The sequence below is a fragment of the Sphaerodactylus townsendi genome, linkage group LG01 (assembly GCF_021028975.2).
Source record: "Sphaerodactylus townsendi isolate TG3544 linkage group LG01, MPM_Stown_v2.3, whole genome shotgun sequence".
NCBI lineage: Eukaryota > Metazoa > Chordata > Lepidosauria > Squamata > Sphaerodactylidae > Sphaerodactylus > Sphaerodactylus townsendi.
In genome coordinates this window covers 8,790,355-8,932,439 of record NC_059425.1, presented here as the reverse complement: position 1 = coordinate 8,932,439, position 142,085 = coordinate 8,790,355, and the positions used below count along the sequence as shown (strand labels likewise).

General features: G+C 50.4%; 2 protein-coding genes across 2 annotated transcripts in view; both read left to right on the top strand.

Moving 5' to 3' along the window:
* PMVK (phosphomevalonate kinase) overlaps positions 1-8,430 on the top strand; it is a 10,095-nt gene extending 1,665 nt beyond the window's left edge. Inside the window, exons 2-5 of the mRNA XM_048503611.1 lie at positions 3,627-3,692; positions 4,627-4,790; positions 5,854-5,891; positions 6,872-8,430. Of these exons, the coding sequence (XP_048359568.1) occupies positions 3,627-3,692; positions 4,627-4,790; positions 5,854-5,891; positions 6,872-7,026 (423 nt within the window). The 3' untranslated portion in view covers positions 7,027-8,430. The remainder of the gene's footprint in view (positions 1-3,626; positions 3,693-4,626; positions 4,791-5,853; positions 5,892-6,871) is intronic.
* A 29,415-nt stretch (positions 8,431-37,845) lies between these two features.
* LOC125436521 (small conductance calcium-activated potassium channel protein 3-like) lies at positions 37,846-121,237 on the top strand. The gene is made up of 4 exons (XM_048503597.1): positions 37,846-38,682; positions 77,747-77,842; positions 119,089-119,519; positions 121,039-121,237. The coding sequence occupies exons 1-4, from the start codon at positions 37,846-37,848 to the stop codon at positions 121,235-121,237; spliced, it is 1,563 nt and encodes a 520-aa protein (XP_048359554.1).
* The last annotated feature ends 20,848 nt before the right edge of the window (positions 121,238-142,085 follow it).

Below are 142,085 nucleotides of genomic sequence, written 5' to 3'. Positions count from 1 at the left end.
AGGACAAGAGCTTCCCCATTTAGTAGAATTTGTTAGGCAGTGGAATTCTTTCCCTTGGAAATTGAGGTGAGAGTCTCCTTCTTTGGAGGTTTTTAAAGAGAGGCTGGATGGCCATCTGTCAGGAGTGCTTTGATTGTGTGTTTCTGCATGGCAGGGGGTTGGACTTGATGGCCTTTGGGGTCTCTTCCAATGCTGTGATTCTTACTGTTAATTTTTCCTCGTATTGAGTCCAAATCACTCCACCCATAATTTAAACCCATTATTGCGAGTCCCGTCCTCTGCTGCCAATAGGAACAGCTCCCTGCTCTCAGTGACGGCCCTTCAAATATTTAAAGAGAACAATCACGTTTCCCCCTCAGTCTTTTCTCCAGACTGAACATTCCCAAGTCCCTCTGCCTTTCCTCGCAGGGCTTGGTCTCCAGGCCCCAATCCATCCTCGTCGCTCTCTGCACCTGCTCCATTTCGTCCACAGGAGCAGCAGTGGCATAGGAGGTTAAGAGCTCGTGTATCTAATCTGGAGGAACCGGGTTTGATTCCCAGCTCTGCCGCCTGAGCTAGCAGGAAACTTATCTGAGGAATTCAGGATTAGTATGTACACATACACCACACATGCCAGCTAAGGTGACTATGGAGTTTAGTCACAGCTTCTCAGAGCTCTCTCAAAACACCCACCCTCCTGGGGTGTTTGTTGTGAGGAATTCTGGGAAGGGAAAGGGAGTTTATAAACTCCTTTGAGTCTCCTGCCACGGAGAGAGAGGAGCTATAAATCAAAACTCACTAGCCTAGCTATTCCCATGCCAGAGTGGGAGGCCCACTCCAAGAACAAGTAGCTTCAAGGGAGGTCCAATTTAATGTAGTGTACAGCAGGACTCTGACACCTTGCAATTTGGACGCTATGCCTTGTTTATACCATCTAAGATCACATTAGCTTTTTTTGTCGCCGCATCACACTCATTGCTGGGCGGGAGTGGCTCTCTGCTCCCATTTCGTCCTTAACAAGTTTGGCTGAAAGACCGTAACTGGTGCAAGGTCACCTGATGAGCTCCTGGCAAAGGGGGCATTCGATCACAGTTGCCCCCAATCCTAGTCTGACTTTGATTGAAAGGACCCCCTAAAATCTTGGCAAGGAAAGATTAGCAGGGCCATTTGTTGTAAATCATTCAATTCTAGTATATAGAAGAAGAAAAGAAGAGTTTGGATTTATATCCCCCTTTTCTCTCCCGTAAGGAGACTCAAAGGGGCTTACAATCTCATTTCACCCCCAGCAAACACCCTGTGAGGTGGGTGGGGCTGAGAGAGCTCCGAAGAACTGTGACAAGCCCTAGGTCACCCAGCGGGCGTGTGTTGGAGTGCACAAGCTAATCTGGTTCTGGATAAGCCCTCCACGGTTCCAGTGTGGAAAATGAGGAATATGACCTGGATTCCCCAGGTTAGAATTACCCTTACTCTAAACCGCTATACTGCTTGCTGGTTCTTTCTCAGAGAGGTCTCAATCTTGTGTGTGTCTGCACTGGTTGACCTTTCGGAAGTTCCTACCTGGATCCCAGCGGTGTGCCAGCCAGAGGTGAGCCTATGAGTCGGGGGAGAAAAACAACTTCCCTGAGGTCCTGGGAAGCTAATATGCTTAGCCTCCACTCAAAGCTCTGCCCTTATTGTGGAGTTGTTGCTTGGCCCATTTTCAACCCACGCTGCTCTTGGGGCGGCTTCCAAGCAACAGTGGGAACGGCAGATCCTAATCGCGTCACGTCGCACTGAGGTTACAGAGTGGCACTCCAAACGGAGGCTAGAATAAAAACAACAATTAATGAATTGTCGAAGGCTTTCGCGGACGGATTCAACTGGTTGTTGTGGGTTTTCTGGGCTGTGTGGCCGTGGTCTACCAGACCACGGCCACAAAGCCCGGAAAACCCACAACAACCAGAAGAATGAATGATTTCAAAAAAATGCGTGGCAGGAAAACTTGGTGGGAATGTGGGTTGCAGAAGCCGTGGGAGAGACTTGGCTGAAAACGTAGAAATGTATTGAAAAGGCGGTTTCTGGAACAAAAAGTCTGCAAGAGTACCACTGAGCGTGTTCAGAGCACCTGAGCTTGAGTAGACGCAGCCCTTATCAGAGCAAAGGATGGCTTAGTCCCGTTGTTTCCAGCTGCAGCTGGCCAGATGTTTGCAGCACGTTCACAAGTGGGGGATGGAGTGCGTGACAGTCAGTCCTAAAGGTTTGTCCCACGGCTGCGGGAATTCCAAGATAGCTTCCAGTAGAGTTCCGAATCATCTTCAGAGAGTGTTGGTGCTTTGACCAACTAAGGTATACATGACGACCTGGGACCATATTGTCATCGAGACAGCATCACCCCATATGTCCCTACACATTCTTCAGGTCGGTAGAGGAGCCAATTTACTGAGTGAGATTCTAGCCCCTCAGTGGTCGAGGCTGTAGCCTCCACACAGACTGGGAGCCTTCTGGCTCTGGCCCCGGCCTGGTGAGCAACGCTCTCCCTTCAGCTGTCCAGGCCCTCATGGGACATTGGTGAGGTCTGCAGGGCCTGTAAAGGCGAGGGCTATTCTGAGGCCTTTGGAGGGACCAGCCCGTAGTAGTACCCCCCTCTCACTTTGCAGGCCCTTACATCCCGGGCCGTTTGTCATCTAAGCTGGGACTTCGCCGCTCCCACTCCCACCTCTAGGGGAGGGGACTTTGAAAATTAGGCTACTGGGCGCCACTTGTCACTAAATTTGCTTTATTATATTGGTATACTTAGTCACTTATTGCTCTTACCGCCAGCTTACTTTAAAGGTTTTTGGTTATCTTCTGATTGTACCACACTTCCACATATTATACACTTATACAGAACCCCTTAGGAACAGGAATGGGTATAAAAAATCAAAGTATAAAATAAATAAATAAATAAATAGAAAGTAAATAGACTGTCTCCTGTGAACAAAGGGGTTTCCAATTTTTTGTACATTAATAGGTTAAATAGCTGTTCACTAGATGTGCCTTCTATAGCATATCCTTTCGTTAGATAGGCCCCCCTGGGTCCACTCAACGTCCCTGTAATACTTTTACACCATTGGTTTTAATTTATAAATGTGGGCACTGTCACTCATATTTAGTGGCCTTGGCCATTACTAGCCCATTTATTTTGACTTCATAGACCGCCTGCTCTGTCCCGAGACTCCTAGGCAGTGTTACATGTCTTTCTTCACAACAATAAATAATAAATACAAATTATAAACTTTGGAATGCAATAAAATCCCAGCATACTAGATCACAAGAAACTTGGCAGCATCATAATTTGCTTTGGTTTTGTTTTTATAGGGGCTCATATAAAAGTTTTATAGATTGTTAAATTTTATGTTGTAACCCGCCCTCCGCCCTACAGGGAAAGGGCAGGATATAAAATAAATAAAAATAAATAAATGTCTAGCAAACGCCTCTGGGCAGCTCACAGAAGTAGGCTACAAGAGCCACAGCCTTGTGAGTTGTCCCAGGCATATGGTATTTTCGGAGGTAGAGTGTTTCGAACCATGGAGGCTCCTTTTAGTTGCCAAAAACCCTGATGGGTTCTCCAGGATATCATTGGCGGATCTCTCTCTCTGCTTTACGTCTTGTTTTCGACGCGGAAATACCTCGGTCCAGATGACATGCGCCATTCTGCAGTTATCGGGTCCTATATAGAAGAGCAGTACGCAAAGGTGAGTTCTTTTGAATCCCCTTCCCCCAAATACATGCCCCTTCATCGCATCCCTGGCTGACAGCCCATCTCAAATTGAGTATCTGTTCTGTGACCAGGAAGGTGGGCTATCTGGAAACCGGAGGTTCCACTCTGCTACGTCAACAGCCGCAGCCATAATTTTGACTCTGGTATTTAGAAGGTGGCGAATTACAGAGACTGCGTGGTTGGTTAGCCTATTTCCCAGATATACAAGACATCCCCGGAAAATAGGACGTAGCAGAGGAGTTTTGCTGAAGTGTCACGAAATGCCAGGCATTCCCCAAAAATAAGATGTAATAAAAGTTTTTTTCATTTTTTAAGCATGCGTGACAGCAGACAGAACGCCACCTAAATCTCTCGGACGTATCCCCAGAAAGGAAATGGAACTGCCAGCGCTATCTTTGGGAGCAAAAATTAATATAAGACACTGTCCTATTTTCGGGGAAACACGGTACTTGTCACCCTCCATAAACCTACCCTACCTTTCCCCTGGATTTGCCTAACCCTGTCTTAGAACTAATCCTTCCATTGCCAATCTTGTGGCACTGAGTTCCATCATGCCTCTTGTGCAATATTTCTTCTCCATGTTGCTTCAGTCATGAGCCAGCATGGTGTTGTGGTTAAGAGCAGGTGGATTCTAATCTGGAGAACCGGGTTTAATTCTCCACTCCTCCACCTGAGTGGGAGAGGCTTACCTGGTGAACCAGATGTGTTTCCGCACTCCTACATTCCTGCTGGGTGACCTTAGACTAGTCACAGTTCTCTCAGACCTCTCTCAGCCCCACCTGCTTCACAAGGTGCATGTTGTGCTGAGAAGAAGGGAAAGGAGTTTGTAAGCCACCTTGAGTCTTCTTACAGGAGAGAAAGGTGGGCTATAAATCCAAACACTTCTTCTTCCTCTCTTCCCCCTGCAGGAACACGGCCTGGATTTCGAGCGTCTCTTGGATGCCAGTAATTACAAAGAGATGTACCGGGAAGATATGATCCGCTGGGGCGAAGAAAAGCGCCAGATTGATCCTGGTTTCTTCTGCCGCATCGTGGTGGAGGGCGTCCAGCAGCCCATCTGGGTAAATCCGGGGTGAAAACTCTCCCATAGGAAGGGAGGTGCCGGATCTGAGACCCTCTCCTCCCCCCACAGAAAAACACCTTTATGCTTTCCTCTCTCTCCACGTAGATCGAAATGACACGCCTTGGCCTTCCTGTCAGATCTAGAGTGGTTTCCAAGATATTAATAAAGGAAGTCTGGTCAAAGGTGTGTTTTGCTGGCGTCGTAAGTAACTCTGGAGGAGATGGAAGGGGCATGATTGGGATTTTAGCTTGGGTGATTGGAGCTATCGAGCATCGAGTAAACATGGCTATCGTTCTAGCGCACAGCGTGGGGTCCCCAAAGTAGCTGCCCGTGAGGAATTTGGCACCTTTAGATGTATTAAAAGGGGCAGGGGTTGTTCTAGCCCTGAGAAGAAACTAGGGATTATCTGAGTCATGTTTACAAAGCAGTTTCTAGTCCTCATGACAGCGAGGAAAAGAAGAAGAAGAGAGGGTTTTTTGGATTTATATCCTCACTTTCTCTCCTGCAGGAGACTCAAAGGGGCTGACAATCTCCTTGCCCTTCCCCCCTCACAACAAACACCCTGTGAGGTAGGTGGGGCTGAGAGAGCTCCGAGAAGCTGTGACTAGCCCAAGGTCACCCAGCTGGCGTGTGTGGGAGTGTACAGGCTAATCTGAATTCCCCAGAGAAGCCTCCACAGCTCAGGCGGCAGAGCTGGGAATCAAACCCGGTTCCTCCAGATTAGATACACGAGCTCTTAACCTCCTACGCCACTGCTGCTCCTTTGGACTTATATCTCCCCTTTCTCTCCTGTAAGGACACTCAAAGGGGCTTACAATCTCCTCTCCCTTCACCACCCCACAACAAACACCCTGTGAGGTGGGTGGGGCTGAGAGAGCTCCGAAGAACTGTGACTAGTTTCTCCACCTGAGTGGCAGAGGCTTTATCTGGTGAACCAGATGTGTTTCCTGGTCGTGAAACTACCAGGAATGGAGGGGGAGTCAAGCCTTGCACAGCAGGCATGAAGCTGCAGGTCATTAATAGAGCAGAAAATTCCTCCCATGGCGCTTCCCCCACACACTTACTTGGCCAGCGTAGATTTGGAGAATGGGCCTCCCCCCTGTTCTGCAGGTGAGACTGTTTCCAAAGTGGCCCAGAGAAATATAGTTCCCACCCAGGAACAAAACAGGCCTATTCCAAGCCTGCTTTCCGGTTAAAAGCTAAAGAAAGCAAGTGTGGAGAACACCTACGTGAAGTGGCGCCAGAGGGGGGAGCCAGAGTGCACACTGGACACACTCTGGCCCAGCTACGCCTCTGGTTTCCACACTCCTACATTCCTGCTGGGTGACCTTGGGCTAGTAAAATATATATATATATAGTGAGCCAGAGACAGTATCTTGTTTAAAGAAAGGAAAAGAACCTGTCTGGCTCCAGTGCGAACAATACAAATCTATTTTCGTGAAAATAATTTAAAATTTTATATCCCGGAATCAATGATTAAGAGTTGTGGTTCTGGTATAGAAGAATAAGAAGAAGAGTTTGGATTTATATCCCCCCCTTTCTCTCCTGCAGGAGACTCAAAGGGGCTGAAAACCTCCTTGCCCTTCCCCCCTCACACAGCTTTAGGCTTACCCTGTGAGGTAGGTGGAGTTGCATTTTGGAGAGCTCTGAGAAGCCTGACTAGCCCAAAGGTCACCCAGCAGATTAATATTAGGGTGCACAAGCTAATCTGAATTCCCCAGATAAGCCTCCGCAGAGCTGGGAATCAAACCTGGTTCCTCCAGATTAGATACACGAGCTCTTAACCTCCAAGTCCACTGCTGCTCCTATACAAATGTTTACATTATTTTCATTCAAATAGATTTGTCTAGTTCGCAATGGAGCCAGACATGACCTTGGGCTAGTCCCGGTTCTCTCAGAACTCTCAGCCCCACCTGCCTCACAAGGTGTCTGTTGGAGGGGGGGAGAGGAAGGGAAAGGAGCTTGTAAGCCACCTTGAATCTCCTTACAGGAGAGAAAGATGGGGTATGAATCCACTCTTCTTCTTCCTGTCTACCCACCCCTTTTCCTGCAGCTAGCCAAATTCCCCTGTTTCTGTTTCCTCTCTGTAGGGATCGATGATGCCGAGTCTGAATGCGGCCTGGACCAAGGCGTGGCCTTTGATTGGGTCGTAACCAACGACGGGGACCAGCTTTCCTTGGAGGCCCAGCTGGAGAAGCTGCTCCAGTTTATCCACGGGGCCCTCCACCCACCTCCAGACATTTAGCGCGTCCCCTTCCCACCCACCCCCATCCTTTGGGTACCAGACTGCAACTTGGCTATATCACCAAAGAGAGAAATGGAACCTGGAGTGTGGCGGGAACACAGACAGTGGGATCCGCTCCAGGCCTGGGGGGAATCCACTTTCCCTGTTTTGCAAGTCCATTCCGAGGCGTGCCGTCATCCAGTGCTGGTTCTTCCTGCAACCCATTCTGGACAAGAGCGTTTGCTCGGCCCTTGGAGTGGCTGAACCTTTTGCAAGGCATGCATTTCGAAGGAGGCGGTTTTCAGAGGCATGGGATGAGGATTTGGGGGAATCATTATTTAGCTTCTGTGGCCCCTTCCGCACATGCTGAATAATCCACTTTCAATCCACTTTTGCAATCGTTTGCAAGTGGATTTTGCTATTTCGCACAGTACAATCCAGCTTCAATGTGCATTGAAAGTGGATTGAACGTGTCTTATTCCGCATATGCCGAAGGGGTCCATGTTATTCCTGCTTCTCTGGTCATGGTTTGAAAAAAATGCCGTTTTTGGGCACCAGGGGGCAGGATCCACCCAGTTGAAGGTTTTTGCCGTTCCCTCTCCAAATTGTAATTCTGTCTCCGCTAGCTGCAAAACTTCACGTTCCGGCAGCACCGATTTCGTGGGATAGTCCTGCCAGAGAGGTGGGAAATGCGTGCTGTTTGGGGGCGGGGGGCGGGCGGGGGGGGGAGATCGTCTTGGTTCTTCTCTTCCCTCTCTGTCCCTTCCAGATTTAAGCTCTTTTCTTTTCCTAAATCAGAGCAGGAACGTTCAACTGCAACTTGCGTTCTTTTTTTAATCCCCGCCCACTCTTTTCTCCGGGTGGGGAAAAAAAGATTGCCGTGCCTTATTGTGGAGACCTGCTCGTTCGCCAGCCTGCCCTCCTCTGCTCTTTGCTTAGCTTCCCGTAAGCCCTCGCCAAATCCTTCTTCCCAGCTGGAGTTTGCCAGCGCGCCCCCCCCCCCCAAACAGCTGTGCGACAAAGAGGTGTTCAACAGCCGCCAAGAACATGGCTTGTAAGTTTCAATGCTGCTGCACCTGTCGGGCGTCTTCCTGACCAAGGAGCTCTGAAAAGGCACTCGGGCGATGCCGTTGGTGATTTGCGAAGGGCGCAGCAGTACCAACTGAGGAGGAAAGGTTAGATTTGTGACCTCCAGAAGCGATGCCAAGCGTTTTGGGATCAGGCTTGTGTGGAGCGAAGCGAAAAAGGCTGAAGATGGAACAGAGGTGAGTAGGAGAGACCTGTCGCATTAGATGATACATTTAGGAGCAAGCCAATGATTACGCCGCCCACGACCGCATAACTTCTTGCCAGCACCTCCTGACACTGACTTGAATGCTCGTTTCGAGAGGTTGTTCAGCTGACAATAAATCTTTGGTTTGGTTACCTGCCCTGTTTCTCTTCCCTCATCCTCTGGCTAATTCCTGCTCACCACTTTGGAACACGTAGGCAGAAAAAAATTAATTGCACCTGGCTTGACAATTCTACATGTGAAAGGGATCTTGGAAGTCTTAGTAGACCACAAACTGAACATTAGTCAGCAGTGTGACACGGCAGCAAAGAAAGCCAATGCGATTCTGGGCTGTAGCAATAGGAGTAAAGTTTCAAGATCGAGGGATATAATTGTACCTCTCTACTCTGCATTGGTCAGACCTCGCCTGGAATATTGTGTGCAGTTCAGGGCACCGCAATTCAAGAAGGATATTAGTAAGCAAGTTGGAGGCAGGTCCAGAGAAGGGTGAATACAAAGTAGTCAAAGGTCTGGAGATCCAAACCCCTCACGAGGAGGGACTTACAGGAGGCTAAGGATGTTTAGTCTGCAGAAGAGAAGGTTAAGGGTGGACATGATAGCTATGTTTAAATATTTGAAGGGATGGTGAGGGAGATAAGCTTGTTTTCTGCTGCTCCAGAGACTCGGACCAGGAGTAATAGGTTCGAGGCGCAGGAAAAGAGATTCCACCTAAACATCAGGAAGAACTTCCTGACCATCAGGGCTGTTCGACAGTGGAATGCACTACCTCGGAGGGTGGCGGCGTCTCCTTTGGAGGCTTTTAAAGAGGCTGGATGCGCTTCTGTCAGGAGTGCTTTGATTGTGTGCTCCTGCATGGCAGGTGGATTGGACTTGATGGCCCTTGGGAGTCTCTTCCAACTCTATGATTCTAACCCAGAGAATGGCTGAGCTGGCTGGCTGGAGGGGTTGTATTCAACTTGGCCCCTGGCAAAGGTGTGCCAAAGAAGGTGAAGCCTCGAGGAGACAGACACCAGAGACAGGGAAATGCACATTTAAAAAGCCCTTCCAGTCAATAGAAGACTTGTGCAGCGGAAGCAAGATAGATTCTGCCCCCTTCCCTTACTGGCTGATTTTCTAGCTGTGGGGAGTTCCACGCATGGGAGAGCATTCCAAAATGTGAATCTTCATCAGAACCCTGGAGGTGGTCAATATGTTTAGCCGCATCATCCTCTTACAAGTAAGTTCTGCAACCTGTACCCATACTGATGGGATGATTTATTTTTATTTTGGGCTGCCCCCAATTGTTCACAGAGGCAGCAGTAACATAGGAGCGGGTAGGGATTGTGTTGCCAGTTTAGGTGAATTTCCAAGCTTCCCCTTGGGCGCAGGGAATAGGTTTTACTGGGAGTTGTGACCACTAGGTGAGAAATCCAGCCAAATTCTGCGGGTCCTTGGTTTTCGGGCACAAGGCCTCTTGGGTGTTGGTGAAACTTGTTCGACAAACTTTTTGGATTTGTATCTTGACGTTTCTCCAAGGAGCACACCGTAACACTTCAGTCTCACAACAACCTGACAAGGTAGGTCAGGGAGAGAGGCTGGCTTGTACTGGGTTAGGACTTTGGGAAATTTCCGAGAATCTCCACCTGTGTTAGACGCTCGGACTGAATTTGCTCAGATGAGACCCTATTGGCTGCGTGGGTCTTATGACCCCCTTTTAAGATGGAAAGCTGCAGTACCTCTTCCAGCCAGCTGCTGCCGGGTGGAGCTGTTGTGCCACAGTTCAGTTCAATTCCTTCTACCTGCGCCTCCAGTCCCAGGTTCGATGAGTGACAGCATGGTGTTTAAAGCAAGTCCAGCTTAGGATCTTATTTTAGGACACATAAATTCTTGACAACTCTGATAGCTATTTTGTCAATCAATGCAAGGGAGCCATTTGAATCCACAAATACCTGGACAGTTTCAACAAAAAGGAAGAGAATGTGAAAATCAACAAAACCTGGGTACCAATACTAAAAAAAACCCTCCAAAACCGAAAGCCAGAGATATTCAAATGCGACTGTGAAAGCACTCAATCTGACCTGATTGCAGATGTAACTGCAAATACAAATGCAACTCCAATTGGACTCCACCTGAACACATGCAAATGGACCTCACACACCCCTCTCACCTGTGAAGCAGACAACACATATACATGTCAGGGGGATTGTATCTGGTGATTGAGATACATTCCTAACGCAATGTAACTGCTACAAGATATATATATATAACTTCCTTACTGCAAGATATATGTAACCAGCCTGCTATATGTTATCACTGCTCTTCTGGGGCATTTTTTTTCTTGATCGTCGCTTTATGGCTTCACATGCTGTGCAGGTAACTAGGCTTTCCCCTAACACTTTAGTCTCATAGGAGACAGGGTTGTTTCTGTGGGGGTACGATGCCAGGTGGCTTTATCTCCGTCTAGTGCCAACCTTGGGGTGCCTCGGCTCCAAACTAACTCTTTCTCACATTCCTTGGAAAAAAGGGAGGGGTGATTAACATCGGAACAAAACGGGTAGCAAAATCCAAGTTCCCCAGAACTGGCTTTGTCCAGCTGGATACTCTGATGCCTATCAATAAATGCTGCCGATCAACACTACAGGGTCCATTTGTTGCTTCAAGGTTTGAGACCCACCACACAATCACTCCACGCTGTGCCATGGTGAGAAATGCATCTTGGAGTGACATGGCTTTGATGATGCCAATCATAGCCGTGGTGCGACCGCACTTGGAGTCCTGTGTTCAGTTCTGGTCGCCACATCTCAAAAAGGATATCGAAGAGAGAGAAAAAGTGCAGAGAAGGGCAACGAGGATGATTGAAGGACTGGAGCACCTTCCTTATGAGGAGAGGCTGCAGCGTTTGGAACTCTAGTTTGGAGAGGAGACGTCTGAGGGGGGATATGATGGAAGTCTATAAAATTATGCATGGGGTAGAAAATGTTGACAGAGAGAAATTTTTCTCTCTCACACAATACTAGAACCAGGGGGCATTTATTGAAAATGCTGGAGGGAAGAATTAGGACTAATAAAAGGAAACGCTTCTTCACGCAACGTGTGATTGGTGTTTGGAATATGTTGCCACAGGAGGTGGTGATGGCCCCTCACCTGGATAGCTTTAAAAGGGGCTTGGACAGATTGATGGAGGAGAAGTCGATCTCTGGCTACCAATCTTGATCCTCCTTGATCTCAGATTGCAAATGCCTTAGCAGACCAGGTGCTCAGGAGCAGCAGCAGCAGCAGGCCATTGCTTTCACCTCCTGCAGGTGAGCTCCCAAAGGCACCTGGTGGGCCACTGCGAGTAGCAGAGAGCTGGGCTAGATGGACTCTGGTCTGATCCAGCAGGCTCGTTCTTATGTTCTTATAGATGCGAGCAAAACATTAGAAGCAAAAACGACCAGATTATGGTCACACAGTCTGGAAAAACCACAGCAGTCAATTCCGGGGTTGTTATGCAGAGGCTGGTGATGGCAAAACACCTTTGCTGGTTTGTGGCCTTGAAAATCCCATAAAGCGGCTGCAGTTTGAAGACATTTTACACACACGTTCCCAACCATTACGCCACACAGAGGTGCGCATGGGTGTGAAGGGACCCCTGGAAAGGAGGGGGAATGGCTTCCCATTTCAGTTCTTTCCCCCTTTGTTCTCAAAATGCTTTGGTCTCCTTTTCCCTTACACAACGCTTGTCCTATTTTCGTAGCTCCACAAGAACCCTGAGCAATAGGTTACCCTGGGAATGCTTAATGACTGAGGTTATCCAGCGAGTTTCATAGCCACGAAGCTGTTTGAATTGATAGGATAATCCCCCCCCCCCCACAAGTTAATTTTGTAACTGGAGGATGTAAGATGTGCCTCTTTTTAGCTTCCCCTCTTCCACATTGAAGTGCATTGTGTGTTGATAAAAGGCTCTTTGGTAGGCTGGAAAAGACAGAGATGCCAGGGACGGTTGAAGGCAGAAGGAACAGAGGAGGCTCCAGCAAGAAGCCGACGGAGAGCCAGCGTGGCGTAGCGGTTAAGAGCAGGTGCACTCTAATCTGCAGAACCTCATTTGATTCCCCACTCCTCCACCCGAGTGGCGGAGGCTTATCTGGTGAACCAGATGTGTTTCCGCACTCCTACATTCTGGCTGGGGGATCTTGGGCCAGTCACAGTTCTCTCTGAACTTTCTCAGCCCCACCTGCCTCACAAGGTGTTTGCTGTGGGGAGAGGAAGGGAAAGGAGCTTGTAAGCCACCTTGAGTCTCCTTTTTTTTACATAATACTTTTTATTAATTTCCTTCTTTAAAAAACACATTGAACATAAAACATACATGAAACCATTGAAACACATAAGACATCAACAAATATTAACATGTAACAGATGACCCACATTTATAGTTACCCAAACACAATCTATTCTACCCCAACTACCTATAACAATAACACATAACTCAATACATTTAAATCAAATCAGTTACTTCACTATTCTTTGGTAATTTATTCTTTAGCTTTAATAAACTTAAATATCTATACTATACCTCACCTTATTTTTTTTTCATTCCTATTATTTTTTATTATTTAAGCTACAAATATACTTTGTATTTAATAATGCTATATGTCCTTTATATTTTAATTTAAATAAATTTCTTTTCTCTTATCTAGGCCCTTTCAATATCCCATAATCATGATTTTATCCCTTTTATTGTGATGTAACTGCCCAATATTGATTGCTTTGGACTCCCCCTGTTAAGTAACTGAATCCATGTTTATTTTTCCCTCAATAAAGGCATACAATTTATTTTGTGATACAACTTTTTTGCAGATTAACTTATTGCAATATAATTTTGTAAACCATTTCATATTATATGTTCTTCAATCATTTTATCCTTTGAACTCTTTTCCAGAGAAAGGTGGGGTGTAAATCCAAACTTCTTCTTCAATCGAGAAAGCCCCGGACTTCAGTTTGCAAGACGTGAGAAAGGGTGTAATGGTGCTGTTCAGTATTTTTATCAGTGACTTGGATGATGGATTACAGGGCCTGCTAATCAAATTTGCAGATTATACCAAATAAGAAAGGGGTTGCTGATACCCTAGAGGACAGAGCCAGAATTCAAAATGACGTGGGAAGATTAGAGAGCTGGGCCAAAACTAACGCGAATTTCAACAGAGGTAAATGTAAGATACTACATGTAGGCAGAAAAAAATGAAATACACAGATGGGGCAGTGGGTGGATTCAAATAATTTAACAACTGGTTGTTTACAAGCACCATTTTAACAACTGGTTCTGCCGAAGTGGGGCAAATCTGCTGAATCCCACCACTGGATGGGGAACACCTGACTTTACAACACTACATGTGAAAGGGATCTGGGAGTCTTAGTAGACCACAAACTGAACATGAGTCAGCAGCATGATGCGGCAGCCAAGAAGCCAATGCGATTCTGGGCTGCATAAATAGGTGTATAGCGTCTAGCTCGGGGGTTTTAATAGTACCTCTGTATTCTGTACTGGTCAGACCTCACCTGGAATATTGTGTACAGTTCTATGCACCACAATTCAAGAAGGGTATCAACAAGCTGAAAGGGATCCAGAGGAGGGCAGCCAAAATAGTAAAGGCTCTGGAATCCATGTCTTACTTACCCTGCTTACCCTGTTTCCCTGAATATAAGCTGCTTACCCTGTTTCCTTGAATATAAGACATCCCCTGAAAATAAGACGTAGTAGAGGTTTTGCTGGAGTGCGAAATATAAGGCATCCCCCGAAAGTAAGACGTAGCAAAGTTTTTGTTTGGAAGTGTAACCTCCTTCTGTGGGTTCTGTGGGGCAGAACCTGGAATGAGTTGCAAAGAACCAAATTTAAACAACAAAATGGTTTACTTTTCTTTACAATTAACACTTTTAAAACATCAACATTTAACGTTACAATTCAAGGTCCTGTTCAGGTTGCATTTCAAGTCCTTCTATTTACAGTCTACTGATATTGCCAAGTCCAAATTCTTCTTTGCAAGTTGGCTGGCTCCTGAAGACTCCAAGGGCTTGATGAACAGGTTGCAACATGATGAAGGTCTCCAGGAGAACTCTCACCCATTACAACCACAAAAAGAAAACCCTTAACAAGGTGTTAAAGGAGCTTATAGGAATCAAGGTCCGAAAGGTCTGGTACCCTTTGTCTTCTGCAAAGAGCTCTTGCAGCCTTTCTGCTGTCTCAAGTCTCCACCCCTGCTACTGGGTCCCAACCCATTCTGAGCCAACCCATTCACCTGGGCATGGGGCTTACATTCTCCTCCACTAAATTTCTGTCGCCCCTGACAGTAATTGTAATGCAACTTTTGAAATCATTAAACAATGATTTCCCCAGAGATTCCTGTACTTGGAGGAACCACATTTGGTGCATCTGAATGCAGAACATTGTCTTTCCCTTAAGCTTAGCTGCACTGGCCGTTTGCAAAACTCTTTACAGCAATTGTTGCAATTCAGCCAAGCAGTTTGCAGAAGGGATGGGGGGATTGCAACTCAATCCCTTCCTTCATGCAACTTCCAAACAGTGTTTCAAATTAACACAGCAACATCTCTTTGAACTTACATCACATAACAAAACAATTGTATGGGGATCAAACCCCCAACTTGCTGCAAGGTAATTTCCATTGCAAGCAATTTATATTTGCAATCTCACTTCCAAGCCCCACACCTGGTTACGCCATTTGTAACTCCTCCTTCTGTGGGTTCTGTGGGGCAGAACCTGGAATGAGTTGCAAAGAACCAAATTTAAACAACAAAATGGTTTACTTTTCTTTACAATTAACACTTTTAAAACATCAACATTTAACGTTACAATTCAAGGTCCTGTTCAGGTTGCATTTCAAGTCCTTCTATTTACAGTCTACTGATATTGCCAAGTCCAAATTCTTCTTTGCAAGTTGGCTGGCTCCTGAAGACTCCAAGGGCTTGATGAACAGGTTGCAAACATGATGAAGGTCTCCAGGAGAACTCTCACCCATGACAACCACAAAAGAAAACCCTTAACAAGGTGTTAAGGGCTTATAGAAATCAAGGTCCGAGTCTGGTACCCTTGTCTTCTGCAAAGAGCTCTTGCAGCCTTTCTGCTGCTCCGAGTCTCCACCCCTTACTGGGTCAACCCATTCTGGGCCAACCCATTCTGGGCATGGGGGTTACAGAAGCATGCCCGACGAACAGAACACAGAAAAATAAGACATCCCCTGAAAATAAGACATAGCGCATCTTTGGGAGCAAAAATTAATATAAGACACTGTCTTATTTTCGGGGAAACACGGTAGGAAGCTAGGAATGTTTATTCTGGAGAAGAGAAGGTTAAGAGGTGATATGACAGCCACATTTAAATATCTGAAGGGATGTCATGTTGGTGAGGGAGCAAGCTTATTTTCTGCTGCTCCAGATACCAAGGAGTAATAGATTCAAAGTACAGGAAAAAGGATTTCACCTAAACATTAAGGAGAACTTCCTGACAGTTAGGACTGTTCGACAGCAAAATACGGTGCCTCGGAGAGCGGTGGAGTCTTCTTCTTTGGAGTTTTTTTTAAACAGAGGCTGCTTAGCCATCTGTCAGGAGCTCTTTGGTTGTGTGTTCCTGCGTGGCAGGGGGTTGGACTGAATGGCCCTTGGGGTCTCTCCCAACTCTATGATTCTATGATAGAATGCTTGAGAACTCATTAATGCGTAGGACTGCCATAAGTTGGAAGCAACTTGGTGGCACACAAAACACGCGTACGCTTGCATGAGTCAAAACTCCCTTCATCTGCTACGAAAGTCCACTCTGACTTCGAGCGCTCGTATCCTGGAAACGTGGTTGGCCTTTAAGGTGCTACTGTACACGAATCTTCAGTCTCCTAGCGCGGGTCAACGTGGCTACCCTGAGCGAAAAACTATCTCCGGAGCGGTTCAAGGTGCAGTTGAAGCATTCATTTTGGGGCTGTGTCGCAGACGCACGTGCGCACTTCCACACGTTGGCACCGTGCTACACACAGATTCTGGATCCAACTGCGCAACACTGTCACATAGCAAACACGTAACATGCCGAGGCTTATCGGGAAGGTACCGGTGGGAAGGCCGACCAGAACTGCAGTATAGAATTCAAAGTTAAAAGAAGAAGAGTTTCGATTTGTATCCCCCCTTTCTCTCCTGCAGGAGACTCCAAGGGGCTTACAAACTCCTTTCCCTTCCCCCCCTCAAAACAAACACCCTGTGAGGTGGGTGGGGCTGAGAGAGCTCCGAAGAGCTGTGACTAGAACTTCTATCTGTGGTGGGTTCTGTGGGGCAGAACTTGGAATGAGTTTGTGTAACCTCTTTCTGTGGGTTCTGTGGGGCAGTACTTGGAAGGAGTTGCAAAGAACCAAATTTAAACAAATATGTTTACTTCACTCAACAAATAACACTTTTAAAACATTTAACATTTACACTTTGCAGTCCTGTTAAGTTTGCATTTTCAAGTCCTTATTTACAGTCTACTGATACTGCCAAGTCCAATTCTTCTTTGCTGGTGGTTGGGTTTTGAAGACTTCTGAGGCTTGGTGAACGGGATTCAAGATGATGAAGGTTTCCCAGAAAACTCTCACCATTTACATTCACAAAAACCCTTAAACAAGGTGTTCAGGGCTTAATAAAATCAATCAAGGTCCCAGCCTGGTAGCCTCGCTTCCTCCAACCTCATGAGTTCTGCAGCCTTCTGCTTCTTTTCAGACTCCACCCCTTTCTGGGTCATCCCACTCTTACACAGGGGTTACATTTGCAACAACAAATTTTAAAAAACAAAATGATTTACTTTCTTAACATATAACATATAACATCAACATTTAACATCACACTTCAAGGTCCTGTTCAGGTTGCATTTTCAAGTCCTTCTAGTTACAGTCTACTGATACTGCCCAGTCCAATTCTTCTTTGCAAGTGGGTTGGCTCCTGAAGACTCCAAGGGCTTGATGAACAGGATGCAACATGATGAAGGTTTCCAGGAGAACTCTCACCCATTACAACCACAAAAAGAAACCCTGAAACAATAAACTCCAACATTTACAACATTGAAAAAAATAAACAACTACCTTCCCAGTAGTTCCCAATAACATTGCAGTTTCCTTAACAAGGTGTTAAGGGCTTATACAAACCAAGGTCCGAATCTGGTAGCCTCGGCTCCTCCAAACTACATGAGCTCTGCAGCCTTCTGCTGCTTTGAGTCTCCACCCCTTTTTGGGTCAACCCATTCTGAGCATGGGGGTTACACTAGCCCAAAGTCACCCAGCTGGCATGTATTGAAGTGCACAAGCTAATCTGATTCATCAGATAAGCCTCCACAGCTCAAGTGGGCAGAGCGGGGAGTCAAACCCGGTTCTCCAGATTAGAGTGCACCTGCTCTTAACCACCACACCACACCGGCCATTGAGACTTTTAAATGAATTGAAGGGTGCCGGAATTCTTACATCCAGGGCCAAATTCAGACAAGGCGAACTGGGCCCACGCCTCTTGATTCGAACTTGGGTCCCCCCTACACCGCAGTTGCTGTATCATGGTGACTCAAATGCCAGGGATCTGATCACACTAGTTCAGTGATGGCGAACCTTTCGAGACCGAGTGCCGAAATTGCAACCCAAAGCCCTCTTATTTATTGCAAAGTGCCAACACGGCAATTTAACCTGAATACTGAGGTTTTAGTTTAGAAAAAACGGTTGGCTCCAAGGCGCACGTCACGCGGGAGTAAGCTTGCTGGTAGTCGGTGGCTTTGCTTTGAAGCAACTGTGCAACGCTTCGAACGGATGAATCACGACCCTAGGAGGGTTTACTCAGAAGCAAGCCCCATTGCGAGCAACCGAGCTTACTCCCAGGTAAAGGATCACGCTTTCGTTCTTCCCATGAAAATCAGTGGGGTTTAACAGCGCTTAACAGGGTTACCTACACTGCTTCCCCAAAACTAGGTCTTAGGTTTAATGCTAATAATCTCCCTGAAATAATTACACTATTATCACATGACGAACTCTGCACGCGTGCCCACAGAGAGGGCTCTGAGTGCCACCTAGGGCACCCGTGCCATAGGTTCGCCACCACTGTACTAGTTGATGCCCCAGCAATAAGCTGTACTGGGTTGGGCTTTTATTCCTTAGTGTGTTTCCCCAGAGCGGGGCCAATCGTATGTTTCTGGGCTGCCAAAGACCTATAAAGGGGACACGGCCCCGAGAAGCCGAACATGAAAATGTGTTCATTCTGTCCTCTATCCCGGCGTCTCCTCAGCTGCGCATCCAGATGTTTGCTCCTAATCCTCTTCTCTGCTATCTTCCCTTTTTGTCCAGCAAGGGCGGCTAAGGAGATTATTTGGGGTGGGGATCTTATGTAACCATAGCCGTTGGGGAGGGGAGGGTATTCTTCAAGCAGGCGCCCTGTTGAGGGGGGAGGGGCTCTCTCCTTCGGACCAGGGCATGCGAGACATGTGCGTGTGCGCATGACTTGGCTCCGACATGCCGTTGGCACCTTTCTTTTTGCATTGATTGACTCGGGTTCTGTATCGGCCCCTTGGCCCTGTGGAAAATACCAACCGAAACAGCAATTTTCTTTTTGTGCCTGTTAAGTCAGGCGAAAACGAAGAAAACGAGACGGCCTTTGCAGCCGACGTGTGATGTCATGTTTCAAGTAGGAGACTAAGATCTGGCAATGCTGGGTCCAGATCTCTGCTCTGGGACCTTGCTTGAGAGACAGCGTGGTGTAGTGGTTAAGAGCAGGTGCACTCTAATCTGGAGAACCGGGTTTGATTCCCTGCTCTGCCACTTGAGCTGTGGAGGCTTAGCTGGGGAACTAGATTAGCTTGTGCGTTCCAACACACGCCAGCAGGGTGACTTTGGGCCAGTCACAGTTCTTCAGAGATCTCTAAGCTCCACCCACCTCACAGGGTGTTTGCTATGGGGGGCGGGAAAGGAGATGTAAGCCTCTTTGAGTCTCCCTGCAGGAGAGAAAGGGGGATATAATACATTCAACTCTTCTTCTTCTTCTTCTTCTTCTTCTTCTTCTTCTTCTTCTTCTTCTTCTTCTTCTTCTTCTTCTTCTTCTTCTTCTTCTTCTTCTTCTTTCTTCTTCTTCTTCTTCTTCTTCTTCTTCTTCTTCTTCTTCTTCTTCTTCTTCTTCTTCTCCTTCTCCTTCTCCTTCTCCTTCTCCTTCTCCTTCTCCTTCTTCTTCTCCTTCTTCTCCTTCTCCTTCTTCTTCTGGTTAAGAGCAGGTGGTTTTTAATCTGGAGAACTGGGTTTGATTCCCCACTCCTCCATCTGAGTGGCAGAGGCTTATCTGGTGAACCATATGTGTTTCCCCACTCCTGCATTCCTGCTGGGTGACCTTGGGCCAGTCCCAGTTCTCTCAGGACTCTCTCACCCCCACCTGCGTCACAAGGTGTCTGTTGTGGGGAGAGGAAGGGACAGGAGCTTGTAAGCCACCTTGAGTCTCCTTACAGGAGCGAAAGGTGGGGTATAAATCCAAACTACTCCTCCTCCTCCTCCTCCTTCCTCTTCCTCTTCCTCTTCTTTCTTGCTCTCAGTGGTGCTGTTTGGAAAACTACGCCTTCCCTACCCCCCAGTGTAGCTCAGACACAGAGTGAGGCTGGGAGGCATAGATTATGCAGACATTGGAGGTGTGTATGTCTTGTATCTTTCAGTTCCCATGAAGTTGGGGGACTTGAGAGCGTGTAAGAAACATCCGTGACTCTGGATCTAGAGCCACTCAGCCTCAGCAATGTGGGGGGAGAACATTTTGCAGGACTGATTTGCGGGGAGAGGAGGAAGAATGACTCTGCTCTGCCCTTTCATGGGAAGACGATTTCACTGGGTGATGTAGACCAGGGATCTGTGCATGCCGCATGTGTGTTCGTGTACCAAGTGCTGATGAGTCGTAGCCAACTTGTTGCAACACTGTAGGTTTATCACGTCAAGAGACGGACAGAGGTGGTTTGCCATTGCTTGCCTTGGCATAGCGATCCTGGGCTTCCTTGGTGGACTCCCCTTCAAATACCTACCTAGGCTGACCTGTTCAGATTCCAAGAGCTGTTGAGATCCTGGGTCATCCAGGTCAGGGCAAAAGACATGCAGAGGTGGTTTGCCATTTTCTGCCTCTGGGCTTCCTGGTGGTCTCCCCTCCAAATACCAACCTGGGCTGACTTGTTCAGATTCCAAGAGCTGTTGAGATCGGGCTAGCCTGGGTCATCCAGGTCAGGGCAAAAGACATGCGGAGGTGGTTTGTCATTTTTTGCCTCTGGGCTTCTTGGTGGTCTCCCTTCAAATACCAACCTGGGATGACCTGTTCAGGAATTCTAAGGGCTGTTGAGATCAGGCTAGCCTGGGTCATCCAGGTCAGCGGCAGCGACATGCAGGTGGTTTTGTCATTTTTTTGCCTCTGGGCTTCTTGGTGGTCTCCCTTCAAATACCAACCTGGGCTGACCTGTTCAGGAATTCTAAGGGCTGTTGAGATCAGGTTAGCCTGGGTCATCCAGGTCAGGGCAGAAGACATGCAGGGGTGGTTTGTCATTTTTTGCCTCTGGGCTTCTTGGTGGTCTCCCTTCAAATACCAACCTAGGCTGACCTGTTCAGGAATTCTAAGGGCTGTTGAGATCAGGTTAGCCTGGGTCATCCAGGTCAGGGCAGAAGACATGCAGGGGTGGTTTGCCATTTTCTGCCTCTGGGCTTCTTGGTGGACTCCCCTCCAAATACCAACCTGGGATGACCTGTTCAGGAATTCTAAGGGCTGTTGAGATCGGGCTAGCCTGGGTCATCCAGGTCAGGGCAAAAGACATGCAGAGGTGGTTTGCCATTTGCTGCCTCTGAGTTTCCTTGGTGGTCTCCCATCCACAGACCAACCTGGGCTAATGTGTTCAGATTCGAAGAGCTGTTCAGATTCCAAGAGATTGGGCTAGGCTGGGCTATTCTGCTTAGCCATTTCTGCCAACAACATTTCACAGCTTGAAAGAGAGATGTGTTTGCAACCTTCCCACTCTCTGCCGAGCATGAATGCATCAGCTTCCCCGACACATTGCTCTTAACACACCACTGGCTGCATCCTTTCCTCTGTAACCACCTTTCCTCCATTGATGGAAAAAGCCAAGGTGGTGTGAACAGTTCTTTGAATTTCAAAACCCAGATCATTCACTGTGATGTGTAAATTGGCTGGTTGGCACACAGCACTGCATTTCAATGGTCATGCGCGCACACTGATCTGGATACAGCAGTTCCACACAGATGTTTCCCTTCTGGAGCCTCTAGAAGAGTCACCAAACTCTGTATAGTGACAATGTCAGGGAGGGGTGGCATGCTAGGGAATGGGAGGGGTCCCAGCATCTGGACATGGGCCAACCACCCTAGCGGAGGGAGGGGGAGGGGAGGGGTGGCATGCAAGGGGGGAGGGGAGGGAGGGTGGCATGCAAGCGGGAGGAAGGGGAGGGGAGGTAGGGGTGGCATGCAAGGGGGAGGGAGGGGAGGAAGAGGGGTGGCATGCAAGGGGGAGGAAGGGGGAGGGGACGGGTGGCATGCAAGGGGTGCAAGGGGGAGGGGGAGAGGAGGAGTGGCATGCAAGGGAGGGGAGGGGTGGCATGCAAGGGGGAGGGGGAGGTGAGGAGGTGAGGGGTGGCATGCAAGGGGGGAGGGAGGGGAGGAGGAGGGGTGGCATGCAAGAGACCCCATCAACCCCTTACAATGCAGGAACACATAATCAAAGCACTCCTGACAGATGGCCATCCAGCCTCTCTTGAAAAACCTCCCGAGAAGGAGACTCCACCACACTCCGAGGTAGTGCATTCCATGGTTGAACAGCCCTGACTGTCACGAATCTCTTTCCCGTCACCTTGAACCCATGACTCCTGGTCCTGGTCTCTGGAGCAGCAGAAAACAAGCTTGCTCCCTCACCAACATGACATCCCTTCAGATATCTGAACATGGCTATCATGTCCCCCCTTAACCTTCTCTTCACCAAACTAAACACCCCCAGTTCCCTAAGTCTTTCCTTGTAGGGCATGGATTCAAGACCTTTGACCGTTTTGATTGCCCTCCTCTGGACCCATTCCGGCTTGTCAGTATCCTTCTTGAATTGAAGATCTCAGAACTAGATGGTAAACACCATCCTAAATAAAAAATGCCTTCACCTGGCTTGGGGCTTCTGTGGGAAGAGCATTCAGAAGTCTGGGTACCGTGCTCCCAAATTTCTCCCAAATGAACCAACGGAGAGCCCTCCCCGGGTGATCTTTGCGAACGAGCAGGTTTACACGGTTTTCCATCGCCGCCTTCGCGTAGCAACCTGGGCTTCATCGGCGGCTGTCAGGGCCGACACCGAACGATTGAGAGAACCAGACCCCGGCGTATAAAACCGACAGTGGCTGAATCTACATGGCTGAGATGTTTCCATGTCAACGTTAACTGCTTTCAGAGATGTGGGCCTTGCCTGCTAAATGGAATGCTCGGGTTCATGGAACATTCTTTCCTTGATCTTCTCTTCCCCCCTTTTCGCACTCTGCTAAGTGGATAACTCGGCTTATCCCTGACCCCCTTTCACTCCTGTGGGAAGCAGGATGTTTCTGACGCTCCAACGGGGAGAGAAGGCCAGATGGGTCTATCTCTTTCTGTCGCTGACCTTGGGGTGCGTCTACGCTCCCGGTAACTCTTTTTTTACATCCTTTCTTACATTCTTTTGGAAAATGGGAGACGGGGATAGTTTCTGGATAAAGGGGGTTGCAAAAGCCGGCTTCTTGCAAGCTGGGTGCAAGCAGTGGCGTAGGAGGTTAAGAGCTCGTGTATCTAATCTGGAGGAACCGGATTTGATTCCCAGCTCTAGCCACTTGAGCTGTGGAGGCTTATCTGGGGAATTCAGATTAACCTGTACACTCCCACACATGCCAGTTGGGTGACCTTGGGCTAGTCACAGCTTCTTGGAGCTCTCCCAGCCCCACCCACCTCACAGGGTGTTTGTTGTGAGGCGGGGAGGGCAAGGAGATTGTAAGCCCCTTTGAGTCTCCTGCAGGAGAGAAAGGGGGGATATAAATCCAAACTCTTCTTCTTCTTCTCTTCGTTGCCTTTCCAGTAAACCAGGGCTCTACAACCTGTGGTTCTCCAGAGGTGCATGGACTACAATTCCCATCAGCCCTTGCCAGCATGGCCACAGGTTGCAGACCCCTGCAATAAATGACTCTGATCGATAATCCAGAGCCTGTTTATTTTTTTGATTGCCGAACTGCAGGAGTAAATAAAAATTGCATTACTTCGGAGTCACAGGTCACACTGTCCAATAAAGAGTACACACAGTTGCCCGCTCTAGCATTAAAATCACCAGCCAAAATTATTTCAATAGAGGGAAAGTTGTTTTCCAGCTCTTCAATGTAAGTCATGAATTTTTCCCAAGTTCTCAACAGCATACCATGAATTAAGCCTGTGGGGATATAAGAAGAAGAAGAAGAAGAGTTTGGATTTATATCCCCCCTTTCTCTCCTGTAGGAGACTCAAAGGGGCTTACAATCTCCTTGCCCTTCACAACAAACACCCTGTGAGGTAGGTGGGGCTGAGAGAGCTCCGAGAAGCTGTGACTCGCCCAAGGTCACCCAGCTGGCGTGTGTGGGAGTGCACAGGCTAATCTGAATTCCCCCAGAGAAGCCTCCACAGCTCAGGCGGCAGAGCTGGAAATCAAACCCAGTTCCTCCAGATTAGAATGCACCTGCTCTTAGCCACTGTTCTTAGCCACTACACCACTGCTAAACATTTACTACAAGACTTTCCTAGGTGAATTTTAATGGCTTGTGCTATAGGGGGACAGCTTGGTAAAACTGTGAAGTTGATATATTTGGAAACTAGAATAGTTAAACCACCAGGAGGGCGTCCATATTTTTTGACTCTAGAAGCGCTAAGGCAGTGTGAGCGATAACCATGAAGGGTTATAGCAGTAGATGCCCATGTTTCCTGAAGTAGGATCAAATCAAAATTTTCTCAAATAGGAAATAAAGCCAGGATTGATACTCCTCTTGCACCAACCAGCAACATTCCAGGAGAGGAATTCAAGCCCGTTTATGGTTTCAAGGATCAAGACCTCCTATAGAACGCAGGGCAACGCCGCTTAGCTTCCAAGATCTGAAGGGATCGGGGTGGCCTGGGCCATCCGGGTCAAAGCCAGAATATGCCACATTCGCAACAACAACAAAACCCAACAAAATATCTGTGTCTGTGCGACCGGCTGGCCGAATACTGAGATCCATATGAAAACTGGTCCGTTCTGAATCTGGCGATGGGGCAGGCATCGCACTAGCAAAACAAACGGCTCACAATCCAGCCACCTGTATCCGCTCTCTCCCCAGCCCACCCCACCCTGCTAAGTTGCAAGGGACATCCGACTCCCATGGCTCCGGCAACGATGGCAGCACTTCTCGTCTGCTGAGCATATCGGAATGGGATCTGAATGTGGTGTCCATGGCAACCGTCCAACACGAACCTTTTTCGAGGGAGAAGGTGGTATGTGAGCGTGTCTATCTGAACCCCTGAGACTGTGTGAGTTTGGAGAGGTTGGGAAATACATTCCTCTCCCCTCCCCCCAAAAACACAGAAGCTGAAGGCAGGATTCAATTCTGCCTGAATGTAACACAGCGCAGGGTTACCAACATCTAGGTGAGACCCGAAGGCCTCCCCAAATTACAGCTTATTTCCAGATGGGGGAAATCAGATCTCCGAGAGACGATGGCTGCTTTTGGGGGACAGTTTTATAGCTTTATGGCTTCCCTGGGCTCCGCCCCCAAATTGTCAAGAATGGAGTTGGCCACACCATGCAGTCGTCCCATTTCACCGGTGTGGCGAGAGTCGGCGTGGTGTGGTGGTTAAGAGCAAGTGGACTACAGTCTGGAGAACCGAGTTCGATTCCCGGCTCCTCCACATGAAGCCTGCTGGGTGACCTTGGCCCAGACCAGAGGTGGGATCCAGCAGGTTCTCACAGGTTCCCGAGAGTAGGTTACTCATTATTTGTGTGTGCCGAGAGGGGGTAACTAATGGGTGATTTTGCCACGTGATTTTTGCCTTAGTTACGCCCCTCCTCTCAGCAGTAGCGCGCAGAACTTGAAGCAGTCTAGCAGGAGGGGCACCGGCGTGCGTGGCAGCCTGCGCCTGCGTGCATTCGTTTCCCACCCAAGGACCGGGCGCAGCAGGCTGCGCCCCCGGCCACAGCCCCGCCCCAGGAAATGCCCCTGCCTCCCCAGAATGCCCTCATTCCCCGAGTTCCCCGCCCAGCCCCATTGGCGCTACGCCACAGTTTGAATCCCACCACCATGGGAACCTGTTACTAAAATTTTTGGATCCCACCACTGGGCCCAGACCCAGTTCTCTCCGAACTCTCTGAGCCTCCCCTACCTCGCAAGGTATCTGTTGTAGGAAAAGGAAGGGAAGGGATTTTGTAAGCCACTTGGAGACTCCTTAGGGTGGAGAAAAAGCAGGGTGTAAATCCAAACTCCTCCTAGTCTTCTACCATGGCTAATTGGGCTTTTTCAAAGGAAGGGCCCATGACCAGAAAGCGGCTGCTCTATTCTGCAACACCAATCACAGTTTCCAAACAGTCTTCAAGGGCAGCCCTGCAGAAAGCACATTACAGCAGTCAAGCTTGAAGGTTTGCTGCACCAGTGAGGCCGGAACAGCTCTCAAAGTAGGGAAAGCGCTTAAAGGGCCAGATGTAGTTGATTAAAAAGCACAGTTGCTAGAAATCTTCCATTTTCTCAGCTGGAACTTCCTAATTCCTTAACCAACTTCTAACTTGGCTCTGGGGTGAGATTTACACCCCTAAATCCCAGAATTCCTGTGTAGCTTTACCAACCCTGAGAAGAGACCGCTCACTGTGTTTTGCAAGGATTAGAACAGTGACTCCTGCAGAGTCTCATCAGACAGCCTCCTTTCAGGGGTGATGGCCCTGTTGTATTTCTGCCTCAGGAATGACTGAACAATCCAATTGCTTGTGATGCAGAGTTATTACATGCTCCGGCTGAGAATTTCTAGAAAAAAAACAGTGACTCATGCAGAGATAAACGAGGCTGCCTCCTCTTCAGGCTTGTAAGCCCACTGCATTTCTACACTGGAAACAAGTGGACCCAATGCAGGCCTACGCCCTAGTGGACACTTGACACGGAAGACGCGAGGCCAGAGCAGAGACTCACGAAGAGCTGCAACAGGCAGACTCTTAAGGGAATCAACAATTCCATGCGCATCATGTTATCGGGGCAATTGGACACTTCGGTCTAGAAATATGGCAGAGCTATCCGTTGCGTCTTTCCACCCGTTCCCATTCTGGCATTGCAACAGATGCAGCTAACCGGGATTCACCTCAGCTAGGTACTAAGCATCAGCTATGACGGGCTGCGCCGCCCCTCTCAGGACTGCCAGCAGCCTAGCAGGATTGGTACGCTCCAGGTGACATTTTGGCACGGTCGACATCTCAGCAATCATCTCTCTTGGAGACCTGCCAGTCCACCCCATGTGCCAATTCTCCCGGCAACTTCTTTATCCGGCCGTGTGCTTTTGCCTAATTCTCAGGTCTTAACGAAGGCTGGACGCTTGGATTTTCCAAGGCTGGGCTCTGGGGCTGATGAAACCGAGCTGTTTTCCAACAGAACATGAGTTTTTGTTTGGAAGTGAAAGGCAGAGAGATTCCCTGGGATTACAGGCGCTGTGTCCTTTTCTCTCTCAGTTCTGGGCAGGAGCGTAGAGCCAAGATTTAGGGATGTAATTGTCCCTCTCTATTCTGCATCGGTCAGACCTCGCCTGGAATATCGTGTCCAGTTCTGGGCACCACAATTCAAGAAGGATATCGACAGGCTGGAACGGGTGCAGAGGAGGGCAGCCAAAATGGTCAAAGGTCTGGAGTCCGTGCCCTGTGAGGAGAGACTTAGGGAGCTGGGGGTGTTTAGTTTGGTGAAGAGAAGGTTACGAGGTGACATGATAGCCATGTTTAGATATTTGAAGGGATGTAACAGAGAGCTGGACTAGATGGACTCTGGTCTGATCCAGCTGGCTTGTTCTTATGTTCTTATGTCATCAGTGGTGGGATCCAAAAATTGTAATAACAGGTTCCGATGGTGGTGGGATTCAAACAGTGGCGCCGCCGCACACACGTACCTCCAGTCCCTATCGGGCAGGGAGGTTGCTTTAGTAACCCCTTCTCGGCACTCAGAAAAAATTAGTAACCACTTCTAGAGAAGTGGAGAGAACTGGTTGGATCCCACCTCTGGATGTCATGTTGGTTGAGGGAGCAAGCTTGTTTTCTTCTGCTCCAGAGACTAGGACCAGGAGGAATGGGTTCAAGGTGCAGGAAAAGAGATTCCACCTAAACATCAGGAAAAACTTCCTGACCGTCAGGGCTGTTCAACAGTGGAATGCACTCCCTCGGAGTGTGGTGGAGTCTCCTTCTGTGGATGTTTTTCAACAGAAACTGGTTGGCCATCTGTCGGGAGTTCTTTGATTCTGTGTTCCTGCTTTGCAGGGGGTTGGACTTGATGGATCTTGAGGTCTTTTCCAACTCTCTCATTCTATGATTCATCTGGCTGAGACAGCCTGTTTCTGAATCCCTGATGCACCAAGGCAAGCTGAAATTTGCCAGTGCCAAGAGACGTGCACTCCAAACATGCTCAGAGGCCCCGCATTGTGGCCGGCCACCAATTCCCAGTCTGAGCCACAGTTAGGATTGTCAGCTGCCTGAAGAAGAAAAAAATCTCTTGCCCTTTTTGTAGAGATTTCATGGGGGGTTCTTGGTTACCAGGTGATGCTGTTTATTGCCCCCTTGCCGTGAAAACCGTCAGCTGTCCATTGCTGTGCCGTAGGAGACAGGGAATTTTCCTCCAGCCCTTTCAGCAACCTCCATTTTGTGACTGTCACGAAGACGGGGAATGATTGAGTCGTCTCAGCATCCGAACCCAAATGACGTTTCCAACAAGACGGTAAAAACATAAACATTACTGACCGTTTACTGTTCTGGAATGATGTCGGTGTAACCTCAGCTTGTGGGTTCTGTGGGGCAGAACTTGGAATGGGTTTGCAACAACAATTTTTAAAAACAAAATGGTTTACTTTCTTAACATATAACATCAACATTTAACATCACACTACAAGGTCCTGTTCAGGTTTCATTTCAAATCCTTCTAGTTACAGTCTTCTGATATTGCCAAGTCCAATTCTTCCTGCAAGTGGGTTGGCTCCTGAAGACTCCAAGGGCTTGGTGAACAGGATTCAACATGATGAAGGTTTCCAGGAGAACTCTCACCCATTACAACCACAAAAAGAAACCCTTAACAAGGTGTTAAGGGCTTATACAAATCAAGGTCTGAGTCTGGTAGCCTTGTCTCCTCCAAATGAGCTCTGCAGCCTTTTGCTGCTTTGAGTCTCCACCCCTTACTGGGTCAACCCATTCTGAGCATGGGGGTTACATCGGGTTTATGTTATCTATTATCTCTGGGCTGTATTTCTATACCTCTCTTGCTCCCTTCGAGAAGGGCTGCGTCAGGTGTCTCTTCCTTGCACATGTTATCTTCACAACCACCCTGTGAAGTAGGTTGGGCTGAAGGGTGTGACAGGCAGTGGAGTTTATTGGCAGTGGAGGATCTGAACCCAGGTTTCCCAGATCGCTGGATAACCTGCTAACGGCTACTGTTTTGATTCACACTGGTACATAACCTGTGAATTTGTATCTGGTGAAGGACAGATAGTTGGCCTTTCATTACCCCAGAATCTCAGCTATCCTGCTGTACTTACATGATCTACGGAGAGCCAGCGTGGTGTGGATGTTAAGAGCAGGTGGATTCTAATCTGGAGAACTGGGTTTGATTCCCGACTCCTCTGCGTGAGTAGCAGAGGCTTATATGGTGAACCAGATTAGCTTGTGCCCTCCAACACATGCCAGCTGGGTGACCTTGGGCTAGTCACAGTTCTTCAGAGCTCTCTCAGCCCCACCCATCTCACAGGGTATTTGTTGTGGGGCAGGTGAAAGGAAAGGAGATTAAGTCCCTTTGAGAAGACTTCTTCTTCTTCTTCTTCTTCTTCTTCTTCTTCTTCTTCTTCTTCTTCTTCTTCTTCTTCTTCTTCTTCTTCTTCTTCTTCTTCTTCTTCTTCTTCTTCTTCTTCTTCTTCTTCTTCTTCTTCTTCTTCTTCTTCTTGACTCATAATCAACCTTTCTACCAGATTCTTTGTGGCTGGGGCGTTGTGTGGTTTCCAGGCTGTATGGCCGTGTTCCCGTAGCATTGTCTCCTGACGTTTCATCTGCATCCGTGGCTGGCATCTTCAGAGGATCTCTGTGACTATCGTACTATTTTTGTTCTGTATCAGGAGTACTGTTTATGTGTCTATCAACTTTGACCTCTGAAAAGACCCGTCAGGAGGAAACGTGTCTGGTCACTTCACGTAATAAGTTGCCTGCCATCGATCTGGCGTTTAGGTGTTGCTGGAGAGGCAATGTTGTCGTCTGAGTTTCTATTGAGTTATTATAATTGAAAGTGTTTAACATTGTAACATTATTTCTTTAGGCGCTGTGTAATAAAGACATATTGTGTATATGATTCATTATAATTACTACCTTCTGCTTTTCTCAAGCATTGCGGGTTCTTGACATCTAACTGCTACACCACATTGCTTTGGGGTTATATTACTTTGGGGTTATATGTGAATGTTGATGGCCCTGTTAAAAGGTTCTGAAAATCTCTGGAAAAAAACAGTGCGGTGCAGAGATCAGAGAGCTATCTGGGACACACCAGCTTCAAATCCCTGTTCTGCCCACCTCACAGGGTTGTTGGGAAGACCCAGGACTGTAGGATCAAAGACCCTGGGCCAGTCAGCTTCTCTCAGCCTACCTCACTGGACTGTTGTGAGGAGGTCCAAGATCTTGGGCTAGTCGTGTTTTCTCGGCCTACCTCTCAGGGCTGTTGTGAAGATCCAGGACTCTATGGTCCAAGACTCTAACTCAGGGGTGGCCAACCTATGGTGCTCCAGATGTTCATGGACTAAAATTCCCATCAGCCCCTGCAACCCCTACTCTAACTGATGCAGAGATGCCACAGTGGCTGTCAAGGACTAATTGGCCAATTGGCCATGCTGGCAGGGGCTGATGGGAATTGTAGTCCGTGAACATCTGGAGCGCCATAGGTTGGCCACCCCTACTCTAACTGATACAGAGATGCCACAGTGGCTGTCAAGGACAAATTGGCCAATTGGCCATGCTGGCAGGGGCTGATGGGAATTGTAGTCCGTGAACATCTAGAGCAGGGGTAGGGAACCTGCGGCTCTCCAGATGTTCAAGAACTACAATTCCCATCAGCCTCTGTCAGCATGGCCAATTGGCCATGCTGGTAGGGGCTGATGGGAATTGTAGTTCCTGAACATCTGGAGAGCCGCAGGTTCCCTACCCCTGATCTAGAGCACCATAGGTTGGCCATGCCTACTCTAACTGATACAGAGATGCCACAGTGGCTGTCAAGGATGAATTGGCCAATTGGCCATGCTGGCAGGGGCTGATGGGAATTGTAGCCCATGAACATCTAGAGCACCATAGGTTGGCCATGCCTACTCTAACTGATACAGAGATTCCACAGTGGCTGTCAAGGACTAATTGGCCAATTGGCCATGCTGGCAGGGGCTGATGGGAATTGTAGTCCATGAACATCTGGAGGACCATAGGTTGGCTGTGCCTACTCTAACTGATACAGAGATGACGGTCCTTCGAAGACAAGTTCAAAGGCAAATAGGTCTAAAATTATCTTAACTGTGATGGGCTGGATTTCCACCAGCATGAGCGGCTTCAAGGGGAAATGTTGGCTTGACGAAGTCGGGTGTAAATCCAATCGTTCTCCTGGGTAATTTTCAGAGAGTTCTTCGTCAGGTCCCAAAGCCTCGGTCCCGGACTTCTAAGTCACCCCCACTTCACCTTCGTGGCTGAACTCAGGTGGTGACTGACGCATCTAAACGCTCCCCCAAGTCCCTAGCCTCCGCTTGTGGCCTTCTCTTAGCCACACCGACGTGGCATGTGCGGCTTGACGTGCCACGTGCCATGTATTTCTGCCCTGTGGCCTGCCACGGCCTCTGCACCTCAGAGGTCCAGATTTTTAAGACCCACGCAGAGTGCGAGCAACACAATAAAGTTCTCAACTCCCTTTCTCAAGTGGCGGAGAGCCCCCGCGCTGGAGCCGACGATTAAGGGCATGTGAAATAATTAAAAGCGGTACTTTTTAGAAATGCCCCGTCCTGCTGAGAAGCAATTGTGCCAGCGAGCGGAGGTGTAAGGTGCAAATAGCATTGTCCCGTGAAATAAAAGAACCCCTGTTCCATTCGATGGCTAATGCCCAGGCAACAGATGAATAGTTTTATCAATGCCTGCGCCAGCGGGGAGCCCAATTTCCAAAGCCCGCAGCTGCAAGCATGGCGCTTTTTCCTGTTTGGAAGGTGGGCCAGGTTACCGAGTTTTCCTATGGGGACACCCGCCCCCACAACACTTTCATGTACCAAGTTACAAAAGGTTCTTTCCTTTTTATGATAATTATAGGGAGAGGGACGTTGCATGTGAATTCGAAAACAAGAATACAGCTTCCGGGCTTTGCAGAAACTTGGGGTCGCGGGAATGGCGGGGGGGCAAAGCTGGAATTAACTAGCATTTCTTTGATTGACATATTTCGGATTCCCCCCCTTTCACCATTGCCCTCGAGTTGAAGAAGAAGAAGAAGAAGAAGGAGGAGGAGGAGGAGGAGGAGGAGGAGGAGGAGGAGGAGTTTGGATTTATATCCCCCCCTTTCTCTCCTGCAGGAGACTCAAAGGGGCTGACAATCTCCTTGCCCTTCCCCCCTCACAACAAACACCCTGTCAGGTAGATGGGGCTGAGAGAGCTCCAAGAAGCTGTGACTAGCCCAAGGTCACCCAGCTGGCGTGTGTGGGAGTGTACAGGTTAATCTGAATTCCCCAGATAAGCCTCCACAGCTCAGGTGGCAGAGCGGGGAATCAAACCTGGTTCCTCTAGATTAGATACATGAGCTCTTAACCTTCTACGCCACTGCTGTTAGGTGAAGAGGGCCAGCGGATGAGCTAGGGCAGTGATAGCAAACCTTTTTGAGATCGAGTGCCCAAATTGCAACCCAAAACCCACTTATTTATTGCAAAGTGCCAAGATGGCAATTTAACCTGAATACTGAGGTTTTAGTTTAGAATAAACGGTTGGCTCCGAGGCGTGCATTACTCGGGAGTAAGCTTGGTGGTAGTCGGTGGCTTTGCTTTGAAGCAACCATGCAACTCTTCCAACGGGTGAATCACAACCCTTGGAGGGTTTACTCAGAAGCATGCCCCATTGCCAGCAACCGAGCTCACTCCCAGGTAAAGGATCGCGCTTTAGTTCTTCGCAGGAAAATCAGTGGGGTTTAACAGCGCTGAACAGGGTTACCTACACGGCTTCCCCAAAACTAGGTCTTAGGTTTAATGCTAATCATCGAGCCCAGCGGCCCAGCCCAGCCTAGATGTGGGGGGGAAGGGGGACGACTCTGTGTGTGCCCACAGAGAGGGCTCTGAGTGCCACCTCTGGCACCCGTGCCATAGGTTCACCACCACTGAGTTAGGGGAAGAAATAGAGCTGGCAACTCTTAGGTGGGGAATACTTGGCGATTTGGGGGATAGAAACTGGGAAGGGCAGAGTCGGATTGGGGGCGGGGGGGGGGAAGAGACCGCAAAGTATAATGCCATAGAATTCAATCTCCAAAGCAGGTGTTTCCTCCAGCGGAACTGATATCTGTTGTCTGTTGTGGGGAGAGGAGGAGTAGGAGTAGGAGTAGGAGTAGGAGGAGGAGGAGGAGGAGGAGGAGGAGTTTGGATTTATATCCTGCCTTTCTGTCTTGGGAGGAGACTCAAGGTGGCTTATAAACTCCTTCCCCTTCCCCTCCCCATAACAGACACCTTGTGAGGCAGGTGGCGCTCTGAGAGTTCAGAGAGAACTGCGATTAGCTCAGGGTCACCCAGCTGTCATGCGCAAGAGCGGGTAAACAAATCCAGTTCGGAAGATTAAGAAGAGAAGAAGAGTTTGGATTTATACTGCTCCTTTCTCTCCTGTGAGATGACTCAAAGCGGCTTACAAACTCTGTTCCCTTCCTTTCCCCAGCACAGACACTTTGGGGCTTTCCCCACTGACAGAGTTGAACTGGTTTCCACCTAGGCTCGCCTCAGTGAATCCCCACTGCCACCGAGCTCAACATTGTTTTGTCTCAGTTCCCTCCCCCACCCCAGAACTGCGACATCCTTGTCGCAGTTACGAACTACACTTTTCTGCCGGAACAAGGTCGATGCCGCTTCAAAGTGGGGAAGCATCGAAACGACACCTCATCCGTTCAACCAATCACGAGCCGCTTTTGTGGCATGCGCAGAACGGGAGAATCGCTGGCGGGCAAACTGTAAAAAAAAAAAAAAGAACGCTCCCGTTTCCCGCCGTAACACAAGCGCCAATCACAATCGAGGAGCGAAACAGGCACCAAGATGATCCCGCCCACTTAGCTCGGTTCCAGGGGGCCAACTCAGTTGCTGTGGGGACAGCCTGGAATCGCCCTCCACTGAAGGAAACTGAGTTGACCTTAGCTCCCTTCTGTAGTGGGGAAAGCCCCCCTGTGAGGTAGGCGGAGCTGAGAGAGTCCTGAGAGGACAGTGACTAGCCCAAAGTCACCCAGCAGGCTTCATGTGGAGGAGCCGGGAAACAAATCAAGTTCAACAGATCAAAATCCGCCGTTCATGTGGAGGAACGGGGAATCAAACCTGGTTCTCCGGATCAGTGTCCACTGCTCTTAACCACTATTTCACTGAACACTGGTTGAAAAAGTTAGAGATCTCCATGCCCCACTTGGAGATTGGTAACCTTAGGAAGATGTCTTGGGAACATCTCCACCAACTGAATCGGATCTGAGCTGGGTGCTTCTTTCCCTCCCTGTTACAGGTATTTAAACTTAGGTGTGGATGGAGGATCCCACTCAAAGAACTGTCACCAAAGGGCTCTTGACTGTTAATTTGTAGTCCACAGTGAACTGGACTAGTGGATCCAGGAGCAGCCCCAAAACACTGGGACTGTATTTTTTTGTTCTCTCTTTAAAGGATAGTTGGATATTTCTTTGGGACTTGCTTTGAAGCCAGACTGGAAAATAAATACAAAAGATATAATATGGGGAGGGTTGCTGTTTCTAATCTAGATTAGGGTCCAGTAGCCGGCATGGTGCAGTGGTTAGGATAAGTGGACTCTAATCTGGAGAACTGGGTTTGATTCCCCACTCCACCACAGGAGCAGCAGACTCTTCTCGGGTGAGCTGGATCACTTTCCCTGCTCCTGCACATGAAGCCTGCTGAGTGACCTTCTGTCTGTCACAGTTGTCTCAGAACTCTCTCACCCTTTTTCTGGGATGGCAATAGAAACATTCTATCCAGTATAAGAGAGACGAGGAGGAGCAGCAGTGGTGTAGTGGCTAAGAGCAGTGGCTAAGAGAAGGTGCACTCTGATCTGGAGGAACCGGGTTTGATTCCCAGCTCTGCTGCTTGAGTTGTAGAGGCTTATCTGAGGAATTCAGATTAGCCTGTGCACTCCCACACACGCCAGCTGGGTGACCTTGGGCTAGTCACAGCTTTTCAGAGCTCTCTCAGCCCCACCCACCTCACAGGGTGTTTGTTGTGAGGGGGGAAGGGCAAGGAGATTGTAAGCCCCTTTGAGTCTCCTACAGGAGAGAAAGGGGGGATATAAATCCAAAACTCTTCTCTCTCTCTTCTTCTTCTTGTTCTTGTTCTCATTCTCATTCTCGTTCTCCTTCTCGTTCTCCTTCTTCTTCTTCTTCTTCTTCTTCTTCTGGGATGGTGATAGAAGCTTTCCCTCCAGTATAAGAGATGAGGAATGCCTCTTTCTGGATGGCATTCAAAGTGTTCTTTCCAGAACAAGTTTGTTGAGGAATGCCTCTTTTTGGATTATGTTGGACACATTCCTTTCAGTACAAGAGAGGTGAGGAATGCCTCTTCTGGGATGGTATTACAAGCTTTCCCTCCAGTATAAGAGTTAAGGAATGCCTCTTTTTGGATAACAGTCTTTGCACTATGAGATAGTATAAGAGAGATGAGGAATGCCTCTTCTGGGATGCATTCTGGGAAGTATTCTATCCAATGAAATGAGAAATGCCTCTTCTGGGATGATGTTAGAAGCATTCTCTTCAATATAAGAGGGATGAGGAAACCCTCTTTTGGAATGGTTAAAAGTATTTCCTCCATTATAAGAGTGTAGTGGAATGCCTCTTTTTGGATGGCATTCAAAGTGTTCCTTCCAGTATAAGAGAACTGAATAATGCCTCTTCTAGAATGGTGTTAGAAGCGTTCTCTTCAATATCAGAGGGATGAGGAATCCCTCTTCTGGAACAGTGAGAAGCATTTCCTTCTGGGATAGTTAGAAGCATGGAGGAATGCCTCTCTTTGGAAGGCATTCAAAGTGTTCCTTCCAGTATAAGAGAACTGAATAATCCCTCTTCTGGGATGGGGTTACAAGCTTTCCCTCCACCATAAGAGAGTGGAGGAATGCCTCTTTTTGTATGGCATTCTTTCCAGTATAAGATGAGAATGTATAAGAGAGCTTTACCTTTTATAAATTCTTCTTCTGGGATGGTGTCAGAAGCATTCTTTTCCATATAAGGGGGATGAGGAATCTCTCCTCTGGGATGGTTGGAAGCATTTCCTTTGCTGTAAGAGTGGAGGAATGCCTCTCTTGGGATGGCATCCTGCCAGTGTAAGAGAAATGAGGAACGCCTCTTCTGGGATGGTGTCAGAAGCATTCTTTTCCATATAAGAGGGATGAGGAATCCCTCTTCTGGGATGGTTGGAAACATTTCCTCTGCTGTAAGGGTGGAGGAATGCCTCTTTGTGGATGGCATTCAAAGTGTTCCTTTTAGTATAAGAGAACTGAATAATGCCTCTTCTGGGATGGTGTCAGAAGCGTTCCATTTAAGAGGGATGAGGAATCCCTCTTCTGGGATGGTGTACAAACTTTCCCTCCACTATAAAAGCATGGAGGAATGCCTCCTTTTGGATGGTGTTCTTTCCAGTATAAGAAAATATAAGATGAATATATGAGATGAATGCCTCTTCTGGGATGGTAGTAGAAGCGTTCACTCCTGTGCAAGAGAGATTAATAATGCCTCTTCTGGGATGGTGTCAGAAGTGTTCTTTCCCATATAAGAGGGATGAGGAATCCCTCTTCTGGGACGGTTGGAAGCATTTCCTCCACTGTAAGAAAGTGGAGGAATGCCTGTGTTCAAAGTGTTCCTCACAGTATAAGAGAACTGAATAATGCCTCTTCTGGGATGGTGTCAGAAGCGTTCTCTTCAGTCTAAGAGGGATGAGGAATCCCTGTTCTGGGATGTTTAGAAGCATTTCATGCCTCATTTTGGATGGCATTCTTTCTAGTGCAAGGTAAGAAAATATAAGAGGAATGCCTCTTCTGAGATGGTGTCAGAAGCGTTCTCTTCAGTATAAGAGGGATGAGGAATCCCTGTTCTGGGATGGTTAGAAGCATTTCATGCCTCTTTTTGGATGGCATTCTTTCTAGTGTAAGATAAGAGAATATAAGAGGAATGCCTCTTCTGGGATGGTGTCAGAAGTGTTCCCTTCAGTATAAGAGGGATGAGGAATCCCTGTTCTGGGATGGTTAGAAGCATTTCATGCCTCTTTTTGGATGGCATTCTTTCTAGTGTAAGATAAGAGAATATAAGAGGAATGCCTCTTCTGAGATGGTGTCAGAAGCGTTTCCTTGGAAGCATTTCCCCTGCTGTAAGAGTGGAGGAGTGCCTCTCTGGATGGCATTCAAAGCGTTCCTTCCAGTACAAGAGAAAAGAGGAACGCCTCTTGTGGGACTGGGTAACATCCCAGGGTATGAATGTCAGGGAACGCGTCTTTTCAAAGATTGTGCAACGTGGGGCCCCGTCGCCCAAAAAAGAAGGCATTCCTTTCTCTTTATCATCCCACCCCCCCTTCCTATGCACATGATCTATGCAGCTTGACTAAACATCACCATCCACCGGTAAGATTTTTCCTCGGGGATGGTAGCCCCGCACGAGGTGGGCGGGCGGGTGGGCGCGCGGGTGGGCGGGGCCCCAGAAACCCCACCTGGCTGCGGGCGCCCGAGCCGCACCTGTTGCTCGGGGGCGGGTCCGGCCGCCTCCCCTGCGCCAAGCCGGGCGGAGCCACCCGCGCGCCCGGCGGGGGAAGAGGGGGGCGGACTACAATTCCCGTGGAGCCGGCTGGGGCGCACAGGCGCAGTGGCGGGCGGCGCCTTGGGGAGGGGGCGCCCGGGGGGGCGTGGGGGCTGACGTCACCGGGCCGGGCGGCCAATGAGCGGCGTCCGAGGGCCGGTGGGCCGGGCCGGCGGCGGCGCGCGCGGGAGGCAGCGCCTCGCGAGCTGCCCATTCAAGCTCGGCTGGCAGCGCGGCCGCAGCAGCCGCCGCCGCCGCTCGTCGCGCCCGGCCCGGGCATCCCCGCGGGCGCCGCTTGGATGCCTCTTCCCCGGGGGCGGCAGCGCGCCGAGCCCGGGCTGGCAGCATGGAGCCGTCGGGGCCCTTCCCCGACCCCGCCGGGGCCGATCCGGACGCCGACGAGCCGCGCTGCCCGGGCCCGCCCTCGGGGGACGAGCCGCGCCCGCCCGCTGCCGCCGCCGCCGCGCTGCCCAGCCTGGCTCCGGCGGCGGGGCCCCTGCGGGCTCCTCCCCCGGTGGCCGCCCTCCGCCCGGCCTCTCGCCAAGGCAGCCAGCCCAACGTGAGCGGCGACCACTGGGCGGGCCCCCCCGGACACTCGCCCAGCTCCAGCGGCGGTGGAGGTGGCGGCGGCGGCGGCGGGGGGGCGGGCGGCGGCGGCGGCGGCGGGGGGAGCAAGCACCGGCAGGCCAGCCCGTTGGCGCACCGGCGGGACAGCAACCCGTTCACCGAGATCGCCATGAGCTCGTGCAAGTACACCGGCGGCGTCATGAAGCCGCTCAGCCGCCTCAGCGCGTCCCGTCGGAACCTGCTCGACGCCGCCGCCGAGCCCGAGGCGCAGCCGCTGCAACTGCTGGCCGCCGGCGGGCCCGGCCCCCCGCCCGAGATCGTCATCTCCCGGGAGGACAACCACTCGCCCCAGGGCCTGCTCCGCCCGCACCCCAACGCCGTCGGGGCCGGCCCCGCCGCCGCCGCCGCCGCCCACAAGCACCCCGCGCCGCCCGGCGGGCCCGCCTTCGCCAAGGCGCACAAGCGCAAGAACCAGAACATCGGCTACCGCCTCGGCCACCGGCGCGCCCTCTTCGAGAAGCGCAAGCGGCTCAGCGACTACGCGCTCATCTTCGGCATGTTCGGCATCGTCGTGATGGTCATCGAGACCGAGCTGTCGTGGGGCTTGTACTCCAAGGTGGGCAGCGGGCGCGCGGCGGCCTCTCCGGGCCGCGGGAGGGGGGCACGGGTCTGCCCAAACCCCAGGGGGGCACCGACCTCTCCAAACCAGAAGGGCGCGCCGGCCTCTCCAAATGACGGGCGGGGAGGGGGGATCCCGACCTCTCCAAATTGGACGGGGGCATTGATCTCTCCAAACCAGAGGGGGGGGGGCACCCATCGGTCCTAACCGCGGGGGGGACACCGATCTCCAAACCACGGAAAGGTGGGGGGTGACCGACCTCTCCAAACCAGAAGGGCGCGCCGGCCTCTCCAAATGACGGGCGGGGAGGGGGACCCCGACCTCTCCGAATTGGACGGGGGCACTGATCTCTCCAAACCAGAGCGGGGGGGCACCCATCGGTCCAAACCGCGGGGGGGGGGCACCGATCGCCAAACCACGGAAAGGCGCGGGGGGGGACCGACCTCTCCAAACCAGAGGGGCGCGCCGACCTCTCCAAATGCGCCCTGGAATTGCGCACTACCCTCGGGGGGGACAGAACGAAACGGGGCACATTTCCCAACCTCGGGGGGGGGGCCGGGAAGGGGCCAAGGGGAGCCGAGAGGGTAAAGCGCGCCCCCGACCCCCCCCCCCTCCCCAACGCGCTGTTAGCGCCGAAATTGCGCGCCCCCCCCCCCTTTCCGCCCTAAGCTCAGCTCCAAGTTTGGCCGGTTTTCTCCGCTGGCGGGCTGGTCGTGCGGGGCGGGAGGGAAGAGAAGCGGAAGGAGGATCCCCGTTGCTTCTCTGCCGCTCCCCGCTTCGCGATCTGTGCAGCCGCCCTCGGAGCCGGGATCCCTGGTGAGTCTCCGGCTGTCTCCGAAAAGAAAGAGAGTTACAGGTGGCAGGGAGGAGGGCTGGGAAACTGGGTTTGTGGGGGAGGCGTGGAGCAAGAGAAGCCCCCCCCCCAGGGCTTTCCTAGGGTCTTCTGGGAGCTCAGTTGAAGAAGAGAAGGGGCTACAGCCCCCCCCCATTTTCCCATGATCCAGGCATGAATTTCTGCCTTCCCCCAACCACCCCTTAACAGACAGAAACGCATGAAAATGGGGAGGGGGGAGGGAGAGACGCTTGCTTTCTAAGAAAAAGGGGAGCAGAGCTTTTCTCTCTTTCAACTTCTAAGGGGGGGAGTTAAAGGGGATGATCTACTTCCTGTCCTCCCACCCTCTCCCCCCCCCCATTAATCCCTGCTGTGCTTGGCTGTTGATTTTGCAGGGGATGACGTGGGGGGGTCTTTTTGAGACTGCGGTGTTCTGATCTCTGGGGCGTCTGGGGGTGGGGGTTAGATGGCTGGCTTGAAGCCCCCCTTATCTTTAAACAGGGCTCGTAAAGGGTTCTTTGGGTTGTGAAGCCCTCGGGTTCCCTCAGGGCGGAAAGAATAGCCCTGCGTTCTCCTTTTGGGATCGGAGGCCATCTGCCCGGTTGCTTCGTCTGCCTGTCTGCAGCTCCCGTCTCCCCGCCCCCCCCCTTTCTGATTTATTCAGGGTTAAAACAAGTTCTCCATCCCCGCTTGTTTCGGGGGTTCCCTCAACTGGATGCAAACACAATTTAGGGGCAGAAGGAAAATATAACCCAGTGCAAAATTTGAGTTTTCTGTCTCCCCCCCCCCCGCCCCCCACAGCTGCCCTGCCCCACCACGTTCAAACAACTTTTTTTGTACCGGGTCTTGAAGGCAGTGTATGGACCCCGGGGGAAAGGAGGAGTGGCGCGTGGGGGGGGGGGATTTTCCACCTCCCACAGACTAAATGGCTGCAGCCCAGGGACGTTTGTAATGTGTTGGCGTAGTGGCTAAGAGCAGGTGCACTCTAATCTGGAGAACCGGGTTTGATTCCCCGCTCTGCCGCTTGAGCTGTGTGGGGCTTATCTGGGGAACCGGATTAGATTGGGCACTCCAACACACGCCTGCTGGGTGACCTTGGGCTAGTCACAGTTCTTGGGAGCTCTCTCATCCCCACCCACCTCACTGGATGTTTGTTGTGGGGAGAGGAAGGGAACGGAGCTTGTCTGCCCCTTTGAGTCTCCTACAGGAGAGAAAGGGAAACCTCTCTGGCTTCCAAAGGCTTTGTTGGGGGCTTTCCCGTGCTTAGGTTGTCTTGATATCTTTTCCAATCTGTCTCAGCCGGCATTAAGGAGTGGGGGTGGGGGTGGGGGTGGGGGCGGACCTGCAAGCTGAAGACCCCAGCTCTGACTTTGTCCAAATTCGGGAAGCTGCCTTGCTTTTAAGCACTCTTTTCGCTGAAGATGGCGACTGTGCCCACGCTCTGGGCAGAGGTGTATCGGGGGGAAATGGCGCCCGGGGGAAACACCTGTCCCGAGTGCCCCCCGTGCCCCCTCAACCTCATGTCTTGTCCCCTAGTGCGTGGGGGGGGGGGCGGGGGGCTCGGACAGATCTGTCCCCTGAGCCCCAGGCCTGGGGAGGGCAGGGAGGCCGTGGGGCTTGGGGGGGCGCCTCAGACGGGCACTGTGGCACTGCTTCTTAGCCAGGTCGGCGCAGGGGAGGAGGTGGGCGCCCCCCTGCCATTGCGCCCGGGGTCATTTGATCCCCGTTCCCACTGCACATACGCCACTGGCTCTGGGCAACGGCTTGCCTTTTCAAATCTGGCCTCTCCCCCTCTGAGCTCTGACCTTGTGCTGTCCTGTGGCAGGGAGTTCCAGAAGTTAAGTGTACGCAATGCACAGATGACACTTGTCCCACCTGACTGTAAGGGGTGGTCTTGCTCCTGTAGCTCCAGTCTCTTCTCCCCCCTCCCCAATTTCTTCAGGGATTGTGTGTGTTCTCCGTCCCTGTTTTGCAGGGTTCCCTCTAATCTGGCAAGCGTGGCGTAGTGTTTCGGAGCAGCGGACTTTAATCCGGAGAACTGGGTTCGATTCCCCACTCCGCCACCTGAGCGGTGTACTCTAATCTGGAAAACTGGATTCGTTTCCCCGTTCCTACACTCCTGCTGGGTGGCTTTGGGCTGGTCCCAGTGCTCTCCGAACTCTCTCAGCCCCACCTGCCTGTTGCCCGTTGTGAAGAGAGGAAGGGAAAAGAGTTTGTAAGCCGCCTTGAGTCTCTTTGCAGGAGGAGAAAAGTGGGGTATAAATCCAAAGTGCTTTTCTTCTTTGTGAGATGTATGTGTGTGGAGACTCCAGACATACACTCTCAAGAAATAGCAGGCGGGTGGGAATTCTATCTGGTGGCAGAAAGGGCCATCGAGTCACAGCCGAGACACAGCGTGGTGTAGTGGTTAAGAGCAGGTGGATTCTAATCTGGAGAACCGGGTTTGATTCTCCAGTCCTCCACCAGAGTGGCGGAGGTTTATCTGGTGAACCAGATGCGTTTCAGCACTTCTACATTCCTGCTGGGTGACCTCTCTGATCTCTCTCAGCCCCACCTGCCTCACACGGTGTCTGTTGTGGGGAGAGGAAGGGAAAGGAGCTTGTCAGCCACCCTGAGTCTCCTTACAGGAGAGAAAGGCGGGGTATCAATCCGAACTCTTCTTATAGTGACCCTGTAAGGCACAGGTGTCAAACTCGCGGCCCTCCAGATGTTATGGACTACAGTTCCCATCATCCCCTGCCAGCATGATGCTGGCAGGGGATGATGGGAACTGTAGTCCATAACATCTGGAGGGGGGGGGGGTGGGGGGGGGGGGGGGGGGGGGGGGGGGGGGTGGGGGGGGGGGGGGGGGGGGGGGGGGGGGTGGTTGGGGGGGGGGGGGGTGGGGGGGGCGGGGGGTGCGGGAGCGTGGGGGGGGGGGGGGGGGGGGCCGGGGGGGGGGGGGGGTGTGGGGGGGGGGGGGGGTGGGGGGGGGGGGGGTGGGTGGGCGGGGTGTTGGGGGGGGGGGGGGCTGGTTGGGTGGGGGGGTGGGTGGGTGGGGCTGGGGTGTGGGGGGGGGGGGGTGGGGGGGGGGGGGGGGGGGGGGGGGGGGGGGTGGGGGGGGGGGGGGGTGGGGGGGGGGGGGGGTGGGGGGGGGGGGGGGTGGGGGGGGGGGGGGGTGGGGGGGGGGGGGGGTGGGGGGGGGGGGGGGTGGGGGGGGGGGGGGGTGGGGGGGGGGGGGGGTGGGGGGGGGGGGGGGTGGGGGGGGGGGGGGGTGGGGGGGGGGGGGGGTGGGGGGGGGGGGGGGTGGGGGGGGGGGGGGGTGGGGGGGGGGGGGGGTGGGGGGGGGGGGGGGTGGGGGGGGGGGGGGGTGGGGGGGGGGGGGGGTGGGGGGGGGGGGGGGTGGGGGGGGGGGGGGGTGGGGGGGGGGGGGGGTGGGGGGGGGGGGGGGTGGGGGGGGGGGGGGGTGGGGGGGGGGGGGGGTGGGGGGGGGGGGGGGTGGGGGGGGGGGGGGGTGGGGGGGGGGGGGGGTGGGGGGGGGGGGGGGTGGGGGGGGGGGGGGGTGGGGGGGGGGGGGGGTGGGGGGGGGGGGGGGTGGGGGGGGGGGGGGGTGGGGGGGGGGGGGGGTGGGGGGGGGGGGGGGTGGGGGGGGGGGGGGGTGGGGGGGGGGGGGGGTGGGGGGGGGGGGGGGTGGGGGGGGGGGGGGGTGGGGGGGGGGGGGGGTGGGGGGGGGGGGGGGTGGGGGGGGGGGGGGGTGGGGGGGGGGGGGGGTGGGGGGGGGGGGGGGTGGGGGGGGGGGGGGGTGGGGGGGGGGGGGGGTGGGGGGGGGGGGGGGTGGGGGGGGGGGGGGGTGGGGGGGGGGGGGGGTGGGGGGGGGGGGGGGTGGGGGGGGGGGGGGGTGGGGGGGGGGGGGGGTGGGGGGGGGGGGGGGTGGGGGGGGGGGGGGGTGGGGGGGGGGGGGGGTGGGGGGGGGGGGGGGTGGGGGGGGGGGGGGGTGGGGGGGGGGGGGGGTGGGGGGGGGGGGGGGTGGGGGGGGGGGGGGGTGGGGGGGGGGGGGGGTGGGGGGGGGGGGGGGTGGGGGGGGGGGGGGGTGGGGGGGGGGGGGGGTGGGGGGGGGGGGGGGTGGGGGGGGGGGGGGGTGGGGGGGGGGGGGGGTGGGGGGGGGGGGGGGTGGGGGGGGGGGGGGGTGGGGGGGGGGGGGGGTGGGGGGGGGGGGGGGTGGGGGGGGGGGGGGGTGGGGGGGGGGGGGGGTGGGGGGGGGGGGGGGTGGGGGGGGGGGGGGGTGGGGGGGGGGGGGGGTGGGGGGGGGGGGGGGTGGGGGGGGGGGGGGGTGGGGGGGGGGGGGGGTGGGGGGGGGGGGGGGTGGGGGGGGGGGGGGGTGGGGGGGGGGGGGGGTGGGGGGGGGGGGGGGTGGGGGGGGGGGGGGGTGGGGGGGGGGGGGGGTGGGGGGGGGGGGGGGTGGGGGGGGGGGGGGGTGGGGGGGGGGGGGGGTGGGGGGGGGGGGGGGTGGGGGGGGGGGGGGGTGGGGGGGGGGGGGGGTGGGGGGGGGGGGGGGTGGGGGGGGGGGGGGGTGGGGGGGGGGGGGGGTGGGGGGGGGGGGGGGTGGGGGGGGGGGGGGGTGGGGGGGGGGGGGGGTGGGGGGGGGGGGGGGTGGGGGGGGGGGGGGGTGGGGGGGGGGGGGGGTGGGGGGGGGGGGGGGTGGGGGGGGGGGGGGGTGGGGGGGGGGGGGGGTGGGGGGGGGGGGGGGTGGGGGGGGGGGGGGGTGGGGGGGGGGGGGGGTGGGGGGGGGGGGGGGTGGGGGGGGGGGGGGGTGGGGGGGGGGGGGGGTGGGGGGGGGGGGGGGTGGGGGGGGGGGGGGGTGGGGGGGGGGGGGGGTGGGGGGGGGGGGGGGTGGGGGGGGGGGGGGGTGGGGGGGGGGGGGGGTGGGGGGGGGGGGGGGTGGGGGGGGGGGGGGGTGGGGGGGGGGGGGGGTGGGGGGGGGGGGGGGTGGGGGGGGGGGGGGGTGGGGGGGGGGGGGGGTGGGGGGGGGGGGGGGTGGGGGGGGGGGGGGGTGGGGGGGGGGGGGGGTGGGGGGGGGGGGGGGTGGGGGGGGGGGGGGGTGGGGGGGGGGGGGGGTGGGGGGGGGGGGGGGTGGGGGGGGGGGGGGGTGGGGGGGGGGGGGGGTGGGGGGGGGGGGGGGTGGGGGGGGGGGGGGGTGGGGGGGGGGGGGGGTGGGGGGGGGGGGGGGTGGGGGGGGGGGGGGGTGGGGGGGGGGGGGGGTGGGGGGGGGGGGGGGTGGGGGGGGGGGGGGGTGGGGGGGGGGGGGGGTGGGGGGGGGGGGGGGTGGGGGGGGGGGGGGGTGGGGGGGGGGGGGGGTGGGGGGGGGGGGGGGTGGGGGGGGGGGGGGGTGGGGGGGGGGGGGGGTGGGGGGGGGGGGGGGTGGGGGGGGGGGGGGGTGGGGGGGGGGGGGGGTGGGGGGGGGGGGGGGTGGGGGGGGGGGGGGGTGGGGGGGGGGGGGGGTGGGGGGGGGGGGGGGTGGGGGGGGGGGGGGGTGGGGGGGGGGGGGGGTGGGGGGGGGGGGGGGTGGGGGGGGGGGGGGGTGGGGGGGGGGGGGGGTGGGGGGGGGGGGGGGTGGGGGGGGGGGGGGGTGGGGGGGGGGGGGGGTGGGGGGGGGGGGGGGTGGGGGGGGGGGGGGGTGGGGGGGGGGGGGGGTGGGGGGGGGGGGGGGTGGGGGGGGGGGGGGGTGGGGGGGGGGGGGGGTGGGGGGGGGGGGGGGTGGGGGGGGGGGGGGGTGGGGGGGGGGGGGGGTGGGGGGGGGGGGGGGTGGGGGGGGACTGCGGCTCTCCAGATGTTCAGGAACTACAATTCCCATCAGCCTCTGTCAGCATGGCCAATTGGCCATGCTGGTAGGGGCTGATGGGAATTGTAGTTCCTGAACATCTGGAGAGCCGCAGGTTCCCTACCCCTGGTCTAGGACATGAAATGGGGCAGTACGGTTACAGCTGGGAGAAGATGAAGAAAAGTTGTTTTTTATACTCTGCTTTTCTCTATCTTTAAGGAGTCTTGAAGGGTGCTTACAAACCCCTTTTCCCTTCCTCTCCCCACATTTGTGAGGCTGGTGGTGCTGAGGGAGTTCTGAGAGAACTGTGACTGGGCCACGGTCACCCAGCAGGCTTCACATGCAGGAACAGGAAAACAAATCCAGTTCACCAGAGTCCCCCGGTCATGTGGCTCAGTGGGGGATCGAACCCGGTTCTTCAGATCAGCGTCTGCCGCTCTTAACCGCTACAGCATGCTAGCTTAAATTACGGTTGGGGACCTGCTGGCAGGATATTCAGAGAAACTTTTTAACAGTAACAGCAGTTCAAGGATGAAATGGGTCACCCTGGGATGTTATAGGTCAGTGGTGGCGAACCTTTGGCACGCCAGATGTTATGGACTACAATTCCCATCAGCCCCTGCCAGCATGCCCAATTGGAATTGTAGTCCATAACATCTGGCGTGCCAAAGGTTCGCCACCTGGGGGGGTGGGGGGGGGGGGGGGTGGGGGGGGGGGGGGGGGGGGGGGGGTAGGGGGGGGGGGGGGGGGGGGGGGGGGGGGGGGGGGGTGGGGGGGGGGGGTAGTTCCTGAACATCTGGAGAGCCGCAGGTTCCCTACCCCTGTCCTAGACACCATGCAATGTTGATACACCCTAAGATCACATTTGCCTTTTGGGTCGTCCCTTCACACTGATTGCCCCTATTCCATTTTTCAGTCCAGAAGAAGTAGAGTTTGGATTTCTACCCTGCCTCTCTTTCCTATAAGGAGACTCAAGGCGATTTACAAGCTCCTTTCCCTTCCTCTCCCCACAACAGACACCTTCTGAGGCAGGTGGGGCTGAGAGAGTCCTGAGAGAACCGTGACTGGCCCAAGGTCACCCAGCAGGAATGGAGGAGTGTGAAAACACATCTGGTTCACCAGATAAGCCTCTGCCACTCAGGTTCTGAGAGCCCAGAACTAGACCAAGATCGCCCAGCAGGCTTCATGTGCAGGAGTAGGGAAACAAACCTGGATAAACAGATAAGAGTCTGCCGCTCATGTGGAGGAAGGGGGAATCAAACCTCGTTCTCCAGATTAGAATCCACTGCTCTTAACCACTACACCATGCTGGCTCTTAACACCCGACCAACACCCCAGGATCCCGTTCACACACACTACTATCCAGAAGAGTATCCTCCATGGAGTACATTTTTACTACCCAGGCACAAAAGTTTACATCAACCCCTCCCCCTTCCTCCATTCTGCCTCAGCACAACAGCCCTGAGGGGTAGGCTAGCCCGAGAAACAGTGACCGGCTCAAGGTCACTTGACAAACTTCCATGGCAGGGCGGGGGTCCCCACCTGGGTCTCCTATGTCCTAGTCTGGCACTATAAGCGCCGCGTCACACTAGCTGTAGATAATAATAATACCGGCAGGAGGCTGGCCTCCCTCGCAAGATTGTTGTGAGGACTGGGTTGCGAGCAACGGTGTGGGAAAGCTCTGTGCAAACACAGCCGTCCCCGCCCCCCACCCCCGGTTGCCCGCCCTGTTTCTCCCCTCCCTTCCCCGACTTCCACACGAACAGTTTGCTTTTGCGGCTGCATTTGGAAAGCCGGGGCAGAGAAGCTCTCTGCAGGAAAGGAAGCGTTGGCATGGGAACTCCGGAGGGCCTCAAAAGAGTGGCAGGAGTCGGGGTTGCTCTCGAGGTGCGCCCCTGCCTCTTCTCCCCACCCTTTGAAATCTTTGCAGGGCAGGACGCTGGCGCGGTGCCCTCCTTTGGGTTGGCGTTCTCAGAAACACAATAACAGGACCCAAGGCCGCGACCAGGGTGGGGACGGCGCTTTCTTCTTTTGCCAGTCAGGGACTAAAAATATCTTCCTCTCTCCCCGCTTTCTGCCTGGTACGGGCTCTAGGGAAGCACCAGAGTTGGTGTGCGCTCCTCCTGCCCCCCCCCAGCCCTCCCCACGAGGAGCTGAATATTACTCACTGAGGCCTCAGAGAGAGAGAGAGAGAGAGAGAGAGAGAGAGAGAGAGAGAGAGAGATCCTGGAAATCAAAGGTGGGCAGCGTGGTTCCCCTGATCCGGGAACATGGAGGGCTGGCTGCGCTTTTTGGATTGGCCGTCGGCACTCTGCACGTGCTCAGATTGGTGTGGTGGTGAAGACCGATGGATTGTAATCTGGAGAACCGGGTTTGATCTCCCACTCCTCCGCATGAATGGCAGATTCTAACCTGGAGAATCGACTTTGTTTCCCAGCTCCTACACATGAAGCCTGCTGGCTGACCTTCTGCCAGTCCCGGTTCTCTACGAACACTCTCAGCCCCACCTGCCTCACAAGGTGTCTGTTGTGGGGAGAGGAAGGGAAAAGGGGTTTGCAAACTGCCTTGAGACTCCGAGCCCTTCTGATCTTCTCGAAAAGTTGAGTTTTCTTTAGTTTGCAAAAATTGGGGGAGAGTTGACGCTTTCCTGACCTCCTCGGGCAAACAGTTTCACTTGGCAAGACCCACTTCCGTTATAACCCCCAGTGGGCGTTAAGATGTGGAGCCAAGGGGCTCTTTATTACCCCTGGCACACAAGGGGGTTCGTTTTCGGCCTTGGCCCCTTCCTGCCGGAATAGTCTGCCAGAGGAGATCACGGTCCTGCGGAATTTCACGGGGTTCTGCAAGGCCTGGGAAACAGAGCTGTTTTGCTAGGCATTTCGTTGAGGCCAATTTGTGACTACCAGTGGGACCCCCAGGCCTACCCTGTTTCCCCGAATATAAGACATCCCCTGAAAATAAGACGTAGTAGAGGTTTTGCTGAAGTGCGACATATAAGGCATCCCCTGAAAGTAAGACGTAGCAAAGTTTTTGTTTGGAAGCATGCCCGACGAACAGAACACAATAAAATAAGACATCCCCTGAATATAAGACATAGATCATCTTTGGGAGCAAAAATTAATATAAGACACTGTCTTATTTTCGGGGAAACACGGTAGGTGTTTCCTTAGCCCCTGTGTAGGTTTCCTTCTCTACTTAGTTTTTACAACTCTTAGTGCAGTCCTGTTTATTAACTTTCTGATTTTATGGACTACGTTGGTTATTTTATCGTTCTATTTGGGCACTGTTTCGTTTTAAATTATGGGTTTTAGTCGAAGCAGCTTTTATGTGCTACGCTGTTGATCGTACATCGCCCCGAGCCAAATATGGGAGGGGTGATTAACAAATCTAACAAACAAACAAGCAAATACAGAAACAAATAAAACATGGGGACAGGCCGTTGCTGATTTTGCCCGTTTCAGGTTGAAGAAGAAGAGTTGGATTTATATCCCCTCTTTCTCACCTCTAGGAGACTCAAAGGGGCTTATAAACTCCCTTTTCCTCCCCCCCCCCTCACAACAAACACCCTGTAAGGTGGGTGGGGCTGAGAGAGCTCAGAAGAACTGTGACTAGCCCAAGGACACCCAGCTGGCGTGTGTTGGAGTGTACAAGCTAATCTGGTTCAACAGATAAGCCTCCACAGCTCAAGAGGCAGAGCGGGGAATCAAACCCGGTTCCTCCAGATTAGAGTACACCTGCTCTTAACCACTACGCCCAGAGGTGGGATCCAGCAGGTTCTCACAGGTTCCCGAGAGTAGGTTACTAATTATTTGTGTGTGCCGAGAGGGGGTTACTAATTGGTGATTTTGCCACGTGATTTTTGCCTTAGTTACGCCCCTCCTCTCAGCAGTAAGCGTGCAGGAACTTGAAAGAAGAAGAAAGAAGGAGTTTGGATTTAGATCCCCCTTTCTCCTCTCTGCAGGAGACTCAAAGGGAGCTTACAATCTCCTTGCCCTTCCCCCCCTCACAGCAAACACCCTGTGGAGGTGGGTGGAAAGAACTGAGAGAGCTTCGTGGAGAGCTGCCCGAGCTAGCCCAAGGTCACCCAGCTGGCGTGTGTGGGAGTGTACAGGCTAATCTGAATTCCCCAGATAAGCCTCCACAGCTCAGGCGGCAGAGCTGGGAATCAAACCCGGATCCTCCCGATTAGAGTACACCTGCTCTTAACCACTATGCCACTGCTGCTCCCTAAAGTGACTAAACTGAGAGTATCATACTGTGGTGACAAAATAGGTTGGTTCCTCACAGGGCAAATATAACGGGTGTAGGATGCAATACAAACTGTTTTGGAGGGTCCTGTCCCCAAAATGAGTCCTCCCCATTTTTCCCCCTCAACCTGTGATTTTCAAAAATTGCTAAACAAGTGATCCTTTGGGAGCCCCTCTAGCATGAACAGCCAGACATGAAGTGTTTTATTTCCCTCCCTTCCACTGCACTGTCGACGGTCAGGGAGAATCCGCCTGCCATTGCCCTGCTGTAGCAGGGAGACCCCTTTTTCTTATTAAATTTTGTGTGTGTGTTGCACATGCGCAGCTATGTAGGTGCAGCCGATCATCTTGTGGGACAATCGGCGTAGCTGGGGGGGCTTATTGTAGCTACGTGTGAGTTGCAGGGAATTTTTTTTTAAAGGAGAAGTGTCTTAGTTTGAATCTTCGAAAGCAACCCAGATTGTTTCTGTGGGCTCCAGCCGCTGCCTGCGTGGCACGCATGTGAACGGGGGAGAAAAGAAAATGGGTTTCTTTATAACGACAGCAGCCCGTTATATGGGGTGCTGTGTGGTTTCCGGGCTGTGTGGCCGTGTTCTAGCAGCATTCTCTCCTGGCGTTTCGCCTGCATCTGTGGCTGGCATCTTCAGAGGATCTCTGAAGATGCTCTGAAGATGCCAGCCACAGATACAGTAGCGTCAGAAAATGCTGCTAGGACATGACCATTGTAGCTCGGGAAACCACAGCACCAGTATTGATTCAACCGGTGAAAGCCTTCAACAATACATAGCCCGTTATATGTTTGCTGTGCAGAATTGACGAATGAGAAGTCAACAGTTGCTGTAAAAGACAATAATATTAGGAAAGGTTGAAAGCAACTGGAAAAGAGAAGAAGAGAAGAAGAAGAGTTTGGATTTATATCTCCCCTTTCTCTCCTGTAGGAGACTCAAAGGGGCTGACAATCTCCTTGCCCTTCCCCCCTCACAACAAACACCCTGTGAGGTAGGTGGGGCTGAGAGAGCTCCGAGAAGCTGTGACTAGCCCAAGGTCACCCAGCTGGCGTGTGTGGGAGCGTACAGGCTAATCTGAATTCCCCAGATAAGCCTCCACAGCTCAGGCGGCAGAGCTGGGAATCAAACCCGGTTCCTCCAGATTAGATACACGAGCTCTTAACCTCCTACGCCACTGCTGCTCCTCCTGGAAGGAGACTCAAGGTGGCTTACAAACTCCTTTCCATTGCTCTCCCCACAACAGATACCTTGTGAGACTGAGCAAGTTCTGAGAGAACTGGGACTAGCCCAAGGTCACTCAGCAGGAATGTAGGGGTTCAGAAACCTATCTGGTTCACCAGATAAGCCGCTGCCACTCAGCTGGAGGAGTGGGGAATCAAACCCAGTTCTCCAGATTAGAATCCACCTGCTCTTCACCACTACACCACGCTGGCTCTTCATGAGTTGGATCAGCCAAGGAAGACGCAGCCTTCAGTTTGCAAGACCGGGGCAAGGCTGTTAGCGATGGAACATTTTGGAGGGCAGTGATTCCCCCGCGAGTCGGGAGTCATTTGATAGCACTTAACACTCAAGCAGAGGAGGGAAGAAATTGCAAACGGTGGGGTGAGAAGGCCTTGGAAAGGGAGAAGTACAACTTGCATTTAGCTTCTGGCATAGAGTTATGCACGCCTCAGTTGGATGGGTGGATCCTTCTATTATTGTAGATGTTCTTCGTGATGACCCTAGCAGACCTTTGTGAAACTGAAGTCTCTTTCTGGCCAGATCAGGGCTATAAAAGCCTGTAGTGTATTCTTAATTCAATCAAGGTACAAGCCACTTATCAACGCTGCTAAAGAGGTAACCAATAAATTGTAACGTGTGAAGTGTTTTAACAATGCCAAGGTGCTCAGGGTGGCAGAAGAGCACATCGCAACGCATAAGTGATAACGACACACGTCCCTTCTATAGGTTCCGCTTATGGCCAACCTGTGCTATCTAGTACAATACATAAATATACAGCTATTTCAAGGGTAAGACCTCACAGTTGGGCCAAAAGAGCTGGGAGCTGGGCCAAAACTGACAACATGAATTTCAACAGAGATAAATGTAACATACACTTAGGCAGAAAAAATGTACAGATATAGGAGAGGGGACACCTGACTTGACAACACTACATGCGAATGGGATCTGGGAGTCTTGGTAGACCACAGACTGAACATGAGTCAGCAGTGTGATGCGGCAGCCACGAAAGCCAATGCGATTCTGGGATGCATCAACAGGAGTGTAGTGTCCAGAGGGAGGGCGTAATCATACCACTCTCTATTCTGCATTGGTCAGTTCTCACCTGCAGGACTATGTCCAGTTCTGAGCACCACAATTCAAGAAGGATATTGACAAGGTGAAATGGGTCCTACCTTGCTCCCAAGGTTGGACTCAAAGAACATAAGAACACGCCAGCTGGATCAGACCAGAGTCCATCTAGTCCAGCATTCTGCTACTCGCAGTGGCCCACCAGGTGCCTTTGGGAGCTCACGTGCAGAATGTGAAAGCAATGGCCTTCTGCTGCTGCTGCTGCTCCTGAGCACCTGGTCTGGTTTGCAATCTGAGATCAAGGAGGATTACAGCATCGCTCCTCCCACCTCTGTTTTCTCACAACATCCCTGTGAGGCAAGCCAGGCTGAGAATTTGGGATAGCCTTGAGGTCACCTGTCGAGTTGGTAGAAATGGGGACTCAAACCCAGGTTGCCCAGTCTGCTACACTGTCTGCTACACCACACTGCCTCTCAAGATTCTCTGAAGAGGAGGAGGAGTAGGAGTAGTTATACCCCGCCCTTCTCTCCTGTAAGGAGTCTCAAAATGACTTACAAATGCCTTCCCTTCTGCACTCTTAGTTTATAGCTTCGCTTTGAGTCCTTGGAGCTCCGCGGCATATCCTGCAAAACCCAGAACGTGGCACCTGTAAATAGAATATCGGTAAATAAACAAATGCACTTGTACTCAGCGCGCCGCCATTTAAAATCGTGCCAACCACGAAAATGTGTTAAACTTGTTTTGTGTGACAGTAATGAAGACTCGGGAGGATGGAACTCACATTGAGCGCTGGCGTTGTCTCATTGTATTTTAATTTTGTTTGTTAAACGGAAGGGCACTTTGAGCTCCGTCACCCGCCCAGGAGTGCTGAGCTGGGCTTTTGTGTGTTTACATTTAATCTGTCGCTCGCAGGTCACCCTGGGGATCGGTCAGCAGAAGGGCGGTGGGCACACCTTTGAAATATAATTTTTATTTGGTCTAGGTCCCGCTCTCGGTGACTCAAAGTGACTTACAACATTGTTGCCGTCTTTTTATTCTCACAACGCCCCTGTGAGGTAGGGTCGGCTGTGCTCAACTTACTCAAGATCATCCAGTTAGCTTCTGTGGCCGATGGGGGATTTGAACCCGGTTTCCTGTGTCCTGTTCCAACACTGTAACCTTATTGGTTTATGTACCGTGTATCTTAGAACATAAGAACATAAGAAAGAGCCTGCTGGATCAGACCAGAGTCCATCTAGTCCAGCACTCTGCTACTCGCAGTGGCCCACCAGGTGCCTTTGGGAGCTCACCTGCAGGAGGTGAAAGCAATGACCTTCTGCTGCTGTTGCTCCCGATCACCTGGTCTGCTAAGGCATTTGCAATCTCAGATCAAAGAGGATCAAGATTGGTAGCCATAAATCGACTTCTCCTCCATAAATCTGTCCAAGCCCCTTTTAAAGCTATCCAGGTGAGTGGCCATCATCACCTCCTGTGGCAGCATATTCCAAACACCACTCACACGTTGCGTGAAGAAGTGTTTCCTTTTATTAGTCCTAATTCTTCCCCCCAGCATTTTCAATGAATGCCCCCTGGTTCTAGTATTGTGAGAAAGAGAGAAAAATTTCTCTCTGTCAACATTTTCTACCCCATGCATAATTTTATAGACTTCAATCATATCCCCCCTCAGACGTCTCCTCTCCAAACTAAAGAGTCCCAAACGCTGCAGCCTCTCTTCATAAGGAAGGTGCTCCAGTCCCTCAATCATCCTCGTTGCCCTTAATGAAGCTCAAAGAAATGTATGCATAGCCGAAGAAGAGAAAAAGGAGAAGAGTTTGGATTTATATCCCACCTCTCTCTCTCCTGTAAGGAGACTCAAGGTGGCTCACAAACTCCTTTCCCTTCCTCGCCCCACAACAGACACCTTGTGAGGCTAAGAGAGTTCTGAGAGAACTGGGACTGACCCAAGGTCACCCAGCAGGAATGTAGGAGTGCGGAAACACATCTGATTCACCAGATGAGCCTCTGCCACTCAGGTGGAGGAGTAGGGAATCAAACCCGGTTCTCCAGATGAGAATCCACCTGCTCTTAACCACTTCACTATGCGGGGTTTCCTGTCCAGAGCCGCTTAGCTTCATGGAGGAGCTACATCAAATGTTTTCAACCACCTCCAGGGACGCAAGCGGCCAGCTGGGCCCCTACTTGTCCCGCTCCGACCTTGTCACTGTGATTCATGTGCTGGTCACTTCCCGATTAGACTACTGTAACATGCTCTAAATAGGGCGGTCCTTGAAGACTGTTCAGAAGGTTCAGGTGGTCCAGAATGCAGCTGCTAGACTACTGGTTGGGTCTCCCTAGTCTTTACGTATCGCACCGGTGCTTCGGCACCTACGCTGGCGCTTCCGGTCAGTTTCCAGTGCCGTTTCAAAGTTCTGGTTTTAACCTATAAAACCTTAAATAGCCTGGGATCATCCTACCTGCGAGCTGTCTCTTCTAGTATGACCCCCCCCCTCACCTCCTTAGATCATGTCTGCAGGGTCTTCTACAGGTGCCTAACCTGCAAATTGCCCGCCTTGCACCCCCCACCCCAGACAAGAGCATTTTCAGTGGCTCCCCTCCCTTTCTGGAACCAACTCCCCGGGGTACTTTATCCTGTGGGATCTGCTTACATTCTGTGGGGCATACACATTTGCATTGTTTTGGGCAGCCTTTGGTTAGTGTTATGGCGCCTTCTGCACATGCAGAATAATGAAGAAGAAGAAGAAGAAGAGGAAGAGGAAGAAGAAGAAGAAGAAGAAGAAGAAGAAGAAGAAGAAGAAGAAGAAGAAGAAGAAGAAGAGCTGGATTTATATCCCCCCTTTCTTTTCTGTAAGAAAACTCCTTGTAAGAGGCTTACAAACTCCTTTCCCTTCCCCCCCCTCCCAATAAACACCCTGTGAGGTAGGTGGGACTGAGAGATCTCCGAAGAACTGTGACTAGCCCAAGGTCACCCAGCTGGCGTGTGTGAATCTAAATTCTCCAGATAAGCCTCCACAGCTCAGGCAACAGAGTGGGGAATCAAACCCAGTTCCTCCAGATTAGAGTACACCTGCTCTTAACCACTACGCCACTGCTGCTCCTTTCAATCCACTTTCAATCCACTTTCAATTCCCTTTGCAGCTGTGCGGAATAGCAAAATCCACTTGCAAACAATTGTGAAAGTGAATTGAAAGTGCATTATTCTGCGTGTGCAGAAGGAGCCCACGAACCAAGGAATTGGTCAGTGGTTTCAATTTTCCGGTTTGGCTTGTTGTTATGTTGGAGTTTGAACTATTTTTATGGTTTTATACTTAGCACTTTTATTTGTATTTGTATAGCACAATGACTTGTTGTGTTTTGAAAAGTTGCAAGCCACCTGCGCAGAAAGAGTGCGGGACATAAATAAATAAATGCACTTTGGCCCAACCCGTTTCCATATCTGCTCTCCTGATCTTGGGCACTGGTAAAGTTAGTAGTATTCAGATTGCCTTCATCTTCTGCCTCTTAGGAAATATCACCATTTGCCGATATCCGAAGTTTGGTCAAGGTGTTTGGAACTCTTCAAAGGTGGGAACTGAGCATGCAAAGCACATTCTTTGCTGCCGAGTCGCATCTCCACCTCTGCCTCATTGGTCAATTCCGCACTTGCGTTATCAACCTAAAAGTTCCGAGAATAGCGTTCCAGGCCTAGAAGTGCTCCTGCACACAACCACTGGGATCAAGCGTGGTTTTGTACCAGCTTCGCCCCGTGTAACGGTCAAATTTCCGACTCCAGTTGGGAACTACTGCTTTTTCAGGGAACCACGCTTGAACTCAGCTCGATTCCAGCAAAGTGCGGAATCTCTGGGGACCAAATTAGAGTCCCCATTTAGTAATCACAGCTGACTGTTTCGGGCATGCGTACAGCTGGCCAATCAAAAACCGCCACCTTTGTCCCTCCGTTCCTGGGGCAGTTTTTTTTATAACGTGTGTGGGGATGGACGGAACATGGCCGTAGAACAGTAGCCAATCGGAACGGAGCAGCAAAGAGGCACCCAAGGATGGAATTCCAAAAGCCCTCCGAGCTGGGATCAAGCTGGGTTGCAGTGGGGAACAACAATGGCTTCGACCTAGGTCAGGACCCTTCTCAGGGAACTGGGTCGAACCTATTTTACTCATGTCGTAGAGTCATCGCATTACATGGTGCCTATCCCCTCCAGCCACCTTCACAGGGTTGCTGTGAGGATAACATGGAGGGGAGGAGAACAACGTAAGCTACTTCGGGGAGAAAGGCAGGGCGTAAATGAAGGAAATGGATAATAATCAAAGGATCCGTCTGCAGCACGCGCAGCTCCTCTGAAATTGAAACTGATCATAGGAAAAGATTCATCTGTGGTACCTGCAGCTCCTCCGAAATTGAATCTGGCTGATCCTTTTATCAAGCGGCCCGATAAATTTAATAGGTGTACCGGCTTAACAAATATACTGGTCTCTTAGGTTCAATTTTTTGTTAAGATGCTACTTGTAGATAAAAACACAAAGGTTTCGGCATGTACTGCTAAATTCCGCACTGTCGGTCGTAAAATTCACCGGAGACCGTTGAACAGGGTTTAAATGTAAATAGGGCATTAAAAAAATATTTTTCATCCGTAATTTTCCCTTATGAGCTTATGAAATTTTAAATAGGCTTGCAGTTTATTAACTTTTCTGGGGAATTTGTGAAGATTATGGTGGTTTTTGACAATATAAGAATAAGGATTGATTGATTGAATCTAGAGGTATCAGAATTGGCTACCGGCTTCGGGGTGATCGCGAGAGTCACCCTGTAGCACGTAGAGTGAACGGGAACACAACGTCTTTCGAAATCTCTACCCCCACACAGTGCCAGAAGTGAAGGGAATTGTAGCATACTGGCCTGGATTATTGCCAGAGTATTCCCCTGCTCCCCATGTGCTATCTGCAGTGGAGCTGAAGGTTGGCTGTTTGTGGCGTGTATGATTCATCAGAAAAATAAAATCTAGGAGTGTCCCATTTGGCCGTCAGCTTCAATGTGATGTTGGGTGTCGCAGTCCCATAAATGAAGGCAGTCGACTTATATTGGCCCAGATTTTTGCCAAAGCTCTCGATCCTCTCCCCTGGCAGTACTATTCGTGATGCGGCGGCCAAGAAAGCCAATGCGATTCTGGGTTGTATCAATAGGAGTGTAGTGTCAAGATCGAGGGATGGAATTCAGAGGTGGGATCCAGTAGGTTCTCACAGGTTCCCAAGAGTAGGTTACTAATTATTTATGTGTGCCGAGAGGGGGTTACTAATGGGTGATTTTGCCACGTGATTTTTGCCTTAGTTACGCCCCTCCTCTCAGCAGTAGCACGCAGAACTTGAAGAAGAAGAAGAAGAGTTTGGATTTATATCCCCCCTTTCTCTCCTGTAGGAGACTCAAAGGGGCTGACAATCTCCTTGCCCTTCCCCCCTCACAACAAACACCCTGTGAGGTGGGTGGGGCTGAGAGAACTCCGAAAAGTTGTGACTAGCCCAAGGTCACCCAGCTGGCGCGTGTGGGAGTGCACAGGCTAATCTGAATTCCCCAGATAAGCCTCCACAGCTCAAGTGGCAGAGCAGGGAATCAAACCCGGTTCCTCCAGATTAGAATGCACCTGCTCTTAACCACTGTGCCACTGCTAGCAGTCTAGCAGGAGGTGCACCGGCGTGCGTGGCAGCCTGCGCCTGCGTGCATTCGTTTCCTGCCCAAGGACCGGCGCAGCGGCTGCGTCCTTTCCACAGTCCCGCCCAGGAATGCCCCGCCCCAGGAATGCCTGGCCACGCCCCCGCCGTGCCCCGCCCAGCCCCATTGGTGCTACACCACAGTTTGAATCCCACCACCATGGGAACCTGTTACTAAAAATTTTGGATTCTGCATTGGTTAGACCTCACCTGGAATATTGTGTGCAGTTCTGAGCACTGCAATTCAAGAAGGATATTGACAAGTTGGAACAGGTCCAGAGGAGGGCAACCAAAATGGTCAAGGGTCTGGAATCCATGCCCTACAAAGAGAGACTTAGGGAGCTGGGGTTGTTTAGTTTGGCGAAGAGAAGGTCAAGAGGTGACGTGATAGCCATGTTTAGATATCTGAAGGGAGGCCATGTTGGTGAGGGAGCAAGCTTGTTTTCTGCTGCTCCAGAGACTAGGACCAGGAGAAATGGGTTCAAGGTGACAGAAAAGAGATTCTTCCTAAACATCAGGAAAAACTTCCTGACAGCAAGGGTTGTTCGATAATGGAATGCACTACCTCGGAGAGTTGTGGCGTCTCCTTTGGAGGTTTTCAAAGAGAGGCTAGATCAGTGATGGCGAACCTTTTCGAGGCCGAGTGCCCACATTGCAACCCAAAACTTATTTATCGTAAAGTGCCTACAAGGCAATTTAACCTGAATACTGAGGTTTTCGTTTAGAAAAAATGGTTGGCTCCGAGGCGCGTGTTACTCAGGAGTAAGCTTGGTGGTAGTTGGTGGCTTTGCTTTGAAGCAACCGTGTAACTCTTCCAACAGGTGAATCACGACCCTAGGAGGGTTTACTCAGAAGCAAGCCCCATTGCCAGTAACCGAGCTTACTCCCAGATAAAGGATCGTGCTTTAGTTCTTCCCATGAAAATCAGTGGGGTTTAGCAGCACTTAACAGGGTTACCTACACTGCTTCCCCAAAACTAGGTCTTAGGTTTAATGCTAATAATCGAGCCCAGCGGCCCAGGCCAGCTTAGATGTGGGGGGGCACTCTGTTTGCGTGTGCCCACAGAGAGGGCTCTGAGTGCCACCTCTGGCACCCGTGCCATAGATTCGCCACCACTGGGCTAGATGGCCCACGGTCAGGAGTGCTTTGATTGTGTGTTCCTGCATTTCATGGGGTTGGATTTGATGGCCCTTGGGGTCTCTTCCAACTCTATGATTTGCCATGGAAGCTAAGGTTGCCTGTTTGTTGACAGTCGTGGGAAGAAGGATGTTAGATTTCTGAACAGTTTCAGGCAGTCGCTGTGTAGGTGGAAGACCAAGATTCAAGTCCGGCAGCACCTTAGAGATAGACAAGATTTTCAGAGCAGGAACATTCGAGGGTCGAAATCAGCTGAACTGTGTGTGAGCGAAATGGCTTCCTCCCATCCTTGCTAGATTTTACATCTTCTACTGTTTAACAGTGCTATGCTGAATGCTGTGATTACGATACTTCAGCTCATTTATTGTGTATTTTAACTAATTGTATGGAGGAGAGGAGCAGCAGTGGCGTAGGAGGTTAAGAGCTCGTGTATCTAATCTGGAGGAGCCGGGTTTGATTCCCAGCTCTGCCGCCTGAGCTGTGGAGGCTTATCTGGGGAATTCAGATTAGCCTGTGCACTCCCACACACGCCAGCTGGGTGACCTTGGGCTAGTCACAGCTTCTCGGAGCTCTCTCAGCCCCACCCACCTCACAGGGTGTTTGTTGTGAGGGGGGAAGGGCAAGGAGATTGTCAGCCCCTTTGAGTCTCCTGCAGGAGAGAAAGGTGGGGTAAAAATCCAAACTCTTCTCTTCTTCTTCTTCTAAACTGTCCTGAGCCCATGCAAAGGGGGGGGGGGGCAGTTCATTAACCAAATAAATAAATAAAACGAAGAAGCTTTCACTCTTGGAAGCTCATCCCTTCTTGCCTGCTTCTGTGATGCTACCGGACTCGAATAGAGACTTCTAGACAATTTGCTCACCTGTCAACAGACCTGAAGAGAGAAAAAAAATATCCTTCCCTTATAATAGAGGCTAATGCTTGGAAACGGGTAGGCAAAGACTTTGCTAGCTTGTAGGTAATGAACGTCACCTGCTAAAGAATAGAAGAAGAAGAAGAAGAAGAGGAAGAGGAAGAGGAAGAGGAGCAGGAGCAGGAGCAGGAGCAGGAGCAGGAGCAGGAGGAGTAGTTTGGATTTATATCCCCCCTTTCTCTCCTGCAGGAGACTCAAAGGGGCTGACAATCTCCTTGCCCTTCCCCCCTCACAACAAACACCCTGTGAGGTGGGTGGGGCTGAGAGAGCTCCGAGAAGCTGTGACTAGCCCAAGGTCACCCAGCTGGCGTGTGTGGGAGTGCCCAGGCTAATCTGGTTCTTCAGATTAGCCTCCACAGCTCAGGCGGCAGAGCGGGGAATCAAACCCGGTTCCTCCAGATTAGATACACAAGCTCTTAACCTCCTACGCCACTGCTGCTCCCATTAAGCCCTAATTCAGTGGGTGTCGTCCCCCCCCCCCCCAGTTGGCAACCCCACTGGAAGACAGAATGGCATCATGGGGAACGTGCAGTCCTTTAAAAGACCTGGCTTATGCCACTCTTTTGGTCACCCCAATTCTGCCAGGCGTGCCAACATGACCTGCTTCCAGCCAGAGAAAATATTCTCTGTGGGCATCAGGCGGGCAGGGGTCCCGGCCGTGCGAGTTCTGATCCAGGAGGATGTCTTCCTTGCGCCCTCTTCTCTTGAAACAAACAAGCACCCCCTCCGTCGGGTCCCAGCTTGCCAAGTTCAGGGAGGGCGGGAGGGCAGAGGAAATCCCCTCTTGGTGGGCGAGGCTCGGGAGGGCCAACCTGCCGCCTTCTTCGGAGCAGGGTCGGGAATCTCAGACAGCTGGAAGAATGTGGCGGGCCGTCCTCGTCCTCCAACCATCCCTTCCCCTATTGTGCGAGGGAAATCAGAGCCGGTTGGCAAGAGTGCCCCTTGCGTGGGCGGGGGGGGGGGAATTAACAGCTGTGAGCAGAGGCGGGCAGTGAGAATTCCCTTCCAGCAGGGCCGGGCTCCGTGGCATCTCGCCAGCGGCATCCCTGCGGGAATGCCAGGCGGCGTTCTTCCGTCTGCGTGTTGTGATCTTTTGATGCCCTTTGCCCCTGGGGGGTGGGGGGTCAGTTTATCCTCTGCTGTGCTTTCGGGTCTGTTTCGAGTCTCTCTTCCACCCCGTTCCGTACAGGAAGGGAGTTGCAGAACGGATAACAATTCAACTCTTTCCCCCCCCCCCCCTTCACCAAAATTGAATCAGATTATTTTTTTAATTCAGCAATTAAGCCAGAGCACTTGCTGACACTTTGTGGATTTTTAAGCGCCTGAAAGTTTTAGAAGCCTTCTTGGCTATCAACCCTAGATCGGCTTCCAGTGGGTGATCCCTGGGGGTCCCCATATCTAGGCCAGCTAAAAGGTGGGGGTCGGGTGGGGGATTTTTAATGATGTTTTTATGGACTGTTTTTAAAGGATGTTTTATGGTGGTTTTTAATGTTTATGTTTAATGTATTGTCGAAGGCTTTCACGGCCGGAATCACTGGGGTGCTGTGTGGTTTCCGGGCTGTATGGCCGTGTTCTAGAGGAAAAGTGTTCTAACCATACATCAAGGGAACCACTGACCGCATAGGAAAACTGATGAAGAAGCATAACCTACAAACAATCTACAGACCCACTAAGAAAATTCAACAAATGCTACGTTCAGCCAAGGATAAGAGGGGTCCTCTAGCTACTGCAGGAGTCTACCGCATACCATGTAGCTGTGGACAACTCTACATAAAAGGAACTCACCAAGCGCATGAAGCTCAGAACCACGAATGAAAAGAACCACGAAGGCACTGCAGAGCTATTTCAGCCAGAAAAATCAGCAATAGCAAGAACACTCGATAAACCAATCTGGACACAGAATATTATTTGAAAACACAGGAAATTTCTGGACCACTCCTGACAACCACTCACGATCAGACTACACAGAGAAGCCATTGAAATTCACAAGCACATGGACAATTTCAACAGGAAGGAAGAAACCATGAAAATGAACAGAATTTGGCTGCCAGTGTTGAAAAACTCTAGAATCAAGACAGTGACAGATCAGCTCCACACAAACACAGGACAACTATAGACTATAGCACTCAAAGGGAACAAAGACCAGGATACTTCTATTCAGATCCATTCACCTATTAACCTTGCTATCTTCATTGTTACTCCCATGCTACAGACTTCTCTGTGACTCACATGCCAGGCTACTCTATTCAGATGGCCTCACTTTTTGACCTCACAGTATATATACTCCACTTGCTTTCCATTCCTACCATCAGATCCTCTGAAGATGCCGGCCACAGATGCAGGCGAAACATCAGGAGAGAATGCTGCTAGAACATGGCCATATAGCCCAGAAACCACATAGCCCCCCAATGTTTATGTTTTCTTTAAAAAATAGTTTTATTAGTTTTCCATACAGACATACACTCACCAATAAGGCCCCCGAGTTAGCCTACCGCCCCACCCTTCCCCATACCATCATCCAACCCCCCCACATAACCATGTCGTCATATAGCAATATAACTCAGCATAGTGATTGGCCAATCATTCATTTTGCATAAGCAAATTAGCTTTGTAATACGTTAATCATTCCATATCCTGTATAATGTTTTGCTTATTTAATGTCAATGGTAATCTTCCCCAATCCTGTACCTTGTTTCAAACAAGAAAATTCTAAATTGTAGCCCAACAGAGTTATTGTCTCAAAAAAACAATTCTAAACTTTCCCTCAATATTGTAACTACTTCTGTCAATTGGGTGCTGTGTGGTTTCCGGGCTGCATGGCCGTGTTCTAGCAGCATTCTCTCCTGACGTTTCGCCTGCATCTGTGGCTGGCATCTTCAGAGGATCCTCTGAAGATCCATCTTCAGATCCTCTGAAGATGCCAGCCACAGATGCAAGCCTTCCAATAAATTCGACCCTTATTTGGCATCTACTAAACTAACCACCCAACCAGAGGCTCCCCACAATAATCCGGCACGATTGAAAATAGCTGCTTCGACAATACTTCTATCAATGTTCCAACTTTTATACCATTTATATGTTACATATATTGCATAATTATTTTTGTTTTACTGCTCTTTTCTAGATCAGTAATGTGGTTTCTCCAGGTAGTATAAAGTTTTTCTATTGTTTATGTTTTCATGTTTTTAGGATTTTATGTTTTAAGGAGGCTTTTAACCCCGTTCTGTACGCCACCCTGGGACTTTGATGCAGGGTGGGATATAAATGGAATGTATGAATGAATGAATGAATAAATGGAATGTTTGGGCTCTAACATGTTTCTCCTTTAGGAGTCACCTGGTTTTAAGATAAAATCGGAACTTAATGCAAAGATGTAATCTTTGCAATGGAAGCGACGACCTGGTTTTTGGTTTAGGACCTCCATTTCCAACCTGGGGGTACATGTGCCCAGTGGTGGGTTCCAAAACTTTTAGTAACAGGTTCCCATGGTGGTGGGATTCAAACTGTGGTGTAGCGCCAATGGGGCTGGGCGCAGGGAGCCTGGCGGGGAAGGTGAGGGGCAGAGGCATTCTGGGGGAGGCAGGGAGGGCATTCCTGGGGCGGGGAGCTGTGGCAGGGGCGCAGCTTGGCTGCGTGCGGTCCTTGGGCAGGAAATGAATGCACACAGGCGCAGGCTGCCACGCACGCCGGTGCACCTCCTGCTAGACTGCTTCAAGTTCTGCGCGCTGCTGCTGAGAGGAGGGGCGTAACTCAGGCAAAAATCATCGTGGCAAAATCCCCAATTAGTAACCCCCTCTCGGCACACACAAATAATCAGTAATCTACTCTCGGGAACCTGTGAGAACCTGCTGGATCCCACCTCTGCATGCGCCCCTATGTGCATGCGCCAGAGCATTTGGGGGTATGCAAAAAATTATGCACTGGGTTTGCTAATATGGAGGCTCAATTTTAGGGAAATGGGTTGCCAAGGGATATGTGATTGCAAAAAGGTTGGGAACCAGTGGTTGAGGACAGTTGGCTTCATTTGGTTAAGCGGTGTGGTGACTAGCCGCTTCTGACGAACCGTGCCTCTCTCTGCAAAATGTGTCTAATCCCTCCCTTTTTAAAGGCAGAGACCAACCACTTTATCTCATGGGGGTGAGCTCTGTAAAATTTGCAAGGCCGCCTTCATTTTGTCAGCAGGAAGATTTGTGTCCAGGCGGCACCTAAATCCCTTGGTTGTAATCCCTCGCTATTGTTATGCCTGTTTAGTTTGGAGAGGAGACGTCTGAGGGGGCGATATGATTGAAGTCTATAAAATTATGCATGGGGTAGAAAATGTGGACAGAGAGAAATTTTTCTCTCTTTCTCACAATACTAGAACCAGGGGGCATCCATTGAAAATGCTGGGGGGAAGAATTAGGACGAATAAAAGGAAACACTTCTTCCACTAGCGTGTGATTGGGGTTTGGAATATGCTGCCACAGGAGGTGGTGACGGCCACTAACCTGGATAGCTTTCAAAGGGGCTTGGACAGATTTATAAAGGAAAAGTCGATCTATGGCTACCAATCTTGATCCTCCTTGATCTCAGATTGCAAATGCCTTAGCAGACCAGGTGCTCGGGAGCAGCAGCAGCAGCAGGCCATTGCTTTCACCTCCTGCACGTGAGCTCCCAAAGGCATCTGGTGGGCCACTGCGAGTAGCAGAGTGCTGGACTAGATGGACTCTGGTCTGATCCAGCAGGCTAGTTCTTATGTTCTTATGTTTCTCCCCCACCCTTTCCTCTGCACGAATGGGTGTACCCTGAATTGCAGCCTGTGGATTTTAAATCTGTGGGGAAATCCTTGTGTGTGTGCATGCGTGTGTGTGTGGGCACACTTGTGCATGCTTGGGTAGACCTTTCCTTGCTCGCCCCTGCGGTTGCCAAGGGGTTAACTTCCGACAGCTTCCAGCCGTCCAGAGAGCTAATTGGGTTTTTGCCCAGGCCTGCAACGAGAAATCTATCTTCTGCTCTGTTGCTGGAGAGAAGGGGAGGAGAGCGTGTTTTTTCTGGGTGGCGCAAAGCATAATGCGATTTTAATGCTCTTTATTGTGGGAGAGGGAGTTCGCTCCAGCGGAGGACTAATTTCTCTATTCTTCGATTGGGAAATCAGCGGCTGCTAATGAGCATCCACGGCGGCACCTTGCAGAGTGGTCCGCCCCGTTTCCTCCGCCCCCCAGAGCAGCTATGGATTCGAATGCCCGAGCTGCCCTTTTTGAAGGGGAGGATCGTGTTGATGCTTGGCGCAGCTCCTGTGCCTTTAATAGTGGCGTGGCAGGTGAAAATGCAACCGGTGAAGCTTCACCCTGTTGCGCCACCTGCTGTCCCTCTGTCCCAAAATCTAGCTGTTAGATTATGCGTTCGTGTAGTTCAGTGGTGGCGAACCTGTGGCACGGGTGCCAGAGGTGGCACTCAGAGCCCTCTCTGTGGGCACACACAGAGTTTGTCATGGGAGAGGAAATTGCCCCCCCCCCCCATAGGCTGGCCTGGGCCACTGGACTCGATTATTAGCATTAAACCTAAGACCTAGTTTTGGGGAAGCAGTGTAGGTAACACTGTTAAGCACTGTTACACCACACTGATTTTCATGCGAAGAGCTGAAGCGCGATCCTTTGCCTAGGAGTAAGCTCGGCTGCTGGCAATGGGGCTTGCTTCTGAGTAAACCCTCCCAGGGTTGTGATTCACCCATTCAAAGAGTTGCACGGTTGCTTCAAAGCAAAGCCACCGACTACCACCAAGCTTACTCCTGAGTAACGCACACCTCAGAGCCAACCATTTTCTCTAAACTACAACCTCAGTATTCAGGTTAAATTGCCGGGTTGGCACTTTGCGATAAATAAGTGGGTTTTGGGTTGCAATTTGGGCACTCGGTCTCGAAAAGGTTCGCCACCACTGGTGTAGTTCTTTGTATCTTGCTTTCCATGACCTAAAGTGGATTACGGTGCTCCTAATTTTGTTGTGAGGAAAAGACTCCTGTAAGGTAGGTCAGGCGGTGAAAGGGACGGGCCAGTGAGCTTCCAGGGTGGAATCCAGAATCTCTGGATTCTAGTCTGATGCTATAACCATTAGGCAGTGCTGCCTCTAGAATTAGTTTTTTGCAGTTTTGGCACTCGGAGCCGACTCCTTCTGAGCATGAGCAGAGCGCCTGTCAGCTCCTGACTGAACTGACTTTAGATAAAACTTTTGGTGATCGTTGCAAATTCCTCCTGAGTTTCAGGACAGCTTTGAAAAATTATTTTATTTATTAAAACATTTATTCCCCGTTTTTTCTTGTGGTGCAAGATGGCTTCTGAAATAGTGAAAACATTTCCAGTTAAATTTCAGAATAGAACAGCAAATCCCAAATCTCTGCCCTTCACCTTCCCACTCTTACAAGACACCTGCCATTCACCTGCAGCACCCGAATCCCTGGTTGGTAATCCAGCACTATTGTATGCATGGTTCTGAGAGCCGGCGTGGTGTAGTGGTTTAGAGCAAGTGGATTCTAATCAGAGAACCGGGTTTGATTCCCCACTCCTCCACCTGAGTGGCAGAGGCTTACCTGGTGAACCTGGTAGTTACATTTGCCTTCAGAAAAGGAAATTTCTCAAAGATGAGTGGGATAGTGCGCAGGAAGCTGAAAGGGAAAATCAAGAGAGTCAAAAATGTCCAAGATGCTTGGAGGTTATTTAAAAACACAGTCTTAAAAGCTCAGCTGGAATGTGTTCCACAGGTTAAAAAAGGCAGCACCAAAAGAAAGCCACCATGGTTAACAAGGGACGTTGAGGAAATTATTAGGAAAAAAAAGATGTCTTTTAGAAAATGGAAGTCCAAGTTAACTGATAAAGAATACCAGAGAGAACACAAATGGTGGCAAAAGAGAAGCAAGTTAGCTGTAAGGGAGGCAAAAAAGGATTATAAGGAACGCATGGCTGTGAACATCAAAACCAGCAACAAACAGTTCTTCAAGTACATCAAAAGCAGGAAGCCAGCAAGGGAAGCGGTAGGCCCGTTAGATGACAAAGGAACAAAGGGTGTGCTAAAAGATGACAGGGAGATTGCAGAAAAGCTGAATGAATTCTTTGCATCTGTCTTCACCCAAGAGGAGGTGAGGAAAATTCCTGCGCGCACCCTGAACCAGAAAGCGCTTCTTAGGAAGCTGAGAATCCGAGGAACTAACTTGAAGATAATAGTGGTAGACAAGGGAAGAAGTTCTGGCAGCCATTGATAAACTAAATGCTACCAAATCCCTGGCCCAAAGATTTGCATTCACCCAAAAGAGTTCTTAAAGAGCTCAAGCATGAAATTGCTGATGTTCTCACTTTTTTAATATACAACTTATCCTTGAAATCCAGGCTCCATCCCTGAGAGACTGGAAGATGGCCAATATCACACCAATCTTTAAGAAAAGGATCTAGGGGGGACCCGGGAAATTACAGGCCAGTCAGTTTGACATCTGTTCCTGAGTAAAGTGTAGTAGAATCTGTCATTAAAAGATAAAATTATTAAACATGTAGAAAGAAAGCAAGACCTGCTGAGAAAAGAGTCAGCATGTGAAACTTTGCAGAGAGCAAATCCTGTCTTACAATACTTACCTAGAGGTTTCTTTGAGGGATGTAAATAGGCATGTGGATTAAAAAAGGGGAACCAGTGGACATTGTCTCACTTGGATTTCCAAAAGGCTTTTTGACAAAGTTCCTCACCAGAGACTATTGAGAAAACTTTCAGCAATGAAAGGAATAAGAGGGAAGTCCTCCTATGGATTAAAAACTGGTTGAGAAACAGGAAGCAAAGGAAGAGTGGAGTGTAAATGGGAAATTCTCACAATGGAGAGAGATGTGGGGAGTGGGTGTCCCCAAGGATCCGTATGTGGGACCAGTGCTCTTGCTAACCTATTCATAAAAGCTGACCTGGATGTAGAGGGGTGTGGATAAGCGTGGTGGCCAAGTTTGCAGATGATACCAAATTATGTGTAAATTGGGTGGTGAGAAACCACAAAAGGATTGCGAGGAGCTCCAAAGCCCGGACCTTGTGATAAATTAGGTGAGTGGAGCTAAGAAAGTGGCAAATGCAGTTCAATGTAGCAAAATGTAAAGTGATGCACATAGGGGCAAAAAAAATCCCAGAAAACTTCACATACACGCTACAGGGGTCCAGTGCTATCAGTCACAGACCAGGAAAGGGATTTGGGCGTCTTAGTTGAAGTAGTTCCATGGGAATGTCAACTCAATGTATGGCAGCTGTGAAAAAGGCAAACTCTATGCTGGGGATAATTAGGAAAGGAATTGATAATAAAACTGCAAAGATTGTGTTATGCCCTTATATAAAGCAACTTGTAGATGCTGTGCACTTGGAGTACTGTGTTCAGTTCTGGTCACCACATGCCTCAAAAAGGATATTGAAGAGATGTGAAAAGAGAAGTGCAGAGAGAGAAAGGGCAACGAGGATGATTGAGGGACTGGAGCACCTTCCTTATGCAGGGAAAAGGCTGCAGCGTTTGGGACTCTTTTAGTTTAGGAGAAGAGGCGTCTGAGGGACATGATTGAAGTCTATAAAATTATGCATGGGGTAAAAAATGTTGACAGAGAGAAATTCTTCTCTCTTTCTCACAATACTAGAACCAGGGGGCATCCATTGAAAATGCTGGGGAAGAATTGGAGGAGGGCGAATAAAAAGGGAAACACTTCTTCATAGCGTGTGATTGGTGTTTTGGAGATATATGCTGCCACAGGAGGTGGTGATGGCCACTAACCTGGATAGCTTTAAAAGGGGCTTGGACAGGGATTTATGGGAGAGAGAAGTCGATCTATGGCTACCAATCTTGATCCTCCTTGAGTCTGAGGTTGCAAATGCCTTAGCAGACCAGGTGCTCGGGAGCAGCAGCAGCAGCAGGCCATTGCTTTCACCTCCTGCACGTGAGCTCCCAAAGGCACCTGGTGGGCCACTGCGAGTAGCAGAGAGCTGGACTAGATGGACTCTGGTCTGATCCAGCTGGCTTGTTCTTATGTTCTTATGTTCTTATGAACCAGATGTGTTTCCACACTCCTACACTCCTTCTGGGTGACCTTGGGCTAGTCACAGTTCTCTCAGAACTCTCTGAGCCCCACCTACCTCACAAGATGTCTGTTGTGGGGAGAGGAAGGGAAAGGAGACTGTAAGCCACTTTGAATCCTCTTACAGGAGAGAAAGGTGGGATATAAATCCAAACTCCTCCTCCTCCTCCTCCTCCTCTTCTTCTTCTCCTCCTCCTGCTCCTCCTCCTCCTCCTCCTCCTCCAAGCTGTGGCAAACCAGTGGATCTGGCAGTGTCTCCTGAAGATCACCAATATAAAAACAGGTGAGAGGATGTAGAGTCTCTGAGAATGAACAGAGGGCCTTTATCCACTGATGCAGAGTGCTTCAGGGAAAGGAAGGGAAATCTGTAAGTCTTCTTAATAGGAGAGAAAGGTGGGGTATAAATCCAAACTTCTCCTCCTTCTTTTAACAGGAGGCGGGCCCTGTGCATCTGAGTAAGGACAGAGTATTTTCCTCCATAAACTCTCAGCCTAATCTACATCACAGTATTGTGATGAAATGGAAGTGAACAGAATGATATAAGCCGTTTTTGGTCCCTATTGAGTAGAAAGGTGAGGTACCAGTTAAATAAATAAATAGATGCATATTATACTACCCTGTTTCCCCGAATATAAGACATCCCCGGAAAATAAGACATAGTAGAGGTTTTGCTGAAGTGCGAAATATAAGGCATCCCCCGAAAGTAAGACGTAGCAAAGTTTTTGTTTGGAAGCATGCCCGACGGACAGAACCCAGAAAAATAAGACATCCCCTGAAAATAAGACATAGCGCATCTTTGGGAGCAAAAATTAATATTAGACACTGTCTTATATTCGGGGAAACACAGTAGCAGTAGAAATCAGATGGAGGAGAACCGCAGCACACGCTGATTCTCAGTTATATAGTTTTAAAAACCCTGTATTTCCCACCCACCTCTCTTGGAAAAGCGTATTTGAAAAGAAAAAAAAATAGCTCAGGAGAACAATCAGTCAACATATTGGCACAAAAAAGACATTTGTTCCAAAAATAATAGCCTGAAGCTAATGAATATGAGAAAGAGAGAGCGAGTACCACGGGCAGCCAACGAAACCATTATGGTTAAAAACGAAAAATCAGTCAGAGATGAAACACTCAGCGAATGAATATGAATGAACCGCCTCACGGCCTTGGGAAGTTTGGGTTTCTTCTCTATAAATGACAACAAGGAAACAGTCGATGTCCTTTCGGGGCGCTCGGAAACCGACCCATTAAAATCAAGCCCCTGTTAAAACCTTGGCTGTTCGGAACCTTTTGCGGTTCTCTGCTCTCGCTTGCGTTTGTGGATTGCAGCGTGTTTGCCCACGTGAGCCGTGAGCATCGCAGGTTTGGGGTGTTCTGGGCAATAAATATGTACCAGTGGACAAGCTGAGCAGGAGGGAAGCAACAGGCAAATACTGAGAATCGTCTTCCCCGAAGCGGTCGCAAAGCCTTTAAGTTCCCCCACAGATCGCGTCGGCTGCAAAACGCAGGATCTGTCTGACTGTCTTCTTTGGCCCAAATCCCCAAATGCGAAACCGTTTTACCCTTTCGCCCAAGCGGGCAGAGATGCGTTCTGCATGCCGCAGGCATTGGCCATGAAGGCAAATAGCTTTTGACCCTCTGTGCCCATGAAGAGGACATCTGCAGCTATTCGCTGTATAAAAACCTGTAGGAAAACAGTCTGTTCCTCTCTTGGCAGGGCTGGACTGCATTGTCTACTTGCTGTTGCATTGGATGTAATCAGTTTATGGTGTTTGGCAATTCTACCACGCAGCATATTTCTGTTTCTTTTTTAAATTATGTAAAATAAAGAATGCCTTCAGATGAATTCTTCACCCCCTGCCCCCCAAGAGTTGTTTCCCTAGCCTCTCATAGGCTCATTCCGCACATGCAGAATAATGCACTTTCAAACTGCTTTCAGTGCTCTTTGAAGCTGTGCAGAATGGCAAAATCTACTTGCAAACAGTTGTGAAAGTGGTTTGAAAATGCAGTATTTTGCGTGTGCGGAAGGGGCCTTAGTGTAAACCAGTGGTGGCGAACCTATGGCACGGGTGCCAGAGGTGGCACTCAGAGCCTTCTCTGTGGGCATGTGCAAACAGAGTGCCCCCCCCCCCCCAATCTAGGCTGGCCTGGGCCGCTGGGCTCGATGATTAGCATTAAACCTACTTTTGGGGAAGCAGTATAGGTAACCCTGTTAAGCGCTGTTAAGCCCCACTGATTTTCATGCAAAGAACTAAAGTGCGATCCTTTACCTGGAAGTAAGCTCGGTTGCTGGCAACGGGGCTTGCTTCTGAGTAAACCCTCCTAGGGTCGTGATTTACCCATTGGAAGCGTTGCACTGTTGCTTCAAAGCAAAGCCACCGATTACCACCAAGCATACTCCCGAGTAACGCGCGCCTTGGAGCAAACCGTTTTTTTCTAAACTAAAACTTCAGTATTCAGGTTAAATTGCCGTGTTGGCACTTTGCAATAAATAACTGGGTTTTGGGGTTGCAATTTGGGCACTCGGTCTCGAAAAGGTTCGCCATCACTGGTGTAAAGTCTCTACTTGAGTAGAAGAAGAGTTTGGATTTATATCCTCCTTTCTCTCCTGTTAAGAGACTCAAAGGCGCTTACAATCTCCTTTCCCTCCTCCCCCCCCCCTCCCCGACAACAAAAACCCTGTGAGGTGAGTGGGGCTGAGAGAGCTCCGAAGAACTGTGACTAGCTCAAGGTTGCCCAGCCGGCATGCGTTGGAGCGCACAGGCAAATCTGGTTCACCAGATTAGCCTCCACAGCTCAAGTGGCAGAGCGGGGAATCAAACCCGTTTCTCCAGATTAGAGTGCACCTGCTCTTAACCACTACAACATGCTGTGTGATTTTCTCCACCCACCCCCCCATCCACACACATTGCCAAAGAAATTTTCTGCCTTATCTCAATTTTTTTAGCTGTGTGTTGGACTACTACAGTATTCTGTTCGTGGGCCTGCCCTTGAAGACAGCTCGGAAGCAGTTTCTAGTTAAAAAAAAACCAGTCTCAGAGGCAAACAGGAAGAACTGTGGGTTGTGTCCTGCCATATTTTAAAGTGGAAATCTAGCCTGATTTCTCAGTACCAATTCACCATTTTCACGTGGCTTCTGAGATCCCTGGCGTAGCCTGTTTGAAGAAGAAGAAGAAGAGTTTGGATTTATATCCCCCCTTTCTCTCCTGCAGGAGACTCAAAGGGGTTTACAATCTCCTTGCCCTTCCCCCCTCACAACAAACACCCTGTGAGGTAGGTGGGGCTGAGAGAGCTCCGAGAAGTTGTGACTAGCCCAAGGTCACCCAGCTGGCATGTGGGGGAGTGTACAGGTTAATCTGAATTCCCCAGATAAGCCTCCACAGCTCAGGCGACAGAGCTGGGAATCAAACCCGGTTCCTCCAGATTAGATACACGAGCTCTTAACCTCCTATGCCACTGCTGCTCCATAGTTTGGTGGACTTTTTAGGGGTAGTGGAGAAATTGATAGGATCCAACTCTTTTATCGTGTCTGTAGCGAAACAGTGAAATGTTTCATGCCTGTAGTGACTAGCAATACATTTCCGGGCTTGATGTTAGAATCATAGAATCACAGGTCGATCTATTAAGCACTGGATGACCTGTGTCCTGGATGTCTTGGGGCCCAGTTATGTGTTGGTGGCATTTAAATATGTGACATCGTTAATATGTCCCGTCAAGCAGACGTATGTTGGGCGTTCCCTGCCGAAAATTTGTGTCCCAGTTGCATGTTGGCTTAACTTGAATTGGAACAGTGGCTGTTCTGTTGACCTGGAAAGGAGTTGTTTACTCCTTTGGGGAAACTTGTATGTATTAATAGGCTAGATCGAGGAAAGTAGCTGTGCCACTCTACTTGGCATTGGTTAGACCTCACCTTGAGTCCTGTGTTCAGTTCTGGGCACCGCAATTTAAGAAGGATATTGACAGGCAGGAACGGGTCCAGAGGAGGGCAACCAGAATGGTCAAAGGTCTGGAACCCATGCCCTACAACCATGGTGGCCATGCTGGCAGGGGCTGATGGGAATTGTAGTCCATGAACATCTGGAGTGCCATAGGTTCGCCACCACTGCCCTACAAGGAAAGACTTAGGGAGCTGGGTATGTTTAGTCTGGAGAAGAGGGGGGATATGATAGCTATGCTTAAATATTTGAAGGGATGCCGTGTTGAAGCAGGAGCAAGCTTGTTTTCTGCTGCCTCGGAGACTAGGACCAGGAGTCATGGGTTCAAGGTGCAGGAAAATAGGTTCCACCTAAACATCAGGAAGAACTTCCTGACTGTCAGGGCTGTTGGACAGTGGAATTCACTGCCTCGGAGAGTGGTGGAGTCTCCTTCTTTCAAGGTTTTTAAGCGGAGGCTGAATGGCCACCTGTCAGGAGTGCATTGATTGTGTGTTCCCGCATTACAGCGGGTTGGACTGGATGACCCTTTGGGGTCTCTTCCAACTCTTATGATTCTATGAAATGGCAGGGGATTGGACTTGATGGCCCTTATGGTCTCTTCCAACACTATGATTCTATTAGTCTGCTTCATAGGTGTCAAACTCGCGGCCCTCCAGATGTTATGGACTACAGTTCCCATCATCCCCCTGCCAGCATGATGGGAACTGTACTCCATAACATCTGGAGGGCTGCGAGTTTGACACCTGTGGTCTACTTGTACACTTATGGTCTATGCCAGTGATGGCAAACCTTTTCGAGACCGAGTGCCCAAATTGCAACCCACAACCCACTTATTTATCGCAAAGTGTCAACACGGCAATTTAACCTGAATACTGAAGTTTAAAAAAAACAGTTTGCTCCAAGGCGCGCATTACTCGGGAGTAAGCTTGGTGAAGCAACTGTGCAATGCTTTGAATGGGTGAATCACAACCCTAGGAGGGGTTACTCAGAAGCAAGGCCAGCCTAGATGTGTGTGGGTGTGGGTATGATTTTCCGTTCCCCCTACATGACGAACTCTGTGCGCATGTGCCCACAGAGAGGGCTCTGAGTTCCACCTCTGGCACATGTGCCATAGGTTCGCCACCACTGGTCTATGCATAACGTTCACCAGTGGGGCAGTTCACTGTGGCTATTCCTGGCTAGAAAAACAGCCCAAGATGGGAGGTTTAAGGTTCCTCTCCATATGATGTGGGAGCAGTGGCGTAGGAGGTGAAGAGCTCGTGTATCTAATCTGGAGGAACCGGGTTTGATTCCCAGCTCTGCCGCCTGAGCTGTGGAGGCTTATCTGGGGAATTCAGATTAGCCTGTGCACTCCCACACACGCCAGCTGGGTGACCTTGGGCTAGTCACAGCTTCTCGGAGCTCTCTCAGCCCCACCCACCTCACAAGGTGTTTGTTGTGAGGGGGGGAAGGGCAAGGAGATTGTCAGCCCCTTTGAGTCTCCTGCAGGAGAGAAAAAGGGGATATAAATCCAAACTCCACTCCTCTTCATATCCCTGATAATCTAGGTTTTAACAGGCAATTTCCAGTCTGCCCCGTCCTGCTTGCAGAACCTGGAATAGACCTTTTGGCCCCCACAAAGATGCGGTTGGCGAACCAATATAAGTGGCACTCTTGGCTGCGGGGTTTACCTTTTAAAAACCATCTGTGTTTAAAAACCTTGGCGTTCAATGGACCCAGACTGTTCAGGTCTTGGTCGCGGCCAGCAGTGTCAAAATTAGACCTGAAAACAAACTGGAAGGCCGACAAGAGAAGGCCAGATTGGCACACTGTGTTTTGCATGACCTAATCAAGTCGAAACTTTGAGAGCCACGGTTTGAACCAGCCGTACTTTTATTCGTCCAAAGGAACTGCATGCCAAGGACACGATGGTTTCCCAGTCTGAGGGCGTGCCCTTCACTGCATGAAATATCCCCATAGTTTAAGGCCAACCAGGGCTTTCCTGCTTCCACTGACAACCTACGGAGAGGTCAGATGGATTTAGTAGTAGTAGTAGTAGTAGTAGTAGTAGTAGTAGTAGTAGTAGTAGTAGTAGTAGTAGTAGTAGTAGTAGGAGGAGGAGGAGGAGGAGGAGGAGGAGGAGGAAGAGTAGGAGGAGTTTGGATTTGTATCCCCCCTTTCTCTCCTGCAGGAGACTCAAAGGGGCTGACAATCTCCTTGCCCTTCCCCCCTCACAACAAACACCCTGTGAGGTAGGTGGGGCTGAGAGAGCTCCGAGAAGCTGTGACTAGCCCAAGGTCACCCAGCTGTCGTGTGTGGGAGTGCACAGGCTAATCTGAATTCCCCAGATAAGCCTCCACAGCTCAGGCGGCAGAGCTGGGAATGAAACCCGGTTCCTCCAGATTAGATACACGCGCTCTTAACCTCCTACGCCACTGCATAGTTGCGTAGTTGGGGTTGCAGTGTGCAGTTTACCTGGCTTTCTCTCTTCGTTACACCTAGACTGGACTACTGCAATGTGCTGTACTTGGGGTTACCCTTGAAGAGTGTTTGAAGGTTGCCGCTAGTCAGAATGCGGTAGCAAGACCGTTGGATCAGGGATTGCTATTGGGAGCACGGGAATCCTGATATTACACCGATTACACTGGCTGAAGAGCCATTCCTGAGCCCATTTGACTCTAATCTGGAGTACTGGGCTTGATTCCCCGCTCTGCCACTTGAGTTATGGAGGCTTATCTGGGGAACCAGGTTAGCTTGGGCACTCCCAACACATGCCAGCTGGGCGACCTTGGGCTAGTCACAGTTCTTTGGAGCTCTCTCAGCCCCACCCGCCTCACAGGGTGTTTGTTGTGGGGGGCAAGGGAAAGGAGATTGTCAGCCCCTTTGAGTCTTCTTGCAGGAGAGAAAGGGGGGATGTAAATCCTCCTTCTCCTCCTTCCTCCATGGAATCCTGCATTGTTTTTACCCCCTCAGGTTCCCAAAATGTTGTGTTTGCAACCTCGAGACATTTTTAATGAATGTCCTTTTAAAACGATTCTTTGGTTGGAACGTTTTCAAAACGGCTTCGTTTGCCTGTGCAATCTCCGGAAGTCGTTTCCCCCGCGTCTGTCTCGTCCCTGGACTACCTCCTCAGTGCTATTTTCTTCGCTCGCTCTCCAGTCCGCCGTGCCTGTCTTTTGAGCATTTCTGTGAGTTTTTTAAAACTTGCAGGGCATAATCTTCGACGCATCGAGAATACAAGGGCAGCGCAAGGCATTTGAAGCACTGAAGCATCGATTCTTCAGGAAACTCAAAAAAAAAAAAGGAGCAGAAAAATCACATAATAGCGGCCATGGATTGTTTCGAGGGGGTCTGGACATACATTGTGGGAGAGGGAGTCAGGGATGGCTCCTACCTTGTTTCCCCGAATATAAGACATCCCCTAAAAATAAGACACAGTAGAGGTTTGGCTGAAGTGCGAAATATAAGGCATCCCCCGAAAGTAAGACGTAGCAAAGTTTTTCTTTGGAAGCATGCCCGACGAACAGAACACAGAAAAATAAGACATCCCCTGAAAATAAGACATAGCGCATCTTTGGGAGCAAAAATTAATATAAGAAGAAGAGGAGTTTGGATTTATATCCCCCTTTTCTCTCCTGCAGGAGACTCAAAGGGGCTGACAATCTCCTTGCCCTTCCCCCCTCACAACAAACACCCTGTGAGGTAGGTGGGGCTGAGAGAGCTCCGAGAAGCTGTGACTAGCCCAAGGTCACCCAGCAGGCGTGTGTGGGAGTGCACAGGCTAATCTGAATTCCCCAGATGAGCCTCCACAGCTCAGGCGGCAGAGCTGGGAATCAAACCCGGTTCCTCCAGATTAGATACACAAGCTCTTAACCTCCTATGCCACTGCTGCTCCTGTCTTATATTTGGGGAAACACGGTAGTTGATTGAGATGCATTCCTGTCAATGTAACTGCTTCTGGATACATGTACTTAGCCTGCTATATGTTACCACCACTGTAATGGAACATTCTTTCTTTGATCTTTCTTTTATGGTTTCACATGCTTGGTAGATAACTGGGCTTGTCCCTGACACGTCTTCTCCCATTGTTCTGTGGGGGTAGGAGACCAGGTGGCTTTCTCTCTATCTGTCGCTGACCTTGGGGTGCTTAGGCTCCGAAGTAACTCTTTCTCACATTCCTTGGGAAAACAGGAGGGGGGATTCTTTCTGAATAAAGGGGGTCGCAAAAGTTAGGTTTGCCAGAACTGGATTCTTGCAAGCTGGGTGCTTTGTTTCCAATAAACGCTGCCGATTAACAATCCAGAGTCTGTTTATTGATTCAAGGCTCGAGACCTAGCAGGATTGAAAACATTTTAGGCACGTTTTAGTTGCTTTGTCCGGAAATTGCCATCGATTCATAGAGTCTCACCTGTATGTGGGCTGTGTTGTTGTAAGCCACCTTGAGCTCCGTAAGGGAGAAAAGCGGCTCTTAAACGTTTAAAATAAATAAATGAATGCATTCTGTCGGCAGGCAGAAAGGCGAGAGCCGGTTCAGTTCCAGTCCATTCTTGGTAACATGCTAATTTGCTGAGCTCTTGGCAGTGGGGTTTTTTGGTTTTGTTTTATTTGCTCCTTCCTTGTCTCACAATACTAGAACCAGGGGGCATCCATTGAAAATGCTGCGGGGAAGAAGTAGGACTAATAAAAGGAAACACTTCTTCACGCAACGTGTGATTGGAGTTTGGAATACGCTGCCACAGGAGGTGGTGATGGCCACTAACCTGGATAGCTTTAAAAAGGGCTTGGACAGATTTATGGAGGAGAAGTCGATGTATGGCTACCAATCTTGATCCTCTTTGATCTGAGATTGCAAATGCCTTAACAGTCCAGGTGCTCGGGAGCAACAGCCGCAGAAGGCCATTGCTTTCACCTCCTGCATGTGAGCTCCCAAAGGCACCTGGTGGGCCACTGCGAGTAGCAGAGAGCTGGACTAGATGGACTCTGGTCTGATCCAGCTGGCTTGTTCTTATGATCTTATGTTCTTATGTTTTCTGCTTATGGCTTATGTCTATCATTTGTAAGTCCCGCAATGAGGTTTGCCAGTTGCTTTGAAATCTAGGAGTGGGGGGGGGGGGGGGCACCTGAACTCCAGAAATAAAACTGGCACGGTTAACCGGTCCTCTCCTTCTCTTCCACACAGGGTTCCATGTTCTCACTGGCACTGAAATGCCTTATCAGCCTGTCCACTATAATTTTGCTGGGCCTCATCATCGCCTACCACACCCGAGAAGTTCAGGTACGTCCTCAGGCTTCTGTACACCAGCTGTGGGGGCTGGGTCCTTTTTTGGATTCGGTTGGAAGGTTTGGAGGGTAGGCTGCCTCAGTGGCTACATCAGCAAACAACCCCAATGTTGGTCAATGGGGAAAGGTCAGCTTTTAACTGACATGGAATTGACCTTTGGACCTGCCATATACCAAGTCACATGACTGGTCTGTGAAGCTCTCAGTACTGTCTACTCCGATTGTCGGGAAACGGCCTTTCCCAATATCTCCTGTTTGCTTGAATTGCAGATGTCAGGACTTGAACCCAAGACCCTCCACTTCTGGTGTTCTGCCCACTTGTTATTAAGGCCAGCAACCAGAACCCCTATTTGCATTTTACAGTGAACACAAGTACACTCTGTGTACAGCATACACTTGATGTGTTCCTTTGAGCCAGAATGGTGTAGCAGTTAAGAGCGGGGGACTCTAAATCTGGAGGACTGGGTTTGATTCCCCCCTCCTAATCTGCTAATCTGGTGAATCAGGTTTGTTTCACTGTTCCTGCACATGAAGCCTATTGGGGTGACCTTGGTCTAGTCCCAGTTCACTCAGAACACTCTCAGCCCCACCTGCCTCACAAGGTGTCTGTTGTGGGGAGGGGAAGGGAATGAGTTGTAAGCCTCTTGGAGACTCCTTGTGGTAGAGAAAAGTGGGGTATAAATGCAACTCTTTCTCCTCCTCCTCCTTCCATTGGGTGATTTGCATGTCACATTCAACCCATGTACAGCTGAATGTGTGATAGAAACCACACATTTACTTGGTGGTGGTCCTCGGTTTCATTTGTAACATGAACATATATGTTGGGTCTTTCTTACAAACCGGTGTATGGACCCCTCTGTATGGAAAAGCTACTGTTGATCCAATAAGAACATAAGCATAAGCATAAGTATTTATTGTCATTGTGCATGCACAACGAAAATTTACAGCAGCATTCCTCGATGCACACAATTCCAGACTCATACCCAATCCTCACTTTCCCCTTCCTCCACCCATCCCTACACAGCCCCAAACACATCAACACGAAGCCACGGAGTTCAGCATCACCATAGCTCTGGAGTAGAAGCTGTCTCTAAGCCTCTTTGTCCTAGTTTTTATAGACGTGTATCGTCTGCCAGATGGTAACAGTTCAAAAAGAGAGTGTGCTGGATGAGACGGGTCTTTCAGAATATTTTGGGCTTTCTTTAGGCTTCGGGAATTATGGAGTTCTTCCAAGGAGGGGAGAGGGCAGCCGATAATCCTCTGTGCAGTAGTGATCACCCTTTGGAGATCCTTCCTATCCGCCACTGTGAAACTGGAGAACCATACACAGATGCAGTAGGTTAAGACACTCTCTATAGCACAGCGGAAAAAGGACACCAGGAGTTTTCCATTCAGTTGTTGTTTCCTTAACAGTCTCAGATAGTACAGTCTTTGCTGGGCCTTCTTAACCACCGCGGCAGTCTGTACGCCCCAGGTCAAGTCCTCTTTAATCATAACGCCCAGAAATTTAAAACTAGCCACCCGCTCTACATCACCAGTTGAAGTCATGCCTGTAGTTCGTGAGCCTCCACCCAGTTGAACAACACCTGCCACAGTTAACAAGTATAGGATCAGGTGCTAATGATGTTAGTCTAAGAAAGTATATATGGGGAGGAGGTCAGAAGGGGGAGGAGAGGAAGCGGGTGGATGCTTCAGTAGCAAGGAGGGCTGTTTTGCCCTGCCGGAGTTTTTTGGAAAGTAAGCCAGGTGGGGGGAAATTACGCCCCGGCAAGTCCTTATCAGTCTCCTTGGAGGCCTGGGACAGGATGTTTCCAGATATTTTCAGCCAGCGGAACTCCCATACGCCCTCCCTGCAGAAGCCGGCTCCTAGTTTTAAGTGCCAGATGAAATCCTGTGGATTTGCCCAGGCGTTTTGTGAATTCTGTAGAATGCCCTCTGTCTAATGTATTGCCGAAGGCTTTCACGGCCGGAATCACTGGGGTGCTGTGTGGTTTCCGGGCTGCATGGCCGTGTTCTAGCAGCATTCTCTCCTGACGTTTCGCCTGCATCTGTGGCTGGCATCTTCAGAGGATCTGATAGTTGGAATGGAAAGCAAGTGGAGTATGTATACTGTGAGGTCAAAAGGTGAGGCTCTCTGAATAGAGTAGCCTGGTATGTGAGTCACAAAGAAGTCTGTAGCCTGGGAGTAACAATTGACCTTGCTATCTTCATTGTTACTCCCAGGCTACAGACTTCTTTGTGACTCACATACCAGGCTACTCTATTCAGAGAGCCTCACCTTTTGACCTCACAGTACATATACTTGCTTTCCATTCCTACCATCAGATCCTCTGAAGATGCCAGCCACAGATGCAGGCGAAACGTCAGGAGAGAATGCTGCTAGAACACGGCCATACAGCCCGGAAACCACACAGCACCCCTGCCCTCTGTTTCTTTTGCTGCTAAATTGGTCAAAGTCTGTTCAGCTTGCCGCTCTTGCAAAGCCATTTAACCACACATGTTGCGTTTGCACACTTTCCCCTGCTGTTTATTTAGCTCCTTTTACCACCTTAATTGCTTATTTATTTTTAAAGCTGTTTCTGGAATATATTTTTTGGTATTTGGTTTGAACCACCTTCTTTTTGGGCACCTGAGTAATAAGTATTATTGAGGGTTTTTTTTTCAGGAGGGGAGTTAGAAGCCATGCATGGGTGCCAGAGAAGTATGTGTGGTTGGGTTGATCTTTTAAAACATTTTATTTATTTCAATAACATGAGAACTGACGTGTTGGATCAGAGCAAATCTAATTCCAGCACGGAGATCTAGTAAAGAAGAAGAAGAAGAAGAAGAAGAAGAAGAAGAGTTTGGATTTATATCCCCCCTTTCTCTCCTGCAGGAGACTCAAAGGGGCTTACAATCTCCTTGCCCTTCCCCCCTCACAACAAACATCCTGTGAGGTAGGTGGGGCTGAGAGAGCTCCGAGAAGCTGTGACTAGCCCCAGGTCCCCCAGCTGGCGTGTGTGGGAGTGCACAGGCTAATCTGAATTCCCCAGAGAAGCCTCCACAGCTCAGGCGGCAGAGCTGGGAATCAAACCCGGTTCCTCCAGATTAGATACACGAGCTCTTCACCTCCTACGCCACTGCTTCTTTCACCTGCTAGATTTTATTGCTCAGATGCAGCCCAGCCGTTTAGACACCGTTCTCTGATGCAGCGTTGCCAACTCTGGTTTGGAACATTCCTGGAGATTTGGGGTGGATTCTGGGCATAGTGCCACAGAATCCACCTTTCCACGCAGCCATTTTCTCCGGGCGAACCGATCTCTGCAGTCTGGGGAAGAGTTGCAATTTCAGCTCTCCGGTTCCCACATGGAGGTTGGCAACCCAAACAGGACTCCTGGTTGCCCCGACTTTTGCCAGCTCGGAGCCAGGTTGCAGTGCCTGGAAATGGCTGCCATGGCAACCAGATCCGGCCCTTCCCTCCCTGCAATGGAGGTGTGTGCCGTCGCCTGGCATCCCTGTTAGCAAAAGAAGTGGCGCTCAAAAGCAAAGCTTTCTCTCTCCCCCAGCCCCTGCCATGCCCAAGCCAGTGTGATAACCCTGTTTATGGGGCCCCGACTGGCAAAAAGTCACTGTCCAAAGGGGAGAGAGGCTTACGGCTGGGCAGGTGGCAGCTAGGCCGAAGCCTTGAGTTGCCTGGGCGTTGCTATGGTTACCAGAGCAGCCGGCGCTGTCTCCTTGTGATGGGGGAACTCCCCTTTTCTTTTCTCCCCATGCATATTCTTATCCTGTCTCCTCCGCCCCTGGGATTCAGAACCTGCATGTGTTCTCCGTTTGCGCAATGTGCGAATGTGTCATTTGCTTCTCCGTTCCCTGTTCCTTCATTCCAGCGCTGCCAGTATTGCCACCCCCCAAAACAGGCTGACTTTGAAGTGGGGGTGGGGGTGGGGGGCTCAGCCCCAGCATTTTTCAACCCCAGCCCGTACAAAATTGGGATCAGCCTCTCGAGTGCTGCCCAAAAGGAACGGAATAAAGCAGCGATGGCGAACCTTTTCAAGACCGAGTGCCCAAACTGCCACCCCAAACCCACTTATTGATCGCAAAGTGCCAACATGGCAATTTAACCTGAATGCTGAGGTTTTAGTTTAGAAAAAAACGATTCGCTCCGAGGCGTGCGTTTCTCGGGAGTAAGCTTGGTGGTAGTTGTTGGCTTTGCTTTGAAGCAACCGTGCAACTCTTCGAACGGGTAATCATGACCCTAGGAGTGTTTACTCAGAAGCAAGCCCCACTGCCAGCAACCAACCTTACTCCTAGGTAAAGGAGCAGCAGTGGCATAGGCGGTTAAGAGCTCGTGTATCTAATCTGGAGGAACCGGGTTTGATTCCCAGCTCTGCCGCCTGGGCAAATTGGGCAAATTGGTGTCAGCCCCATCTCTGATTTTCTCTCTCTCTCTCTCTCTCTCTTTGGCCTCTGTTTTGGGCTTCCTTCTCCTCGCCGGACAGCTCCGCGCTTCAACCTGAGCCGCCCTTTTGGTGGGGGTCACTCTGACCCCACGGCTCATGTTCCCCTCTCCTCCGCACAAGCAGTTTTCCTGAACTGCGGAGCACGCCAAGAAAGAAACAGAAAGGAACCGCTCCTCTGTGTGGGTTTGCAGTGCCTGTTGCAGACGCCGCCTCCAGAAGGAATCGGTTCTACTTTTAAGTGTGATTTATCTGTCTTCCATCTTTTTTTTTTTCAAACCCTGCCCTTCCTCGGAGAAGCTTAGAGGAACGGTCGACGCTTCTTCGTTCTTCCGCTTAATTTCAGGGGCTTTAGTCAGGCCGCTGTTAACAATCCCTAGCTTTGGAAAACAACCCCTCCCCCTTCATGAAAGCTGGGAGATGTTATCTTCTGCATGAGCTAAGATGTCCGCAAAGGGCCGTTTTAATTGTCTGCTCTCTGGCATGCACCGCAGCTGCAGCCTGGTGAGCTGTGATGCAGGCAAATTGGGAGAGGACAGCCGGAAGCCCATAATACAGGGGAACAGGGTGCCAGGGCCTCTGTCGCTGCTCACGCTGGGCAGGAGGGGGTTAAAGATCCCTTTGCCGGTGCCTTTTGAGGATGAGCCTGTAGGGGGAGCCAGTGTTACTCCAACCCTTTAAAATATGAGCCCTTTGTTGAATTTGGGTTCCCAAGGGAGGGTTCGAACCCAGAGGTGGGATCCAGCAGGTTCTCACAGGTTCCCGAGAGTAGGTTACTAATTATTTGTGGGTGCTGAGAGGGGGTTACTAATTGGTGATTTTGCCACATGATTTTTGCCTTAGTTACGCCCCTCCTCTCAGCAGTAGCGCACAGAACTTGAAGCAGTCTAGCAGGAGGTGCACCGGCGTGCGTGGCAGCCTGCGCCTGCGTGCATTTGTTTCCCGCCCAAGGACCGGCCACAGCCCTGCCCAGGAATGCCCCGCCCCCAGAATGCCCGGCCACGCCCCCGTCGTGCCCCGCCCAACCCCATTGGCACTACGTCACAGTTTGAATCGCACCACCACGGGAACCTGTTACTAAAAATTTTGGATCCCACTACTGTTCGAACCCATTACTTTGTTGCAATGGTTGTGGCCGTTGTGGACTCACCTGCTTGTTTGAGGTTTCAGTGTGTCATCCGCCCCCCCTTCCCCCAATTCCATGCTGGAGAGCCAGAGTGGTATAGTGGATAAGAGGGGTGGACTCTATCCTGGAGAGCCGGGTTCCGTTCCGCACGTCTCACAGGCACAGTTCTCTCAGGACTCTCTCTGCCCCACCTACCTCTCAAGGTGTCTGTTGCTGGGAGAGGAAGAGAAAGGAGCTCGTCAGATGCCTCGAGATGCCTGGAATTTGATGAGCGTGCCCTCTAGCCCAGTGATGGCGAACCTTTTCGAGACCGAGTGCCCAAATTGCAACCCAAAACCCACTTATTTATTGCAAAGTGCCAACACGGCAATGTAACCTGAATACTGAGGTTTTAGTTTAGAAAAAACAGTTGACTCCGAGGCACATATTACTCGGGAGTAAGCTTAGTGAAGCAACCGTGCAATGCTTCGAATGGATGAATCAAGATCCTAGGAGGGTTTACTCAGAAGCAAGCCCTATTGCCAGCAACCGAGCTTACTCCCAGGTAAAGGATCATGCCCAGGCCAGCCTAGGGGTGTGTATGTGTGTGTGTGTGTGTGTGTGTGTGGGTGATTTTCCGCCCCCCCCCACATGATGAACTCTGTGCACGCGTGCCCAAAGAAAGGGCTCTGGGTGCCACCTCTGGCACCCGTGCCATAGGTTCGCCGCCACTGCTCTAGTCTAGCCCATTGTCCGAGTCATTGATAAAGATGCGGGATTGAAGGCCGGAGAGCTGTTCAGTTTCTCGGCCTGCCCCTGGTGTTATAGCCGGGCAAAGCCTCATGGCGCTGGACACTGGATCAACAGCTGCCTGTCGCTTCAGGAGCTGAAAGGGAAGTGGATTGTCAGGGCTGGCTAGTCCGCAGTCTCCCCGAATGCCTCATCGAGCCGCACCCCCCTCCACCCCCACAGGGGGAATAATAAGACATTTATCTAGCTTGCTGTGTCGACAGCAGAAGGGCCATTTGGTATAAGCGAGGGGATTTGCTTTGCATTAGGAGCATGTCGATCCCGCAGGAGGCTGGGGATGTTCCCTCCCCCCTCCCCAAGTGATCTGCATTAAGACCGTGACTCCGGAGCGTTGTAGCTTCAAAGGGCTCGGGGATGCAGGAATGCCTTGGAAAGCTCCAAGGGAGAGATTTTTAAAGGGGGGGGGGGTTAATCGCCGAAGCAGAGTGCGGGACGCGGGGATGCCTGGCAATTCTGTGTCACGGCTGGGATTTCAACCGGTGCCTTCCCGGCTTCTAGAGGTATCTCCCTGAGCGTCCTCTTTGAAACTGAATCACGCTACAGATAAGAAAAAAAAAAGATCCTCTGAAGATGCCAGCCACAGATGCAGCCGAAACGCCAGGAGAAAACGCTACTGGAACACGGCCATACAACCCAGAAAACCCACAACACCCTCGTGATTCCGGCCGTGAAAGCCTTCGACAATACAAGAAGAATGTGAATTTATATCCCCTTTCTCTCCTGTAAGGAGTCTCAAAGGAGCTGACAATCTCCTTTCCCTTCCCCTCCCCCCCACAACAAACACCCTGTGAGGTGGGTGGGGCTGAGAGAGCTCCGAAGAACTGTGACTAGCCCAAGGTCACCCAGCTGGCATGTATTGGAGTGCCCAAACTAATCTGGCTCCCCAGATAATCTTAATGAATTTTGCAGGGCCTGCAAGACTGAGCTGTTCCACCGGACCTTTGGGGAGACCAGCTGCTGATGGCCCCCCCTTTCTATAACATCTGTGGATCCTGCCGTCCCCTACCCCCCTTTTCTTAGGGGATTTGTTAGTAGGACGCCATCTATATATCTGATATTAGGACGCTGCATTTTAATGGGGTTTGGTTTTTAACATGTATAGAGCCACTACTTGATGATGTATTTAATTAATTTGATATTATTGATTTTATTTGTGCTCTATCTACATGTTCTGTTCACCGCCCTGAGCCCTCCGGGGGAGGGCGGCTAATAATAATAATAATAATAATAATAATAATAATAATAATAATAATAATAATAATAATGGTGCACTGGAACCTTTGCAAAAAGTACGGCCTGCCCTGTAGCAAGACCTGGTACGAGCACAAGCCAGAGAAGACCACAGAAAATGAAGAAGCAAAAATACTGTGGGACTTTAGAATACAGACAGACAGACACCTGGCACACAACACCCCAGACATAACAGTGATAGAGAAAAAACATGTTTGGATCATAGATGTTGCTGTGCCAGTTGACAGCAGGGTAGAGGACAAAGAGCTGGAAAAGATCACAAAATACAAGGACCTACAAATTGAAGTTGAACGATTGTGGCAGAAAAGAACAACAGTAATCCCACTAGTAGTCGGTGCTCTAGGAGGAATCCCAAGAAATCTTGAAAAACATCTGGAAAGCCTAAACTTGGACAGAATATCAGTCCACATGCTGCAGAAAGCAGCACTTCTAGGAACTGCACACATTCTACGCAAATACCTCTAATATCCTAGGTCCTTGGGAAGGACTCGATATTCAGAGATGAATTCCAGACACTTGTGCTGTGTTGTTATGTGTATAATAAGCCTCCACAGCTCAAGTGGCAGAGCTGGGAATCAAACCCGGTCCCCCAAATTAGAGTACACCTGCTTTTAACCACTACACCACTGCTGCCACACCACTACACCTTCCATGCCGCTATTTTCAAAGGTGTGGCTACCCTGAGCTCCTCAGATCTGCATGTTAAATCCTTAAATATGATTTTTGGGGAAAACACTAGTAGTTTGGGTGAGTTTGCTGATCTGCATCCCTTGCGGCAGCTATTAAAAGCTTTGAGTATCTTTGAAGATTGGACATATTCAGGGCAGTGGAAGAAAACGTGAACAACTGTGATGCACAAAATACTGTTTTTTGTGGAGCCTCTTGGTTGAGGGGCAGTCTATCTTTTGATTTCGAACCCTGGTTGATAAATAGCTAGGGAGGGCTGTTTCCTTCTAGGCAAGCAGCCCAGAGGAAGTTGTCTGGTTTTCACGGGTAACAGGAACCTGGACTAGATGGATCGTTGGTCTGATCCAGCAGAGTTCAGCTAAGATGGAGCCGTTGTGTCTCCTACCATTGCCTTAAGTGCAAAACCGTTCCACAAAGGCTGTTCACAGGCGTAAACCTTCCCAGCGTGGTACAGTGGTTAAGAGCAGGTGGACTCGAATCTGGAGCATCGGGTTTTATTCCCCAGTCTTCCACACGAGAAGCAGATTCTTATCTGGTGAACTGGATTTGTTTCCCCGCTCCTCCGCATGAAGCCTGCTGGGTGACTTTGGGCCAATCACAATTCTCTCTGAACTATCTCAGGCAAACCAGAGGCAGGCAGTGGCAACACCCCCCACCCCAAAAATGCTTTTGCCTTGAAAACCTTAAGGCAGTGGTGGCGAACCTATGGCACGGGTGCCAGAGGTGGCACTCAGAGCCCTCTCTGTGGGCACACGGAAACAGAGTTTGGCCTTGTGGGGGGTTAATCGCGCCCCCCCTCCCCACATCTAGGCTGGCCTGGGCCGCTGGGCTCGATTATTAGCATTAAACCTAAGACCTAGTTTTGGGGAAGCAGTGTAGGTGACCCTGTTAAGCGCTGTTAAACCCCACTGATTTTCATGTGAAGAACTAAAGCGCGATCCTTTACCTGGGAGTAAGCTCGGTTGCTGGCAATGGGGCTTGCTTCTGAGTAAATCCTCCTGGGGTCGTGATTCACCCGCCGGAAGAATTGCATGGTTGCTTCAAAGCAAAGCCACCGACTACCACCAAGCTTACTCCCGAGTAATATGTGCCTTGGAGCCAACCATTTTTTCTAAACTAAAACCTCAGTATTCAGGTTAAATTGCCGTGTTGGCACTTTGCGATAAATAAGTGGGTTTTGGGTTGCAATTTGGGCCCTCGGTCTCGAAAAGGGTCGCCATCACTGCCTTAAGGGATCTCCATAGGTCAGCTGCAACTTGATGTCATTTTTCCACCGAGTCTAAATCTGCCCTACAGGTGCATTGCAATTTCATTTTCCCCTTGGGTAAACCTTTCCAGGAGGTACCTGGCAGTTTGGGGGTGGAATTGACATGAAATTGACATCTGTTCCCTTAACAGAAACTGACATGAAATTGACATCTGTTCCCTTAATTATGAGCCCTTCCTTCCTTCCCTCCTCCCCTTTTTTTGCAAGCTGAAGCACTTCTCCTTAGCCTTTTACTCACGTTTGGTCTCTTTGGGTCAAGCATACATTACCTTCCGATCGGATTCTGAATGGCGCACAATGTTTTCCCCTCTTCAGAACTGCAGTGCTGCAGATCAGAGAAGCCCAGTGGTTTCCCTCCCATGTGTTCTGCTTTGTTTGTCTTTTCCCTTCTCCCCTCCTTCGCCCAGCCACACAGGAGCAGTTCTGCCGGCGTTTCTAGGGTATTGATAGTGCTCTTTTTTGTTCTGTATTTTTATTTGAACACTTTTGATCTGTCTACGGAACAATCGACCGAGGAAACTGCCTTTAAAAAAAATAAAGATCGGTTCAGAAACAGTGGCAAATAACCACTTGAACCTAGAAGCAGGAGAAACAGGGCAGGGTTTTTTTTTTTTTTTTGGTTGCTGGGTGAGCTAAATGTTTTGTTCTTTTGCTCTCTTTAATATTCTTTTGACTGTGGGTTTTTATCTTGGTTACGGAAATCTCTTGGTGCCCGAGGAGAATGGCAGGGGAACCTTCTAGAAATAAACAAACGAGGCCCAAAGTTCATACTGAATAAACGCTGTCGCGGATGACCTGCTTAAATAGATGCAAGCCGTTCGCTGTTGCTCTTTTACGTACATAGTTCTGCGTCGTTTTGAAGTCCCAGCTTCTAAAATTACATCGGATGTTAGTTGGAAGGTATTTTTCCTACGTCCAAACCTTGGTTAGTTTTGGTTTTATCGCTTTTATCATCCCTTTGGTTTTCAGTTTTTTGGTTAAAAGGAAAAGCTGGGATGTCGGCTTCGTATCGCCTGCTAAATTTTGACTTTCATCCTCCTGTTGATTTCCTGCTGTAGATCTGTTTGTCTTTGCTGTTTGGAAAGCGTCAATGTCAGTTTTATAGGTCCAGTTCTCACTGTCTGACCACCCTGAAATCTTTAAGCAGAATGCCAGGAAAGAAAAATGGGCCTTATTTGTACTTACATTTGTTCCTATTACTGTAATGAATGGTTCTCCTTGATCTTATTTTTTTTATTAATCTGGGAATAAAAACTCTCCCTTTAGAACTATTAGTCTACGTTATTTATAGTCTACCTTTCTCACTGAGGCTCAAGGCAAATCACACTATGTCATGGGTTTTTAAAAAATGAATTTTAATGTTTTATGGATGTTAATAGGGTTAAGTAGGCTTTATGGAGTTTAAATAAGTATTTTGTAATTGTTTTTAGGTTTATTGATTTTTTTTACTTTGACCATATGTTGTAACCCACCCTGAGACCTTCAGGTATAGATCAGGCTACACACGCACGCACGCACGCACGCACGCACGCACGCACGCACGCACGCACGCACGCACGCACGCACGCACGCACGCACGCACGCACGTACGTACGTACGTAGAGATTTTGCTGAAGTGCGAAATATAAGGCATCCCCCAAAAGTAAGACGTAGCAAATTTTTTGTTTGGAAGCATGCCTGACAAACAGAATACTTAAATATAAGACATCCCCTGAAAATAAGACACAGCGCATCTTTGGGAGCAAAAATTAAAATAAGACACTGTCTTATATTTGGGGAAACATGGTAGGTACATACGTACGTACGTACGTACATACATACATACATACATACATACATACATACATACATACATACATACGCACATACGCACATACGCACACACTCATACACACACATATATATGTACATATATAAACACACACATATATGTATATGCATGTGTATATGTGTGTGTGTGTGTGTATAAAAAATAAAGCAAGTTGTTACAGTCAACGGAGGGGGAAAAATCCAATAAACATCGCAATAGAACTGGGTTTGCACAAATCTGAAAACGAGCAGAAATCAGAGAGCTTAAAACAAAGCAAAAGTATTTCAACCTAACATGTTAAACGATGCTGAAATTTACATCGCAACAGCATGCTTAGCAGCAGTGGACAGTAAAAGAAGAGAAGTTTGGATTGATATCCTCCCATTTCTCTCCTGTAAGGAGACTCAAAGGGGCTTACAATTTCCTTTCCCTGGTGGTTTGGTTTTAGGGCCAGGGTGGGAGTAGATTGTCCCTGAAGATCTCTTCTGAATGTGGGCTTTTAATAAACATGCCCTCTTTCTCTTCTCTGCCCCCCCCCCCCCCCGGTTCCTTGGCACCACTCAGGTGGGCTCGGGGTTGGGCTGACGTTAGCGGCTTTGATGGATTTCAGTCTTCCAAAGCGACGTGCTCTGTTTGGGAGTGAGCTGTCTGTCTCGGTTTGGAGCGCGTCTGCTCGCTCGCCTGATGTTTAAATGCTTCCCCCCCCCCCCTTGGAACGGGGGACGGAGATTCATTTGTCTGCGTCAAGCGGCTGTCAGCAGCCCTGAGATGGACGGAGAGGGTGGGAGTAAGAAGGAAAGTCATCCCGTTCCTTGGGAATTCGTGTGTGAACTGAGACAGGGATTCAAACCTTTGAATGTTGGAAGTACTAAATGAAAGGCAAGTTCCTTTAAACGTGTACAGTGTAGCTAGATTTGAATCCGGAAGCACCTTGGAGACCAAAAAGGGTTTCATGGGCACCAAGCTATCAAGAGTTAGAGTTCACTTCATCAGATACAAATTGGAATAGAGACCTGGGGATATATAAAGAAGAAGAGGAGTAGTAGTTTGGATTTATATCCGCCCTTTCTCTCCCGTAAGGAAACTCTTACGGGCTTACAAACTCCTTTCCCTTCCCCCCTCCCAACAAACACCCTGTGGGGTGGGTGGGGCTGAGAGAGCTCTAAAGATAAAGGATTGAGCTTTAGTTCTTCCCATGAAAATCAGTGGGGTTTAACAGGACTTAACAGGGTTACCTACACATCGTGACCAGCAGCCCAGACCAGTCTGGATGTCTGGGGGGGGGGGCGATTTTCTGCCCCCCCCCACGATGAACTCTGTGCACGCATGCCCACAGAGAGGGCTCTGAGTGCCACCTCTGGCACCCGTGCCATAGGTTCGCCACCACTATATTACACTGTTAATCATACATTGCCCCAAACCAAGTATGGGAGAGGCGATTAAAAAATCTTTCTTTCTTTCTTTCTTTCTTTCTTTCTTTCTTTCTTTCTTTCTTTCTTTCTTTCTTTCTTTCTTTCTTTCTTTCTTTCTTTCTTTCTTTCTCTCTTTCTTTTCTCTTGCGATCTCTTGCTTAATTGCTTATAAATGATTGTATTATGAATTATATGATAATGAACTACCAATAAACTTTTTTAAAAAAGAAAAAAATGAATGAATGAATGAATGAATGAATGAATGAATGAATGAATGAATGAATATGGAGGAGTGGGGAACCGGATCTGTCCAGATTAGAGTCCGCTCCTCCTAACCACTACACGATGCTGGCTTTTTATGAGGAAATGGTGCAGGATATTAACTAACTAACTAAATATTGGAACAGGGATTTGAATTCAAGGATGTTCCGAATCCAGCATTGTAGCCCATAATAGCACACTGACGTGCTGAAAGGTGGGCGTGGATTCAGATGCAGACGGGTGAGGAGAAATTGAGACATGCCCCACCCCCTCAACCTAGTAACCACACACCAGTTTCCAGTACACTGTGGTTCTTACTAGCTTCTCCTGCTGCATTTGGTGGTGTGTTGTGTTGGTGTCGTGGTTAAGAGCAGGCGGACTCTGATCTGGAGAACCGGGTTTGATTCCCCACTCCTCCACCTGAGTGGCGGAGGCTTATCTGGTGAACCAGATGTGCTTCTGCACTCCGACATTCCTGCTGGGTGACCCTGGGCTAGTCACGGTTCTTTCAGGACTCTCTCAGCCCCACCTGCCTCAGAAGGTGTCCGTTGTGGGGAGGGGAAGGGAAAGGAGCTTGTCAGCCACCTTGAGTCTCCTTACAGGAGAGAAAGGCGGGGTATAAATCCAAAATCTCCTTCTTCTTAAGAAAAGAAAGGAGCCAGAGTCCCCTCTCTTCTTCCCTCCCAGTGTGGAAAAGCTGCCTCCGCCCAGCCTGGTCTCTGGAGGTGATTCGATTCTTACTCACTGGGCGTGAGTGGCTATTTACAAGCCCGGGTTTTGGGACTCCAGCCAGAATTTGTACACGGCGGAGTCCGGGCGGATGGCAGCTCTCTTGTGCCGAAGGACCCAGCTGGCTTTCTGTGCCCCTGTGACAAGCGTCTGTCCGTCCCCGCTGCCCTTTCGGGTTGGGCGCAGGGAGAGAAATAAGCTCTGTGTAACTAAACATAAACCCAGCAGCTGCGGATGGCAGTAATCCCCACCCTCCCTAGCCAGAGCATCTGCTTTCCTTCCCGCCTTAAAGCCGCACTTTCCCTCCAGTTTGCTCAACCTGGACCCAGGGTGTGTCTGTGCATTGCTGGGTCTGCAGGGGCGTACCGCCCATGGGGACATGGGGTACTCCATGTCCCTGGGCACACGCCATTTTGTCATGTGGGGGGGTGCCCGGCCCCTCCTGCGGTGTGGCGACTCGGCCGGTGCCCAGCAGCACTTCCTTTGCTGGGGCGCCGCTTGCTGACAGAGTTGTTTGCCGTGGCCACAGTCCGGCTCCCACCCCCCACCCCGGGGAGGGCAGGAGCCAGGCTTGCCCGAGCCGCCTGTCGCCGAGCCCCTGTTAGCAAATATCAATAGCACATTGATGTCACATGCTACCAACACACTGTAGAACCGTGGTGGCGAACCTTTGGCACTCCAGATGTCATGGACTACAATTCCCATCAACCCTTGCCAGTATGGTCAATTGGCCATGCTGGCAGGGCCTGATGGGAATTGTAGTCCATAACATCTGGAGTGCCAAAGGTTCGCCACCACTGCTGTAGAAGGTCTCGGACCTGCATACCTGAGAGACCGCCTCTCCCCATATTGCCCTGGTAGGCCCCTCTGCTCCTCGGAGGAGGACCTACTCGTGATCCCTGGCCCCAAAATGATCAGGCTGGCCTCGACAAGGGGCAGGGCCTTTTCAGCCCTGGCCCCTACCTGATGGAACGGGCTCCCTAGGGAGATCAGGGCCCTGCGGGACTGACAGAGTTTCCGCAGGGCCTGCAAGATGGACCTGTTCCGCCAGGCGTTTGGCCAGCCTGGTTAAAAAAACAAAACAAAAAACATCTACCGCGTCATCTGGCCTCCCGTGGGCACAAGGGGGGGAGGGGAGTAGCCAGATGCCATCCACATTTTTAAATGGGTTCTGTTTTTTTATATAATTGATATTAAATTTTGTTTTAATGTTTGTTTTAATCTGTTGTAAACCGCCCTGAGCCCTCAGGGGGAGGGCGGTATATAAAACTAATGATAAATAAAATAAAGGAGAAGAGTTTGAATTTATACCCTGCCTTTGTGTCCTATAATAAGGAGACTCAAAAGGACTTACAAAACCCTTTCCCTTCCTCTCCCCACAACAGACACCTTGTGAGGCAGGTGGGGCTGAGAGAACAGGGACTGGCCCAAGGGCACCCGGCAGGCTTCATGTGCCGGAGCGGGGAAACAAATCCGGCTCACCAGATAAGCGTTCACCATTCTTAACCACGAACTCCACGCTGGTTTCCTGTAGGCAAAATTGCTAGACAAGGATGTATTTTATCTCCCTGTCTCTTCAGTCTGCATCATGCAGAGTGTATCAAAAGCTGGATTAGGTTTAGACGAGGGCGAAGGGAAAAATGGAAGGGAGGAACATTCACAATTGATACTACATTACTGGCAGAAAACAGCGAAGAAACTGAAAGGAGAAAGGACCAAAGCAAGACTATAGACCAGTGGTGGCGAACCTATGGCACGGGTGCCAGAGGTGGCACTCAGAGCCCTCTCTGTGGGCACGCGCAAATAGAGCCCCCCCCCCCCCCACATCTAGGCTGGCCTGGGTCACTGGGTTCAAATATTAACATTAAATTTAAGACCTAGTTTTGGGGAAGCAGTGTAGGTAACCCTGTTAAGTGCTGTTAAACCCCACTGGTTTTCATGCGAAGAACTAAAGTGCAATCCTTTACCTGGGAGTAAGCTCAGTTGCTGGCAATAGGGCTTGTTTCTGAGTAAACCCTCCTAGGGTCATGATTCACCCATTGGAAGAGTTGCACAGTTGCTTCAAAGCAAAGCCACCGACTACCACCAAGCTTACTTCCGAGTAACGCATGCCTCGGAGCCAACCATTTTTCCTAAACTAAAACCTCATTATTCGGGTTACATTGCCGTGTTGGCCCTTTGCGTTCAATAAGTGGGTTTTGGGTTGCAATTTGGGCGCTCGGTCTCGAAAAGGTTCGCCGTCACTGCGATAGACTATAGCTGAGCATCAGGAAGGCAAAAAGTCATGACTACTGAGGAATTATTCAGCGTTAGGGGGGGACAATGAGGAAATTAAAACAATTGAAGACTTTCTATTCTTTGGCACCTGTCAGGATGCCATTGCTGAGGGGCCAGATTTGCTGCTTTATCTGTTTCCCTGGCCTCGGAGCTCGGCGGCTGGGACGGGCCTTCAGGCCGGACTTTTCCTAGCTGACTTGCTTCACATGTGGGGGGGGGGGGGTGGGGATTTGCTGCAACGTATTATCTGCCCTTTCGCCAGAACTGTCTTCTCCTGTTTCTCTCGTGTCTTCAGTAAAATCCTTGAACCCGTCAAGTGAGTTATTGACTAAATGGGGAAATTTATTTATTTTATTTTATTTTATTTATTTATTTATTTATTTATTTATTAGGTTTATAAACCGCCCTCCCCCGAAGGGCTCAGGGCGGTGAACAGTATAAAGAGCACCATCAATTAAAATACAATGTAATATAAATAAGGATGGCTCCGATAAAAATAAACCTTACTCTGTTAAAATGCAGCATTAATACTTTAAAGTCGGATGGCGCCTAATATCATTCCCACAGGAGTCACAGAGTGGGTTTTATAGGTCTTCATAAAAAGGAACAAGAAGGGAGGGAGGGAGGGAGGGGGCCCCTATCAACGGCTAGTCTCCCCAAAGGCCCGGTGGAACAGCTCAGTCTTGCAGGTCTTAATGTCTTAATTGACATTAAGACAGATCTGACGAAAAGGCACCAAAAGTGAATTATTGTCTGAACAGGGAAACTGACAGCACCATCATCAACCGAAAGGGAGGCTGCAACCGAGAAACAGAAACGAGGAGATTAAGACTAGGAAGGAGCTAGAAAAAGATTCTTAAAATGCGAGGATGTGTCACTGGCAAACAAGATAAAGTTAGCTGGTTGTTGTGGGCTTTTGGGCTGCATGGCCGTGGTCTGGTAGATCTTGTTCCTAACATTTCACCTGTATCTGTGGCTGGCATCTTCAGAGGTGTATCACAGAGGGAAGTCTTTCTCAAACCCAGCCTGGAGGCAGAGGGAGCTCCTTATTTGGGCAGTGACATCAGGGGGAGTCACTGCCCAAATAAGGAGCTCCCTCTGCCTCCCGGCTCCGCTTATACGCCAGTCCATAAGTTTTCCCAGGTGTTGGTAGTAAAATTAGGTGCCTCGGCTTATGCACAGGGTCGGCTTATGCACCAGTATATACGGTAATCATATTCTTCTTTTGTTTGTAAATAGTTTACAAGTGGTTGCCATACATCTGGAACGTTTCTGAGTTATTTTTTAAAATAAGTGTGATAGATTGTCATAAAATGCATATTCTATCAGTTGAATCCACCAACGATATGGAGAAATGGGACTGTAAAATCTTGCTCTTTCATAATCGGACTACTGGGAAGGGGGGTTTCATTCAGTGAAACTGACCGTCAGTAAACTCTGGGGAGAGAAAAATAATAATTCCTGGGGTCAGGAAGGAATTTTCCTGCCAGTGAGACTTGGAGATTTATTTATTTATTTTTGCCTTCCTTTGGGCATAGAGCTGGGCTCACCGGGAGAGTTGGGGGGGGGGGGGCGATAGTTGTGAATTTCTTGCATTGTGCCGAGGGTTGGACTAGATGAGTTTGCAGATGATACCAAATCTGAGAACCACAAAGGATTGCGAAGAGCTCCAAGCGGACCTTGATAAATTAGGTGAGTGGGCTCAGAAATGGCAAATGCAGTTCAATGTAGCAAAATGTAAAGTGATGCACATAGGGGCAAAAAATCCAAACTTCACATACACGCTACAGGGGTCAGTGCTATCAGTCACAGACCAGGAAAGGGATTTAGGCGTCTTAGTTGATAGTTCCATGGGAATGTCAGCTCAATGCACGGCAGCTGTGAAAAAGGCAAACTCTATGCTGGGGATCATTAGAAAAGGAATTGATAATAAAACTGCAAAGATTGTCATGCCCTTATATAATGCCGTGGTGCGACCGCACTTGGAGTACTGTGTCCAGTTCTGGTCGCCGCATCTCAAAAAGGATATTGAGGAGATAGAAAAAGGGCACAGAAGGGCAACGAGGATGATTGAGGGACTGGAGCACCTTCCCTATGAGGAGAGGCTGCAGCGTTTGGGACTCTTTAGTTTGGAGAGGAGGCGGCTGAGGGGGGATATGATTGAAGTCTATAAAATTATGCATGGGGTAGAAAATGTGGACAGAGAGAACTTTTTCTCTCTTTCTCACAATACTAGAACCAGGGGGCATACATTGAAAATGCTGGGGGGAAGAATTAGGACTAATAAAAGGAAACACTTCTTCACGCAACGTGTCATTGGTGTTTGGAATATGCTGCCACTGGAGGTGGTGATGGCCGCTAACCTGGATAGCTTTAAAAGGGGCTTGGACAGATTTATGGAGGAGAAGTCGATCTATGGCTACGAATTTTGATCCTCTTTGATCTGAGATTGCAAATGCCTTAGCAGACCAGGTGATCGGGAGCAACAGCCGCAGAAGTCCATTGCATTCACATCCTGCACGTGAGCTCCCAAAGGCACCTGGTGGGCCACTGCGAGTAGCAGAGAGCTGGACTGGATGGACTTTGGTCTGATCCAGCTGGCTTGTTCTTATGTTCTTATGACTTTGAGGTAACTTCCCGCTCTCTGCGTTTCTAATCTCATCGTACAATTCAGGATAGACCTCTGAATTCTCCCACCAGAGGGAGTGGCGATCCCTGTTGGCTTTGTGGGAGTACAAAAGAGGTGGGTCTGACAACTCCATTGGGGATTCTATCTCTGCAACTGTTCACCTCAGTTGTTTTGTAGAACCACCTGGTGCAGAGACAGTTTACCTGTGAATACCAGCGGCTGGTGGGAAAGGACCAGAAGGGAGCAGTTGTCCTTTTGGCCAGTTTACGGGCTTCCCATATACATTTGTGGAGAACGGGGTGTCCAGTGGTGGCGAACCTTTGGCAATCCAGATGTTATGGACTACAATTCCCATCAGCCCCTGCCAGCATGGCCGATTGCCCAGTCTTCTGTTCCAAAACAAACAACATTTAGGTAGCACTTTAGCATCCCTCAGTACTATCTCAGTAATAAGGGTGTTGTGGGGTTTCCAGGCAAGTAGCATTTTCTCCTGAGGTTTCGCCTGCCTCTGTGGCTGGCATCTTCAGAGGAACTGATGGTGGTAACGCAAATGGAGTATATATACCTGCGGAATGTCCAGGGTGGGAGAAAGAACCATTTGCGTTGCCTAACAAGTGTAAAGGGTGCAATCTGCAAGGGTAATTTGCATGTGTTAAGTGGGATCCCCCCGTTTTAGCACATATGTGTAACACTGAATTAATTCACTAACTCATTTTAACACATATGCTATAATGGGTGGATCCCACTCAACACATGCAAAATACCCTTGCAGATTGCATCCTTAACACTTGTTAACCCATGCAAACGGTTCTTTCTCCCGCCCTGGACATTCCACCGGTATATCTACTCCATTTGCTTTACTACCATCTGATCCTCTGAAGAGGCCAGCCACAGAGGCAGGCGAAACGTCAGGAGAGAATGCTACTGGACCGCGGCCACACAACCCGGAAAACCCACAACACCCCAGCGATTCCGGCCGTGAAAGCCTTCGACAGTACATATCTCAGTAATGTTACCGCAGTCATACCAGACCAGTGTTACGACCCCCTTGTTGACTGGCTGAAGATTGGAACCCTGGACTCACTGATCAGAGTCCACCCCTCTAACCACCACACAAGGGGTGTGGGGTGCCCAATGGGGTCCCCAATGGTGCCAGAGAGCCCACCAGCCCTTTTCCTGGTGCCTCCCTTTTGTGGGCAAGATCAGGTAGGCCCTGTACCCTGCAGGGTTTTTGATCGCTGTGCAGGCTAAAATGTGCCCTCTTAAGCAGGGCTCCTGTCTGAGATGTTGAAGTGTTACCATAAGAGTTAAGCATAACCACCTTTCCTAACATTTTCCGGTTGGCGCCACCTTCCTGCAGAAGCCATTTTGTTGTCGTGCCCAGCACCCTGTATCAGGATTACAAATGTGCCCAGTGGTGGGATCCAAAAATTTGAGTAACAGGTTCCCATGGTGGTGGGATTCAAAGTGTGGCGTAGCGCCAATGGGGCTGGGCGGGGCACGACGGGGGCGTGACCGGGCATTCCTGGGGCGGGGCATTCCTGGGCGGGGCTGTGGCCAGGACGCAGCCGCTGCGCCGGTCCTTGGGCGGGAAACGAATGCACGCAGGCGCAGGCTGCCACACACGCTGGTGCACCTCCTGCTAGACTGCTTCCAGTTCTGTGCACTACTGCTGAGAGGAGGGGCGTAACTCAGGCAAAAATCCCATGGCAAAATCACCCATTAGTAACCCCCCTCTCGGCACACACAAATAATTAGTAGCCTACTCTCGGGAACCTGTGAGGACCTGCTGGATCCCACCTCTGAATGTGCCCCCATGCTCCAAAAGCAAAAAGCTCTCAGACCCCCCCCCCCCCACTAACATCACCATTCTGGCTCCCTAACATGTGTGGCTGTGCCGTCTTGCCTGTCAAACGTTTGGCTCATCCACCTTCGACTTTCCTCTTCCAAACAGCTCCGATTCCCCAGGGCCTTGGGCAGAGGCCCTTCCCCGCCCCCCTGCAAGCGGTCCCTTTTTAAGTGGGAGTTCTGGAGACAGATGCTGCAGTCCTGAACATGCAAAGTGTGTTCTTTGCCATCCCAGCACACGCGCTTGTCGACGGTTTATATTCCAGAGCTGTGCTCTCTCTGGCGTTTGATAAATCTTCGTGGGCTACGGCGTAGCTGAAGTCAAGCTCTGGGGAGTGGTGGTGGCAGGGAATCCTTACACACACCCTCCCCTTCTCATTAATTAGCACTTCGCTCGGGGTGATTCCAAGCAGGTTTCTCGCGTTCTGCGGCGGAAATGAAACACAATCCCACCGCAGGCACCAGCTGGCTGCAACAGCATTTTTAAAGTCTGAGCGCCAGCAGTGGGAAGGGAAAGAAGGCCATCCATCCATCCATCCATCCATCCATCCATCCATCCATCCATCCATCCATCCATCCATCCATCCATCCATCCATCCACCCATCCACCCACCCACCCACCCACCCATCCATCCATCCATCCATCCATCCATCCATCCATCCATCCATCCATCCATCCATCCATCCATCCATCCATCCATCCATCCTTCCTTCCTTCCTTCCTTCCTTCCTTCCCTTCCCCCCCCTCCCCTTCCTCCCTCCCTCCTTCCCCTCCCTCCCTCCCTCCCTCCCTCCCTCCCTCCCTCCCTGCTTCCTTCCTTCCTTCCTTCCTTCCTTCCTTCCTTCCTTCCTTCCTTCCTTCCTTCCTTCCTTCCTTCCTTCCTTCCTTCCTTCCTTCCTTCCTTCCTTCCTTCCTTCCAGAAGTTCATTAGGCCATAATGGAGCCCTGCAGGATCAGACCCGTGGTCCATCTGGCCCATCATCCTGTCTCATGCCCTTTACCTTGGAGGTCTGACAACACAGCATAGAGTCCAGAGCCTTCCGCTGATGTTGCCTCCCAGTACCAGGATTCAGTGGTAGACTGCATCTGAACATGGAGGTTGCCTTCAGTCATCCCAGCTAGCAGCCGCTGATAGAACCCACCCCTTTTAGCTGGATGTGGCTGCCACGGGCATTCTGCCCAGGGGGACATTTGGGGTCAAATATCCCTGGGCTGCGGCCATTTAGTCACGTGGGGGTGGAAAATTGCCCCCACACCCCTTCTCCTCCCCCCTGGGCCCATACACTGACCTGGTGCAAAAAAAGTTTTTGGGACTCCGGAGGAAGTTTTACTGAAGCTCCGCTAGGAATAACTGACCAGAGCCAAGAAGGAGAGTTTGGCCTTGGGGTCGGTCTGCCGGTCAATTGACCCGTCCGATATGGCCTGTTAATGGATGGCAGGCAGATATTCACGACGCCGAGAATGCCCCTCGGAGCGTATGTTGAGCACCGCCAAGCCGCTTTGAACTGTCGTGACAAGCCTCGAAGCACCGTGCTTAATGGCACTTTCAGTTCCTGGCCAGCAGAGCTTTAATGGCTTCGACCATCCATCTCAGGTTGGGTCTTCCTCTTTCCGTGCTGCCTTCTAATTTTCTTAGCTTTACCATCTGGGGAGCCCCGTCAGCTAAGCTGCAGCACCGCTGTCAAATCTCTGCTCGTGGCCGGAGTTCGGTTCTGATGGGAGTCGTTTCGGGTAGCCGGCTCAAGGCCGACCGTGCCACCCGTTCTTCCGAGGTCAGTAAAATGAGTGCCCAGCTTGCTGGGGGTACAGCGTAGACCAGTGGTGGCGAGTCTATGGCACGGGTGCCAGAGGTGGCACTCAGAGCCCTCTCTGTAAGCACGCACAAACAGAAGGTAAGCCCCCTTCCCGCGCATCCTAGGCTGACCTGGGCTGCTGGGCTCAATTATTAGCATTAAACCTAAGACCTAGTTTTGGGGAAGCAGTGTAGGTAACCCTGTTAAGCGCTGTTAAACCCCACTGATTTTTATCTTGAAGAACTAATGCGATCGCTTTACCTGGGAGTGAGCTAGGTTGTTGGAAATGGGGGTTACTTATGAGTAAACCCTCCTAGGGTCGTGATTCATCCGTTGGAAGAGTTGCGCGGTTGCGTCAAAGCAAAGCCACCGACTACCACCAAGCTTACTCCCGAGTAACGCACACCTCTGAGCCAACCGTTTTTTCTAAACGAAAACCTCAGTATTCTGGTTAAATTGCCAGGTTGGCACTTTTCGCGATAAGTGGGTTTTGGGTTTGCTATTTGAAATTTCGGTCACCGAAAGGTTAATACCGTTACTGGCGTAGACAGAGGCAGAGTGAGGGGAAATTCCGCCGAATGGCGTGTGCTCGCGCGCACCTGCAGCGGCAGCCCTGCTTGGTACCCTGCCCTTCCCCCTCCGCAGCCTGGCCATGCCTCCACTGCAGCTCCACCCGGGGCATTGCGCCCCACCCTGCCCCGTTGGTGCTACGCCTCTGAGCATAGACGACTAGGAGAGGCAACTGCAGATCACCCTGCAAGCAAAGTCTGCTTATCACTGTGATGTGATTCCACCCCATGGGGCAGTAACGACACAGTGCTTGCCCACCTTTACCTTTTTATTGTCTTGTTGGTGATTCTTGTCTTCTCATAATGTGACCAAGAAACGATAGCCTCAGTTTAGTTGTTTTAGCTTCTAGGGACAGTTCAGGTTTGATTTGTAGTAGAATCATAGAGCTGGAAGAGACCCCAAAGGCCATCCAGTCCAACCCTCTGCAATGCAGGAACACACAATCAGATGGCCGTCCAGCCATCCAGGAGCAGCAGTGGTGTAGTGGTTAAGAGCAGGACCATTCCAATCTGGAGGAACCGGGTTTGATTCCCCGCTCTGCTGCCTGAGCTGTGGAGGCTTATCTGGGGAATTCAGATTAGCCTGTGCACTCCCACACATGCCAGCTGGGTGACCTTGGGCTAGTCACAGCTTCTCGGAGCTCTGTCAGCCCCACCTACTTCACAGGGTGTTGGTAGTGAGGGGGGAAGGGCAAGGAGATTGTAAGCCCCTTTGAGTCTCCTACAGGAGAGAAAGGGGGGATATTAAACCAAACTCAGACCCGCCCCCCGTGCCATGGAAACTTGCTAGATGACCTTGAGTCGGTCACACATGTTTAGCTACGACCCTGGCCAGTATTTGGATGGGAGACCTCCAAGAAAGCTGGCTTGAGTTGTAGCGATAGGGTGGGGTATAAATGGAAGGAAGGAAGGAAGGAAGGAAGGAAGGAAGGAAGGAAGGAAGGAAGGAAGGAAGGAAGGAAGGAAGGAAGGAAGGAAGGAAGGAAGGAAGGAAGGAAGGAAGGAAGGAAGGAAGGAAGGAAGGAAGGAAGGAAGGAAGGAAGGAAGGAAGGAAGGAAGGAAGGAAGGAATACCAGGGGAGTGAAGCAGAAGCAGGCAATAGAAAATCACCTCCAAACGTCTCTGGCCTTGAAAACCCTACCGAGGTGCCAAAACTCAGCTGTAACATGATGAGGGGTGGGGAGAATTAAGTGTTGAATGTAGGACTTGCCACAGAATCGCATCTGCTTCCAAGGGTGCAGGAAGAAATAGGTATATAACGTATAACAAGCGAAGAGTGCTGCAGCGATACTATAAAGTTTGCCAAGGAACACCCGGATAGGTTTGGGCTTACTGTATGATCTGGCCCACTAAGAGGGCTTGATTTTTGTTTGCTACCCAGCCAGTAATTCCTCCTCTTTGTGTTCTTTTTCCTTCTCTCTCCGTGCCCCACTCTCCGCCAATTAGTATTGGGAAAGCCTAATTAGGTACCAGTGGACTGGGGATGCGGTTGCCGTGGAAACCCGGTAGCAGCCCTGGCGTTGGAAAAGTCTTCTGAGCCCATTTGCGCGATTGTCGGGGAAGAAGGGAGATCAAAGCCCGCCCGGCGGCTGCGTGGAGGACGCTCTGGTCCCCCCTCCCTCGCTGGGTCTCTGCGTTTGCAACGCCCCAGGGTAGAAACCTTCCAGGCAGGGAATGCCGGGGACTTCGTGCCCTATTTAAAGCGATTTCAGAGGGGTTTCCCTCTCTTCAAGCAGGAAGATGTAAAGTTTCCAAGCAGGGGCGTAGCTTGGCATGAACAGAGACTGGATAAGAGCAGGTGCACTCTAATCTGGAGAACCAGGTTTGATCCCCCTCTCTGCCACTTGACTGGTGGGGGCTTATCTGGTGAACCAGATTAGCTTGTGCGCTCCAATACACGACAGCTGGGTGGACCTTGGGCTAGTCATGGGTCATCGGAGCTCTCTCAGCCCCACCTACCTCACAGGGTGTTCGTTGTGGGGAGAGGAAGGGAAAGGAGCTTGTATTCCCCATTGAGTCTCCTTACAGGAGAGAAAGGGGGGATATAAATCCAAACTCAGACTCACTGGTGAAGGAGAAATAATAATAAATTCCTCCAGATGCCCGTTGGTAACTTCATGGCCTCTGACCTTCGTATCTGTGGATCTTCCTCTCCATCCGTATTCCCTGAGGACAGCTTTGCTCAGCTGAGTGGGGTCTGGCAGGGGCTGCTCTGCAAACAGACAAATTTCACAACGGCCCCAAATGTTAATGGGGTTAATTTTAGCATATAGAGCTATACTTAACTTTGATTTTATTTGTGCTCTATTTGTTTGTTCTGTTCGCCGCCCTGAGCCCTTCGGGGGAGGGCGGTTTATAAATACAATCAATCAATCAATCAATCAATCAATCAATCAATCAATCAATCAATCAATCAATCAATCAATCAATCAATCAATCAAGAAATGTGCATTCTCACCTCCTGGTCTCCTAATATTTTGTAAACTACGCAAAATCAAGTGATATCCCCAGGACTTTTTTGTAAAGGCAATAGGACTATACTGTCACGCGGTGGACTCCAACCTTTGTGAGCCTGCCGACGCATTTGGAATTCTAACACCACATGGTGGGCATAGCAACAAGATGGCTGCCACAAAATGGCGCCACCGGGAGGAGGAGCCAGTCACAACATGTCTGCCGCCGCTTAACTTTAGCAACACCGTGTGGCAGCAAGCAAAAATCTGCACAGCCCATCGAGTCCCCAAATAGTCAATCAAAGCCCGACTTGACCCTACCTAGTTTCTAAAAACTCGTGGGCGCAGCAGAAGGTGTTGGCTAGTACCACGGTGCCCAAAGATACCACATTTCAAACCCCTGCTGTAACAGCATGGTTGAGCAAGATGCTTTGATAAAGGGAAAGGGATTGTGAACTCTACTGCTGCGGAGAGAATTCTGGTTGCAGCATACATTAATTAATCTGTTTCCTTTCTAATATTTATGCGGTTCTTGATCTATTAGGTTGCTTATCGGGTGCCCCGTCCTGCCGACTCCATCGATTTACACTGTACAGTCTGCCTTGAATATCTGCGAGAAAGGCTGAATGTAAAAAGTAAATAAATAAAATTGTACGTCTGTAACAGATTGAGCTCTGGGTCTATTTTGGCACGTGTTTTGGCAGATTGTATCGCAAGTGCCCTGTTATGGTGTGAGTCGGTCTGTTGCTGGCTCGGCTTCTGTTTCATATTTACGAGAGATGGTTTGAGATTTGGGATTTGTGGAAATTTGGAAGCCGTGAGGAATAGATCAGATGTATTCCTTGCTCTTTTGTATCAGTGGAATTTAATGTTTCAGACAATTGGCAAGTAGGGACTCACAAGGAACTTTGGGGGAAAGGGGCATTCCCCCCCCACCCTTTGCTTCCTTCCCTCTGCCCTCTTCTCAGTCAGTATCCCCCTCTTTTTCTCCCCCACACCTTTTCTAGCAATCCTCTCTCCAGATCTCCCCTGCTTTCACTTCTCAACTTGCCCCCTTAATTTCCTCCCTCTTCCCTACCTCCTCTTCTTTCTCTTTCTCTTCCTCTTCCTCAAATAACCCCCTTCTTTCATCTTCTCTCCCTTAAAACAATCCCCTTCTTTCTCTTTCTTTCCCACTCCCTCAGATTATCCCTCTTTTCCTTCTCTACCCCCTCCCTCACTGAATTCATCTTCTTTCTCCTTATCTCTCTCAAGTAACCCTCTCTTTCTCCTTTTCTACCCTCTCCTTCAGATAACCCTCCTTTCTCTTCTCCCCCTAATTCTGACAATCCCTTCCCTTCCTGTCCCTCAGATAGTTCCTTTTTTCTGTTTCTGTTCCCCCCTCAGATAATCCCCATTCTTCCCCTTTCCTTCCCTCTCCCTCAGACGATCCCTTCTCTTCCCCTTCCTCAGACAAGCCCTTATTTATTTTTGTTTCCCCCCTCAGATAATCCCCATTCTTCCCCTTTCCTTCCCTCTCCCTCAGACGATCCCTTCTCTTCCCCTTCCTCAGACAAGCCCTTATTTATTTTTGTTTCCCCCCTCAGATAATCCCCATTCTTCCCCTTTCCTTCCCTCTCCCTCAGACAATCTTCTTTCATCACCTTCTTTCTCTCCCTCGGACAATTCCACCTTTCTCTTCTCCTCCCTCACACAGTCTCTTTTTTTCTGTTTCCCCTCTCAGGTAACCCCCTTTCTCCTTCTCTACTCCTCACTTAGATAATCCCCCCCTTTTCCCTCTTTCTCTCCCCACTACCTCAGATAATCCCCCTTTTCTTTGTCCCTATCTTGAGAGCTGTGGTGGCTATGGCCGCAGCTTGGCCCCCCAGGAGCAAGTGAGAACGCCCAAGACTTGCTGGCAAGATTCTTCTCTCACCCACTTTCTCACTGAAACTTCCATTGCTCCTGGGTTCCGGCACAGCAGTGTCCACCGGGGCCCCCACAGCTCCCATGTTCTGCCTCTGTTGGGCCCCGCACGGCTTTGTCGTTGGTCCAAGCATGGCTCTGGGGCTGGAACCAAGCAGCAACCACTGCACTGGTAGGTGTGTTCATAGAATCATAGAGTTGGAAGGGACCCCAAGGGCCATCAAGCCCAATCCACCTGCCATGCAGGAACACACACTCAAAGCACTCCTGACAGATGACCATCCAGCCTCTCTTTAAAAACCTCCCAAGAAGGAGACTCCACCACCCTCTGAGGTAGTGCATTCCACTGTCGAACAGCCCTGACGGTCAGGAAGTTTTTCCTGAGGTTTATGTGGAATCTCCTTTCCTTCACCTTGAACCCATGACTCCTGGTCCTGGTCTCTGGAGCAGCAGAAAACAGCACTTCAGATATCTCAATATGGCTATCATGTCACTTCTTAACATTCTCTTGATCAAACTAAACCTCCCCAGCTCCCTAAGTCTCTCCTCATAGGGCATGGATTCCAGACCTTTGATCATTTTGGCTGCCCTCCTCTGGACCCGTTCCAGCTTGTCAATATCCTTTTTGAATTGCAATGCCCAGAACCAAACACTATATTCCAGGTGTTGTCTGTGCTTGTGCAGAGAACAATCTCTTATTTTTTTGGGGGGTTAAGCCCCCAGTATATTTTTTGATTTAACCGTTTTTCTGTGAACCTCGGGGTTCCCCCAAGTTTGGAGGAAAATCTCCTTTCTCTCAGCGGGGGCCCAATCCACGGATTTAGATATCCGCAGATCTGCTCACACCTAATAGATTTGCATCCTTATCAAACCCTTTAGTTGTGTTGGCAATAGTTTCTAACTTAGGACAGAAAATCATGCGGGTAGCATAGCTGTGAAATTTAAAAATTATATCCCCCCCTTTCTCTCCTGCAGGAGACTCAAAGGGGCTTACAATCTCCTTGCCCTTCCCCCCTCACAACAAACACCCTGTCAGGTAGGTGGGGCTGAGAGAGCTCCCAGAAGCTGTGACTAGCCCAAGGTCACCCAGCTGGCGTGTGGGGGAGTGTACAGGCTAATCTGAATTCCCCAGATAAGCCTCCACAGCTCAGGCGGCAGAGCTGGGAATCAAACCCGGTTCCTCCAGATTAGAATGCACCTGCTCTTAACCTCCTACGCCATTGCTGCTCTAGACTTCCTTGGTCTCCCACCCAAGTTTTAACCAGGCCCCAATCCTGCTTAGGTTTCTAAGATCTGATGAGTTGGGCCAGGCTGGGCCATCCCGGTCAGGGCAGCAGTTAAAAATAGAACGGAGAGATTTTTCTGCAAACAGGATAAAGCTCATTATTTGGACAGAAACAGCCTTGTAGCAACAAAATCTGCAGCCTTTTTTAAAAAATATTGAGGACTTTTGCTCCTCCCTCAGGGACGTCTCGGGAAAGCAGTTGTTATTTTTGACAGCGATGGCAAGCTGGCCAGCCCGGTGCTGGCCCGCAGTGGATTTTGAAAACTTTTTTAGGTCCTCAGCGGGATCGAGGCCCTTCACTGGCGGTCTGGATGGGGACCTAGGCTGACCATACACTGGTGCTCTGCACGGAAAGGAGATCCTTTTTTTGCGCGCGCGGGGGGGGGGGGGGAGCTTCCTAAACAGATGCCTTCCTGCCCTGTTACACTCACTGCATGGCAGATCCCGTAATCTCCACTGTTTGTGAGAGTGAGTGAAGAGCAACTCCCCGCCCCCCCAGCTTTTCAGAGAAGATGAAAGAAATGGACCTGTGTTATTCTTTGCTTCGAGTTTTTTGGCTCCACCATACCTCCCCACTCTACTTTTGCCCTCCCCAATGATAGGGAGGGCTTTGTAAAACTTCATTTCAACTTCAAGCATTTGTACCATATTAGATCTATTTGAAATAATGATAGATCTAATACAGAAATACCAAGGAATATGAAAATAACAAGCCTCTCCCACCGCCCACGGCTGGAGCAGCGGCACGAAGCGTGCGTGCGTGCGTGCGTGTGAAGGGAAGAGAGAATATCAGTTCTTGGGCATGGTCCAAGGAATTGCTTTGTCTCTTTCCTTTTGGGGGGATGGGATTGTTTTTGGAAAAGGGGCTGCAATGTCAACATTACAGCAGTATTGATACAACAATGATTTAAAGGGCTTTCACAAAGCCAGCTGTCTTGCGACTATCAGGTGTGATGAGATCTGTGCCTTTAAGAGTGAGTTGATGGGTGGAGTTAAGAGAACTGGGAAAAACAGAGACCTGAGAAAATTGAGCAGGCAGGCTGTGCAGCAGGCGGTGGGGTTCCTGCTCCATGTAAATGGAGAAATGCTAAGAGACCTCACTGCAACCGCACTATGTACTAAGTCTCGAGGTAAGAGTTCCGCACATAACGGGGCCTAGTCTCTGATATTGTGCTAAGCTTTGTCGATGGTTAGAGCAGGACTCCCCATTGTAGGCACCCTTGGAATTTGGACCCACGGTGGCGGGCGTGCTTACAAAACGGCTGTCGCAGGAGGCGCAACCAACCACATAATATCCGGGAGCAAAGGTTTGCGTAGCTCTCATAGTAATTCTTCAACTTCTCAGACACAAGCTCCATTTTAAAAAAATTGCCTTCTACTGGAGGCGGAAGGGCATCTTGAAGGGTGTTTCCCAACCCGTTCTCAGGGAGGCAGGGTCTTAAACTTGTCACTTCCTGTGAACTGCTTGGCACGCCCATCTAGGTCCAGTTTACTTCCCTGCCTTGATAGGGAGAGCAGCATCCTTCTCAGTCTCTGCAAGTTTTGTATTGTAAGTCCTAGTCTGTCTCTTGTGTCTGTCCTTTCTATCTTTTCAGTGTCCTCTTTCCTCTACCTTAACCCTAAGCCACCGAGGGTCTCTATGGTAAGCAGGTCTTTCCCGCCCAAAGACCTCCTGCTATGGTTGAAACCGCTTCTCTCCCCCTAGGAGAGACTTTTGTATACCGGTCTTCGACCGAGAGCACCAGAGCCGCGAACTTCGCAAGGGCAAGGGGCAGGCAGAAGTCATTGTTCCTCCTCCCCCTTCCATTCAGCCTAAAGCCAAAAGCTGCCAGTAGTGAGGAGCCGCATCGGAAAAAAGCGGCAAGAAAAAACGCTGCATTCGGATTCTCGCTGGCGGCTTACCTTCGCTTCTCCGCTGAGAGCTACCGCTTCCACTTGGTCTCCTCCAGTTCTAACCGGATGCTCTCCTTCCCCCTTGGGGCCGGGCGACGGCGTGGTGGACCCGGAGGCCTCTCTCAACGCGAGTAGACGCCTCTCTTCTCCACTCTTCGCACTTCCGGCCAGAAGCGGATAGCGCCGCCAAGCAAGCCGAGGGCTCCATATAAAGCCCTCTCCGAAGAGTGAAACGGAGGGCAGCCTGGAGAGTGACTCATTCTCTGTGAGTCAAGCGCGAGGCCGCACAAAAAGGAAAGGGGAGGGGCATAATCGCCACGCAGTAGCGCTCCCTGGCTTCAACAAATGGCATGATGCCTCCCCAGCATAACTAGGTGTGGGGCTTTTCAGAGAAGCCATGAGGGAGGAGATCCAATCCTACCATAAAAAAGAACATGGCTCTAAGCGCAGGAAGCGCTCTCCTTCCCCTGCATCTCCCACCAGGGTTCTCCAAGGGCCCAAGGGGCAGCCAGACGCAGCCATAGAGAAACCACTAACCTTCCCAGCAGGGGAGGATTTCTGAGTGAGATTGGAATCAAATGGCAATTCCAGAACATTTCCTCTAGGAGTCAGAAGGGGAAACCCACCTCAGGATACCAGAAGAGCAACCCCTAAAAAATTTTTTGAGGTTGAAAACATTTCCCTCACTAATCTCTAAAGTTTTTTTTTTTTTTTTTTTTCATCTCAGCCTTTGGATCTCAAAGGATTCTCCGCATGAGACGCGGTGGACTCCTACAGCCACTGCCAACTCAGTATGTGTAAACCCATTAAGAGCGTGCCCCAAAGGGAGAGGAAAGAGATCTTCCCACACGAGGGACCGCAGAAGAACTCCTAAATTCTTGCCCGTCCTCCTGAATACTCTCTTTCAGAGGGGCATCCTTAAAGAATGGGCTTCTCCCACATCATCTAAAAACCTGTCCCCATCATTTAAAAAGCTGTACCCAGTACCAGATTACATCACCAAACTGCTTCAGGTTCCTCCTGTAGATGCACCCGTTTCTGCCCTGCAGTCAGGGGGGCTAGTCTCCAAAGATGGGGTTGGCTCCATTAAAGACCAGCTAGATAAGCGCTCAGAGGCCATCCTTTAAAAAGCATACGACGGTTTGGCCTCTTTATCTAAAGTTCTACTCTCTTCGGCCACTCATCGCTATGAGAGCAGCTATCGTATGGCTAGAGAAGAATCCTAGACATGATCCTCCTCCTCCTGAATCTATAAAGCCCTTAGAGAAGGAATTGAAAGGATCCTCCCTCAGTGACATCTTTGTATCTAGCTGATTCTAATCACGAAGGGCCTGCAATGATAACACGCCAAAATTATGGGCCAACACTGTAGTGGCTAGAAGAACACGCTTGGCATTAAGAGCCTGGCCCGCCAAGAGACATGTTATCCAAGCATCTGGTGGCAGGTTACCTCACCTTCCGGGGAGATACCCTGTTCGGACCGGAACTAGAACAAGTCCTGGTACCAACCAAGGATAATAAAAAAGCGATGCCAAAATCGATCAAGACCGATCACTCCTACCAAACCAACAAATCTACGCACACCTTCCGGTCTCATAAGACTCTTCCTGAAGATCCTCCAGAGATGGCAAACACTGGCAAGCCCAACAGGGCTTTCTCGCGAACGCACTTACCCGGACAATTCAACAATTCCTTTCGCAACAACGAGGTCAGGCAAAAGAGCTTCTTCCGCCCCGAAGGATCTTCCAAACAATGACTCCCACTCCCTTCCGTGGGTGGCCAGTTTCTTCAACACTTCAGCCATCAGTGGAAGGCAGCCATGTGGATCGATGGTCTCGGGAGGTCATCCAGTCAGGTTACTCAATCGAAGTTTGCTCATCCTGCCTCTCAACGCTTCTTGCGCCTTTCCAGTCAACTCCAACATAGAACAAAGAGCAAAGAACTCAACGTGGCCATTCAACACCCTCTCTTTGAAGATTCAGGCTGATAGAACCAGTGCCAAAATCGGAGAGATCCTCGGGGGTGTTCTCTCATTTTCTTCACTGTGCCAAAGCGGAAAATGGAGACTGGAGAGGCAATACTCAACCCTGAGATTCGTCAACCGACACCTGCACCTCCACCACTTCAGGATGCGAAACCCTACAGCTTCCATCATATAGAAAACATCCGTCCAGGGAGACTTCATTGACGTCCCTAGACCTGACCGGTACTCATCTCCACATCCCAATTCCACCACACACCACAGGAAGTACCTCTACGGTTTGCAGTGGGGCCAACAACAGTTTCAATTCAGGGCCCCTCCCCTTCGAGACTGGCCACTGCCGAGAGTCTTCTCCAAGATCTTGCTATGCCCCACATCACTCTTTCTTCAGAAGGAACAGAAGATCCACTCCATATCCCCTACCTGGGCCGATATCCTCCTTATACGGTCGAAGGATACGGCCCTACAAAGCCGCCACCAAGGACGTCCAAACAGTACAAAAAGTGCTACAGGACCATGGGTTCCTAGTGAACTTGGAAAAAAGCACAACTCTTCCGTCACAGACAATTCTGGAACACCCTTAGGAGCCCCTCATAGATACCACCAAGAATTCCCTTTGTTTTGTCCCACAATAGAACAAAAGAATACGCATCCGGTAGACCGTGTCCCTGATTATCTCCAAGAGGACATCGTCTCTGCTTCTCCTGGCAAGCCTGATGGGATTGATGGTTTCAGTGTTCGACATGCTACAGTGGAGCCGACTCCATCCAGGCCCCTTCAATCCTTCCTGCGCCCATTTCAACGGCAGATCATGCAAAAACAAGATCGCATCGTCCATTTGACTACACGGCTTCGCAAGGAACTCAGGTGGTGGACCTGCGACCACAATCTGTCGAAGGGGAAGATTTTCCTGCATCAGAAAAGGAACCAGGTGATCACCGACGCCAGCCTGCGGGGCTGGGGGGCAACTTTCAAGGATCAGTGCGTCCAGGGGCGCTGGTCATCAGAAGAAACGGACCTGCCGATCAACATTCTGGAAACGAGGTCCATCTTCAATGCCCTTCTCCACTTCCAGGCACCTCTCCAAGGGACCCATGTTCTGGTAAGAACAGACAACACCACGGCAAAGGCTTACCTGAACAACCAAGGGGGGTCCAGGTCCTCTCAAATGCACAAGGAAGTCATGCGCATCCTAGTATGGGCCGAGATACACCTGTTGTCCCTGTCCGCGGAACACATCAGAGGCCAATTAAACATCACAGCCGACTGGCTCAGCAGGACCACAATAGCGGAAGCAGGATGGAAGCTGAAGCCCGACATCTTCCGGATGATATCGAGGAACCTGGGACTTCCCAAGGTAGACCTATTCGCCTCAGCGGAAAACTGCCAGACTCCGCAATTCATGTCCAGGTTTTACCACCCAAAGGCGATGGACATAGACGCCCTCGTAGCTCCATGGCCCAAGACCCTACTATGCGCCTTCCCTCCATTACCCATCATTCCCAAGGTACTGAGGAAGATAGCAGTAGAGCAAGCCGAGGTGATCCTGGTGGCACCACACACTGGCCACGTCGTCCGTGGCTCTCCTCCATTCTGGAGATGGCTTGGTCTCCCAAGGGATCCCACTTCCAGCGCCTCCAGACATGCTGACCCAAGGTCCAGTCTCACACCCGAATCCCGGGTGGTACAAGCTGACCGCGTGGCGCTTGAAAGGAACCTCCTAAGACGTAAAGGGTACTCTGACCAGGTCGCTGATACAATCCTAAGCGTCCCGGCGTCTTTCCACCATCAAAATCTATAACTCCTCATGGAAAGCTTTCGCGCGTTGAATTGTAGACGGAAGTCTATTTCCCCTCTATCTCCTACCCTTCCGCAAATTCTGATGTTCCTTCAAGACGGACTCCTCCAAGGATTGCGTAGCTCCACACTGAGGGAGACAAGTAGCAGCCCTAAACACGGTACTACCGGAAATCCGAGGAATACCCCTTTCCAGGAACCCGGATGGCCGATGCGTTTCCTTACGGGGGTAAAACAAATACAACCACCGGTGATCCATCGCTTCCCCACCTGGCGGCTGCACCTAGTACTTTCCGCTCTCACGAGATCACCCTTTGAGCCGGTACAGACCATACACCTTAAGTGGTTACGTATGAAGGCCTTATTCCTGCTAGCCATAACTTCAGCCAGACGGGTATCTGAAATCCACGCCCTGTCAGTAGAAGCAGAACTGTGCATCTTCCACAAGGACCGTGTGATACTCAGACCTGATCCCACCTTCACGCCTAAAGTTAACTCCAAATTTCATAGATCTCAGGAGTTGGTGATACCTTCCTTCTGTGCCACACCCTCTCACCCAACAGAGAGATTGTGGCATAACCTAGATGTTCGGAGAGCCCTGAAAGCATTCATCATAAGGACTGAGTCCATTCGGACTTCCCACAGCCTCTTCATTAACGTCACTCCCCCTAACCTGGGGGGAAGAATGTCAAAAGCAGCTATCAGTAGAGCAATAAAGACATGCATCATCGAGGCCTACAAAGTGTCTAATCATCCACTTCCCCAGGGAATTACAGCACATTCCACTAGTGCGGCAGCGGCCAACGCAGCCTTTAGGAAACAGGTCCCTCTGCTGGACATTTGCAGAGCTGCTACCTGGTCGACTACATCCACATTTGTCAGACACTACAGACTACATTCCCTCGCAGCATCCGAAGCCACCTTCGGCAGACGTGTGCTGGAACACATTATCGGGGAATGATCTGACCCACCCGTTTTGGGACTGCTCTGGGAGTTCCCATCAAGATGCCCTTCCGCCTCCAGTAGAATGGTCCATTGGTTACTCACCGTGAAGGGACCTTCTGCTGGACGCGGAAGGGCATCTTGGCCCTCCCTAGATCAGCTATTAGTCCCCGATAATGGGTTCTCAATCGTTCCAGCACAGCACTAAGTTCACTTGCAGAGCGTTTATTGTTGTTACATGTTGACAAGTTGTCGTTTTTCATGTTATTCTGTCGCTTCCTGACACGCATGTTAGTATATTAGAACTCTCACTACTCCTGGACCAGTCGATTTACTGGACCTAGATGGAAGCGATTAACCAAACCCAGTTCACAGGAAGTGACAAGTTTAAGACCCTGCCTCCCTGAGAACGGGTTGGGAAACACCCTTCAAGATGCCCTTCCACGTCCAGCAGAAGGTCCCTTCACGGTGAGTAACCAATGGACCGTTCTAACTGCACAGCCAATCAAAAGCCCTGCTGGATGAAGAAAAAAAATCACACCTAGCCCTGCTCGCTTTCTAAAAGCACTTGGCAGGCTCCAGGAAAGGTGTTGGCGGCGGCGTGGTGCCCATGGGCACTGCATTGGGGACACCAGCTTGAAGCTTATTGGTTGGCCGTGATCTGTTGCCCTCTGACCTCTGAAGGAAAAGAGATTCCACCTAACATCAGGAAGAACTTCCTGACCGTCAGGGCTGTTCAACAGTGGAATGTACAACCTTGGAGAGTGGAGGAGTCTCCTTCTTTGGAGATTTTTTAAAGAGAGGCTGGATGGCCATCTGTCAGGGGTGCTTTGATTGTGTCTTCCTGCATGGCAGGTGGATTGGACTTGATGGCCTTGGGGTCTCTTCCAACTCTATGATTCTATGATTCTAAGACACCCCCTGAGAAGTCTCGTTTTGAGTGTGTGGAGTGAAAAGAGGCAGCCACCTCTTTTAAAGACATCCCACAGATGCCTGCGATTATATGATTCTGCCACCTTCGCGCTCATGAAGGAAGCCAGGAGTCGAACTACGTTGCGCTGAGATGCTTCGGAAGTACATGAGAGATCATCTCCAGGGTTTCCTCCTGAGCTTTTGATCTGTTGTGAGTTGTGAGTTCTACGCGGAGGCAGGTAGAACTCCTGGTTGGCGCGGAGAACATTGCAAGGTGAATCCCAGGATCAGGCAGTAGGAGATGGGAAAGCCCCGGAGAGCAGCTGCTAGCCCGAGTACCCAACGCTGACTTTGATGCACCGATCAGGTGGCTCCATGTATTCATATGTGACCTGCTTGTTTTTACTTGCATAACTCAGCGTGGTGTAGTGGTTAAGAGCAGGTGCATTCTCATCTGGAGAACTGGGAATATAAATCCAAACTCCTCCTCCTCCTCCTTTTTGCAGTGAGCTCATTACAGGGAATGTGATTCTCCTTGCCTGTATTTTTTTTAAATCCTTGCAACAGCCCTTTGAGGTAGGCCAGGCTCAGAGATGTCCCCAGCCCTAGTCTGAGACTGTAACCACTATACCATGCTGCTTCTGCGCTTGAGGCTTTTTATACTGGTAGTGCTGCTTTTGTAATAAAGGAGACCTTTTTTTCCCCAGCCGAGGATCGGTCTGGTTTCTCTCGGCAGGGAGGAATGAAGCATGGCTGGCGGGAGGGGGGGGGGGCGAGCAGATTGGTCAGTCTGGGGGAGCAGATTAATCACCTCCGGAGGATGAAAGGAAGCCGACCCTCTTGACACCAGCTCATAGCCTGGCGTGGGCCCCCACCCCCAACCCCAGCCACTTTGTCGCCCGGCATGAACCCACCGGTTGCTGTGACAACGAATGTGATCTTGGCACTGCTTTCCAGGAGCCTTTGCTCTCTGAAGTTGGATGTGCCATTCAAGCGGGCATTGTGGCACGGCGCCAGGCAGGTGGTCGGGGGGTAGGTGGCACGGTGTTCCTGCTAATTGGCGCCAGCGTGAGCCCGTGTCTCTTGGAGGTGTGAGCGAGCAAATTGTTCGGAGTTGGGGGTTAGGTTTGTGTCTTTTTTAATTGCCGTTCTTGCAAATACGGAGTTATCGTGTGTGTGTGTGTGTGTGTGTCACAGCCTCCTGTTTGGAAGGCCTGCGTGCTTTAGGCTTCATCAGCGGAAGGCAAGGACCCTTTGTGCATGCTCGAACACATATCAGGCTGTCCTCACTATGTTCAGCCAGTGAGAGCCCCCGTGGTGCAGCGTTTAAGAGCAGGTGGATTCTAATCTGGAGAACCGGGTTTGATTCCCCACTCCTCCACCTGGGTGGCAGAGGCTTATCTGGTGAACCAGATGTGTTTCTGCACTGCTACATTCCTCCTGGGTGACCTTGGGCTAGTCCCAGTTCTCTCAGGACTCTCTCAGCCCCACCTGCCTCACAAGGTGTCTGTTGTGGGGAAAGGAAAGGAGCTTGTCAGCCACCTTGAGTCTCCTTACAGGAGAGAAAGATGGGGGTATAAATCCAAACTCTCCTCTTCCTCTTCCTCCTCCTCCTTCTTTTTCATCATCATCATCATCATCATCATCATCATCATCATCATCATCACTGGGTCTATTGCCACACAAGTCCTTGATTGGGGGCGGGGGCTGTTGCTTCCATCCTATCCCAGGTCAGTTGTTTCCCTCCTAGGCATCAGGTAAGGTCCTGTTCAGGACTTAAACAGGACACCTGGGGGCATACATAGAACCAGGGGGCATCCATTGAAAATGCTGGGGGGAAGAATTAGGACTAATAAAAGGAAACACTTCTTCATGCAACGTGTGATCGGTGTTTGGAATATGCTGCCACAGGAGGTGGTGATGGCCACTCACCTGGATAGCTTTAAAAGGGGCTTGGACAGATTGATGGAGGAGAAGTCGCTCTCCGGCTACCCATCTTGATCCTCCTTGATCTGAGGTTGCAAATGCCTTAGCAGACCAGGTGCTCAGGAGCAGCAGCAGTAGAAGGCCATTGCGTTCACCTCCTGCACGTGAGCTCCGAAAGGCACCTGGTGGGCCACTGCGAGTAGCAGAGAGCTGGACTAGATGGACTCTGGTCTGATCCAGCAGGCTCGTTCTTATGTTCTTATGTTCTTACCTGATTGCCTGTTGAGTGCACCGATGTGCCAGAAAGATGCATATGCTCATATGCACAGTCTTGTGTCCCCGAGGCGCATGAATGAAGTGCGATGTGTCTCCAAAGTTCTTCCGGAATCTGTGGCCAGCTGGTGAATGTTCAAACAGACCGTGTGAGGCACCGTGGCCTGCCTGAGATACGAATTCAGAGCAACGCAATCCCACCCCTCTCACCCAGTGGTGGGATTCAGCAGGTCCACACCGCTTCGGCAGAACCGGTTGTTTAAATGGTGCTTGTAAACAACCAGTTGTTAAATTATTTGAATCTCACCACCGGAACTGGTTGTTCAATTATTTGAATCCCATCACGGCTCGCACTCCAGCCCTGTCTTATGACAGATGCTAATTTTCTGCCCCCCCCCCCCCCAGCATTTCTTCCCTGCTGTGAAGGATCTGCTTACATTTTGCATTGTCTGACTCCTTTCTTTGCGACGCCCCTCCCGCCTTCTGACTGGGATCAAGGGGTCCCTATTCCCACTTGTATCTGACGAAGGGAGCTTTAGATTCTCAAAAGTTCACGCCTCGAAAATCTAGGCAATTCCAGACACAACTCTGGCTCTTGGCATTAAACTTTTGCCAAAACTAAAAATTTTGGCCTGGTGAGAAACCCCCGGAGAGGCAGAAGACGGGGAGTAGTTGACAAGGAAGGGTTTGTGGAGATTTGGGATAGTCCTAGGACAGTGGTGGCGAACCTATGGCATGGGTGCCAGAGGTGGCACTCAGAGCCCTTTCTGTGGGCACATGCAAACAGAGTCGCCCCACCCCCACCCCCACCCTTACCCCCACCCCCACCCCACACACACACCTAGCCTGGCCTGGGCCTCTGAGCTCGATTATTAGCATTAAACTTAAGACCTAGATTTGGGGAAGCAGTGTAGGTAACCCTGTTAAGTGCTGTTAAACCCCACTGATTTTCATGCGAAGAACTAAAGTGTGATCCTTTACCTGGGAGTAAGCTCAGTTGCTGGCAATGGGGCTTGCTTCTGAGTAAACCCTCCTAGGGTCGTGATTCACCCGTTGGAAGAGTTGCACGGTTGCTTCAGAGCAAAGCCACTGATTACCACCAAACTTATTCCTGAGTAACGCACGCCTTGGAGCCAACTGTTTTTTCTAAACTAAAACTTCAGTATTCAGGTTAAATTGCCATGTTGACACTTTGCGATAAATAAGTGGGTTTTGGGTTGCAATTTGGGCACTCGGTCTCGAAAAGGTTTGCCATCACTGTCCTAGGAGACAGCATTGCCCAATGGCTAGGAGTCTGAGCCGTGATCCGGGGAGCCAAATCCTACATCTGCCACAAATTCCCTGAAGCACTGGGAACTCTCAACCTCTGCCCTCCTCCGGTCTGCAATGGGTGGATAGTATTATTGGCCCGCCTTACAAAGCTGTTGTAAGGATGCTAATGCGTGTGAAGGGCTGTGAGCCCTGAAAACGTTGGGCTCATGCATTGTAATATGAGGCAGGGAAATAGTGGGAGAATCAACCAGCCTGGTATAGTGGTTAAGAGCAGGTGCACTCTAATCTGGAGAGCTGGGTTTGATTCTCTGCTCTGCCGCCTGAGCTGTGGAGGCTTATCTGGGGAATTCAGATTAGCTTGTGCACTTCCACACGTGCCAGCTTGGTGACCTTGGGCTAGTCACAGCTTCTCGGAGCTCTCTCAGCCCCACCCACCTCACAGGGTGTTTGTTGTGAGGGAAGAACAAGGGTGTGTAAGCCCTTTGAGTCTCCTGCAGGAGAGAAAGGGGGATATAAATCCAACCTCCTCCTCCTCCTCCTCCTCCTCCTCTTCTTCTTCTTCTTCTTCTTCTTCTTCTTCTTCTTCTTCTTCTTCTTCTTCTTCTTCTTCTTCTTCTTCTTCTTCTTCTTCTTCTTCTTCTTCTTCTTCTTCTTCTTCTTCTCAGAGCTCTCTCAGCCCCACCTACCTCACAGGGTGTTTGTTGTGAGGGGGAAGGAGACAAGGGAGATTGTAAGCCCTTTGAGTCTCCTGCAGGAGAGAAAGGGGGGATATAAATCCAAACTCCCTCCCTCCTCCCTCCTCCCTTCTTCTCTTCTCTTTCTTCTTCTTCTTCTTCTTCTTCTTTCTTCTCTTCTTCTTCTTCTTCTTCTTCTTCTTCTTCTTCTTCTTCTTCTTCTTCTTCTTCTTCTTCTCAGAGCTCTCTCAGCCCCACCTACCTCACAGGGTGTTTGTTGTGAGGGGGAAGGGCAAGGAGATTGTCAGCCCCCTTGAGTCTCCTGCAGGAGAGAAAGGGGGGATATAAATCAAACTCCTCCTCCTTCTCCTCCTCCTCCTTCTCCTGCTGCTCTCTTCAAATGCTTAAAGAGAGCCATCATGGTCATTTCTGCATGGTCCAAATATCCTGGGTTGAGCGAGGGAAATATCCCGGTCTGGCCCAAAAGTTCGCATGGTTCCCAATCCTAGAGCAGATTTCCTCCTCGTCCTCGTCCTCCTCGCCTGCGTCCCTGGAGTCCTCAGAGTCCGTCGTCCTCCTACCGTCCCTCGTCCTCGAATCCTCGCTCCTGCGTCCTCCCTCGGGCCCTCCCTCGTCCTCCCCTCGTCCTCCTCGTCATCTCCTTCTCCTCCTCCTCCTCCTCCTTCCTCTCTCTCTCCCTCTCCCTCTCCTCCTCCTCCTCCTCCTCCTCCTCCTTCTTCTTCTTCTTCTTCTTCTTCTTCTTCTTCTTCTTCTTCTTCTTCTTCTTCTTCTTCTTCTTCTTCTTCTTCTTCTTCTTCTTCTTCTTCTTCTTCTTCTTCTTCTTCTTCTTCTTTCTGAGTCTTCCTCCCAGGGGTTCTCATTCAGACCAGACTGGGAACCTAACAGTAGCAAAGGGCTCACTGCTAAGTCCTGAGCAGGGATCTTGACACCCCTTCCCCCAGCTGCTATATGTATTGCTTTGTTTGTATAAAGGGGAGAAGATTGGTCTAACTCTCGTTCTTTCCCCCCCTACTTCGTGCCAGCTCTTTGTGATCGACAACGGCGCAGACGACTGGCGGATAGCCATGACCTACGAGCGCATCCTCTACATCAGCTTAGAGATGGTGGTGTGCGCCATCCACCCAATCCCCGGGGAGTACAAGTTTTTTTGGACGGCCCGGCTGGCCTTCTCGTACACGGCTTCGCGGGCGGAGGCCGACGTGGACATTATCCTCTCCATCCCCATGTTCCTGCGCCTCTACCTGATTGCCCGCGTCATGCTCTTGCACAGCAAACTCTTCACGGACGCTTCCTCGCGCAGCATCGGGGCCCTGAACAAAATCAACTTCAACACCCGCTTCGTCATGAAGACGCTCATGACCATCTGCCCCGGGACCGTCTTGCTGGTATTCAGCATCTCCTTGTGGATTATCGCCGCGTTGGACCCCGGTGCTTGCGTAAGTCGCGATGGAAGGTGAGCTTGCTAGCATGGGGCGCCAAGCCGGCGGTGGAGTTCCGCGTAGCTTTTTCGAGAGCTTTCATTAACGTTCTGCGGCCCGAATCCTGCGCTCGAGAGAAATCCCGATACTGTGACTCGCGCACCGTTATTAGAAATGGAGCAGATTTTATGTAATGTATTTGGTGGTGGTTGCTCGTTTGCCCAGTTGAGTTGGGTTATGCCATCAAGCTACGATAGCTGGGTTTAAATATTTGAAGGGGTGCCATGTCGAGGAGGAAGCGAGCGTGTTTTCTGCTGCCTCAGAGGCTACAACATGGAGTAATGAGTTCAAGGTGCAGGAAATGAGATGCCACCTAAACATTAGGAAGAACTTCCTGACTGTCAGGGCTGTTCGACAGTGGGATTCACTGCCTTGGAGAGTGGTGGAGTCTCCTTTGGAGGTTTCGAAAGAGAGGCTGGATGAACATATGTTGGGAATGCTTTGATTGTGTGTTCCTGCATGGCAGGGGGTTGGACTGGGTGACCCTTGGGGGTCCCTCCCAACTTTATGATTCTATGATTCTGTGATGCAAGATTGAAAGCCTTCAGCATCTTTGTGTGTATCTTCATAACCACGAGAGCAAGAAATTTGTTTTTTAATCACTGAAACAAAAATCTGAGGGGCCAAGAGTTCTGTGATTAGAACTTTATTTACTTAAAGCTAACATGTTTAGATGCTAAAAAGCGGAGTTGTGGCAGTGGGAGATGGGATCAAGACTGGGGAACGGTGATATTGGCCCTTAACTCTGCCCATCAGCTCACTCTTAAAGGCACACAGTTGCAAGATTGCCGGCTCTGTTAAAGCTCTTTAAATTACTGTTATATCAATATTGCTGATAGTGCAGTTATATTGATATTGTAGCCTTTTCCAAAAAATAATTCCCCTCAAATGACAGAGGGGACCATGTCCTAGAACTGATATTGTCTCTCCCTCCCTCCCTCCCTCACACCGACCCACACAATTCCTGCTGCTGCGACAGGAGAACAGACAGGCTTGTTATTTCAATATTTTTTTGATATTTCAATATTCTTGTATTAGATCTATCGTTATTTCATCTAATATGGTACAAATGCTTGAAATGGAAAGAACATTTTACAAAGCCCTCCTGATCATCGGGAAGGCCGAAAGTGGAGCAAGGAAGGCAGGGCGGAGCAAAAAATCCCAAAGCAAAGAATAACATTTATTTTGTATTCGTGGGACAATGCTAGGAAGAAGAAGAAGATTTATTTTGGAGTGTTGTTCTATTTTGAAGTAGCCTTTTCTCCTGACGTTTCGCCTGCATCTGTGGCTGGCATCTTCAGAGGATCCTCTGAAGTTGCCAGCCACAGATGCAGATGAAACGTCAGGAGAGAATGCCACTGGAACCCGGCCATACAGCCCGGAAACCCCACAACACTCCAGTGATTCCGGCCGTGAAAACCTTCGACAAGATTTATTTTGTCTTCCCTGCAAAGCAGGAGGAAAAGGTTGCTCTTCGCCCGCTCTCACAAATAGCAGAGATGACGGGATCTGCAGCGGAGTGAGGGTGGTGGTGGTCGTGGTGGGAGGCATCCAAAACAGAAGGTCTGCCCCAAAGAGAATCTGCATTCGTCTCAGGGCAGAGCACCAGCGGGTAATCAGCCATGATCTCTTGTCCATCTGCGCGTGGTTCCCCCGAGGCCGTTCCTTTCCAAAAATGGAAGGCATTTTTTGACTGGGGGAAAATGGGGAGAAGAATTATTCCCCCAGCAGTGCAAGCTAACTCCGCGCAGGTAGCACAGCCAAAAAGAAAGAGGGAAAGGGCTGCTACAGTACAACGCAATAACCAAAACTGAAGCCAAGTTATAATCCACTACACAGGATCGATGGATTTAAAACCCTCCAGTGATTTATTACGAATCTCTCTCTCAAATGATGCTCACTCATATAAAACCAAGACTCTACAGTGTCTCTGTATGGCAATAAACAATGCCTAGCGGGTCCTTTACATTGTAGAAGAAGAAGAATTTGGATTTATACCCCACCTTTCTCTGCTGTAAGGAGACTCAAGGTGGCTTACAAGCGCCTTTCCCTTCCTCTCCCCACAACAGACACCTTGTGAGGCAGGTGGGGCTGAGAGAGTTCCGAGAGAACTGTGACTAGTCCAACATTACCCAGCAGGAATGTAGGAGTGCGGAAGCACATCTGGTTCGCCAGATAAGCCTCTGCCACTCAGGTGGAGGAGTGGGGAATCAAACCCGGTTCTCTAGATTAGAATCCACCTGCTCTTAACCACCACACCACGCTGGCTCTCCTGTAGTCCTTGTTGTGACATATAACTTGAATATCCTTTACAGATTATAATATCCCGCAATACATGGATCAGACCGCAAAAGCGTGGTTGCAGTCTGATCCACGTATTGTCAAAGATTGCATGCTCGCAGTATAAAGGGATTCTGAATAAGGGATCGGAGAATATCCTTTATCGTGCTGCACTCTTGGGAAGAGGCAATAGATCTTCAGACCCTGAGAAAGTGCTATCAACAGTATGCGGGGCATGAAACGAGTGGGTCATCTGGCGACGTCGTCATGGGATGCCAGAAATGGGATACCGTAATCTGTAAAGGATATTCAAGTTATATATCACACAGGAAAAATATAATGGGTTAAGGAGCGTGAAAAAAGCGTTAATGGGAAGAAAAAGAAGAAGAAGAGGAGGAGGAGAAGTTGGAGTTGGAGTTAAAGTTCTATATGCCATTAAAGGTTAAAATTAAAATTGAAAATTGAAATTGGAGTTGGAGGAGGAGTTGGAGGAGGAGTTGGAGGAGGAGTTGGAATTGGAGGAGGAGTTGGAATTGGAGGAGGAGTTGGAGGAGTTGGAGTTGGATTTGTACCCCCCCTTTCTCCAGATTAGAGTGCACCTGCTCTTAACCACTGCACCACGCTGTGGGAGAAGTTTCCACAGAACTTGCCCCCCGCCCTGAATGCTTCTAACCTGTTTTATTTTGTTGAACTCGACTTAAATGCATTCTGTTTCCCCCATTTTCCGTCCACCATTATGGTGGATTCTCTAAGCAGATGCTGTTTTGCGCCGGTCTGTTTGGGGGGGATTCTCAGGTGGTGGTGGGGATTCTTGGATGTGCATTTCGCAGAGAAACAAAGCGTTTCCTGGGTGAAACATCTCACATCCTGTCGCCAGACTCCCAGCGACCCCAGATGTCCCCTGCATCTGCCATGCAAATGGCAAAGACCAGGGGTCTTCAAACTATGGCCCTCCAGAAGTTCATGGACTACAATTCCCATCAGCCCCTGCCAGCATGGTCAAGTGGCAGGGCTGATGGGAATTGTAGTCCATGAACATCTGGAGGGCCATAGTTTGAAGACTCCTGGCAAAGATAGACAACAAGGATTCATTTAACCGGTTTGTGTCGCCTGTTCAGAAGTGACCACCGAGGGCGAAGCACTTATGAGGCATCATTTATTGCAATATAGGTACATTGTAGAGCACAGGTGTCAAACTCGCAGCCCTCCAGATGTTATGTACTACAGTTCACACCATCCCCTGCCAGCATGATGTTGGCAGGGGATGATGGGAACTGTAGTCCATAACATCTGGAGGGCCACGAGTTTGACACCTATGTTGTAGAGTCTCCTGGCTGCACGAGTGAGCATCAATTGAGAGACAGATATGTGATAAGTCAGAAGAGGGTTTTAAGAAAAAGAGTTGCATTTATACCCCCCTTTCTCTCCTGTAAGGAGATTCAAAAAGGCTTACAATTCTCCCCCTCCCCCCCCCCACAACAAACACCCTGGGAGGTAGGTAGGTGGGGCTGAGAGAGCTCCGAAGAACTGTGACTAGCCCAGGGTCTGCTGAGAATGGACGAACTTTCACCCTCCTCTTCCACAGTGTAGAAGGAGCTCCCTGGAAGCAGAAAGCCTGCAAGCCACGAAGCTCAGGGTGTATCGCTCAGCACTGCAGGGTGGGCTGGGTGTGGGGGGGTGGGCAGTGCTCACAGTCAAACACATGGTTTTCCTGAGGACACCTCCTTCCTGCATCCCCAGTTAGGATCGGTCGTTGGCAGAGCCTCTGTTCTCTCTGCCTCCCAGGGAACGTAGCTGAGTTGGGCTCTGGCACCAGGAGCGCACGATATCCCCCCCCCTCCCCACTGCCTGGCGCTGTAGTTTGCCAGGTAGTAATTACGCTGTAGGCGTTGGGTGGGTACAGCTTAGTCAGTTGTGTTTTTTGCAGCGATGCCTGCCCGGGAGTGACTCTGCATTGGCACCCAAACTGTTCACGCTGACAGGCTTTCCCTTGGCTTTCCTCAACGAGGGGTTAATGTTACCCGTAGAATCATGGAGTTGGAAGGGGTCCCCAAGGGTCATCTAGTCCAACCCGCTGCTCAATGCTGGATCAGCCTAGAGCTTCCCTGGCAAGTCTTTGTCCAGCCGATGCTGGAAGGCTGTGAGACTCGGGAAGCTCGCCCACCCCCCTAGGCGGCTGATTCCACTGATGAATTACTTGGAGAGACAGCGCGGTACAGTGGTTAAAAGCAGGGGGACTCTAATCTGGAGAACTGAGTTCGATTCCCTGCTCTTCCACACGAGCGACGGAGTCTTATCTGGTAACGCAAGATTTGTTTTCCCCGCTCCTCCATGTGAAGCCTGCTGAGTGAGCTTGGGCCAGTCACAGTTTTCTCAGAACTCTCTCAGCCCTACCTGCCTTTCAAGGTGTTTGTTGGGGGGGGAGGAAAAGGAGTTTGTAACCCCCTTTGTGTCTCCTTACAGGAGAGAAAGGTGGGGGGGTATAAATGCAAACACTATAATCCCCCCCTGAAATCCCCCCCTTCTGCCTATGATTTAAACCCATTATTTTGGATCCTATCCTTTGCGTCCTCTCTGCCATCCCCTAAGTGGGAGCCCTTCAAGTACTTCAAAAGACCCATCATGTGCCCCTCTAATCTGGAGAATCGGGTTTGATTCCCCACTCCTCCACCTGAGTGGCAGAGGCTTAGCTGGTGAACCAGGTGTGTTTCCACACTCCTACATTCCTGCTGGCTGACCTGGGGCTAGTCACAGTTCTCTCAGGACTCTCTCAGCCCCACCGGCCTCACAAGGTGTCTGTTGTGGGGAGAGGAAGGGAAAGGAGCTGGTCAGCCACCTTGAGTCTCCTTACAGGAGAGAAAGGTGGGACATAAATCCAAACTCTTCTTCTTCTTCTCAGCCTCCTCCAGTCTGAATGTTCCCGAGTCCCTCAGCGTTTCCTCACAGGGTTTGGTCTCCAGGTCCGTGGTCGTCCTTGTCGCTGAGTGTGATTTGGAAGAGATGGGTGGTGGTGGGGAGATATGGAGATCCAAAAAGCGTTTATCGCTCCTCTTCCTTACTAAGTGGTGTAGGAGGTTAAGAGCTCGTGTATCTAATCTGGAGGAACTGGGTTTGATTCCCAGCTCTGCCGCCTGAGCTGTGGAGGCTTATCTGGGGAATTCAGATTAGCCTGTACACTCCCACACACGCCAGCTGGGTGACCTTGGGCTAGTCACAGCTTCTCGGAGCTCTCTCAGCCCCACCTACCTCACAGGGTGTTGGTAGTGAGGGTGGGGGGGAAGGGAAAGAAGATTGGGGCTCACATCTAGAGGGGGGATATAAATCCAAACTCCTCCTCCTCCTCCTCCTCCTCCTCCTCCTCTTCTTCTTCTTCTTCTTCCTCTTCCTCTTCCTCTTCCTCTTCCTCTTCCTCTTCTTCTTCCTCTTCATGGAACTGGCAAGGGACAGATATTCAACAATAAAACTTTTCGGGGATCCAGGAAGGCATGACTTGCCTATCTCCGACTCTACGCGGGAGAGACCTCCCAGGTGAACAGATGACACTTTTATGGCTGGGCGTCTGCTTTTCCTCTGCGCTCAAGTCTCTGAACGGGCCCTTGTGTTCTCTTTGGCATCGGAGAGGCGCTTAATTAACTACACCGTTTTATGCGTTCCATAGAGCAGCTTCCATTTTTTAATGCGTTCTTCCCAGAATGCAACCCCATAGGGCCGTGGTGGCGAACCTTTGGCACTCCAGATGTTATGGACTACAATTCCCATCAGCCCCTGCCAATTTGCCATGCTGGCAGGGGCTGATGGGAATTGTAGTCCATAACATCTGGAGTGCCAAAGGTTCACCATCACTGCCATAGGGTTTGCAAGGGAAGAGGCAAATGGAGATGGCTTGCCACTGACCACCTGGGCGGGCAATGGTCAGTTGGTTAAGAACAGGCGAAGTCTAATCTGGAGAACCGGGTTTGATTCCCCACTCTGCCACTTGAGCTGTGGAGGCTTATCTGGTGAACCAGATTAGCCTGTGCACTCCAACGCATGCCAGCTGGGTGACCTTGGGCTAGTCACAGATCTTGGGCTAGTCACAGATCAGGCCCACCCGCCTCACAGGGTGTTTGTTGTGAGGGGGGAAGGGAAAGGAATTTGTGAACCCCTTTGAGTCTCCTTAAAGGAGAGAAAGGTCTGCAGAGCGACCCTGGATTTTGGTGGTAACCCCCCCCCCCCCCAAGTATTGATTGGGGCCTACCCCAGTTAGGCTTCTGAGATCTGACAAGCTTGCCTGGGCCGACCAGGTAGCAGAAAACAAGCTTGCTCCCTCTCCAACATAACATCCCTTCATGTTCTAAACATGACTATCACGTCAATCTCTAAACATGGCTACCATGTCAATCTTCCCTTCTCCAAACTAAACCTCATCAGATCCCCAAGTCTCTCCTCATAAGAACATAAGAACAAGCCAGCTGGATCAGACCAGAGTCCATCTAGTCCAGCTCTCTGCTACTCGCAGTGGCCCACCAGGTGCCATTGGGAGCTCACCTGCAGGGTGGGAAAGCAATGGCCTTCTGCTGCTGCTGCTGCTCCCGAGCACCTGGTCTGCTCAGGCATTTGCAACCTCCGATCAAGGAGGATCAAGATTGGTTGCCATAGATCGACTTCTCCTCCATAAATCTGTCCAAGCCCCTTTTAAAGCTATCTAGGTTAGTGGCCATCACCACCTCCTGTGGCAGCATGTTCCAAACACCAATCACACGTTGCGTGAAGAAGTGTTTCCTTTTGTTAGTCCTAATTCCTCCCCCCAGCATTTTCAATGGATGCCCCCTGGTTCTAGTATTGTGAGAAAGAGAAAAAAAATTCTCTCTGTCAACCTTTTCTACCCCATGCATAATTTTATAGACTTCAATCATATCCCCCCTCAGCCGTCTCCTCTCCAAACTAAAGAGTCCCAAACGCTGCAGCCTCTCCTCATAAGGAAGGTGTCTCCTTGTAGGACACAGACTCCAGACCTGTTACCATTTAGGTTGCCCTCCTCCGGACCAGTTTTTTTCTTGTCAATATCTTTCTTGAATTGCGGTGCCCAGAAGAAGAAACAGACTGCCGGGATTTTGGGGGTTGGTGACAGAGGGGTAACTGTCCAGTGCTACCCAGTGGGCTGGGAATGATTCGCAGGCGCCAAGTTACCTCCTGTTGGGGGACAGGACGTGATTAGCTTCTCCTGCATTCTGACAGTGAAAGAAGAAGAAGAAGAAGAGTTTGGATTTATATCCCCCCTTTCTCTCCTGTAGGAGACTCAAAGGGGCTGACAATCTCCTTGCCCTTCCCCCCTCACAACAAACACCCTGTGAGGTGGGTGGGGCTGAGAGCTCCGAGAAGCTGTGACTAGCCCAAGGTCACCCAGCTGGCGTGTGTGGGAGTTCACAGGCTAATGTGAATTCCCCAGATAAGCCTTCCACAACTCAAGCGGCAGAGCTGGGAATCAAACCCGGTTCCTCCATATCAGAATGTACCTGCTCTTAGCCACTGTTCTTAGCCACTACGCCACTGCTGCTCTACTCCAGGGGAGAGTCAAGAAAGGGATGTACTCTTCTCCCGTGCGGAGAGGGCGGCCGTCTAATTGAAACCACGGCAAGGGCCTCCAACTGAGCTGGGTCGCAGTCCACAACCGGGCGCTTTGCAAGTTCGCTCAAGCCAGACCTGGGGAATGCTTTCACGCTGAGGGAATTTCTTGCGGAGGCAGCGACAGATGGGGGAAGAGCCAGGGCTAGCTTATGTCCTCTGCCCCTGGCTTGAGTCACGCCGGCTCCAGACTGTCCTCTTGGCATCTGGGACGCCTGGGCGGATGCCAAAGCTTTGCTGCCTCGGGAACTCTTCCTGCTTTCTGTATAGAACAAGCCAGACTTTGGCCTGCGTCCCTCTCTTGAGTCCCCACACCCGCTTCCCGTTCACTTGCTAACTGTCCACCCCCAACAAATGGTTCCCATCCACTCTTGACCCGATGTTAACCGTAAATCCAGGACAGGGTGGGGGGGATCTTCAGAGGACAAGGGGTAAGTTCCTTCCGGGGCTACCAAGAGCGATCCCAGAAGCCTAGATTCTCTAAGAACATAAGAACATAAGAACAAGCCAGCTGGATCAGACCAGAGTCCATCTAGTCCAGCTCTCTGCTACTCGCAGTGGCCCACCAGGTGCCTTTGGGAGCTCACGTACAGGAGGTGAAAGCAATGGCCTTCTGCGGCTGCTGCTCCCAAGCACCTGGTCTGTTAAGGCACTTGCAATCTCAGATCAAAGAGGATCAAGGATGGTGGCCATAGGATGGAAGCTTCCTCACTCCCATATAAATCTGTCCAAAGGTTTCCCTTTTTAAAGCCTATCCAGGGTGAGTGAAAGCCCTCACCACCCTCTACCTGTGGCAGCATAATTCCAAGAGAGCACCAATCACACGCTAAGTGCGTGAAGAAGTGTTTCCCTTTATTAGTCCTCCCAATTCTTCCTACCAAAGCACATTTTTTCAATGGATGCCCCTGGTTTCCTAGTAGTATTGTGAGAAAGAGAGAAAAATGTCTCTCTGTCAACATTTTCTACCCCATGCATAATTTTATAGACTTCAATCATATCCCCCCTCAGATGTCTCCTCTCCAAACTAAAGAGTCCCAAACGCTGCAGCCTCTCCTCATACGGAAGGTGCTCCAGTCCCTCAATCATCCTCGTTGCCCTTCTCTGCCCTTTTTCTATCTCCTCAACATCCTCTTCACCCCTCCTGCCGATTTTGCCCTCTTCCCTTAAATTCAGAATACAGGGCGCTGGACGGGCACAAAACTGGGACTATCTCTCAACCCTACTTTTGAAAAGGCACTCAGGGCTGGCTTTAAGAAGACTGGACCAATTGCTTCGGGGCCCACACGCATGCGTAATCTGAAATCCCCCTGTGTGTTTGCTGCCGTACTTTACACCACAGGTGTCAAACATACGGCCCAGGCCTGATCTGGCCTCTTAAGATGCCGGTTCATGCATGCAAGCTGTACCCTGTTTCTCCAAAAATGAGACATCCCCTGAGAATAAGACGTAGTAGAGGTTTTGCTGAAGTGCGAAATATAAAAACATCCCCTGAAAGTAAGATGTAGCAAAGTTTTTGTTTGGAAGCATGCCTGTCGAACAGAACACCAGAGCATGCAGCTATGGAGCGGAAAAAGAAGACATCCCCTGAAAATAAGACATCGCGCATCTTTGGGAGCAAAAATTAATATAAGGCACTGTCTTATTTTTCAGAGAAACACGGTATGTTTGACACCTGTGCCTAAGATTTTACAGACCTTTACTGTGATCCCGGAGCCCCGCAAAAATATTTTTTCCAGTTAGAATCATAGAGTTGGCCACGTTAATCCATAATTATATAACCTGTTGGCTAGACTACTGTCATGCATTTTACATGGGTCAGCCCTTGAAGAGTACTTGGAAGCTCCAGCTCAATTAGTACTAGGAGTATATTTATTAATCTATTCTGCAGTCGGCACATTGGTTACCGATTGGTTTCTGGATGCAGTTCAAGATACTGAGTAACACCTACAAAGCCCTTCACGCCCTAGAACCTGCATATTTGGTGGGAGGCTTCTCCTAGAATCATAGAGGTGGAAGAGACCAAGGGCCATCCAGTCCAACCCCCTGCCATGCAGGAACACACAATCAAAGCACTCCTGACAGATGTTCATCCAGCCTCTGTTTAGAAAAACCTCCAAAGAAGGAGACTCCACCACCCTCCAAGGCAGTGTCTTCCACCACTACATGCGAAAGGAATCTGGGAGTCTTTGTAGATCACAAGCTGAAAATGAGTCAGCAGTGTGATGCGGCGGCCAAGAAAGCCAGTGCGATTCTGGGCTGTATCAGTAGTTCGACAGTGGAATTCACTACCTCAGAGTGTGGTGGAGTCTCCTTCTTTGGAGGTTTTTAAAGAGGGGCTGGATGGCCATCTGTCAGGAGTGCTTTGATTATGTGTTCCTTCATGGCAGGTGGATTGGACTTGATGGTCCTTGGGGGTCTCTTCCAACTCTATGATTCCACTGTCGAACAGCCCTGACCGTTGGGCGCTGCAGCTCCTGAGGCTGGCCCTGATTGCACCCCTTATTCCCTTTGCTCAGCATCTCTGGATCCGGCCTCCTAGTTCCCGGCTTAACCAGGAGGCCTCGGAGACATAAACTTGCAGGGAGATGGAAAACAAACGAGACAGAGGAGGGTTGAATGCTCCCTCCTGGTTGCCACGTTTCCTTTGAAGATCGCCCACTGCCTCTGTCTGCACTCTTTTCATCCAGGCCTGGGGACTGCCTTCGGACATCCTGTCATTCAGGCCTCGTGGCTGTTTGCAAGACATCCTTTTTTCCCTACGCTAGAGATACACGAAGGAGGCTGGGAGGGGGGAAGGAGAAAGGGGGCAGGGTACACGTGGGGTGTAGGCGGGACTCCCTGGCAACGGTGGAGAGGAGACAGGAGCAGCCACCTGCTGGGTGAAACGGCTGAACCACGGGGGTGCCGTGGAAGGCGGGCGGTGCCGATCTGGAGCGGGCCTGAATGGGTTTCAAAGACGCTCCCTTCTCTGCTGCCCGCCTGCGCTCCCGGTGACCGGATCCTGGCCGCCTGGTTTCCTTGCCTCCTCAGTTCTCTCTGTGTGGTGTCGGCAGATGATTTATTTACTTTAATTATGTTATATTATTTATCAAATGGAGCAGTATCCGTGCCCCTGGCTCTTGGCTGAGAACACACTGACTGCTCCCTGACACAAGGGGTTGCCGTGTGAAATTGGCCAGGAGAGAGAGAGAAGAGCGCTTGGGGGAACGTGCGGAAGGAGAGTCAGTTGCTTCAGTTAGCCCCATAGAGTTGTCTGTATGTTGTTTTCAGAAATATGCTACCAGTTGCCCCTGCAACTACTGCCCACCGTGCACCGAACCCCACGTTCTGCCTCTGCTCTAGTTCTCGTTTTTAGAAAGCAGGTGGCCCACGACACCAGCCAGCGTGGTGTCGTGGTTAAGAGCAGGTGCTTTCTAATCTGAAGAACTGGGTTTGATTCCCCGCTCTGCCACTTGAGCTGTGGAGGCTTATCTGTTGAACTAGATTAGCTTGTGCACTCCAGCACACGGCATCTAGGTGACCTTGGGCTAGTCACAGTACTTCGGAGCTCTCTCAGGCCCACCCACCTCCCAGGGTGTTTGTTGTGAGGGGGGAAGGGAAGGGCATGGAGATTGTCAGCCCCTTTGAGTCTCCTTACGGGAGAGAAAGGGAGGATATAAATCCTACTCCTACCCAACAGGGCTTTTGTTGGCCATTGGAGAGCTGGGCAGACTAAAATAACATTTCAGCAACAGCTGCCACTAACATTTTGGTTTTATTCTCCCTCTGACTCTTCTTCCCTTGTGTATCTTTAAAATTTGCTCCTCTTGTCCCCTGCACCTGGACTTCCTCTGTGTGTGGTTGGCTCTGTCTCCCATGGCGACCTTTTTGCGGCCTGCTGCCCGCGGCGGCCATTTTGTGGCTGCGCCCACCCCTCTACCTCAGATTTCCAGAGACTCCCGCAGTCTCGAAACGGCTGGGGAGCCCTGCCCTAAAGTGTCCCTGGAGCAGCAGTGGCGTAGGAGGTCAAGAGCTCATGTATCTGATCTGGAGGAACCGGGTTTCCCAGCTCTGCCGCCTGAGCTGTGGAGGCTTCTCTGGGGAATTCAGATTAGCCTGGGCACTCCCACACACGCCAGCTGGGTGACCTTGGGCTAGTCACAGCTTCTCTGAGCTCTCTCAGCCCCACCTACCTCACAGGCTGTTTGTTGTGAGGGGGGAAGGGCAAGGAGATTGTCAGCCCCTTTGAGTCTCCTGCAGGAGAGAAAGGGGGGATATAAATCCAAACTCTTCTTCTTCTTCTAGCTGGGATGTCCTGGACATCAGTATTCAATCTTAAATTTCTCTTTCTGTTTGAAAACACCGTTAAAGTCAGAAGAAGAGGCCGGCTGGATCATTTCAGAGGTCCATCTAGTCTGGTATCCAGTGGACGAACAGGTTCTCTGGAGAGACCACAACAGGGCAAAAGAGGCCAAGGCGTCCCTTCCTGGCGCCGGGATTCTGGGATGCATCAATAAGAGTGTAGTGTCAATCTGTCAAACTTGTGGCCCTCCAGATGTTATGGACTACAGTTCCCATCATGATGATGGGAACTGTAGTCCATAACATCTGGAGGGCCACAAGTTTGACACCTGTGGTCTAGATCGAGGGCAGTAATTCTTCCACTCTACTCTGCATTGGTCAGACCTCACCTAGAGTACTGTGTTCAGTTCTGGGCACCGCAATTCATGATGGATATTGACAAGCTGGAACAGGTCCAGAGGAGGGCGACCAAAATGGTCAACGGTCTGGAATCCATGCCCTACGAGGAAAGACTTAGGGAGCTGGGGATGTTTTGGGAAGCAAAGGTTAAGAGGTGACATGATAGCTCTGTTTATTTGAAGGGATGTCATGTTGAAGACTTGTTTTCTTCTGCCTCAGAGACTACGACACGGAGTAATGGATTCAAGGTGCAGGAAAAGAGATTCCACCTAAACATTAGGAAGAACTTTCAGAGAGTCAGGGCTGTTCGACAGTGGAATGCACTACCTCGGAGGGTGGTGGAGTCTCCCTCTTTGGAGGTTTTTAAACAGGCTGGATAAACATACGTCGGGAGTGCTTTGATTGTGTGTTCCTGCATGGCAGGTGGATTGGACTTGATGGTCCTTGGGGTCTCTTCCAACTCTGTGACTATGATTCTTCAGGTGCCTCTAGATTTAGTGCTGCTTCAGACAGGGTTCTTGTGAGGAAAACTCAGCTGGCCATCTGAATCTACCAGACAGGGTTGTTGTGAGGGGAAAAAAACGGAGAAAGGGAGTTGCTTTGGAGTCCCACTGGAGGAGAAAAATGGGCCATGCATGAAGTAAATAAATAATTGGCCAAGCTCCAAGAAACAGGGAGGGCGTGACTTTCTCTGGGTCATCTCCGTGACTTTTGTGACTGTGTGGGGATTTGAATCCGGGGCTCTCCAGCCCTGCGGTGGTCTTCTGACAGGATATCAGAGTCTCCCCTCAGCTTAGTCCCAGAACAGGAGGCTCACTTCTGAGGTTGCGGTGTGTAGGTGGAGTAAGGGATTGGCTCCCCCGTATATGTGAGCCTGGGGCCGCTCCTGGAAGGCTGGCCGCTACCTTCTCGGAGTCGGTTCGTGTGCAGCTGCTGGTGAGCAAACAGTGGCAGTGGCGTAGGAGGTTAAGAGCTCGTGTATCTAATCTGGAGGAACCGGGTTTGATTCCCCGCTCTGCCGCCTGAGCTGTGGAGGCTTATCTGGGGAATTCAGATTAGCCTGGGCACTCCCACCCACGCCAGCTGGGTGACCTTGGGCTAGTCACAGCTTCTCGCCGCTCTCTCAGCCCCACCTACCTCACAGGGTGTTTGTTGTGAGGGGGGAAGGGCAAGGAGATTGTAAGCCCCTTTGAGTCTCCTGCAGGAGAGAAAGGGGGGATATAAATCCAAACTCCTCCTCCTCCTCCTCCTCCTCCTCCTCCTCCTCCTCCTCCTCCGCTTCCGCTTCCGCTTCCGCTGCTGCTTCCGCTGCTGCTGCTGCTGCTGCTTCCGCTTCCGCTTCCGCTTCCGCTGCTGCTGCTGCTGCTGCTGCTGCTTCTTCTTCTTCTTCTTCTTCTTCTTCTTCTTCTTCTTCTTCTTCTTCTTCTTCTTCTTCTTCTTCTTCTTCTTCTTCTTCTTCTTCTTCTTCTTCTTCTTCTTCTTCTTCTTCTTCTTCTTCTTCTTCTTCTTCTTCTTCTTCTTCTTCTTCTTCTTCTTCTTCTTCTTCTTCTTCTTCTTCTTCTTCTTCTTCTTCGTGTCTGATCTTCCTGGGCTGAGATGCTTTCTGATTTAGTGGGGGGAGCCCAAAAGAAGTTTGCTTCAGACTCAACTCTCGACTGCCCTCTGCCGAATCGGCCTCCTCTTGCTGCCTTCGACCAAAGAGGCTCCATTCCTCTCGAGCTTCGGTGTTGGCACGAAAAGGAAGAGAAATCATGTAGGGGTGACGCCCAAGAAATTGGTTTTTCGTTCCCCGAAATGAGCGGAACCGCTGGCGTGAGTGCCCTTGAGCATGTGCAGAATATTAATGGCCCTCCATCCCCCCCCCCCCCGAGCTGGGAGAAGGAGGAAGGTTTTCCCACTGCTCTTGGAGGCATTTTGAGCCCTGTTTTTAGCTGGGTCTCGGCAAAGGGAATTCAGTTTTTCTCTCTGCTGTGCTGGGAGCCGTTCTCTTCTCGGCTTTGATTTGCAGTCTGCAAACGCTCGCACATTCGCGCCCGCTTTGGTCCTCAAGGAAGGCAGCTGGGAAACCTTTTTTTCCCTCCCTTTCGGAGTGAGATTTCCTAGATAACAAATCCTCCGCTCGCTCGGCTGGGGGTTTCAGGAGCGCCTTTTAATAGCATCTTCCCTCCCGGGTGATGCTCCGGCCTCCGTTTCGCCACCTGTCTCGCTGCCTTCCAGCCTAGGGAATTAAGCTGGCTTAAAAAACAACAAAGATGAGACAATTTTGCTGCATTTCAGTGGAACGCAGACTGTGCAAAGGGGATCTCTGTAAGATCCAAAGAAGACCCCCGCTAGATCGTGCTAAAGGGGCATCAAATCCATCATTCTGTTTTCTCTCGTGGCGAACCTTGACGCCCACGGAAGGCCTCCGATAAGGGATCAGAGACCCAAGACTCCCCTGCTTCTGCCTGCCACTGGTATGCAGGGGTATACTGCCTGTGAACATGGAGGTTCTGTTTAATGTTTACTCCTGAGGGCCATGGTAGATGGTCCCTGCATGAATTTGGTCTTGGCCTGTTTTAAAGCCATCCACGCTGGCATCTTGTGGCAATGGGTTCGGTAAAATCATGATGTGTCGGGAGGGACCATTTTGAATCTGCTACCCATGAAAGTCCTAAACAGCGGTGTGTCACATCTAACTCATCTAACTCAGTATTGTCTGCTCTGAGATCCCCCAACCATTAGTCTTGGTGTAACCCACTTCTGGTTCCTGGCCTACTGCCTGAAGGCCAGTTTCTTAAGCAGCTAAGTGAAAGGCAGTGTACCTGAAACAGAGTTCTGCGTAACCCAGAAGCTTACGTGGGGAAAGAGATCTGTGTCTCTCTCAAGCCGACCTTCAAATCATCAAAGTGGCAAAGTTTGGGGCATTAATTGGAGCCTGAATCCAATCCTGCAGTCTTGTTTTCAAGGTGCTGGAAAGCCAGTATCTCATGGTAATTAAAAGATGGACTAGAGAGATCTGTGTTCCAGTTCCTTCTCAGGTGTGAAGCTCACGGTGTGATCTGGGGCTGGTCATTTTTCCTCGGCTTAATCAGACTTACAGGACAAGACGAAGTACCCTATACTCTGCTCCTGAGATCTCGAGAGGAAAGTCAGGAAACAAACCCAAATCTGATAATATTGTCTTTATTTTTACTTTGTTTATATCCTGGCTGTCTTCCTCAGACAGATCATTCTAAATTAACCATATCTGGGGGCCGAGTCCTTGCATGTAGAAAATAAGGTTCCAGATAGAATAATGGCTAGAACAGTATTTCTCGCTGCGTACCTCTCTGCAAATTTCGCACAGAACAATTCTGGAGGAAGGCATGCTTGTACAAGGTTTTTTGGTTTTTTTTGCATCTGTATCTATCCGCTGGTTATATTTCATTTTTATGCCCCTCTATTTCATTAGTTTCTCTGCATCTCGGAGATGTGGGGGAATTGGATTTTTTCCCTCTTTTCTTTGAAAAAAAAAGAAAAAGAAAACACATACAATTCCGAGACTTAGGAGCAGATAAATTGATCGGGACGAGTCTGCCAAAAACTCCATCTGCTCTGCGCCTTTTTAATGATCTGGGAAAGAGACCAAAAGGGGAGGGGGAGGGCGTAGCTTGGGGAAGAAAGAGCGAAATCCAAAAGGCGAGGGTCCCTCGAGTCCCAGCTGGCCTTCAACTCGATTTTGGAAGGGTCCTGGGCACCCTTGGGAGGTTTAGTGGTAAATATTTATTCCTGCTTCTTAGAATCGTAGAATCATAGAGTTGGAAGAGACCCCAAGGGCCGTCATGTCCAATCCCCTGCCATGCAGGAACACACCATCAAAGCACAGATGGCCATCCAGCCTCTCTTTAAAACCCTCCCAAGAAGGAGACTCCACCACCCTCCGAGGTAGTGCATTCCACAAACAGCCCGTACTGTCAGGAAGTTTTTTCTGATGTTTAGGAAGGATCTCTTTTCCTGCACCTTGAACCCGTTACTCCTGGTCCTCATCTCTGGAGCTGCAGAAAACAAGCTTGCTCCCTCACCAACATGACATCCCTTCAAATATCTCAACATGGCTATCATGTTAGCTCTTCATCAAACTAGAAGAAGAAGAGTTTGGATTTATAGCCCCCCTTTCTCTCCTGTAGGAGACTCAAAGGGGCTGACAATCTCCTTGCCCTTCCCCCCTCACAACAAACACCCTGTGAGGTGGGTGGGGCTGAGAGAGCTCCGAGAAGCTGTGACTAGCCCAAGGTCACCCAGCTGGCGTGTGTGGGAGTGTATAAGCTAATCTGAATTCCCCAGATAAGCCTCCACAGCTCAGGCGGCAGAGCTGGGAATCAAACCCAGTTCCTCCAGATTAGATACACGAGCTCTTAACCTCCTACACCACTGGGGCATGCCCAGCTCCCTGAGTCTCTCCTCGTAGAGCATGGACTCCAGACCTTTGACCATATTGGTTGCCCTCCTCTGCACCCGTTCCAGCTTGTCAATATCCTTCTTGAATTGCGGTGCCCAGAACTGGACGCAAAATTCCAGGTGAGGTCTAACCAAGGCAGAATTGTGGTCTTCTTGGGCATCGGCAACAAGAAACCGTTCTCTCAAGCAAGAGGTTTTGCAAGCCGGTCTCGTGACTTGGAAACCAAAACTTCATTTCCTTCTATGCTTTTGTCCCGGAGACCTTACATAACTACTTCCTTAATTAACATTCCACCCTTCTTTCCAGCGGGGACCCAAGTGGGCTTACCTACCGTATATACTCGTGTATAAGTCGACCCGCATATAAGTCGAGGCACCTAATTTTACCACAAAAAAACTGGGAAAACTTCTTTTTTTTTTTAATAATTTTTTATTGTATAGAGTATTTATACATTTGTTACATTTAGTATTTTTCTTTCATCTATACATTTTTTCCATTTTCACCCCCCTCCCCCCTTCTTCTTGTTGATTTTTTCATGCAAGCAGCAGGAGGTTCATTCTTCTTATTCTCTTATTCCATGGCTCTTCGTTAAATCCGGCATCTTCCATCCATTCTTTATACACTGTCCATATCTTCTTAATATCTTCTATTTTTTCTTTCCATAAAATATTTTTTTTTGTCATTCTTTCTAAATATCTCTAGCTGTATTTGTTCCCATACATATTCCAACCATCTGGAAACTGTCCATTTTTTTTTTTTTTATCTTTCCAGCCTCATAGCCTTGGACACTAGGTGTGCTGCTCTAATCATTATTTTATACATTGGTTCTAAACTTCTATTCACTCTGATGTCATCTATTATCCCTACAATTAATAATTCTTTATTTACTTCAATCTTTACTTTGACCAATAATTCTACATATTTTAAAATATTCTCCCAAAATTTTTTCACCATTTTACATTCTATCCACATATGTGTATAATATGCTCCATTTTCTCCACAGTGCCAACACTTTGGACTCAGGCCTTTAATCATGTAAGATAGCTGTATTGGGGTTCTATACCATTTTAGTATAACCTTTCTTTCTAATTCCACATATTTTTCAATCTTTATCTTCTTCATACTATCCATTATTCTTTCTATTTTTTCATCCTCTAAGAAATCATCTTTTTCCCATTTTTGTTTCAACATTCTTAGCATAAATTCTTTATCCTCCACTATATATTTGTATACCTTGGGAAAAAAAAACTTCTTTGACTCACAGAGGTCGAGGGTGGGAAATCACCCACGAGCAGCCTACTGAGTAAAATCCCCAAAAATAAAAATAGATACCAATAAGAATTACATCAATTGAGGGCATCCAAGTAGGGTTAAATGTTTTTGAATATTTATTTCCAAGAGAAAAACAAGTAAACTGGCTCCTCTGTAAAGAGGTGGAAAAGAGGGTCAACAAGAACAATATGGTCTCAACAACAACTTTAAAAGTACAAAAACCTTAGCTCAATCAGCAACCAAGCTAAAACACAAGAGTTAAAATCTTTCAAAACTGGATTCCTCCTCCTCATCTGTATGTCCAAATGTAGCCCAACTTAGATTTTAAGAGGGATATTATCAGAAATGGAAAATTTACTTTTAGCTTCCATTGTAAACAATGGGGGATGGGGCACCCCCTTTGGGGGTCAATAACTTTGGATCCCCTGACCCAAACTTCACCAAACCTGGCTGGTATCATAAAGAGACTCTCCTGATGATACCAGCCAGGTTACTAACGAAAGTTGAAGTTCAACAGAGGGTCCAAAGTTATGGACCCTCAAAAGGGTAGCCCCACCTACTATTAGCTCCCATTGAAAACAATGGGGAATGGGGGCACCTCCTTTGGGGGTCCATAACTTTGGACCCCCTAAACCAAACTTTACCAAACTTGGTTGGTATCATCAGGAGTGTCTTCTGAGGGTACCCTGAAAATTTTTGCCGCTAGCATAAAACTGTGCCCTCTGCTGGCCGGCAAAGTAAAAATACACAAAAAAATTTAATGACCCCCATATAAGTCGAGGGGAGCTTTTTCAGCATTAAAAATGTGCTGAAAATTTTGACTCATACATGAGTATATACGGTATTTCTCCTTTCCTCCATTTTACCCTCACGACTACCTTCTACTTTGTTCCAAATTTATATCTTGCCCCACCCTGGCAGGCCAGACTCAGGGTGGGAAACAAAAGCGTAGTCACATAAATATACATACAATCGATGAAATCGCCCAACAAGCAACGTGTCTCAGTTTAAACCCTCCATCCTTTAACCTCTAAAGTTGAACTGTCCTGGTGATGTAAATCTTTTGGGCTTCCCAGTAATATAAACAAGGGTCGTGACCCCCTCTCAAATAGCTCACAACCACCACCCCACCAAAGCTCCCCTCCTCCTAATTCCTAAAAATCTACCTATTCCCATTCGTGTAAGTGAAGGGAGGGAGGAACTAGGAAAAGAAACAAGAGGGAAGGTGAATGGGGAAAGTAGGGGAATGGGAGCCCAGGCAGATGACGGACCAACCTATAGTGCAGTCCTAAAGAGAGTTAGTGCAAGCTGCGCACATTCATTTTAGTGAGCTTAGACTGGAGTTACTCTGCATAGGATTGCACTATCTGACCTGTTTGCTACCCTGTTTCCCCGAATATAAGACATCCCCAGAAAATAAGACATAGTAGAGGTTTTGCTGAAGTGCGAAATATAAGGCATCCCCCGAAAGTAAGACGTAGCAAAGTTTTTGTTTGGAAGCATGCCCGACGAACAGAACACAGAAAAATAAGACATCCCCTGAAAATAAGACATAGCGCATTTTTGGGAGCAAAAATTAATATAAGACACTGTCTTATTTTCGGGGAAACACGGTATTTGGGTCTTTTTCTGGAGGTAAACACTTTAGTTGCGGCTGCTCATTCCTTGTAGAGGATCTGCCCATCATTGGATATTGTGCAATTGTAATCCTTTGTACCCTGGATTTCTCTTTCTAAACTAGAAAATCCAAGGATTGAAGTGTTATCTGGATCCAGTCTTGGATTCTGCTGCTCCAGAGACTAGGACCAGGAGTAACGGGTTCAAGGTGAAGGAAAAGAGATTCCTTCGTTCAAGAAACAGAGCCGTGCCTCATTCAGTCCATGAAATGTAAAAGGCAGACTTTGGCAGCCTCAGTTTGCCTTGAGGTTGTGCAGAGATGTTTAACTCTTCCACTGCCACTCGATTTCACTGCTTACAGCTAGGCTTTTCTGCTTTATGAGGAATTTGACGGAAAAAAGATATAATATGGCCCCCCCTTATTTTTCAATGTTTGTTAAAAACGGAATGAGCTGGATAGATTCCTAATTGAGGACATTGATTCGTAGGGTTGCCATGAGTCAGAAGCAACTTGTCGACACTTAACATGCACACATGAAGGGTTAATTCTCTTTATGGCCTCAAGGCAAATTGAGATTACAGTTCATGGAATCATAGAGTTGGAAAAGACTCCGAGGGCCATCAAGTCCAACCCCCTGCAATGGAGGAACACACAATCAAAGCACTCCTGACAGATGGTCATCCAGCCTCTCTTTAAAAACCTCCACAGAAGGAGACTCCACCACACTCTGAGGTAGTCCATTCCACTGTCCAACAGCCCTAACGGTCAGGAAGTTTTTCCTGATGTTTAGGTGGAATCTCTTTTCCTTCACCTTGAACCCGTTACTCCTGGTCCTAGTCTCTGGAGCCGCAGAAAACAAGCTTGCTCCCTCACCAACAGGACATCCCTTCAGATATCTGAACATGGCTATCATAAGAACATAAGAACATAAAAACATAAGAACAAGCCAGCTGGATCAGACCAGAGTCCATCTAGTCCAGCTCTCTGCTACTCGCAGTGGCCCACCAGGTGCCTTTGGGAGCTCACATGCAGGAGGTGAAAGCAATGGCCTTCTGCTGCTGCTGCTCCTGAGCACCTGGTCTGCTAAGGCATTTGCAATCTCAGATCAAAGAGGATCAAGATTGGTAGCCATAAATCGACTTCTCCTCCATAAATCTGTCCAAGCCCCTTTTAAAGCTATCCAGGTTAGTGGCCATCACCACCTCCTGTGGCAGCATATTCCAAACACCAATCACACGTTGCGTGAAGAGGTTTTTCACCCCTTAATCTTCTCTTTACCAAACTAAACATCCCCAGCTCCCTAAGTCTCTCCTCGTAGGGCATGGATTCCAGACCTTTGACCATTTTGGTTTGTGTTTTATTAATGGGATGGGGCCCGTGATGTTCCTCTCATCCACCAGAGCCATTAGAGATCTCCAGATTGGACTCCGCAAGGTACTTCATGTATTTGTGTTGAGTGTCTGGCAGCTTCGGTTTTGTGAAAACGCAGTGGCGAGGTTGTTCGCAGGAGCACAGGTTGTATCTACCCATTTTATGACCTCTGCTTAAGCTGCCGGTTGCTCTGTGATTTAGAGCGTTGCTTTTTAGCCATTAAAAGGGTAGGATAGTTCCTGGAGGCGGCTGACTCTTGCAGAGAATTGGGGTCCCATTTCTTAGTTTCCTGTCCCCTTGACTGGGTGTGGGTGTATCCGTGTGTATCCCCGCTGGGGGGCCCTCAGTGGTAGACTATTTACCTGGAATATTGTGCACAGTTCTGGGCATCGCAATTCAAGAAGGATATTGGCAAGCTGGAACGGGTCCAGAGGAGGGCGACCAATAATGTTAGACCGTTCATCCTTCAGGCTGATCGCCCCCCGACTTTGGACCTGATCTCGCCAACTTCTTGACCCAAGGATGAACCTCTGTGAACTCCTGAACAGCACCATTTTTTCTTAGCTTTTGCAATTATCACGCAGGACAGCAATTTATTATTATTATATTATTATTATTTGTTCAATTTAATAGACTGCTCTACCCCAGAGGGCTCGGAGCAGTTTACATCAAATAAAATCACCAATAAATAACAAATACAATCAATCCACAATTCAGCTGAAACTCAATACAATCGATAAGATCAGTAGCAAACATTAACCCACTCATGATTTAGTGCAGAGGTGGGATCCAGCAGGTTCTCACAGGTTCCCGAGAGTAGGTGACTAATTATTTGTGTGTGCTGAGAGGGGGTTACTAATTGGTGATTTGGCCACGTGGTTTTTGCCTTAGTTACGCCCCTCCTCTCAGCAGTAGCGCGCAGAACTGGAAGCAGTCTAGCAGGAGGTGCACCGGCGTGTGTGGCAGCCTGCGCCTGTGTGCATTCATTTCCCGCCCAAGGACCGGTGCAGCGGCTGCGTCCCTGCCACAGCCCCGCCCAGGAATGCCCCGCCCCTGGAATGCCCCACCCAGCCCCATTGGCGCTACGCCACAGTTTGAATCCCATCACCATGGGAACCTGTTACTAAAATTTTTGGAATCCCACCACTGATTTAGTGGATGACGTCCGGTCTTACTCCTGGGAGGGGACTGAAAGCCAATGACAAGGCCAGATGGTACAGCGGGCGTCAAGGCGGGTTGCGATTCTCTCATTGTCCTCTAACGTATAGTATTGGAAGACTGCTCGCCGGCCTTCAG

What these genes read in the sequence shown, in the direction of transcription:
- LOC125436521 (XM_048503597.1), top strand. Translation starts at nt 37,846, where the DNA reads ATGGAGCCGTCGGGGCCCTTCCCCGACCCCGCCGGGGCCGATCCGGAC. An exon ending in CGTGGGGCTTGTACTCCAAG is followed by an intron (nt 38,683 to 77,746) that starts GTGGGCAGCGGG and finishes TCTTCCACACAG; the next exon opens with GGTTCCATGTTCTCACTGGC. An exon ending in ACCACACCCGAGAAGTTCAG is followed by an intron (nt 77,843 to 119,088) that starts GTACGTCCTCAG and finishes ACTTCGTGCCAG; the next exon opens with CTCTTTGTGATCGACAACGG.